The sequence below is a fragment of the Phodopus roborovskii genome, unplaced genomic scaffold (genome assembly GCF_943737965.1).
Source record: "Phodopus roborovskii unplaced genomic scaffold, PHOROB, whole genome shotgun sequence".
Classification (NCBI taxonomy): domain Eukaryota; kingdom Metazoa; phylum Chordata; class Mammalia; order Rodentia; family Cricetidae; genus Phodopus; species Phodopus roborovskii.
The window spans coordinates 26,883,251-27,027,429 of record NW_026126470.1 but is presented as its reverse complement, the minus strand read 5'-3'; the positions used below and the strand labels follow the sequence as shown (position 1 = coordinate 27,027,429).

General features: G+C 48.9%; 2 protein-coding genes across 2 annotated transcripts; one reads left to right on the top strand and one right to left on the bottom strand.

The window, feature by feature from the left end:
• Positions 1–6,680: 6,680 nt before the first annotated feature.
• On the top strand, positions 6,681–7,105 carry LOC127227504 (60S ribosomal protein L27-like). Its single transcript, XM_051191871.1, has one exon. The coding sequence runs from the start codon at positions 6,684–6,686 to the stop codon at positions 7,095–7,097; it is 414 nt and encodes a 137-aa protein (XP_051047828.1). The 5' UTR covers positions 6,681–6,683; the 3' UTR covers positions 7,098–7,105.
• Positions 7,106–30,755: 23,650 nt separating this feature from the next.
• Positions 30,756–129,740, bottom strand: Hunk (hormonally up-regulated Neu-associated kinase). The gene is made up of 11 exons (XM_051191864.1): positions 129,441–129,740; positions 82,775–83,067; positions 70,358–70,413; positions 64,274–64,409; positions 55,127–55,254; positions 47,669–47,804; positions 44,797–44,959; positions 42,703–42,786; positions 38,536–38,583; positions 32,837–33,017; positions 30,756–31,527 (listed from the first exon to the last, which is right to left on the bottom strand). The coding sequence occupies exons 1-11, from the start codon at positions 129,699–129,701 to the stop codon at positions 30,869–30,871; spliced, it is 2,145 nt and encodes a 714-aa protein (XP_051047821.1). The 5' UTR covers positions 129,702–129,740; the 3' UTR covers positions 30,756–30,868.
• Positions 129,741–144,179: the final 14,439 nt, after the last annotated feature.

Here is a 144,179-nt window from a genome sequence, read left to right as displayed (position 1 = left end):
TGAATTGGTCTCTGACTTTCGGAGAGCAGGTGTTCAGACAGGCTGGAAGAGTGTGGCAAACCCAACCCCCATCCTCCGCAAGAGAGGACATGCTCATAGTCTCTGAGCCGTCTCTCTAGCCCTTCCTGTGAAGATCACTTTCCCAAAGGGATGGCTAGAAATTTTACCGGATCCCTTGAGATTACTGTTGTCACACGTAAAAGATGACAGGCCATTGTCTTGGACCATTTCATCATGGGACTGACTTTATTCGTTTTTCCAGGCTGCGGTGTGGATCTTTGCCCTCAGCCTGTCCTGTGGATCCATCTGAAATGCCTCAATGACTTAAACTCACCCATGTACAGACCCAACCGATTAACCTCCCCTTGATTGTCTCTCACCCAAACTCTCAAACTAGAGAGTTACTTTCTTCCTCTCACCGTACCCAGATGGTGGACAATAGTTAACAGATGAAGCTAATCAATCCTGTCCCTGGTATATAGTTCACAGGCCCATGGCTTTCTTCAGTCTCTGTTCTCTTCTGTTAAGTATGGGCTTGACAACATGTTTCTATAAAGGGTGAAATAAAAAGAAACTTGGGGATTTTGTAAACCATATGGTCCTAATGGCAACTTTAACATCATAGCTCAAAGCAGCCCTAGATACACTGTAAATAAATGTGGGCTTTGACATTTTAACCTTACATATTAGTAATTTTTACATAGTATATTATTATTCTTATGTTTTTTTTTTTTTTTGAACTGCTGAAAAACTGTGTTTTGAGCTTGCAGGCCACACGAACACACGAAAGCAGGTGACAAGCTAGGCTGGCGTGGGAGACGCTGGGGCAGTCGGGAGCCTTACTCACCCTAGCTCTTCCTTGCTTGGATATGCTTGGCCCCCTCAACGCACGGTCCCCATGCTTTCTTCAGGGGGCAGCCGCGGCTGCTCCACCACCAGTTACACCGGTGCTGTTATTAGCGGAGCCTCCGTGGGCACTGCTGATATTTGGGGCTGGATGATTCTTTGTTGATGCGGGGTATCTTGTGTACTTACAGTGCCAGCAGTGTCCCAGGCCTCGCCCTGAAAGGTACCAACCACTCTGTCTTCTGGGTGCTTACAATTTTTAAAATGTTCCTGTATAATCAACATCCTAGGGGTAGAGACCACGCATCTGAAACAGCACAGTCTCCCTGCCCCATGTCCTGCACAGCCTCGTGCTCCCCATCTTCAAGTCACATCACAGCACATGACATCACATGACATGGCATCACATCGCATGACATCACATCATATCACATGACATCACATTACATCATATCACATCAATCACATGACATCAAATCATATGACATCACATGACATCAAATCATATGACATCACATCACTACATCATATCACATGATATCACATCACATGACACCCTATCACAGCACAGCACATCACATATCACATCACATGACATAAAATATCACATGACATCACATCACATCACATGACATGACATGACATCACTGGCAATTTCCCAGTGCACCAAGACTGTTACACTTCCGCATACACTTCGCATTTGCTTCCTCCAAGCACACCCCTCCCGTTCTGTTCACCGGTATGTAGACACACACCTCTCAGTAAACAGACACACACCTCTCAGACCTCTCAGCACTCGGTGTGTCCCACTCTGCCCCACGCAGCTCAGAGCCGACCCCGAGACACACAGCCACCCCTGCATACCTGTCCAAACACCTTGCAGCTCTTTCCATGCCTGGGTCCGTTCTAGTCTGTAAGCCTCTGGGGAACTCGGGCTCCTCCCGACGCCTTCCATAGCCCGACATGCAAACTGAGACCCAGAGAGTCAGCGTCCCTGAGGTACAGCTCAAGATGGGGACACTAGGCCTGGGGCAAGTCTCCTGACTCCAAAGCTCTGTTACCCCATCAACACCCGCACCTGGCTCTGACCTTTGCTCTGTTATCTAAGAGCTTTACAAACAGAAGTATTATCTCTGGGGACGGGGAGACAGCACAGTTTTGATATGTGTTGCCTCCTCCTAGGTACACTAATCTGTTTTGCTAGATAAGTGGGATTTTTGTTGTTTGTTTTGTTTGTTTGTTTTTGTTGTTTTGAGACAGGGTTTCCCTGTATTGTTTTGGCCTGTCCTGAAACTCCCTTTGTAGACCAGGCTCACAGAGATCCACCTGCCTCTGCCTCCCAAGTTCTGGTGCTAGATAAGTTTCATGTCAACTTGACACGAGCTAAAGTCATCTGCGGGGAGGGGGGGGCGCCTCAATTATGAGGGTGCATCCATAAGATTGGGCTGTAGGGCATTTTCTTGATAGTGATTGATGGGGGGGGCCCAGTGCATTATGGGTAGTATCATATCTGGGCTGGTTGCCCTGGGTTCTATAAGACAGCGGGCTGAGTAAGCCAAGGGAAGGAAGCCAGTATGCAGCTCCCCTCCATAACCTCTGCGTCAGCTCCTGCCTCCAGGTTCCTGCCCTGTTTGAGATCCTTTCTGTCCTGACTTCCTTCAGTGATGAACTATGATGTAGAAGTGTAAGCCAAACAAATCCTTTCCTCCCCAACTGGCTTTTGGACACGGTGTTGCGTCCTAGCAACAGAAACTGTAACTGAGACACCTATTAAAGCTCTAGCTGGGCAGCAGATGGGGATGACCCGTTTTCAGAGCACAACAAACCCATGCCAAGTAACCTAAGGGAACCAGACAGATCTTACCAGGCCACTGCCAAACCAAGGGCAAAGACCAAACGGACGGAAGATGCATTCAGATCCCCAACAACCTGGGAAGGAAACGCCAGAGGATTGCCCAGCTGCCTCCAGGAACCCACGCTGACGATAATATGGTGACCCTTGATTTTGCAGTAGGGTTTGTGCACCTTCGCCCTGCTGGCGGCCACATGACTGCCGCTGCCACCTGAGGTTTGAGAAGCTCCGAGGGAGTTTTAGAAGGCACTCACAGGACAGGGCTGGTGGACATCTGCTTTCTATTTGAAGCACGGAGGTCACTGAGAGGATTGTGAAAACAAAGGCAAGATGTGCAAAAGTAAATGAGGCCCCACGAAGGCTCGGGACGGCGGACGGCAGAGGTTCGCTCCCACGGGACTCGGCGCTGCAGGCAAAAGGGAATCTGGCTGTCTCGCCCACCCCACAGCCCTGGCTTTCACAGGAGCATCCAACCATCTGGACTTCATTCTGGAACTTTCCTCTGCCCTCTTCTCTGGCTTCCATAAAATGAATCTGGATCTTTTGTTGCTCCCATCATGCCCCTCTTCCTCTCTGGTAAATCTCACTGTCAGTCTGTGACCCGGTCAAGGGGCAAAGCAAATCAGGCCACACCATGGCCACAGAACTCACAGGAAGTGGACAGCAGGTCCTGAGGACAGCCTCCTCACCTCCTTACCACCCACTTCACAGAAGAGAGGCTGGGGTCAGCATCGGCAATCGCCCAGCCAGGAGGGCCACCGGCCTCAGAAGGACTCAGCAGGCTCACAAATGCCTAGCAATAGGTGGGTGTCTACAGATGACATTTCCCCACCAGACAATACTTCACACCCACTGAGAGTACATGGGCTCTCAAAGGGCTGAGAGGGAGCAGTCTTTCAGGCATTTTACTAAGTGAACAAGAGCAAGGTACAGAGCTGTGTCCTTGTGGGTGAACGTGGGAGTCAGCTTTCCATTACTATAACAAAATACTTGAGATAACCCACTTACATGGAGAAAAAGGATGTTCAGTCTCAGAGTTCCGGAGGTTCCAGTACAGGGCTGGTCCCGTTGTTGGAGGGGCTGTATCAGCCCATCGTGGGGAGAACATGCGGTGTAGCTACTCTTCTATTGCTGAGATAAAAACAACCCCGACAAAGGCAGCTTAAGGGGGACGCACAGTTGGACGGTTCACGGTTTGGCTCACACCATGGTAGGGAAGTCACGAGGCAGAAGCATGCGTGTTAACTCTTATCTGTTCTGTGCCCTGATGCCCAGTTAGATTTGGCTCAAGGTTTACACTCAGCTTCCCCAGAGCGGAGAAAGCGTGGCCCCGGGAGAGAGGAGGTGGGGTCGTGTGGGCATCGTTTGAGCAGGGAAGCAAACGGTGGCGGTGGTCGCGCCACTGCGGTGGCAATGGTGTTCTTTATATTTGTCCCCGAGTTTTATAATAAATGGTGAAAGAAATCTCTACATTCGAGGAACTAGTCACATTGAAAATATATTCATGAATCAGAGACTAAAGAATGCCTTGTGACCATTTAGTTCTCTCTTTTTTAAAATTACTGTGTGTGTATGTGTGTGTGTGTGTGTGTGTGTGTATACACCTGAGTGTGTATGCATGCACCATGTGCATTGCACATTTTTGCAGAGGCCGGAAGAGGGCACTCGGATGCCTGGAACTGGAGGGTTCTGGTATGGAACTTGGCTATTCTGAAAGATTTATCTCTCAAGCCAGATTATTGTCTCCTTTTTTTTTATTATCTCCAGGATCCCAGTCTGTGGAATGGTGCAGGCCATAATTAAAGGTCTTTAACCTATCACAATAATCCTTCGCAGACATGCCCCGAAGCTTGTCATCTAGATTTTAGATCCTGTTAGGTTGACAACACTGACCATGGTCAGGGGCCTGGAGAAGTCCCACAAAAGACCACCACACATGTATGCAATCTACAAGAGCGTTTATTATTCCAGCATGCGGGGGCTGTCCATCCATACAAAGGCAAAATGGTGGCGATCTGAGAGGGGAGTGTGGACTCCTTTTAAGCATCGAAGGGAGTTTCCAGGGCAGTTAAGTCACTTTAGATATGATTGGCTCCAACAAGTTGTTAGCATGAAGTTTGAAGGGGACTTTGGATGGGGGACCACGGGGGGGGGTTCACAAATGTAGGCATAAAGTTGGAGGGGGGTCCCTGTGTGGATTCCATGGCCATCGAGGGTGACCAAGGCAGAGGGACAAACACACCCCTTTGGAGGTCAAACCACCCATGATTCATAACTGACAAGATTACAGTTATGAAGTAGCAAGAAAATAATTTTATGGTTGGGGGGTCCCCACAGCATGAGGAACCGTGTTAAAGGATCACAGCATTAGGAAGGTTGAGACCCACTGTCCTAGGGTATAAAGGCCTATCCTCCCCCAATAGATCAGTGCAGTTGCATCATAGATTAAATGTAATTACAGTAAAAGCTGCGCTGCTGTTTGAGAAAGTGTGTGATTGTCGAGTGCGCACGGCAGTTCTGAAGTTCAAGGGTCACTGAAACAGCCAAAGAGCACTGTAGACAGAGGCCCACCCTGCTGGCCACTGAGGCTTGGTAAGCCACAGCAGCCACCTCAGTGTGTGACTGACATGACAAGCCAGCCAGTGGCACAGAATGAGAGCCCAAGCAGGGAGCCTGTATGCACAGACACTGGGTTTTGGTTTGTATGAAGGATTTCCACCACAGAGCAGAGGAGAAGCGACGACATTACCAGAAACCATTCGGCTGTTGTTTGAAAGTGGTTTGGCCTCTCTGACATGTTGAAATTAATTGCCACGATGATAGTGTCGGGAGGCAGGCCTTTCAGAAATGATTCCAGTTTCGAGATGGATTTGGGAAGTTTCTTGCAGGACCAGGGAAATGGTAAATTCCCACGGGGCTGGACAGAGAGCGCGGGGCTGTGTTGTTATAAAGCAATGTTGCTCTCTGGGTTTTGCCTCATGCCGATCAGCCCATGTGTCTCTCTGCTTTGTGAATTAACCCAGCACAAGACCTTTACCAGACACAGCGATGATGATGAAGGGCCTTTGGGGGTATCCTGTTATAGCAATAGAAATGCAGGTTAAGACGGAGCCTGGACAAATGGACTCTTCATAAGAAGTGTTTCTCTTACCTGCACCCCAGAAACCAGCTTCCTACCTCTTGTACTCACTCAAGAATGAAAACTTCTTAAGAAAGACATGTGAGATGTAAATGGAGGCAGAGTTTTCTCTGACCCCCCCAGCCTCAAACAAACACATAGAACCTTATATTAATTACAAAAACGCTGAGCCTGTAGCTCAGGCTTATTACTAACTAGCTCTTACAACTCAAATAACCCCACTTCTATTCATCTATATTTTTGCCACTCCGCTCATGGCTTTACCTGTCCTCTAGCATATCTGGTTCCTCTCGCAGCCGGCTTTCATGCCCCTGACTCCGCCCTTTAGTGGCGTTTTCAGTTTGGGTTTCCCGCCTAGCCTTATTCTTCTGCCTCGCTATAGGCCAAGTCAGCTTTTTTTATTAACCAATGAGAGCGAACATATTCACAGTGTGCAGAAGGATTATTCCACAGCACTGAGACAATAAACATCATGGGAGACTTTGACTTAGCGATTTTCACCAAATTAAGAACTTGCAGTCACTAGAAAATGAGAGCGGAAGAGAGGCGTGGAAGCCTGAGGGCGCAGATCCACCCAGAGGCATCAAGGTTTCAGTTGGTTCTCGTCTTAACCAGGGCTACCAGACACTTCCAGACCATAGTCCCGCACTGCAGGAAGTCGGGACAGGAACTCAAGCAGGGCAGGAGCTGATGCAGAGGCCGTGGTGGGAGCTGCTCACTGACTTGCTCCCCATGGCTTGCTCAGCCTGCTCTCCTAAAGAACCCAGGACCCGGCTCCGCGGGGTGAAAGGTTAGTGGAAGTGGCCTTCTTTCCTTTCTGCTGGGAAACGGCTACTTGCTGTCGAAATGGGCAAGTTCATGGAACCCGGGAAAGTGGTGGTGCTGGTCCTGGCTGGACGCTACTCCGGACGCAAAGCCGTCATCGTGAAGAACATTGACGATGGCACCTCAGACCGCCCTTACAGCCATGCCCTGGTGGCTGGAATTGACTGCTATCCCCGAAAAGTGACAGCTGCCATGGGCAAGAAGAAAATCGCCAAGCGATCAAAGATCAAGTCTTTTGTGAAAGTTTATAGCTACAACCACCTCATGCCCACAAGGTACTCTGTGGACATCCCGTTGGACAAAACTGCTGTCAACAAGGATGTCTTTAGAGACCCAGCCCTGAATCGCAAGGCGAGGAGGGAAGCCAAGGTCAAGTTTGAGGAACAATACAAGACAGGGAAGAACAAATGGATTTTCCAGAAGCTTCGCTTTTAGGTATATTTTTGTTTCCATCATTTAAAGTTAAAAAAAAAAAAAGAACCCAGGACCCAGCGGGGGATGGCCCCACCCACAGTGGGCTGGGCCCTCCCCTGCTGATCACTAATTGAGAAAATGCCTTACAGCTGGATCTCATGGAAGCATTTCCTCAGCTGAGGCTCCTTCCTCTCTGATGACTCTAGCTTGTGTCAACGCACAAAACCAGCCAGTAAAACTGACACTGAAACTTGGCAAGCCAGGCCTCCATCCTCTGCACTGCCCTCAACATTCATATCTTAAGCTCCTGCAGCACATCCTACAGAGCTCTCTACACTCAGGGCTTTCCTAGCCCCCAGCTCTAAATCCTTCCACAATCCTCCCCAGAACATGGTCAGGTCTATCACAGCGACACCCCACTATGATGGCACCAATTTGTCCTAATTAAGGTTTCCATCCCTGCAACAAAACACCTTCCTTCCTCTGTGATGACTCTAGCTTGTGTCAAGACCACACAAAACCAGCCAGTGCAGTTCTTTCGGAAGGGAACGGAACCCCACGGACATCTATTCATCTGGACCTCTGTAGAGTGACTCCAAGTTCTCTGAAGACTTGGTCCAGGTGTCTGATGCAACCGAGGAAGGATCATCTTCAGGTTCTAGACCTCTGGCTTCAACTGGGCGTGTTTCTATTGAAAACAAACAAACAAACAAAAACCCACTATGTAGTTTGAGGTTTTTTGCTCCCTCTGTGATCTCTTCATTCTTTTGGATTTCTTCACCCCATTTTCTGTACAGCTCTATTTTTCCTTCCGGCCTTTGAACAATCGTCCTACAAGAGAGGAGGTGGCCTTTTCCTCCACTTCTGAGTCCTCACCACTCAAGCGATCCCTGTAGAGCTCAGACAAATACATGGTGTGTGCCGTTCCTTGCTGATGTCATGCATGTGCTCAGCTGCATGTTCCTGTCTCCCTCCCCGTCTTCTCTGTTTCCCTCCAGCTTCTTGCTCCAGCAGCCCTGGACTTTGCTGGGGACAAATGTGTTCTTACAAACCACCTGTCACTTCCACCTAAAGTCACAGGTCTGAGTTTCTGACGCACACATCATCTTCCTTCAGGTGGAAGATATTTTAACCATTTCTGCAAGGCAGGCCCCCTGGTGACAAATTCCTTCCGGTTTTGTTTAGCTTTCTCCTTCACATTTGAAGAACTTTATTGTGCAGAGAATTCTAGGTTAAATATTTCACTGCCCTCTCCTCCTGATCATGATATGTTGCTGTCACAGACTGGGTAAGTTATAGAGAACAGAGGTGGCATTCGATACTTTTTACTAATTTATAAGAAGAGACTTAAAGGATTTATCTCATGGCAGAGAAAGCATGACAATGGCAGTGGCTCCTGCCCACGGCATCAGGAGCTCGACATACAGCGTGTCCTCATCTTATTGGCCAACTATGAAGGAGAAAACTTAGGCGCTACCCCACAAGGATCATCTCCCAACAGCACACTTCCTCCGGCAAGGTCCCACCTCCCCCAGGTTCTACAACCTCTCCAAACAGCATCTCCTCCCTGGAAAACAGATGCTCAAACACATGGGCCTGTGGGAGACAGTTCACATTCAAGTCCTAATAGAGACTAGGAGCGTGCCTACCCGCCTGAAAACATACAAGACTATGAGCCCTCTTTGTCTGTAGAAGAGAAGCCTATGCCTCTCTCTCCTTCAAGGCCCATCATACCACCTTTGTTAGGATGCTTGCTCAACCTACTCAACCAGCCAGCAGAAGCCCATGATGCTCCACTGTGGTATCTCATAATCTGGAAAAGGAGGGCAATAAGCCACAGTTAGCTCTCATGTGAGACAGAGTCAAATAACAAAAGTATACCATTTAAAATGTCTAGAATCCATTAGAGGGTCCAGGCACACCTTGTGTGCTCTCGTGCCTTTGAAGGAAGTCAAAACATGCACCATGGAATACGGTGGAGTGGGGACCGCCTGTGAAGGCGGACCTTTGATGACGAATGCTCTGCCACCAAGGCTGGGAACTTAGGGTCAGCTGTCTGTGGGGACGGAAAAGCAGAAAAGACTCATCAGGCAATGGAAGCGCGTAAAGGGTATGGGCTCAGAGAGGCCCAGCAGTTCTTGTGTATCATGCCGACACAGGAGAAGGTGCGTGAGAACACTGGTCCTCTACTTTCTGATGCACACCTAACAACCTCCATCTTCTGTGCCCATGGTTTTCCTGAACCCTAACAGAGGGTTTCCTCATTTCTTCAGAAGCCATTCCACATCTGGACTGATGCCTTGATGTGCAGGCTATCCCACATCTGGAGTGATGCCTTGATGTGCAGGCTATCCCACATCTGGAGTGATGAATTTATGTGCAGGCTATCCCACATCTGGAGTGATGGCTTGGTGTGTAGATAGAGCACTAGACAGCCTGTAGGCATCTTGGCTCTATCCATTTGAGAATGCACACACACCCCTCTCTCTTTCCTCACAAGGTAATCAGAATTCACAAATCCTCTTATAAGTGTAGTGAGGGATAATGGTAACTGCAATAAATGGTGGCTGTGACTGCATATGGCTGTACTTGTAGCAGCTATGACCTGAACAACCAAGCATGCAACTGGCCAGACAATGGCTGTCACCGGGTGGTCCTCCTAATGTGAGTGTTATGGATATTTGTCACACAAGCTTGCAGCATGGTCTGGGTTGAATGTTGATTGTGTCCCACAAAATTCACGTGTCAGATTAGTGCTCCTTGTGGTGGGGTTCCAAGTGTTGGAGCCCAGGCCAAGGTTAGGTCACTGGCAGTGTCAATCTCAGAAGGAATTAATGCAGATCTCAGGGAAACCAGTTTGTTCCTTTGAAAGTACATTACAATAAGAGAGCAAGCCTAATGAGCCCTGAGTCCCTCCAGCTTCTTGACTTACCATGTGACCTCATCCTCTTACATGAGTTTCTACCATAATGCCATCTGCCCTGTTCCAATGGATCCAGAAGGCCCTCAGCAGAGCTAAACAGAATCTTGTCTGTATTCTCAACCTCAAAGTTGAGTGAAAGAACACTTTTAAAATAAAGTTCCTAGCCGTGAGCATTTTGTTATAGCAACAGAGAAATGGACTACTACAAAATGTAATGCCTCTGTGTATGTGCATGTACGTGTGTGTGTGTGTGTGTGTGTGTGTGTGTGTGTGTGTGTGTCTTTCAGTGTGCGTATGTGTATCTTTGCAGTAATGCAGCTGTGGCTAATGTGCTTTGGTAAAGCCTTTTGCTCAGGGGATGGATCAACCCTAAATGGTCACAATGAATTGTTCACACCCTTAGGTGGAAACAACTTGACCCTCGATCATTCTGTTCTTAACACACTACACTAAACTCTACAGTGACATTATTAAACTCAGCTCTCCCTCGCTTATTCATAAAAAGTGAAGAAGAAGAAGAAAGAGAGAGGTTGTTTCTGTGACTACAAAGAACAGGGCATATTTTGTAGGCTTCAGTGAAGAGATGAGAGTCAGGAGGACCTAACCCCGAGACACAGTGTGACAGACACTGTTGGCTGAATCTCAAGCCGTCATTCCATTTACTTCTGTGAAAAGTAGTAATAACGATTGATTTTGCAGGTGTGTGTGTGTGAGAGCATGTTTAAAAAAAAAACAACAACAAAAAAAAAAAACTCTTAAGACAGTCATAGCTGGTCACTTTCCCTTTGGCTAGAGATTATTCTGGAAATGTGTATGTGCCTCAAGGAGACAGAAGAATAATCTGCAAGGAACTTTCTGAGGATAGGTTTTCATCTCAGATCAAAAGCAGGGCCTGGTCAGAGCCTCCTTAGACACTATTTCTCCCTCTTCTGTGCGGCCACTTGGAGGATGTTTCCGTTCGTAGACTGTACGCTTCCAAAGGACGAGATATTTCAACCATATTTCTTTCCCCCAGCTTCTCATTTGGGTTCGTCTAGTACATTCTAGAATGTTTGCCAATATCCTTAGGTTGACCCACCAGATTCCAGGATATTACTAGTTAGTTGTCGCACACATTTGCAGCTGGATGTTGATTAAGTGTGTCCCACAGAGTCCCATGCTCCTTGGATGTTAGTGGTGTTTCCAAGCGATGGAGCCCAGTCCGACATAGTTAGTCACACTCCCTGGCCAGTCACAAAAACCCAAAATGTTTGTAGATATTATTGCCCAATGTCCCCTGGGAAGAATCACCCACACTCTTGAGGGGCTCCTGGGTCCTGTGGTGACTTCATATTTTAGTTCAAGATTCCAGAAACCACTGCTGGGGTCCAGAGGAGAGGAGGCTCTCAAGCTGCAAGCCCTGCCCCCCCCACACACACACACATACACACACCCCGATGCCAGGCACTTAATAACCCCAGCCACTCCACAGCATTCCTGATGTCAGGCTTCCTTCTCAGGGGACTGAATGTGAAATTCTACACCATGCTCTCAGATTGGAGGCTGCCTGTTCTCACTCCTGGGATGTGATTTAACTTTTCACTTCACTGAGTGCTTGCTTATCAGTCTGCGGGAGACTGCCGTGGTGGGGAAAGCGGGGACGGTGGTCTTGCTTTTTCATCTCAGAGGGCATCAGGCTCACAGGGTCCTGAGCAGACCTCACTTCTGTGAATTCAAAGTCAGTCCTTGATCCCCTCGGTGGGGCTGCCGCTCTGGCTATCTACACACACACACACACACACACACACACACCCGTCTGTCAGCCCCTGGTCTGTCAGCCCCGAGGGTGGGAGAGAGTCTTGCTTCTGCCATCGGATGGAATGCTGCACGCGGCGGCGGGGAAAGACGTTCAGCCATGCCGTTCATTCACACATTCTGATTGTTTAGAGTGTCAGCATTGTATGGAGGGTTTAGTGGGCAGAGAGGAGAGGGAGAAAAAGAAGAAGGAAGGAAAGAATAAGAGTGGCATGGAAAAAGGGAAAGAGTGAAAGAGACAGACAGACAGACAGACAGACAGACAGACAATGAACTCACAACACAGGCAAGCTCCCTTGTCTATTTCAGCGACCCCAAATCAGCCACAGTATGGAAATGCCAGTTTTTCTTGACTTTTCCATGACAGGCTGCGTTTACAGCGCCCCCACTCTGCCCTAATTTACAGGGTTTCCAACACTGTCCCAGCCTTGGAGGTCCCAGCTCAACGAGCTGGGGGACGGCCTGGCCCTTGCTTTCATTTTGCTTGCTTTCAGAGTTCCCCAGTGCATCTCCGTAGCTGAACCTGAGAATCGCCGCCGCTTTAGCGGTTGGCGCACTGGTGGAGATTAGATTGAACCGTGTAAACTCGGCCGATGAACGCAGCAGCTCCGTATGGTTACACTTTGTTCTGCAAGGGCGGCTCTGCTTATCTAACTCATTTCTGTTGCTGAAGTAAAAACACCTGAGCCATTCAGGTTTCAGGTGCTGAGTGAGACGTGTGTGCTTGAGTTTGCCCAGCTCAGGCAGATGAGGAAAGCCGCCTTCCGGAAGTGATGGTCCCGGGAGGCTCTGAGAAGCCGGCTGTCCAGTTAGAGCCAAATCACAGTCTTTTCCCTACCCGCCTGCCCCTCACCTCCGCATTCAGGAGCTTACATGCCTCACCTCCTCTGCTTCACATGGTTTACTCTGAGTGTACATACCTGCATAGGTGCCTGTGGAAATCAGGTGGCACGTGGGTCCCCGCAACGGAACTCAGACTTGGCATTTAAGGGGGGGGGGGGACTGGCTTACAGTTCAGAGGCTTTAGTCCGTTACCATCATGGTGAGAAGTGTGGCGGCCTACAGACAGACGGTGCTGGAGAAGGATCTGAGAGTTCTACATCAGAGGCAGCAGAAGCAGACTGTCACTTGAGCGTATAAGACCTCATAGTCCACCGTCACAGGAACACATTCCCTCCAACAAGGCCCACACCTTAGTGTCACTCCTTGTGGGCCAAGCATGCACACAGGAGTCTGTCAGGGCCATTCCTACTCGAACCACCACAGCCTTGGAGGGAAAACTGGGAGAAATCCTGGCCCTGGGACGAAGGGTGCTTCCTGGGGTGGGGGACGGGGAGCTCTCGCAAACAGTCCCCTTTCTTTATAGGACACACCCCTCCACAATTATAAAATGTGCCTAGGCAGAGTTAGGAAATAGATGTGGGCTAAGGCTTTGGAAACTTGCAAACGACCAGTAAATACGCCATGTTCAAACTCACTAGTGACCCGAGAAATGGGGGTCAGAACCAGAGGTGCCCATCTGTAGTGAGATATTCACCTTGTCTGCATCTGTGGCATAGACCACGCCCATGGGGGTGGAGACAGGGCCAGATGTGACCTGGGGGAACTAAGGCTGAGGAGGGGGCTCGGAGAGCTCTCTTGCTTGCAGCACAGGGACAGGAGAACTTCCGGAGGCATCCTTGGGACCAGGAACCTGCTGGTGTTCATCTGTCTATGTTGTGAGCTATTTCTCCCTGAATAAACATCTATTTGACATATTTGTTTCTCCTGGTCCTTATTAAACATCAATACCCATCCCCGAAGGGGATTAAATGACCTCATGGACCACCAAACGAGGTGACCTTGCCAGGCGTTGGTGGCAGCACGCACCTTTAATCCCAGCACTTAGAAGGCAGAGGCAGGTGGATTTCTGTGAGTCTGAGGCCAGCCTGGTCTACAAAGTGAGTTCCAGGACAGCCAGGATGGTCAGACAGAGAAACCCTGTCTCGGGGGGAGGGGGGGACATTTGCCCTGATCCTCTCTGAGAATAGATGCAAATGTTCTGTTTCCACACTTACAAGTAATTGTGAAAGAGGGTTGCCATACCAACAAAACTGCAGCCGTGGGAATTCCAGAAAACACTGAAGGCTCAGCTCAGGGCCATCCCACCAGGCTGCTGACCTTTCCCGTCACCTGAGGCTTCAATCAGAGAAAGCATCACTGACAACCAGCACTGAGTTTCTGTTCTCATTTCCTTCCCAGATTACCTCTAAGAGTCCCAAGTTAGATACCCTCTAGTTTCCCTTCTGGGCAAACCCGTTGCCCTTTACTGAAGTTAAAGTGGCATGTGCATTGTACCAAGTGTCGGGCTTCCCCATGTCATTTCCACACGTGTGTTTCTGTGTGTGTCACATGCTTTTCTCGAAGCATTGAGCTTTGCCAGAGGTTAGCCAGTCCCCACATCAACGTCATGTTCGGACGCCTGCTCCATCAGCGTGGCGGCTGCATGGGAACAAGGCCAATGGTGACCTAGCTAACCTCACACCCAGGTTCTCTCATCACTGGCAGGCTCTGCCGCAGGAAAAGAAGAGTTACTTGCAGGTGCAGCTGAAAGGCTGGGCCCCTCTGCGCTGAAACTGAAACAGTGTTACATCGTCTGAGCCTAGGAACGCCATGTTCCTGAGACCCCTGTACCCTCTGCCTGTCAAAGGTCAGATTTTATCTCACCTGATGGGAGGGTTTTCCCTTCCCCTTCACCTCCTTCACCTCCCAAGCCTGTGGGAAAAGTTCACCAAAACACCTGAACTGGATGGACGGAAACCCGGTGGGAAAGAAACACCAGACAAACCGCCTGAATGCGGCGCTATACATTGCCTCAAGCCCTCGAAACATAAACTCTAGGGTTTATGGACGACAAGGAGAGCCCCCAGACACAGGCCGTTTGTGTACATCCAGGAGCTGTTTGGCACCGTGCCGATGGGGACAGGCAGGACGCCAGCTCCACATGCCTGTTCCCAGCTGCAGATCATGAAGTCTCCTCCATGGCTGCCTTTCATGCCGGCTTCCTGAGTGGTGCCAAAGCGAGGCCCTCCAGGAGTCCCCTGCCCCACACGCCAGCACACTGGCGAGGGGGGGGGGCTACGGCTGAGATATGGTGCCACCCACACTCCTGGCTGCAAACTCACTGCAGTCAGCAGTCTGTGGTAGAGAAGTGAGGCTGGCTGGGGAGGGGGGGCCCACTGGGCACCCCAGAGCCCTTCCACAGCTGCGCCACGCCCGTTCCTGCTTCCCACATCAACCCTGCAAGGACGATGACACTAACCAATGCCAGAGGCAGGATGGCTGCCTTCTTGGCAGCGGAGTCTTGCAGAGGTGTCTGTGGCCGACCGCCTTGTGGACTTTCAGTGCTAAAAGCGGGAGAGTGCTGGCTGCACTGGGACCAGGATGTTGTCTTACCTAGAGGGCCTCATGTCGTCCATCACGCTGCCTACACAGCCCAAGGTGTCAGCGGACCCCTCTCCACCGTCGGAAACACATGGCCCTCATCAGCCCTTCCATGACTCACCCACATGTTTGAACTACCTGCATTTGTTGTCCATGCATGTGCAGATGAAGACGGCTGCAGGACTCCAGGAGGTCTGGGCCAAGCATCGAGTATCCCCTGGGGCTCTTACCAGCCAATGTCGCTGACCCTGTATAGAATGATGTGGGACCTCTCACAGTGTTCAAGATGTTTGGTTTTGAACACCTTGAGGCCAAGTTTCTAGCCTCTGACTAGATGCGATGTCCTAGACCATCCATCATAGGGGGTTTTGATATGAGAGCCACAGGACATTAGCTGGATGGATCTGTGATTATGGACTTCAGGCTGTGGGGGGAATCACTGGGCCACCAATCAGAGATTTGGACAGTTGGGGCAGCTAGGGCAGCTGGTGAGGTCCTGGTCCATAGCTCCTGTGGTTCAATCGCCCTGGTTCCCTGAGATCAAGGCCAAGCTGAGTCCTCTGGGGGCAACGCAACTATCAGCCCTTGCTGTTGCCTAATTACTGCTTTCTCTTCTGAGTCTCCCTGGTGGCCTCGCTTCTTAGTACATCCAAGGCTCAAAGCTTGTTCCAATAAGCTGAAAAGGAGACACCGATACCAAGCTCATTCCAGGAAGTCAGTGACCCCAAGATGGTACCCAATTCCTGTCCCTGCTCTCAGAGAGTCACCAAGGGCACAATAAAACCCAGTCACAGGTTGGATGGCCCAGGGACAGTGACTGCCACCAGGCCACTTTCTGACCTCTGCTCCTGCTCCTGCAGGGAAGCCAAGGTACCTTCGGGGACCAAGAGGACGCCAGATAAAATGATATTCGTGGAGTCTAAGTGACTGGTGCCAAATGTTTCTTGCTGTGTATATGTTTTCTGTTAAGTCAGTAAAGCTGGTGCCAACAAAGATGCATTTGCCATAAAAAGAGAAAAGAACACAAAATATTCAGAATGCACATCACATCTGGTGAAGAGTGATTTGCAGAGGAGCAGAGTTTGAGTCCCAGCACTCATGACAGGCAGCTTATAATGACTGTAACTCCAACTCCAGGGGGTCCAGCACACACACACATCGATGCACATGCATACTAAAAGTAAAAACATGCATCTTTTAAAGGGTAGATCTGGGAGGAGTCGGGGGAAGAGTAGGGAGTGAGTATGATATTTTAAAAAGTTGTATGGAATTCTCAAAGAATAAGTAAAAATATATTATTCAAAGGTAAATCTTGTTTTAAATGAACTTATTCCTGAGCCGGGACCATGAGTCACCGGGTAGACTGCTTGCCTAGCGTGCACAGGCCCCAGGTGTGACCCGCAGCACTGTGTAAACTACATACAGTAGCACATGCCAACAACCTCAGCACTCAGGAGACAGAAGCATGAAGACCAGAAGCTCAAGGTCATCCTTGGCTATATGGTGAGTTCAAGGACAGCCTGGGTTATGTGCGTTCGTATCCCAAGTAAAAAATAAAATAAAGTAAAAATAAGAGCACAAATGCTTCAGAGATGGCCATGGTTGGAACACCCATGCTGAAGATGCTATGTGGCAGTAGTTGCTCTGACAAGGGGAAATCTGCACACATAAAAATGTTATGCATATTTTAACAACTTCAAAAGCAATCATCACTGGAGAAGTGGGAAGAGGGTGTGGGGATGTTTTATCCACATTTTCCAACTTGTATTTGAGTCTAAAGTTGTTTCAAGTGAAAATTGAAAAGTAAGTAGTATCTGGGTCAATGAGATGGCTCAGTGGGTAAAGGCGCTGGCTGCCAAGCATGATGGCCTGAGCCAAACCCTGGAGCCCAGGTGGGGGAGAGAAGTGCCTGCCCCACATCCATCTCTTAACGTTTGTGTGCTACAGGCCTGCGTGTACCCCTCCCCCTCCACAGAGGTACCAACACACACACACAACCACACACACACAGGTGCCAACATACACACACACACATGTGCCAACACACACATATACACACACACACATACACACACACACATACACACACACAGGTGCCAACACACACACACATACCACACACACAGGTGCCAACACACACACACACACACACACACACAGGTGCATATGCACACATACAAATAAATGAAAATGTAAGTACATACTTTAAATAAAAAATTAAAAGTATTGGAACAAATCATATAAAGGACTACAAGGATATTTATAAATACATAAGAAAAACTACACAAAGAGACTCTAAATATATTAGGGTGTGAGTTTAGGAGTAAACGATTTTTCCCGTCTTTTCTACTCTGCTGGGTTTGCAAAATGCACCTTTGTCATAACGGTGTGGGGAAAAACGTCACCTACTACATTTCCCGTAAGGTAGACCTGTGACTCTCGTTTTCACATTCAAGGATCAAAATTATCTGAAGATTTCCAACAACTTTCCCAGGACACAAGGCAGTTATCATCAGCATCTCTACAGCGAGCTGAGATGGAATCCAGCTCCATCAGCTGCTGGAAGAGGGAATAAGCCCTGGGCAACACTGAGGCTCTGGTACCCTCTTCAGCCTCCTGCACCCCTGTCCATGCTACCCCACAGCCTGCCCCCGAACTGCAGAGAAGGCTTCTAGAGTAAACATGTCTACAGCAATTCTGAACACAAAACTGGTTACCCAGCTAGCCAGTGGTCTGCTGTTGGAGAGATGTGTGTGTGTGTGTGTGTGTGTGTGTATTCAAATACCACCCCCCACTACCATAGAATGAGACCTTACCTCATGTGGGCTACAGTCTGAATGCCTCATGTCTCTCCCAGCCAAAATTCATATTTTCAAACCCAAAGTGACCATATTAGGAAGTGAGGCCTTTGTGGAGTACTATGCTTAGGATGTAAGTATTTCCTCTGGAAGGTTATGTGTTGGGGACTTGTCCCCAGGTGGTGGTAACTTATCAAGGAGTGATTGGATCACGAGGTCACTAATTACATCAATGAACTTAAGCCATAGGAGAATTCAAAACTGAAAGAGCTATTGAGGTCACTGGGTGGGGAGGTTGTTTGGAGGGGACTCTGTCTGTCTCGGCATCTCTGTTTCTCTCCGCTTCCTGTCTGGGATGAGATGAGCCGCCTTGCTCTGCCATGCTCCCTCTATCAAACCAAAAGCAACACAGCCATGGCCTGACATCTCTAAAACCACAAGCCAAAGTGTATCCCTCTTCCTTTTACATTCTTTCTATTGGGTACTTGTTACTAGTTATCTCAGGTCCTCGTTACTAGTTATCATTTGCCAGTGATGAAAAGGCCAATCCAGGAGGAAACAGGTTCCAAAGACGGGAGAAGGATGGGGCCCTCATGAGAAGGGGGCGGTACCATATGAAGATTCAAGAGGGAGGTAGCTCACCAGAGCTCACCATGCCAGCACCCTGATGGTAGCTGCCACACTCTTTACATCGTCTACATTACATTGAGGACATTTGTCAGAGAAGTCAAACTGACCCAGTGTCCCGTTTCAGACATCTCCAAGACGGACGAGACGACACGTCTAAACTTGATCCTGATCTGATATTACCGATATCCTTGGAAACAGGGAAATGTAGACCCAGGGACAGACATGCTCAGAGAGGAGAGGAACTGAACCCACCAGGAGAACCATCTGCAAGGTCAAGGAATGCCCAAGGCCACAGAAGCAGGATGGCCTTACTCCAGCATCCAGGAAGAGCCAAGGCTAGCCACAGATGGCCTCTGGGTTCCCAGGCTGCGGGACTGCAAGCCGACACGCTCTTCAATGCTTTCAGTCCCATTCTGCTACTTGACGGACGAATAAGAGAGAAGGTACCGGTCCAAGACGAACTGAGCGATGTTAAGAAATGCAGGCAGTGGCTTTGAGTCCAGATGTTTCATTTTGATGTTTTCAGTAAGGGTTTATACGTTGGATGAGAAGGAGAGTGCGGGCTGATGCTAGTCTGAGTTGGTTGGGTCAAGTCAGGCAGAGCTGGAGTGGCTTACCTCATTTGGGGGAGTACTGTGGAGTTTCTAGATAGGCCTCCTTTGCCTAGGGGCTTAAGTCCTTTAAAGGACAGAATCAACACTTCTAACTCTTGGTGCCGTGGCGTTCTCTCCATCCACAGAGGAGGATTTCCGTGTGCCAAAAGGGGTGTCTTATGAGACATGTGGAAATCACAAACTTATTTATACAAGAATGTGTGCTGGAGATTGGAACAGCATGTAGCTTCATGCTTCATGGAAAAGATAGGAGTGTCAGGATCCCACATTTCAGACAGAGTAAAACATTGGACAAGTGGAACACTTGCTGTCTGACAGGGGACATTTGGAGAAAAGACCAGGAGCAGATGGCAAAGACAAGACTCAGCCATGGATCACAAAGGAGTTGCTCTGTCACTGGCAAATGCTGACAAAGTCATTATGCTGAGCGCAGTCTGACGTGTTGTGTTCAGATGGAAGGAAACTTTGTCTACCCGGGAAATGTCTGTGAAATGTTGCCAAGGACTTTGAACCATGAACTTAAACTATGAAGTCTTGGCATCTGCTCTGATTTTTCAAGGGAGGTTTGAGAGGTGGCGGGTGGGTGGGGGGAAGCACACATGTTTTTGAGAAATATAGGAACTGATCGTGGAACATGGTGTTTCTATTATAACCCTGACACAGTGCTTCAACCTTATCCCAGGACTTAGGGGGAAAACCCACTCAAAACAGAAAGACAAGAGGATGTTGGCATGGTCCCTTAACTTCAGAGGCATCGTTGACCACAGAAAGGTTGAGTCTTCAAGCTCTTTGTGCACAGACACTAAGGTGGAAGGTAAAGCTGGCCAGGGTTCCATTCTGAAGAAAGCTCTGGCTGGCAGCTTACTTCCTGTAAGAAATTTGTGATGAAAGAGGTTTTGTGATGCCCTTGATTACTGATCCGATTCAGCACACATGGCTTTAAATGATTTCTGACTATTAATCTTTTTTATTAACACACACACAATAGGATTCGCCACCATTGCTAACAGTAAAAGAGAATAATGAACTAGGGCTCCTTGGAGAAACTAGCAGACTCTAGGTTTGAGGCAAGGGATATTTAATAAAAAAAAAAAAAAGATGAATGGCCCATAGCCAGGCAGGAGAGGCAGAGATAGGAACTCTGGGAAAAATCTGGAACAGGGATTCACCAGCAAGACGTGGAGGAAGATGGACATAAAGTATGGGGGAGAGGCAACGAGCCACATGGCAGAACATAGATTAATATAAATGGGTTAGTTTAAGTTTTAAGAGCTAGTTGGAAACAAGCCTAAGCAAAGGCCGAGCTTTCATGCGTAATAAGAAGTCTCCATGTCATTATCTGGGAGCTGGTGGCCCAAAGAAAGTCCTGTTACAGGCCTCCATCCTAGAGTTCTAGAGACTGTGGTCTAAGTATTTCTGGTTGGGTTTCTTTTGAGGACTTAGCTGTACCCTTGAGTTCCCGGTGTCTCTCTGACTGCCCAGGCTTCTTACTAGGGCAACAGTGAGACAGATGGGTATCTGTCCTAGGGCCCTCACCTTAACCAGCCCTTTAGAGGTCCTACCTCTAAAAGCATTCGCACGTATCCACGCAACCATCCTACGAAGGTTAAACTCACTGCCACCCTGACTGCATTTAGAATAACCCTCTAGGGAACTGGCGAGGCACATGTCTGGGCGTGTCTATGGCGGCTTGTCTGAAAAGGGCTAGCTGAGGTGCTATCATCCTGTGGGCTGGGGGCTCGGGAAGAATAAACGGGAAGGAAGGAGAAAGCTGGACACGTATAGATGCTGTCTTCTCTCTGTGAGTCCCCTCTGCCGGGATGTGAATGGCTCTGTGCTGGTCCATGATGCTCTAGAAGAAAACAGAACTGAAACCGTGTCAAGCCTTTACCATTCTTTTCGAGTCAGGCGTTTGGCACCAGTCCATCACCCTTCTGCCCACCCACCCACCCATATCCATGTGCTCGGACCCTGCACAAGAACAAGTTAAGGGGTCATTCCATGACTGCTATTCAGGGTATCAGGGCTTCAGTGCAAGCTGACCCAGAGGAGGGCAGGGCAAATCCAACCCACACAGACCCTTTTCCTTTAGACCCTCCCCGGAAGCCAGTTCCCTGACATGCTCCTCCTCGTGTCTACCTTCTCTGAAGACTCAAGTTTTGCAAAATGGAATCAGAAGACTCCAGAAGCCAGGACCTCCCAACGACGCGCCCCACCCCCCATCATTTCATTCTACACTCCTTTCTGAGTTAATGGTGTGAGAATTGAGCTGGAGACAGGTGCTGTGCCTCCCAACCATCCTCAACGTTTCCATCCTCAACTTAAAGAGAGGTGCAGCTTGAATTCAGCATCCAGCCACGATTTTCTGGAGTGTCCCAAAGCAGACAGGACAAGGAGTGTCTAACTGAGAGCACTCACTCGGATTCTTTTGAATCTGAATACAAGACACGTTAAAGTCTGCTGAGCAATCAGCTGCTTTGAGTTATAAAAAGCTACACTCCAAGCAGCTGCTCTGTGCTCATCCCGAGAATCTGTGTTTCCCGGTGTCGATTCACGCTTCCACGGATTGGAGCCAGAGAAAAGTCAATTCCAAGGTCGTTGTGAATCTCCGAGATGACAGAGAGAGAGAGAGAGAGAGAGAGAGAGAGAGAGAGAGAGAGAGAGAGAGAGAGAGAGAGAATGGCTCATGTAATTGAAGTGGCTGTGAGTGGGAAGGACACTTGAATGGGCTATTTGGAACTCTGACTCAGAGGACACAATTTGTCTTTCAGTGGCAGGGATACTTATCCAGCCTGTGCCGTGGCCCCACGTCATCCAGTTGTGAACAATGGTCGTGACTAGTCAAGGAGAGTCATTCAGCTTCACATCAGCCCTCCATTTAGACTGTGAGTAAGCACCCCCTTCCGCAAAGAGAGAAATGGGAAATGACTTGAAATGGAAAGCCGCTTGATGACAGGGGCCATGCCCCCCTCTTCACAGAGGAGACAGAAACGGATCTCAGTGTGGGACACTCAATGGCGTCCGCCTGGCTGCACCCAAGCATCGTTGTACATCTGCTGTGGTTTGCACATGGCTTGGGTATGCGTCCCCAAATGATCCATGCATTGAAATTTGATCCCCGTAATGAGGTTTTACGAGTGTGAAAATATAATGCCCCTATGTTTAGAGGCCGCACCTCCGGGAGCTGGTGGAGGGTCCACGAGGCCATGAAGATGGGGACCACCACTGAGTACTAGCCACGCCACAGGAAAGAGAGGCCAGAGGATGGCCATGCACGTCTGCTCAGAGTCTCTCAGGGGGTGGCATTTGCAGAACCCTGAACTAAATAAAATATATATGTATAAAGTTGTCCAGCCTTAGGCACTCGGTTATAGTCATGCAAAGTAGACTAATACCAAAAGCCAAACAAGAAGGATGGTAAAGTTAGAAAAGTCAAGGTCTCTCCCCTGACCTCTGCTTCCTTTCAGATTAACCCATCTTCCAAACCCTTCTGAGAATACAGAAAACCCACTGGCCCAAGCATCACAATGGACACCCCCCCCCCCGCCCGCCCGCCCGCCGTGTCTCTGTCTCTCTTCTCTCTCCCTCATTCCCCCTTTTCTTTCCTCTTTCCTTCCTGCTCTCTCTGGACTTTGAGCATGTCTATGAAACAGAAAACACCTTGCCAGGCACACGCCTTCAATCCCAGCACTCAGGAGGCAGAGGCAGGTGGATGTCTATGAGTTCTAGGCAAGGCTGTTCTACAGAGGGAGTTCCAGGACAGACAGAGCTACATGGCAAACCCTGTCTTGACTCCCCCTCCCCCCCACCCTGAGAGTAGGGTGTCAGGGAGAAAAGAAAAAAGAAACTATGACAGTTTCTGGTGGAGATAAAATCAGGGCTCGGCCAACCGCATCTTGAGTGCGGAAGGCAGCTGGGGTCTGTTTCTGTATATCTCCCAGATAAACTAGACTTAGTACTTTAGAGTCTTGTGAAAACAACAATTAAGTGGATATTTAGTTTGTTTGTTAGTCGGTTGTTGTTGTTTAAAAGCCAAACCAAAACAAAGAAAAACAAACCTCTAAACTGAAAATATTGCCTGTGTGGTCCTTTGTAGAAAAAAGCTGGCCTAACTCTGCTTAAGGGGCAGTTTTGTTTTTTGTTTTAATTAGTTGAGCACACAGGGAGCACTTAAAAAAGGTAGTGTTATTCCCAAACCAGGGAACTTTCTGGAAGTCATTTCACAGTAAGGGAAAGAATAAGTGAGTACAGCAGATTGGACAAAAGTCACAAGCTTTGTAGACTATTATTATTTAAGTATGACTCTTTGGCCCTCTCTCCCTGCTCATCTGTAGGACACCCATTAAAAACAAAAACAAAGCAACAAACAACCCCCCCCCCCGGACTAGGTGGTTTCCACGGCAGCCATCTGTTGCTGCCACAGTTCTGGTCTGAGGTGGTTTAAGGCCAGCAGCCTCCTTGCTGCAGACAGCTGCTTTCTCCGCTGTCCTCATGTGACCTTTCCTGTCTGCTCCTGGGAGGAGATCAGGTCTCACCGCAAGGGCCTCATTTTAATTTGTTTCCGAAGGTGTCACATTCTGAGATACTAAGGGTTTCAACATGTGAATTTTAAGAGAACACAATCCCTCTAACATGCTCTTCACAAATGAAATTAGAATTCACCAATGTGGCCCCTTTTTAGCAAAGATAACTGTTGGGCTGGGCTGACAGCTCCTTGGGTAGATTGCTTGCCCTGTGAGCGTGAAGACCTCAGTTCAACTCCCCAGAACCCACGTTGAAGACAGCAAAACAAACAAACAAAAACCTGGATGTGATGGCACATGCTTACAATCCCGGTGCTGGGAACTCACCAACAGGGAGATCCCAGGGCTCTCAAGTCAGTCAGCCTCGCTACTAGGAAAGTTCCAGGTCAGCGAGCAATCCAGCTCAAAACACAAGGTGGGTAGCAACTGCAGGGCATGGTTGCACACACATGTGCTCCTGCATAAAGCAACACAAAGAGAAGATAAATTCCCCTCTTTCTGACAGCTGCCGTTACAGTAAAACAGTGGAGTGAGGCTTGTCCGATTTCAGTGGTATTGACAGAGCCTCCTCACTCTGTAGTCCAGGCTGGCCTCTTGTAAATGTTTCTCTTATTGGTTAAATGAATAAAGCCCTGTTGGCCAATAGGAAAGCAAGATAGGCGGGACTAGGACACAAGGAGAATTCTGGGAGATGTAGTGGAGAGGATTTAAGATGTAGAGACTTGAGAAGAAGGTCTGGACCCTCTCTCCGGTAAGATAGGACCATGTAAAAATACTTAGATTAATAGAAATGGGTTAATATTTAAGACAGAGCTAGTCAGTAAGAAGCTCTAGCCATTGGCCGATAGCTTTATAACTAATAGAATTATTGTTGTTATTTTGAGGCTGACACCGCCCTGAGACCAGGCTATCCTGAAACTGCTTGTAACAAAATGGCACCTACAACGTGGGTAAAATTTAACAAAAGCTTAAAAAGGGGTTTTAGAAACAAAAGAACAGAGGCAAGCAAGGCTTCTTGGTAACAACATTTTTCTGGGTTGGGCTATTTTGCTAGAGATGAACAGACGTTTGTGCGGATCCTTTAAGAGAGATTTCCTGACTCAGCATAAGCAACAAACCCTGCTAACAACTTAATGGTGTGTATGAGAGCTGCAAATGGCAGTGACCACATTTCCAAGCTGGCAGAATGCTGTTGGATGGTAACATGGACCAAGGTGGTGAGCACAGCTCTCAATGCTGGTGCTAAATATACCCCCGCCATCTTGGATAGACCACAGCTAATACAGCTGTGGCTTTCATTTTAGCAACGTTGTTTACCAGATAAAAGACTCGTAACCAGAAGGAGATAAAGATTTACAGTAAAGACAGATTCAGATTAAGGAAAAACCGCTAAAAGTTTACAGTGTGTTTAAAAATATACATAGGCTTGGGAGAGAAAAAAAAAAAAAAACAGGATAAAGTGGTTTAAAAAAAAATAGAAAGAGAGTATCTGGGTGTGGCGACACACACCTTTAATCCCAGCACTTTGGAGACAGAGGCAAGCAGATCTCTGTGATTTCAAAGCGAACCTGGTATACAGAGTTAATTCCAGGACAGGGAAAAGTTACACAGAGAAACCCTGTCTCAATAAATGTTTTAAAAAGCGTGGCCAGTGCCACAGGTGCGGACAGAGTGACTGACTGTCTCACTCCACAGCTGGCCTCTCACTCCACAGCTGGCCTTACTTTTACTACCCTCCCTGCTCTAATCTCCCCAGGGCTGGGATTACAAGCATAAACCACTCAACTCAGACTGGGGACTGAGATAGCGGTTTCTTCTGGGTTGGACACGGCTACTGCAGATTTCGGGTGATGATCTGCCTAGGAACCTTATGAGATCAAGGCTGTCAACACTGAGAAGGTCAAGAGACTCCCAAGACCTTTGCAAATCCTCATGAGGACCCTCCCCAAGGTCCCAAACGACTAGGGTAGGAATGGGATGGCCGTGCAAAGTCACTTAGGGGACATTTGGTGGTATGCACCACCCACGCTCCTGTTTGTAACCCCAGTAAGTGGTCCAGTCATGTTAGAAGATGCTGGTTCGTACCCATCCTCCCCAGCCGCTAGCTCTTACCATAATTCACTCATCTTCTGTGGTTGTCTTTGAGTTTCTCTAAGATTTGTGTAGGAAACAAATCTTTACTGGAGACCTTAGGATTCGGGGTGTGCTATGTTACGCAAGCAGGGCCCAAAGGATCCCACATACGGGCTGCTAGAGGTGGGGGGGATGAAAACTTTACCCCCAACACAAGAAAGACAGCCATCTGCCGCTCCCTCAGCTGTCCGCGGTGTGGCGTCTCCAAAACCGAGTTTCGCTGTTGTATGGAACTATAACATAAGTTACAGACTTTAACATAAGCGAAGCAGGCCTTTGCTATCGGCATAGCCCACCTTCTGGGTGGGGAATACGTGTAGCTCTGGCCTGGAAGCCAGCACGGTTTATGTCCTCACCAGTAAATCTGTTTCCTGGTAGTGTCTTCCCTGTCATGTGCCTCCTTCCATCACAAGCTGATTAACTCCAGTTGGCCCCAGTTTGCTCAGTATGTAGCTAGCTGGTCCCCACTCCCAGGTGGGATTCCCGCAGGCAGGCCTCTCATCGCATGGCACCAGCTCAGACGAAGGTTTCTGCGGAAGGTGAGCAGCAGATCCAAGCCCCCTGGCCACCCTCCCCCGCTATCCCTGTGTGCCTACAGACATCAAACCCTAGAACAGATGTGCCGTGAAAGCACATCTGTAGCAAAGAAGTACAAACACGTACACCCCCCACCATCCCCCTCTCCGGTTTGTCTTTGGAACCAGATGTCTGAGAAGTTCCCTCGAGCAAAGGGCTGCCACAGATAATACACTCATTTACCACTCAGGAAACACACTCCTGGCATTGAAAAGTGATGACATTAAATTGAACCAGCTCCCAGTACTGCTCTGAATTAATCTCAGTGTGTCTGTGGCGCACAGAGGGCCATACACAGAAAACAAACTCAGTAACCAAGAGGCATTCCAGGCCCTGCGAGAATAGTCAGTCTTGCGTTCTTTCCGAACTGGTCTCACTTTGTGATAAGTCTCTGTGTTCCATTGGTTTAGTCTCACAAACCCCAGTGGATAACATTTACATCAGATTTGGAAAAAAACAATAGAGTCCAAAAAGAAGTGTCTGTTGAGCTCCAGTAATCAGTGGAGGGTAGCATAAAGGGCCCCAAGTTTAACAATCTGCAGGTTCTTGAGACAATACACCATTTGGGAATGACTTAAGAAAGGAGGCAGTTCCTCCAGGAACCCCGGAAGTGGCTGCTGCAAGCACCTGGTTTGCTCTCAACTTTCCGCCAAGCTCATGGCAGCCAGCTCACCTGGGAACTCTGGGCTATCTTTGAAAAGACTGGGGTAATTGCCTATGGTGGCGCATGTCTGCAACCCTAGCACTCAGAAGGCGGAAGGCAGGCCGACTGTGGCTTCAAGGTCAGCTTGGGTTCTATATAGTAAGAACTTAATCTAAACGAAACACAGGCTGAGACAGTTGGGTATGGTGGCAGTGTATGTATGTGTTCTCAGAAAGCTGAGGCAGGAGGATTATGACTTCCTGGCAAGCCTGGACTACTTTAAAGAGAAAGACTAGGAAAAGAAGCAGGAGAAGGAGAAGGAGGAAGGGGAGGAGGAGGACACGAAGGTTGGACTAGGGAATCTTAGTCCCCTTCCTGCTTTGCAATGCTGTGATTCTTTCAGAACTATACTCCTGCTCCTTCATCTCTGACTTCAGGCTGAGCCTGTGTAGTAGGAGCAGGAGTCCTGCCTGCTTTGTAGCCATGCAACCTGCTGAGCCTGTAGTCCCTATGGGAAAGGGACACACGGATTTAAGGATGGTGGTACCCAAAGAAAAACATTCTGTGAACAATGACGAGTTGGTGTCACACCCAGGGCAATCCATACTGGTAATGTACACCCACGCCATCACATATCCACCCCCTTCCCTGACTCAGGACCTAAAATAAGGACAGAGACCAGAAGCAAGATTCGTGGCCATCCTTCTGTGATTCTCCCCGGGGAACCCTGACCCGTCAATGAGAACACTGTGCTGACTCACTCAGTCCATCATCAGCCTTACACACTTTGTAAACAGCCACTGCACGTGAAATTAACCAGGGGCTACTCAAGAGAAAACTCTCCCAAGTCCCGTTTGTGCCCGTGCCAAGAGTTTTACGTGATCCATGGCCCACAGTCTGCGACACACACTCAATTATTTTCAGATTAATCAATGAGTAAAGAAGCAGCCACAGTGAGGAAAACGTGTGTATTTCACAGCCGTTATAAAAGTACATAGATTCGGTAATGGTGACATAAATATGGTCAGTCCTTTCTCACGACCAAGCCTTCCTCCTGGACTTTACACAGGGACAGTTTGGTTGTTCCCACCAGGAGCTGCAGGCTGACTGAAATCACAGGCAAGAACTCTCGAAGGACAGTCATGGGTCAACAGACAACACACTGCACTTAACAAAAGGGCAGTCAGGGCCTCCACATACACAGGACAAAGCAGTAAAGAAGCTACCATTTCTTATTTCACCCAGTTTCGTGGACTTGTCTGTCAGGTGTACACACCCCAGAGCACAGACTCACGCCTTGCTCCTCTTACTTTGCCTCTTACTGGGTTCATTATACACCTGAGTTCCCAGTCTGTCACCAGCGGCAACACGGGCAGCTAGTGGTGCGTCCGACACTGTTCTTGAAGAGTGTGAAGGATGGGACGCTCTCTCTCTCACACACACACACATACACACACATGCTCTCCCTCTCTCTCTCACACACACATACACACACATACACACACATGCTCTCCCTCTCACACACACACATACACACACGCTCTCTCTCTCACACAAGCTCTCTCTCTCTCACACACACACACATACACACACGCTCTCTCTCTCACACAAGCTCTCTCACACACACACACATACATACACATGCTCTCTCTCTCTCTCTCTCTCTCTCTCTCTCTCTCTGTCTCACACACACACACGTGAGGAAAGCAAACAACCAGAAAAAGACATAAGAGGTTGGGGGGGGGGGCAGGGCACACAGGTATACATCCTACCAACTTGCAGAGTGAGATGGTTACAGTTGGTAGTTATCTTTGAAAAAGGATTCTTCGCCCATCAAAATGCAAACATATCACGCCAATACAGCATCTGTAGGTGAATTCGTCTCTTCTCTCTGTTTAGAGTTCTATTTCCAATATTGATCCCCTGGACGCTGAGCTGAAGGTATACTGAATAACAATGCCAGCTGCTGGTAGGAGCCTGGCCCCCTGCTAATGAGCCCTAGGGAGGGGCGAGTCCCTCCCTAGGATTAAGCAGCCCAGGTCTTACCAAGTTCAGCCAAGACTAGAGCATCTGGCTCCCAGGGTCAGTCAAATGTGTGTCCCCTTCTTGCCCTATCAGAGCTGTGAGAGGATCAAAGGAAGCCACTGCTGGCAGATGAGAGACGGTGATGCTCTATCTCATCCCTCACTGGCAAAGGCTGGCTTTGTAGTTTTAAAGAAATTAGCCCACTTTAGCATCAACGGACCAAGAAGATGGGCCTGGCTTCCTGGCCACAGTTGTGCGCTCAGATCACACCTGAAACGATCAAAGATGGAAGTTTCCAACCGTGACCCAACTTGTGCCGGCCGATTCTTCCCTTCCTTACAATGCTGCTCGTGACTGAGAGGTCTCCTGCTCAGTACCAGGGTCCAGGATCCACAGAGAGACAGTCCCCCCACCAAGTGCCAGCCGGACATGATTAGACAACACCAGATTCCACAAAAGACACGAGGGGTGTCACAGTCACAAAACCAGAAACGCATCTTTGGTTCAATCCTGGAGGGGAAAGGTGTAGAACGCAACGTGGACTGAAAGCCTGTTTGGAGGACACTGTCCATGAACTGCTCCTAGGGGACAAGCCTGTCCCCATCTCCCGGCACAGCTAAGCTCCAACCTCAGCAGAAAAAAAAAAAAAAAATGGTAATGCACAGCAAATGCCTCCTTCTAGCTTCCACGCTCTCTCCAGAACCTGTTCTGTGCCTTCTGCTGCTGCCTCAATATAAGCTCAGGATGGATAGGCATGCAGGCCAATGTGGTCCAATGTTACTACCATCACCACCCAGGCCAGCCTTTCGGCTGCCTGAGCTGCATCCTCTCAGAAAAAAAACATGAATTTGGTAGAGGTACTTCCCATCTGGCCATCTAGGCTTTTCAAAATTGCTATTTTGAGCCAGACACAGGGGTATACACTCGTGATCCCAGCATTTTGGAAGCCGAGGCAGGAGGATGATGAGTTTGAAGATGAGTTTGAAGCCAGCCTGGGTTACTTAGTGAGACCTTTTCTCAAAAAAAAACGGGGGAAAAAAAAGTTACTTCAATTTAATAGCATCGTATAAAGAAAGTTTTCTTTGGACAAGTTCATTCAATCCTTAGCCAGTTTCAATTTTTAAAAAAAAGGAAAAAAGAAAGACCAGACAAACTGCATGGGAATGTTTCCTTTAGTCTTCATGTTCTGTCTGGGTCCCCGCTGTTGGGTTCCATCTCTGTGTGGGGCTCTGTCTAATCTTCCTCTGGGGCTCCTGGGGTCTGACCCTGACTCATCACTCCTGCGCTTACTGTTTGGGTAAGGAGGGCCGCTTCCCTCTGTGGAGGAATCTAGGCTGGGTGAACACCCCTGCAGTGGTATGGTCCCTGTGAGGCTGTGACTGGACACTGAACGCAGCAGTCTGTGAGAGGCACACATGGAGCAGAGGAAGCAAGGCCTGGAAATCTGCGTGGTCCAACAGACGGAGGTGTGGTTTCCAGCTCGGAGATACTGGAGAGGGCTAGGTGAGGGGTTGTGGGAAAGAGGGTCCCTACAGCCGGCCCTCCTGACCCTCAGCATCTCAGAGGATCCTAAGTGAGGCTGGGTGTGTGGGCTCCAAGTTTCAGCTATCCGAGGGTTCTCTTGTGAGGTTGACTGCTCCTGCCCTGATGTATGTGTGGCCCTCTGTCCGTTGCTGTCCTTACAGAGACCCAGTATCTCGCCATCCCAGGTTAACACTGGCTCTTGACACCATCGGCCATGTCAAAGGAGAGGCTGGAGGGGGCTGTGGGCTGCAATGGGGACATGCTGGCCTCCAGGGACCTCTCTGAGGAAGGCTGCAGGCTCTGGTGCCGCTTCCTCAGCATCTGTCCAATGCCCATCATGGGGAACCTTCCCCTGCTCTTCACACAGGTGGGGCTCCCCAGAGGCTGTGTGAGGCCATTGCTGGGAACGGGAGGAGGGGAACACACACCCTCCTCTTTCGGGGAGCTGTTCTTATCTTCGTGGCCGAAAGAGACCAGCGTGGAATGCAGTGGAGTTTGGAGAGGCGATGTGCTTCCAGACAGCAGGCCCGGAGAGAGTGTCCTCTCACTGGAATTCCTACGAGCCAAGCTCACAGGTGAGTTCAGGACCCTATAGTGGTGGGAAGGGGACAGCAGCTCTATGTGGTCCTCGCGATCCACGGACTCGAAGGAGCGGACCATATCCAGCAGCAGGGGCTCTTCCTTGGGGAGGGTGCTGGCACTTCCCGGCCCTGGCTGGTGTGGCTCTAGTTTCTTTACAATCCTGGGTGTCCTGGGAGGTGGGACAGGGATGAACTCCATGGAAGAAGAAGCCACGCAATTGGAATCGGAAGTTTTGCGGAAAAGATTGCGGCAGCCGAAGGAATCTACGCACCAAGAAAACAAGACCGTGAGCGTAGGTTTGGAAAGAGCCGCACACAGCCATTCAGCTTAGGCTGTTCCCCGACTTAACGGAGACAGAGACCTGGGTCGAAGCAGGGGAAGCGTCAAGCAAAGCTCCCGAGGTCCCAGCAGGAGCCCCAGAAGCCCTTCTAGGGTGCAGAGGGCTAACATCTACTCCGCTTTGATAAATGAAAATTCCTGAAGATGCCTTTGAACAAAGCGGTTTACCTGCTCAACTGGGCATCCTGCATACCTGACTCTGGTCCTATGTCCTAATCTCCTTTTGAGATACCATCTACCCTTGCCTCTGGTCCCACAATACCACGTAGCCAAATATCTGCTCCTATGTGCCATAAACCCCCAGACTCTTATACCACAATTATCTACCCCATTTCTATTCCCCCATGTCACATGCCCCAGGCTCTGCCCATGTCACACGCCCCAGGCTCTGCCCATGTCATATGCTCCAGCCTCTGTCCCCCATGTCCCACACCCCAGCCTCTGTCCCCCATGTCCCACGCCCCAGCCTCTGTCCCCCATGTCCCACGCCCCAGGCTCTGTCCCCCATGTCCCACGCCCCAGGCTCTGCCCATGTCACACACCCCAGCCTCTGCTCCAACAACACTTTCTGCCCTAATTCCTGCCTCTGTGGTTAAGCCTACAGACCTAGCTCCACACACCCCGAGGTCTTGCTGCCACACCTCAGTGTCCCCCTTCGCCACTATATACCCGCAACACTGCGTACCCTTAATCTGTTTCCATTAGACCACGTGCCCGCATCTGTCTCCTCAATTTCTGCACGGGTGGTCAACACCCCACTGTTTGGCCCCCAAGTCCCCTTGCCTTAGATGTGATAATGATACCTCCCCAAAGGCATAACTGATGGGAGAAGTCATTGTGTAAGTATGTTTCTCATACTGGTTAATGAATAAAGCACTGTTGGCTAATAGGAAAGGAAGACAGGAGGGACTAGGAGACAAGGAGGAAAGAGGAAGTAGGAAGGAGGGAGCCAAGATGGAGAGACTGGGGAGACGAGACGCCTGCCCCTTTCCCCGGTAAGAAGACCACGTGGAAATACATAGAATTGGGTTAAGACAGAGCTAGCTGATAAGAAACTAGTAACGGGCCAACAGAGTTATATCAAATACAGAGCCTCAGTGCATTATTTGGGGCTGGCGCGGCGGCGGGACAAGACCAGCAGCGGCAGGCGGAAAAAACGTACACCTTACACATAACACTATGTCCCGAGCCTACACAGCCACCCACATGGGGCAGGACCGTGTTGTGGCCCACCTTTGTCCGGGAAGCCTGCCTTGGAGGCCTTGCGGTCTTTGAGGAGGGCTTTGGTGCTCTGGATCTGCGTGATGAGCGAGGCTGAGGGCTGTTTGTGAGAGGGTAGGCTCTTGTCCAACTTCTTGGAAAATGGACGATGAAGAAAATCGCCCTTTTTCTCTTGTTCTTTGGGCTTTTTATCCTTCAAATCAAAAGTGAAGAGACATAGTCAGACACCCACAAGGACATACTTTCAGATTCTTCTCTGAAAGCCCACCCAGATGGAAGAGGGTGACTCAGCTTTTCCATGTTGCATACTTTGCAGTGTGTGAATTAAGTGGGGTGCGGGCTAAGGTCTAGCCCACGCTCCAGGAGGCCAGCTCCCTCTGCCCAGAGCAAATAAACTTTGACTCTCTCTAGCTCACTTGCAATGTACTGCCCACATGCCCCAGAGTTGTCAAGGCCACCCTATATGTTCAGGCATTCTGGAAAAATCTAAAGGAACTAAGCAACAAACAATTCAGAGCTCTAAAGAACCACTGTGTGCATATGGAGTATGGCCCTAGTTAGGCCTGGGGCACAGACCTGTAACCTCAAGGAGAGCTCAAGTTCAAAGCCAGCCTTATCTACCCAGTGACACCTGGCTGTGGTTAAAAAGCTTGCTCCTGGGGTGTCTATGAGGGCAATCCCTGAGATCCTTAGCTAATGAGAACCCTGATCCTGTCTATGTATCTGCTAGTGGCCTCAAAATCGGAACAGAAGGTTAGGGGAGAGGGAACGCTTAGGGAGTGGGACTTGGCTGGGTGTGTGTCTGGGTGTGTGTTACTGGCCTCTTCCTGTCACTCCATTTGTTTCCAATCCACCATGATATCAACAGCTCTGCTATGCCCTTACCTCTATGGCCTTAAACCTCTGAAATCAGAAGCAAAATAAGTTGTCCTATAAGTTGTTTTTCTCAGGCAGTTAGCACACACACACACACACACACACACACACACACACAAAGAAAAGACCCTGTCTAAAAAATACCAAATCTGTTCATATATCCATCCATCCATCCATCCATCCATCCCCAAGTGGTACCCTCAGACCCCAACTGCAATGAAGGCTTTGCCAACAGAGAGATGGCTGCTTTCATTTAAGACCCAGTGTGTTTAGTCCAAACTCCATAGAGCCCTGAGAAGTTGTGTTAGTGTGTAACCCTTTTTACCATCTAAGCGTGGGAGCATTTAAACAGAGATCTAAACCTCACATGTTTGGCTGCCATTTTTTTTTTCTTTTCTGTAGAGTTAATCTTTATGGAACCAGATCATAATCCCTCTAATGGAAATGGCCTTGACTGTTTGATTTGCCTTCAACCCCACAGCATCTGGCATCAAGCCAGGTCCTTAGAAACAGCAGCTATTTGGAGGGAGAGAGGACCAGTGGAAACTGAACTGAATTAAAATTAATTGAGTTCAAGTTTTTGGGAATGGTGAGGCCACTAAGCAGCTGCAGGAGAAATCGTTTCTCTGGCCCTGACGACTACACCAACACTTACTGCTAAGCACAGGCAAGGCATCCCTGACCACACACTGGCTTAGGGGAAAAGGCAGCTTTCCACAGTTTTTTGCCTTCAAGGTGCAGAGGAGTACAATTCGAGGGAGCGTATCAATTTTTCATTTATGTGCTGAAGAGCTCTGTGAGGAAGCATCTCTTTGCCCTTCTCACCGAGGATGCCCACACCTTTGTAGATAAGACCCTTCGCCAGTGATGGGGAAGTGAGACCCACGGAGAGCCTTCTTCCACAGCTGCCGCTGCCATTCCTAAGGTCACGGGGAGCTGTGATGAGCAAAGAGCCTGGGAGGGCCCAACGGTTAACCCAGGAACAGACAGAAAACAGATCTCCACAGTCCTCAAGTCAGCACCGTGAACTGCCAACTCCGTGTGGCCTGGGTTATGGCCAGGAGGTGGCAGCTGGGGAGACTTATCACAGGAGGAGGAGACTCCTAAAAGGAAGGCCTCACTTCTGCCTCTCAGCTGTGCTTCCTAACACATGGTACCATCTTCCATGGTGGTGTGATGTGGCAGGAAGGCCCTCCTCCCCGGATGTTGCCATCAAGTCCTTGGACGTCTCAGCATCGGGAATTGTAACCACAGAAAATGCACTAAGACATCCAGGGTACTATGAGGTGCGTTCCGAGTGACCATGGGAGGTCAGCAGGGGATAATCAGTTTCCCACTGCTCCTCTGTTTCCAGGAAATACAGCCTGCCTTCTACTACCTTCTCTAAAGCAAAGGAAAACAAGCTTTTATAGCAAACACACAGACAAGCAAGCCTGTGCATGCACACACACACACACACACACACACACACACACACACACTCACAGCCACAGACACACAGATAATACTCAGCCATACTCAGACAGACAGATAAACATACACACAGAGGCAGACAGACAGATAAACACACAGGGTACACAGAGATACAAACGGACACACACAGAGACTCAAACATAGACACAGACACACCCATGAGTGCACATGCACACACACACACACACACATACACAGAGTCAAACATAGGTAAACACTCAGATGCACACGCACGTGTGCACACACACACAGGTGTGCACACACACACAGACTCAAACATAGGTAAACACTCAGATGCATGTGCACACACACACACAACACACACACACACACACACACACACACACGTGTAGCATGAAGAAGGACATGATGGTTCTGTCCTGAAAAGTCTGGGAGAACTAGTTCCTTCCTTTGTTCAGGTTCTTTTTTAATCTCTCTGTTCTTATGCAAACTCTCCATTTCTGTCTGTTAATACCACAGCGGGAAGAAATACACACGAGATGCACTTTTGCACTTAAAAGAAAACTTGACAGAAAAGATCAAATTGCATTCACACCACTTTCGAATTAAAAAACCAAGACCAGCAAAGGCTCCTCCGGGCTGCCGTATAGGGGTCTGCCCCCAGCTGGGCGGGGTCTGCTCTAGCTCCTTTGGGGGTTCTGATAGTTTAAGAATCAGGTTGTAAACATTCTGGGGCTAGTCTCCCCACTCACACTGGACTTTGTAGCAAGAAGCCCGTGAGATGTGAGGGTCTGCTGCATAGGGAGTCCAAGGCTGGCCTGGAGGACCGTGATCCAGGGAGGGATCCTTAGCAATGGGCCAACGGCCTTCTGCAGAGAAGGGGACATTGCTCACTGGCCTCAGCCTTCCAGAAGACCCTGCTAAAGCCACCTTTGTTGGACTTGTGCCCCAGCATGCCGTGAAAAACATCAGAATGCTCATCACCATAGAGAGTTCACAGGAACTATTTCCAGGGAGCTGTCCAGAACTCACGTCCCTCAAAGGGGATGAACCTCGAGGCAAGTCATGTGTACGTGCAGATGTCCAAGAGGAAAGGTGTATAGCGCTGATCCTACTGCCTCAAACACGTGCCAGTGAGCACCCAGTTAGACCTTTTTATTTGCTTAACCTATTTTCCCTAAAAGAAATCCCCTAAGGAGCAGGATGCTAGCAAGGCCTTATATAACAGAAAATAACCTTCAGAGACACAGACTACACTTCCTTCCAAGGGCATGTGTCCCTCCCACAGTTCTGGGGCTGGCAGGGTCCAGTTCCCTGATTCTCCTTGGTCGGGGGTCTCCTAGCATCCTCGAGGCCTACAGGGCTCGGCACCTTTTCCTTATAACCCACAGGACAGTTTCACATCATCAAGTCAGACCAGAGAGGATCTTGAGGTGGGTCAAGCATACACCGGGTGTATGTGTCTGTGTGTGTGTTTGCACACGTGTGCGCATGTGTGCACACATGTCTATGGAAGCTAGATAACTATTAGTTGATATTAGCTGTCATTCTCAACCCTGCTTTATTTTGTTCACAGAACCAGGATCTCTCGTTGAATTTAGTTAGAGAGCACAGATTTGGCTAATCTAACCAGCTGGCCTTGGGGATCCCCTGTGTCCTGAGGTTACAGGTGGGCCACTATGCCCACCTAGATTTTATATGGGTGCTGGGGATCTGAACTCAAGACCTCACACCAGAGCAAAAGTACCTTGTCCACTGAGCCACTGTTCCAGACCCACAAGCGGAAACTTGACCTCTAGCCACCAATTCCGCCCACTGGAGACACATAAAAAGTTACAAACTTTAACACGGGCCCAGAAAGGATAATACGCATCCAGTTCCTTAATAAACCCTGCACCATTCAATGGGAGAAACAGAGGTCCACTGAGCGTTTAGAGACACGTGTACAAATGCTCTAGCAGCCAACCTGAGGGGAAGGCCCGTCCTCAGCCTCTAAGCCCTGAGCTCCAGAGAGCTGGTCCCTTTCAGAGTCTCCCTTCCTGACTGTTAACAGAGGTGTGGCAGTCACCAGAGAACCATCATGGCAGCAGCTTGGCAGTGGACTCCATCCCTGACTCTGTAACTTGCTGTGACCACGGGCAACTCCCACCACCTCAAGGAAAGTTTGTCTCCACCTGTAACTAACTACAAGTGTGGTCCCACCCAGCTCTGCAGCGTAAGCAAGAACCCATCCTGCTTCTGCACGGTGGTCAGAACGGCAAACACTCTAATGTAACAAGGACAGGGACTCTGTGCCGACCTTCATCCCAGGCTGGAGGACTTCTCTCCCACACAGAGGGTGACTGTGGCACAGGAAGAGACCCTGGGGGGCAGTTGAAGACGTCCCCATAGGTGGGTGAATTCCATCTCATTCAGCTCACTGGGAGCTTGGCTGATAAATTAAGGAACTTCACCCAGCCGCTCGGAGCATCAGATCCAGCCATCCCTCTCACCCTGCATGGCCAACGCTCCCAGACGTCAGCAGACAGTTGGTATTTGTTCCTTTATGCCTATCATCTTAGAGGAGGCCAGGTTTGGCAGCAGCAGAAAACAACACAACAACAAAAACCTATGAGCGAGTTTATACACAGAGGGGTCGAGTCGCAAACCAGATCATAGAGCCAGGAACCCCCGGGCTGCTGCAAACCCCGTGTCTCATGCAGGACAGGAATGCAAGGCAGTGAGACGCAGCATAGCAAGCATCCACACCCAGCCCCTCTGAGGAGGAACCTAGACTCAGCACAAAAGGAGAGTTGCAGGGGATGGGCCAGGACTGGCTGATACTCAGGCTCACACACGGTTAATTCCACGTGTCATCTTGGCTGGGCCATGCCATCTAGTGTGTAGTCGACATCAGTGTACATGCCACTGTGTATGTGTAAACTCTCCAACATCCACACCAGCAGGTACTAACTGCAGATGATCCTCCTCAACGCTGGAAGTCTTCAGAGAAAAGGACAGGCAGAGTTGGAGAGCTGACTCGGTGCCTCAAAGAGCTTGCTACCCAACCATGAGGGCCTGATTTTGGATGTGAGCACTCATGTGGTCTTGGGCATACCTGTAACCCTGGCACTTTGAGGGGCGGAAACACGAGGATTCCCGGGGCTTTCGGCCTAGCTGAAAAACCAGCTGTGGGCGCAGGGAGAGACCCTGCCTCAAAATAATGAGGTATAAAGGGAAAAGAGGACACGCAATGCACTCTTCTGTTCCCACGGTCAGTGAGTGTCACACACACACGGCACACACACCACACACTATATCCATCTTTCCACAATATTTCTGTTTTCACATGGGTGTGCCCGTGAGAGAGAACGCGTCTCTCTGGAGGGCCTGGTTAATCCATCAGAAACCCCCAAGCTTACCTGCACACAATGGAATTCAAAGTCTCTTGTCCAGGTGTCCAGGGAGGCCTGTGAAGGACACCAGATTTCATCAGTCCTCAAAGGTGCATCTGTTACTTATTCCCAGAACTCCACCCTCGGGGACTTTCCCCACATCTGATGGGAAATTAATCGTTTCAGTGTTTGTACTGTGTGTGCATACATATGCATACGCATACACATACACATCAACCACCCTGAATTGTGTGTGAGGAGTGCGCAGATGTCCTAAGTTACATGTAGGGCAGATAGTTCCCCTCGGTGAAGTTATTGAACACTAAGATCCAGAAGGGAGACGTGCTCTCCTGACGGATGAGCAATTCAACACGTTTCTCCAACAGTGGCAACCCCGTGGAAACAGCATCCACATCAGGATCTGGAGATCTCAGATTTTTCTCCCAGCCCAAGGTCTCTTTCCAAAACTTTTAATTTCAGTTAATCAATCAGTTAACTGAGTGTACGGGGGCCACACCAAGGTGTGTATGCGTAGGTCAGAGGACCCCCTGCAGGAGCGGGATCTGCACTCTCACCCTGTGGGTTCTGGGGAGTGAAACCCAGTCCTTAGGTAGCAAGTGCCTTTACCTGTGAGCCACCTGCAGCCCCCCGTACCCCACACAGCTGCCATTTAATTTCCTGCCCACACACACACACCACTTGACCCGACTCCATGCTTTATTTTTTATTTAAAAATTCTATATGATATAGTTTGATCCTGCTTCCCTCTCCCCCCCCACCGTTCCCCCAGATCCTCCCTACCCAACTTTATGTTTGTTCTCTCAAAAACAACAAAAACAAAGCAAACAACAAAACCCAAAATCCAAAGCAAAAAAACCAATAATACCAAAAAAAAAAGAAAAAAAATCCCAGAGAAAACAAAATAATAATAGTAATAATAATAATAATGATGGCTTACAAAAAACATGGTGTTTGTTTTGTGTTGGCCAACCCTGCCCTGGAATGTGATTGATTTACCCAGTAATACTCCACTGGAAAAACCCGATTTTCCCTTTGGCAACAGGTATGGCTCCTTGCCCATACATAGTGTGAGTGTGTGTGCGCATGTGTGTGTGTGTGAGTGTGTACATGTGTTCATACTCATATATATGTACACACACATATATACATACATACACACACATGCATACATACATACATACACATATACACACACATACATATATACATATGTATATATATGTAGGTGCTCACAGAGGACAGGAGACAGACTCAGGTACTCTGAAGCTGGGGTTACAGGCTGTTGTGTGCCTTCATGTGTGTGCTGGGAACAGCACAAGGGTCCTTTACAAGAACAGTTAACACTGAGCCATCTCTCCAGCTCATTCTGTAGACCAGGCTGGCCTTGAACTCATGGAGATTTACTTGTCTCTACCTCCCCGGTGCTGGGATTACAGGTGTGTGCCACCACCACTGCCTGGCAGCTTGTGATTTATTTAAACATCTATATCGCTACATGTAGACCAGGCTGGCCTCCAATACACAGAGACCCCCCTGCCCCCCCCCCCCCCCCCCGCCTCTGCCTCCCAAGTGCTGGGATTAAAGGTGTACACTACCACACCCAGGTGTATGCTCCCATTTTACAAAATAGTCTCTTCCCTTTTACAGGAAGAGGCAGAATAATTCTTAATACTATAGCACTGTAGTCCCCAAAGGGAAGTTCTGAAAACTCAATTAAGCTTATTTGTCCTCTAGTAGAGAACAGAAGTGAGGGAAGAGGCCACCCATGCACTCAGGGCACAGGACACAGCTTCATGACGTCCTTGGAGCTTGTGGCCTTCCAGCCAAATCCCCGATGAAATGCAACCTCACGCTCCGTTCCCTGTCCCTATCCACCCTCAGCCCTGCATTGCATGTCCCTCTCTTCTCATGCCAGCCAGTGGCCTCCGAGTGGCTGCCCCAGAGGGCCGGGGCCATCTGAGGCCTTCCTAGAACTTTTACCACCCAACCCCACTTCACTCTCTGGGTTCCAACAGGGACAGGCTGAGCAATCTAGTAATAGTCTGTAATTCAATTAGCAGAAGTAATGCTGCACAAATGGGTCATAGGAAACCGAAATGCAGTTCGCCCATTAGTGCTCCTATTTAAATCCCAACTGTTCAATATTTCAGGAAATGTTTAAAACGCTCGCCGTGTGTTTTCCAGCCAAGTGGAAACAACTGTCAGAGAAAGGGAATCTGAGTGAGAGATGGGGCTCTTTCCCCCATTGGGGTTCTGGAACTTACGGGCACAGCCACAGGAAGGCCGGTGCGTGAGTCAGGGCAGACAAGAAGATGAGGCACGGAGGTCATTTGGGGCACGTGCACCGGGCACCTAGAAGTGAGCTGTGCACGTTCCAGGCCCCAGCCAGCCTCACTGCACATGGTAATATAGCCCCCAGCTACCTGGTAAGAGGGTGCTGCGGGCACTGAACTCAGTGCCCTTGGAACGCCCTACCCCCTTCAGCGGCTTGCCTCAGTTCGGTCTGTTTTCTGACACAGGACAAGGCCCAGTCGACTCTTTCATTTGTTCACTTAGCAAGTATTCACCGGTATCACGTGGTACTCCCACCTCCAGGGGCCATGCTGGCTCCTTGAATGTTAGCACGGTCCTTGCTCTTGGGGAACTCGTTGAGCAAACTGGAAGAGTCATTTGTTTATCGGGTGATTCCCCTTAAATAAGCGAAAAGGTACTGAGACCAACCCTGTGCGCAGAACACTGCCTGGCAGCTGCCTTAGACAATGGGGACCTCGTGGCAGATGTCAGAGATGGCTATGGTCCATGAAGAGCTGGCCAAGCCTCCAGATCTGAAGATACAGGGACACTGAGGGAGAAGACGCAGGAAGCAGTAACGGTAGGCACAGCCCTGGCAGGCAGAGATAAAACAAACCCTAAGGCCCGGGGGCGTGGGCACAAAGCAAGAAGGCTGGGTTTTTATTGGGTGTGAGCCAAGCCATGGGACCAAAGCAATCAGAATCTGACTTCTACAGAGATGGCCCCGTCATGGAGCCATGAAGGGAAGTAACGTGATGTCTTCAGTACAACTAAGTGCCCAGCTGGCTCTGCTGAGCTTTGCCCAGGTCATCTTCCCATTCCCAAGGCCTCCCAAGCGCCCCTCTCCCAGGCTCTGTCTAAAACGGACAGCCAGCGATGCCAGCATCCACCTCAGTGTTGGGCCCACTGCTGAGCCCCTGTAATATTCCTGCTCAGTCCCCGACGTGATGGCGGCCCCAGACAGAGCTGGGTCACGTGGACCCCAGAGGGGGCTCTCCCTAGCAGCAGGTGACACTATCTCACATCTGAGGTAGAGAAAGAGGGACACAGTCTCATTTCTCCCCTAGTAAATGAGTTCCCGAGCTTTCCACGGAGTCCCAGTGGCAAACTCTCTACAGGGAAGGGGTCCAGCTCCATGGAATGAAACCCTACAAGTGACCCTGTACTCCTGTGCGGGGCCTGAAATCCACAGCGAAGCCTCTTCACAATGTGTGTTTTGGGTCCAAGTTTGGTTTGGTTTGGTCTCGTGATCTTTTCAGCAATAAAGAACGGCAAAGTTGTGTCCTTTGCAAGAACATGGATGAAACTGGGGCAAATCACATTAAGTGAACTGAGCCAGCCCCAAAAGACAAATATCATTTTCTCTTACGTGTGGTTCCTAGATCTAAAAATAAAAAAAAAACCACATATGTATTTGCCATGAACGTAGAAGTAAAGCTGTCTAGGGTAACAAAGGACTAATTCCAGTGCCGAGAGGAAGGAAGACAGGAAGGAGGAAGTTGATATTCAAAGTACCTTATGTACTTGTCCTAATGTAAAGCAACACTGCATAATTAATACATAAAATGGAAATTTAAAGATGAAAGATATTTAACAAATTTCACCAAACAGACTAGGAAACAAAAGCAAACGCATGAAGTCTTGCCTCCCGAGGCCGGCTGTCAATGGCCTGCGGTACGGACTGAGCAAACGGGTGTTTAAATGTTCCCGCTGATGCATGGCACACAAGACCTGGGGTTTAGAGACTGAGCAATATTGGCTGCACTATACACCAATTCCCCAGGGCGCAGCCGTGAGGTGTTTGTCCCTAGGTGCTTCTGCGTCCTGTGGTACCGGGCTTCCTTCCCATTCAGCCCCCCAGTCTGCTTCGGGGCCACTCACCTCGTAGGGCTCCTTGGTGGCTCTGCACTTCTCTATCTGGTAGAGCTGGGTCTTGTAGCAGATGCCATCTTGGATGTCACATTTCTACCAGAGAAAGAAATAAAAAGTTTGGCTTAAGCCTTGGCAGATAGAAACACCCACAACACAGTGTCAATTTTCAACCAGTGCTCAGCTCAGAAAAAGCCAAATGGCCGGCACACTGGCAAGCCGCAGGACAGGTTCACCCCAGCCCTGGGTGTGAGGAGAGACTGCGGCACACAGGCAGGCAGCCCTGGGCCAGTCTCCGCTCTCTGAGGATCTCCATCTGCCCAGTGTCAACCGTAGAAGGAGAAAGCGGAATCGGAAGTAGCTGGAAGAACACCAACTTGCCACACTGAGGAGGAAGCCCTCCTGCTACCGTAAACAGGCGGGAACGTAGCTCAGTTGGTGGAGTGTTTGCCTTGCCCTCAAGGGCTGAGTTAGTCTACGGCACTGAACAAAAGCAGGAGGTGGCATACACCGGCAGTCCCAGGACCTGAAGAAGCCGGGGTTCAAAGCCATCTTTGACCTTGTTAGGGGCTGGCCTGGGACAGGAGACCCAGTGTCAAGCAAACAAAAGCAGCGTGAAAACAAAGGAGGGTCACAGCAAGCCGCAACGGAAGCTGGTGAAGGAGAAGGCTTCCAATGTATGTCTCTTGATTCTAAAAAAGAAGAGGAAGGGAGAAACAAGGAACAAGGGGAGGCAGGCACTCCAGTCCACTGGATTTCAAAATCAGACACGGGTTGTTAGTGATCGGCCAGGATAACTGTGACAGCGCCTACATACGCCTTAAGACTCAAAGTTAAGTGTCACTGCTCCGTAAAACCAAATGCTCCTCCAGTCAGAACTGCAAGGACGGCGTTTCCCAGGAATGCTTCCCGCGCGACAGAGCCACGCTCAGCTTTGCAAACGCTCGAAACTGAGGCTAGACAAGGTTGAAGACAGGAAGAGACAGCGGGAAGGCAAGGAGCCAGGCTAAACATATTTTCTCTTCCTCCTGGCAACCTGGTCCCAGGACCTGCTTACAAATCCCAATCCTGTGTAAATCGTTTATAGGCAACCATGCAACATTTGCATATAAACTATGCACATCTTCCACACGCTTTAAATCTCTGAATTACGTATAACACCTAATACAAAGAAAATACTGTGCAACTACTATTTAGAGAATGATAAGAAAGAAGTCTGCACATGTTCAGCACTAATATAATATTCTCCCAAATATATCTGATCGCTGGTTGGCTGAATTGTGCAGACACAAACCATCAGAGAGAGGGCCTCCTGTGGCTTTTCCATTCCCCATACTCTGAAGAGGCAGGCATGGGCTCCACAACTTTTAATAGCAGTGAAGTCTCCAGTGCGGTGATATTTTGTTTTGTGCTTTCACAAACAAAGCTTGCCTGAAGATCAGAGTGCAGAGCTGGCCACTAGGGAACCACAGAGGCCGGGCAATGGTGGCACACACCTTTGATCCCAGCATTTGGGAGGCAGTTCTCTGTGAGTTCAAGGCTGCCTTGGGCTACACGAGTTTGAATGCGTCTGAAAGAGAAACAGAGCTCACACCTTTGATCCCAGCACTTGGGAGGTGGAGACAGGAGAGGTGGCTGGGCAGAGAGAGGAATTATGAGGCAGGAGGAGACAGGAGCTCATTGCATTCAGTGTGAGGATTTGTAGGGACAGGTTTGGACTGAGGATTCGGTAGAGGTCTCTCTACTGGCTGGCTCCTTCACTTCTCTGATCTTTTAGAATTTACCCCGATATCTGACTCCAGGTTTTTATTATTAAGACCAATTAGAACTTGTGATACATTCCAATTCCTCTAAAGCCAAGAACCCAAAGAGCTGGGAGGTGTCAGAATAAAAACAGACAAGAATGGAAGACAGGGGTCTGCCAGGGCTAACTGATGGAGGAGAGCCTTCAGAACTAACTTACAGGAGCACATTCGGAACACATCTCAGATCAGTAGCGCCATCTAAGAAACGGTTGGTCTTTCTAGACTTTACCCCACACTCAAGAGGCTAAAGTAACAGCACGGATCAAGTGTCAGCAGAAGAAACTCCTCTGGTCCCACTTACCCCCGACAAATAGCGCTCGAGTTTCTTGTTTAACAGGAAGTAGATGGCCAAGATGTGGCAGGCGCGGTTGGAGAGCACCGTGTTGATGACGTCGCTGTTCTTGTATCCCAGCTTTTCAGTCATATGCAGCACCACACTGGGGCTCAGGTCTTCCAGTGAAATCCTATGAGGGGTGGTGGACACAGGGAACCAGTCATCTCTCCCCTCCACAGGCTCACAAACATGGCAGGGGACAAGGGTCCACACAGGGCCCCAGGGACAACTGAGGTGCCTCAGTCACTTGATTTTCTTCTTCTTCTTTTTTAACTGAATCGGGGCTGCGTGCCGCCCAGGCTGGCTCACACTCTGAGTAGCTGAGAGGATGACTTTGAATGCCAGACGCCCCAGAGATTACATACATCCTGAGTGCTGGGACTGGAGGCGTGCGCGCACACACGGGCACACACACAGACACACAGACACACACACACACACGCTGCCACACCCGCTGAGTCCTGGGACTAGGAAGGCTGGCCAGGCACCCAGCCAAAACTTGTTGACCCGCTGGGATGAGCATTTACTGTAAAATATTTGGTATAACGTTATTCCATCCAACCCTTTGGAGATCAGCTTGGAGGCCCAATGGCTTCACAGGAGAAAGCTGAGGGAAGAATAGTGTGGAACTCGGGGGCTTTCTTTACTTTCCCAAGGGAAAGAAACACTGACAATATCCAAACTAATTAAACCAAGGGGCAGTAGTATTGGGAAACTAGAAAATAGATTTTTCAAATATATATGTATATGGAATATGTGTCTTTGGCTGTATGTTTCTTTTCCTTTTATGTAAGAGCTGGTAAAACCAGAAAAAAACCAATTACCAGAAATATATATACTTTTGCCTCTAAGATTAACAGTTTTTCAAAATAAAAACTGTAAATAACACATACCTCCCCCAACATTTTAGAATTCTAGTCTCCTGTCTTAGAAACAGAAGCTGTTTTTTGTCTTTTGACTACAATAAGCCACAGGCCTTCGATAACACAATACACCACACTGCCATTTTCTTTAAACAAGACACTTTTACTGTTTATTAGCCAGCTGTTCTCTCCACATTCACACACACACACACACACAGACACACAACTCACACATTCACACACACACACACAACTCACACATTCATACACACACACACACACAGACACACAACTCACACATTCACACACACACACACACACCACACTCTACCCAAGCTGGCTAAAGCAGTATAAGGAATTGAATCTATGTTTACCTCACTGAAGCCTGCCTCCTGTCCACTGTGGAGAGGCTACAAAACTCTAAGCCACATTCTAAGTCTCTGTCACTGAAGAGGAAGCTAAATGGAGGGGCTGGCTCTGTGTGCCCAGTGCAGCACCACAGCCTTCCACAGCTTGTGTTGGGTGGATGGCTTATGCTCATTTAGACAGTGGTTACATTAGCTTAACGACCCTTTTGGTCGCCATCAATGCCACTTCTTTACCAGAAGGCAGCCGGCACGTTGCCCTACAGAAACAAGGCATGGCCCCTCAGCTTTGTTTCCAGGCTCACAAGGGGATAACTTTCCTGGTATCTGTTTCTGTTCCTGGCCCAAATTGAGCAGGTATTGGAAAACAGTGTTTATTTCCACGTCCCCTTGACAACCTAGGTAACCAGGACTTTGTCTAAATTACCACCCATGAGCCAAAGGCTAGAGTTCTACATGGTGACCAGACAAAGAGCCCAGAGCAAGAGTAAGTTCGGTCAAGTAGCCTGGATGCAGACCCCAGAAACGTCCACCAGGACACTTTAAGGAGCTCCATCCCAAGTGTTGCCTATCTCCGTTAAGGGACTGGGCACTTCAGCTTTCAGAAGGCCTGGTGGATGTTTCTAGACCTTCTTGGCCTAGGCTTGGGGATTCTCAAAAATACGGCCACAGAGGACATCCCTCCTCTGTTCCTCCATTAGTTCTCAGATCCTCATCCAAGCTTGGTAGAATGTGTAGGGCTCTCAAGAATTAAAAAGGGAGAGAGAGGGGGTATCCCGGAAGGTTGGAGTCAGGCAGTCTCCATGTATACTGAAGTAGCCAAAGGGAAACGTTCCCTGTGCTGGTCTTCCGGTCTGTAGTCTGTGCCCTGCAGAGATGGCCGGCAAACTGACCTTCAGGGCGCCCACACATAACGATCCCTCAGGACACAACCCTCCCTCGGGGTCCATTCTCGTGGAAACTGGAAGGGAAGGCCTCCACAGCAAGCCCACAATCAGGCAGCTGAAGTGAACGATCACATCCCTGTGGCTTTCAAGCCAGGGACTCAAGAGACTCAAGCAGCAGAAGGTAAGGCTGAAGGGTCATTTGAAAGACTCCGTTCTGGGATCCATAAAGTTTAATGTTGGCAGGAGAGCTCATGGGTAGATCTTTCCCACCTGTCTGTTTGCCTGCCCCTCTCTCTCTCTCTCTCTCTCTCTCTCTCTCTCTCTCACACACACACACACACACACACACACACACACACACACACACACACACACGCACGCACGCAGTTCAAATGGACCCTTTAAGTGAACTATAACTGCCCCTTGGGGAATATGTAACCCATCAGAACAAGGTCTGGAGAGGGGGCAGGTCCTGCAGCTCAGCTTCCCTTCCTCCAACAGGCTCCACAGGACCCATCTGGCACAAAAGCATAAGACAGCCCTGGCTGCATCTTCTTGCCCAATGAGATGGGCCTATCTGCAGGCGGGCAAGGCCAGGCAAGGGGATGGGAAATAAACAGCACTGACTTCAGTCACACACAGCGTGCTGCCCATAGCTATGGAGGGGTCACAGGGCGGGTTCCATCTCCCCAGAGGAGCTGTCCCTCTGTAAGCACTAGCTTACCTGTTGGGATAGGTGACATTACAGGGCACTTTCCCGGTGTAATTCTCATTTAACCAGCGATTTGCCAGTGCTTGCTGAATATTCGGTCTCTTCACGGGGTCTGGTTCCAGGAGAGAGCGCAGGAAGTTGATGGCCCCTGTGAGACAGTCAGCAAAGAACACACGTTGTAGGCTGAGCACAGGCGCAGGCCCCTTAGCCCCTCCTAGCTCCGCTCTTAGGGTCTCTGGCAAAGCTTCGTTTAGGTAGCTCACAGATCGTGAGTTCAGTCCCCACTTCAGACACCTGGAGTTTTAAATTCCAATTCTTCCCACACATGTCTTTTAAAGAGGTGCTACATATCCAAGGAGCATACCTGGTACCCGAGACAGCAAGAATCAGTTTGCTCTCCCGGGACCATGCATTTCTGGAACAATCTGTGAGCTCTTGTGGAGAGATCAGCCACAGAGAACTATTTACATGTGGAGGATGAAAAAGTAGAAACGGAAAAAAAAAAAAAAATGCCCAATATCATGGCGTCGCCTGAGCAATCAGAAAGGAAGAAAGATAAATGAGTTTGAATTAGCCCCTTGAATTTGATCCTGACCTCGGGCACCGCGTCTCATGAGGCCAATGAGGTGTTTCCTGGCTGACTGGGTAATGGATTGATTTGTTTAATGTCCCAGGAATTAAGCCTGGGGTATCATACATGCCTCAGCCTTACTTTACCTTTTATTTTGAGGTGGGCTCTCACAAAGCAGCCTAGACTACCCTTGAACTCCCTCTTAGCCCAGGCAGGCTTCAGACCTCTCCTGGCCTCCCTGGTAGCTGGGATTACACATGGACATCACCAGCAGTCCATTCTTGTTCTCGCAAAGCTATTCTCTCGCGCTCCCGACCGCCCCAAACCCTGTGAGATTATAATAAGTGCCCACACTAGCCTAACCCATGCTTGCCTAGCCAAGCGTATCAGGCTGACAGCACACCAAGGAATCGGCATGCTTTTGTTTGGATGTTAGGTCAATTATGTCTTAGTCTGACACAGGGGTCTAGCAAGCAGAACTCGCCAAACCCATGCCTATCGGATGCTGTCCCTTAAAGGAAGAGGATGCCTGGGCAGAGTGTATGCCAATACTATTTTCTCTCATTTCCAGCCTAAGGACCTGGTACAGTAACGTCAGCTACACTGAACCACAAGTGTTAAGGAAGGACATAAAAACCACTAACAACTATAAAATCCTCACAGTCCCTCTTACTTCCATAAGTAATTTGTTTTAACACCCTGGGTCTCCTTCCGTTACACAAACATTTACAGAACACCTGTGCTCTACCCAAACACTAGAGACAGGGAGCTGGATGTCTGTATCCTTTAAGATCATAACAGGAGAGACAGCTGTACAGCATGCAAAACTGAATTTTGGAAGGTACAGCCTGTTCAGTGAGAGAGTCTGAACACAGAGAGTACACACACACACACACACACACACACACACACAGTGAGAGTATGCACACAGGGGTTGGTTTTCCTGAGTTCTGAGACTCCATTTCCCTGTCCTATGACATCTCATTATCATCCGGCAGGCAGAGTGCTTGCCTGGCTTGAAGGAAGTCCTGGTTAGATCCCTAACACCACCGAAGTCAGGCATGAAGGCGCACATCCATCATCCCAGTACCTGGGAGGTGGAGACAGAAGGGTCAGGAGTTCAAGGTCATTCTAAGCCCCTTCAAGGTCAACCCCCATAGGATACTAAGACATAACACCTTCCCTCTCAGAAACAAAAAATACTATTCCTTTCTTTTTTTATGTATGTAAGCAGGTTCATATCTACCCATGTACATATGTGTGCACATATATAGAGGCTAGAGTACCACCTAAGGTGTCATCTGAAGGGAGCGTGGGTCTGGGAGGAGGCAGGGAGGAAGTAAAGATAATGAATGTGTTGCACGAAATTCTCCAAGAACTAATTAAAACAAGGGGGAGGGGAAGAATGCCACACACTTCTTTGGAGACAAGGTTTCTCACTGGCTTGGGGCTCAACCACTAGGCTGGACGGCTGGTCGGTTAGCGCCAGGGACCTTCCTGTTTCCCTCCTTCCAGTGCTGGCATTACAAGCGCATATCGAGGCGTTCACCACACCCAGCATCCTCATGTGAGATTTGGGGAATCAACCCAGGGTTCTGTGTCTGCAAGTCAAGTGCTCTATCAGCTAAGCCATTCTCCAGACGCCCCGCCAAATAATTCTTTAGTTTTCTAGGTATCCAAGTCTCTTGAATCAAATAGTAAGTCTCAGAAAATAATCTCCATTTGTTTTGACTCCAAATAGGTCTGTCTTTTTCTCCAGAGCTTTCCTGTTTTTCTTTTTCTTTCTTTCTTTCTTTCTTCCTTCCTTTCTTTCTTTCTTTTTTTTTTTTTTTTTTTTTTTTTTTTGTAGAACCCTGCTTATCCAGGAGCAGTCACGAAAATCCACACTTGCGTTTGCCTTCGGCTGTCATTTAAATTGTACTTGAAAGAACGATGGCCCTTCTGTGAGTACTTTTCCTACGGTGGAAATAAAGCTGTCAGAGGAGGGGTCAATTGTGAGACCAGAATCAGCTCCCCAGAAACAGCCCTCTTCAACACTACCTCCACAGGCAACCGGTACCTCACGGGCCCAGCACATGTGGCCATCTGCCTGCAAGAACATACTGATCCAGATGAAGGTACAGGTGCCATTAACAGCCATGAGGTACATTAACACGGCCAGACTTTTTAAAAGATTCATTTGCTTTTATTTTATGAGTGATCTTATCTGCATGTGTGTAAGTGCACACTGTGTGTATGTGTGTAGCACCCACACAGGCCAGAAGAGCGTGTTAGTTCCCCTGGACCTGGAGTTACAGATGACTGTGAGCCACCATGTGGGTGCTGGGAACTGAACTGGGTCTTCTCGAAGAGCAGCCAGTGCTCCTAACCACTAGCCATCTAACCACTAGCTCCTAACCTCCTAGCCATCTCTTTAGCCTCTACATGGTCAGTTTTATAGCTAAGTCTCCAAATAATAGTTTCCTAACTCCCCCCCCCCAAAAGAGGTTCCTGGGTTTGGAAGAATTATTCCCTCCTTTCCACACCCCTTCCACTACAGGAGTCTCTTGAGGACTTTTTCATTTGGGTTTGTTGTTGCTGTTTGGTGTGTGCACCCACAGCAAGGCAGGCACAGAAGCCAGAGGATGGCGCCAGGTGCCCTGCTCCATCATCCTCCACAAAAGGGTGAGCCAAGAAATCGGTGGGATTACAGGCCCACGCACAACTAGGCCACACTTTGTAATGTGAGACCTGGGACTTGAACTCAGGTATTCCTGCCTGAACAGCAAGCCCTCTTACTCACTGAGCCACCTCCCCAACCCACCACTCAGACCTTAAACAGGGGCATCTGTTGTCCAAGGACAAAGTGGTGGGTTTGATGAACTGAATGGGGGGGTGCCTTCTGAGATCTCGGATGCTCACCCCTAAAAGACAGGCAACCCTTCGCAGCCAGGGCCGGGCTTCTTTGAAGGATGATTGACCAGAAGAGCTAAGGACAGACGGATGTGTGTTTCTGTTCTATTTTTACCACCGAGTGCGCTAAATCTTCACAAACTGCTGATAGGCACATGTAATTTTAGTTCACGTCTCTGCTGACGGTCATACACCTCTGGACGTCACAGATGTCACATGGCTATCCTGAAAGGACTTTGTGAACATCCTCAGAGTGCTTCAAGGTTTGTCCTTGGACCTTGGAAATATCTGTGTCTCTGGGACCGAGAGGGGACTACACATTGAGCCCAGCAAGTGGAATCTGGCTGGCATGGTCATAACAGCCTCCCCTCCTGTGAGCTGACTCTTGGGCTTTCTCCTCGAGCTGGGAGAGTTGAAACGAGACCAATGGAAGCTCCGTCGCCTTCATGTAGCTGGAAGTAGGCACCAAAACCCTTTCTTTCAGGCGCGGTCAGGCCTCTCAAGTCTGAACTGGCCTATGTGAGCACTGGACACTGCCCAAAGCAGGGGCTGCAGGCAACAGACAGAGTCACCTGCCATTACAGCAGCCAGCCAGATGCAAGCTGAGGCCTGTTCTTCAGGGAGACTACCTTCTCACCTCTCGGCTAAGAAGCCTCTCACAATGGGTGGTTAAGCCTCCTTGGAAATCTTAACCAGGCCCAAGCTGAGCAATGCCAACATTTCTTCCTGGGCTTCTCTCTCGGTGCATCTGTGGGACAAAACCCTCTTAATTGGAAGTGTCTGTTTGGAATGTATTATAAATGCTATTGCTATGGCGCTGTGTGATGAGAGAGTAAACTGTTGGAAGAATCTCTCAGCCGCGAAAGGCATTCGCTAACTCCGTGCTGTGCAGGAGCCAACTTGCAGAAAGCGGAAACCGACTAGAGGAGAGTTGGAAAGGACCCCAAAGCTGAAGGTTCCCAACCAAATGATCGGAACAAGGAGGCGCGATTCTTTGCACATTTCATAGACTCACAAGGACGGGGGGGGGGGGGGGGGGGCTGTAATTTTTTTCCACCTGAAATTTGCTAAAACAAAAATAAGCAATATTTTGAGTTTGATCTAAATGGAATAATAATAAGATCTAATTGATGTCGTCAATGCAAATAGGACTGACAGATTATCAGATTAATGGAGATATGCTGTGACATGTGTCCCCATAGGTGGTAACACTGGGGCACTTTCAGTTAGCAATGACATCACTTAAAACACAAGACCTGAAGACAAGAGACAAGACTTGCAAGTTCATGGGTTGTGGAGGGGGCAGGTCATGAGTCGAATAGGGAGAAAGGGGGCCAGAGGGATGGCTCAGAGCTTGAGAGTGAATGTTGCTCTTGAAAAGGACCCAAGTTCAGCTCCCAGCACCAATGTTAGTCGGCTCATGATGACCCATAACTCCAGCTCCAGGGGGTCAGACACCCTCTCTGGCCTCTGCAGGTTCTACAGACATAGGGCGTGCGGGGTGTGTAACAGCACAAAGGAAAATCCTCCAATCGAGCCAACTTCGTCACTCCGAGACTCGGTTCCCTATTGGTAAATTGGGAACAATGGCATTTACCTTGCCCGACTGAGTGGAAAGCACTTACAGGAAAAAGGACTGTGTTCTGTTGTTCCATGAAGGGGCAGCTTCTCTTGTTACGGTAAACTAGTATTTCTGGATGTAACAGCTGATGCCCCGGGCAAACAAAGGTGGACCAGGCGTGTGCAGTGGTCTGCTTTCCCTGCAGCCGGTGTGTGGCTCACACTGCGCTGGCCACATACACCTCTGCTTTCACCTTCAGTACCCGTGTGGGTGGCATTGTTCCATTTCCATGGCCTGACAGAGGCCATGCTTACATACAGGAGGTGTGCGTGGCTTTTACTGCTGGGTGGGGACCTCTGATGGGGAGGTCCTTCTGTATATATGTTTCTCATATTGGTTGATGAATAAAACACTGCGACCAATGAGGCAGGGCTAGGAGACAAGGAGAATTCTGGGAAACGTAGCCAGACAGCAGATGCCATGTGAGACTGGGAAGGTAGGATGCACGGGACTCTTCTCCGGTAGGCCAAGACCACGTGGAAATACGTAGATTAATAAAAAAATGGGTTAGTAATTAAGACAGAGCTAGCCAATAAGAAGCCCAAGTCACCAGCCTACGGTTTTATACTTAATATAAGTCTCTGCATGTTTATTTGGGGCTGAAGGACCACAGGACCAGTTGAGCCAAAGAACCTCTCCTTACAAACCTCCTCCTTTACCGTCCCTGCATGGACCAGCTCTCACTTGGGCTCAGAACTCTTCTTCTCTCCTTGATCCAACTTCCAATTAATACAAAGCACAAAAAGTAATCCTTGCGGATGTAAGCCACTGTGAATCAGGGCTGACTGCTGTTATTGTGACCCAGCAATTTTGTTCTTAGCCATTTGTCTAAGAGAAAGCACTTTCACACAAACATCTGGAGATGAAAGTTCACAGCAGCTTTATTCATTAGTAGTCCCAAAGTGGAAGCAATCCAGTGGTCCTTCAACCAGTGAGCGGTTGAACAAACTGTGATATGTCCCTACCTGGGAATACAACTCAGCAGTGAAAAGAAATAAAGTTATGATGTTTCTAACAACTAAAATGGATCTTAACACAACTGTGGCGAGACAAGGGACTTATGCATATTCTCCATCTCTATAATTCCTTCGTCTCAAAAACTGAACAGCGATGGAGAAAGGGTAGGGGCCAGTAGGGGTTTGTGAGGGGGGAGGGAAGGGGTAACAAGGGCTATCCAGGGAAGGAGAGAGGTTCCTGTAATGCAGCTGTGTATCTTGATGCCACTGCACTTAAAGCACCAACACTGCCCACTATCTGACATGCTTATTTACCCGTGTGTGTGCGTGTGTGTGTGTGTGTGTGTGTGTGTGTGTGTGTGTGTGTACACATATACATATAGATGCACGTATTTGCCTCTCCTACAGATGTGTATGCTCTATAGGAGCAGAGGCTCGCCCAGAAGCCTCGGTGTGACAATTCCTTCAACACGTTGAGTTTCCTAACTCCATGAGGTAAGGCTCGCAGTACAGAAATATTTCTTCCAGAAGTCAGAACTGTAGCCTCTCATCCCAAGGACACAACGCCTCCCTGGCTCTCAGCCTCCGGGGATTATACAACCCTTGCAAGGTGAAAGTGTGGCTGGATTGAGTAATTATGCCCAAGAACTCATTCCCAGGTGGACTCACTGACAATAGTATGTCACGGGTCAGTTTCCCAGACCCTTATAAACCCAAGGGGAAAGTATTTAATAGTGGCAACATAAAATGCTCTATTGTATCCATGTATCAGGAAGGGGGACATTAAATAATTAACCTCTCTTGGTCAAAAGCCTCATTTCAGTGAACCTAGATTTATTCTAACAGAACAATTAAATGGCCCCTCCGAGCCGAGACTAGGCCAGGAACTTGATGTGAATTGTGAACCAAACAATAGATCAGCTCCTATTAATTTACTGAGTCTGAAACCAAAACCTTTATTCAAGCCTTTCACTGCAATCTGAAGCTGCTAAAGTTTGAGAGAACTTCTCAGACACATCTCTGATTTTTCCCAGTGAGGTAACCAAATCTACAATATACCTGAAAGCTTTCAAAAGGGCCTCAAAAATGCACATCACAACAAACCACAGAACGAATACTTGAGTGACTACAGAAAATGTTCCTTTCCAAGGCAACACTGCAAAATGGTGAACTGCAACTATTTCTCCAGCAAAGTCTGCACAGCCCTCTTGACGTAGGTCAAGACAGAAGAAGGGGGATCGGGGCCTCCTAATCACGGGGGAAAGGAGGAGGCTCGCGTAGTGAACGGACTGGCTTCTCAGGGATGGGAAGCCCAGCAGCCTCTCTTGTTTGAGCAGGGCAAAGGAAATCACCATCACACAACCACTTCCAAATCTGTCAGAGCACAGGTGCCCAAACCCTGAATCTAGAGCAGCAGTTAGTTGTGTTACCTGTGGAGAGCTGGGTGGGGAGGGGGTTCATCTCTTTGTCCACCATCTTCTGGTACAGGGCTCTCAGGCTGAAAGGCTCCACTGTGAAAGGCAGGGTCCCGGTCAACATAGCGTACATGTTCACACCTCTGCAAAGAGACACACCCAATGTGAGAACAGAGGCGGTCCCGGGTCCCGGGAAACAAAGCACACAGCCGGCCAGCTTCCTGGCCTCTGCCCCTGGCTGAGGCATCCTCCTAGGACGCTCCAATCGTGTCACCGCTGAGGTGTTGACACCAGAAAGGCTGTGTGAGAACACTGTAACAATGTAGCAAGCTCTCAGAGCTGGGTAGGGACAGGAAGAGCCTATGCAGGAGGAACCACACTGTCTGAATTCAGGTTGAGCATCAGTCGGAACATCTAGCCCCCAACAAAAAATAATTCTGAAACCCCTTGACTACCAAAACGACACCAGAAGCAGACAATTCCGTAGCACACTAAGGGTACTATGTAAAACCACCTTCAGGCTGGCTCCATAACATGTATGTGATACACTGACCCCATGGCCAGGACAGTTCATTACATTCATTACATACGTGCAAAGATTCTGAAACCAAAAACCAGTTCTGGTCCTAAGCATTTTGGGCAAGGGACACTCAAGTTGCCATAAGACATCAAACACCAAAGAACTCCAGATGAAAGTATGTGGAACATGCCATTCATTAGCAGCATCGAGCATGAGTCCGCCAGCCCGTAATCATTCCAGATATGCTCTATGAGGTAGGACTTAAATGGGACCAGATTAAATGATACAGGACAAGAGCCACCCCTTCTGGGCTAATGAGGGCTTTTGTTTACCGCTCAGCCCTTTGAAGCCAAACCCCACACCCAAAGCCAGTCTTTCATCCATCTCTTGAGTTTTGCTCTGGGTTGTCACTAAAGGCAAGTCCTTCCCAGACTCTGTTTTCATTGCAGTATTTATTGTGAGGCTCTCCCACCAGGCCCTGGCGCAACATCTCGGCTGTGGTTGAGCTTATTGCTGGGCAGACTTAACTGATTATATCCAAAGCCAACCCAGAGGACAGCGAAGTCTTCTGGGAGGATTTTATTCTCTTGATGTATAAACCTACTATCATGCTGATGAGATTTCCTGATGCAGAAGAAACTCCTGCTTGCCAAGAGGTCTCTGCTGTTCAAAGGCTCCGGAGTGGACGTGTTTTTAAAAACAGGCAACAGGCTTTCCAGCCAAAACAGAGCCAATGAGACTGATCGAAACCAAGACCCTTCGGGCCTAATTCCACGGAGGCGCCTCTGCATTATGCATTCCATATAAAGTCAGGCTCTGTCCAGGGCCGTCAGCTCCAGCATCGAGCACTCTCGGGTTTCAGATGCAAGCCGAACTCAGAATGGAGTCGGGGAGACAGACATTCATTCCACAGATTCTTTCCGGATGCCTCTCTCTGACAGACTGTCAGCCCAACAATGAGGCTGCCATTTTGGATTCTGAGCTGAAGGTAAGCAGACACATGAAGAAACACAACCCTTTGGAGCAAAGTGGGAACGGGAGAGCGAGACAATGTTGGCCCACGCTGCTTCTGAGTCCGAGTTCAACTAAGGAGACGGGGCCTCTTATGACTGCGAAGCCTCTTAGAGGAGTGTTTTATGTATGAGCTTAGTTGTCCGGACATGGCCATGTGACAAATTACACAAACCAAGAAACAAGAGCAGACAAGGCAGGTGCGCCGTCACAGACAGTAGGAAGCAGAAGTTCTTGGTGCGTGTTCAGTGCAACACAGTCCCCGGGGCGTGAGGAGATATGAACAGAAAGTTCCATGGCCAAACAAGTTACTTACACAGGGGGTCACGGAAGTGACTCCCACGGAAGTGAACAAAAGCGGCCCAGAGTGGAGACCACGGAAGCAAGCACAGAGTATTGCTCTAAGTCAGACTGAAGCGGTAGATTTCACACAGAAATCGAGTAGGCAGCAGGGACATATGGAGGGGTGTACCGAGTTAAAGCTCGGAGAGCCAGGCCAGCCGTGGTGACAGCCGGAAGTGAGGGAGCTGAGGGACGCAGTCTGGAAGGGGAGCAGAAGAGAGCCGAAGCTGTGACTCGCCTTAAAGACCCATTGTGCAGGGATGCGTCTTTGATGCGTTTTAGGTAGAGCCAAACACTGACAGGAAAGGAAACTAAGAAGTCTCACAACTATACGATCCGTGTCTACAAAGAGGCCTTAGACACGGGCTCTAATGAGTGGAAAACCACTGGCCTCTTCCACAGATACTGAACACCACTCAACGGTCATCTTCACGATGAACAACTGTCCATGGCATCCTGGAGGAAGCCCGTCCCAGGCAGGGGTGAATGATACTTAGCCAGAGTCTTTGTCTTCTGTACATGGCTCCTAGAGCAAGGCCAGGTCGTCTCTCAGTCAGAACTCTCTTGTCATTACCATGTGACTCGGAAGAGGCCGACGTGGACTTAACATGTCAGTGATGCTCCTGCAGGGGTCTCCTGCCAATCACAGTGGAGCACTGTGCCGCCGGAACACTTGGGCCAGCACATTCCCGGCCGGCTCCAGACTCAGTCAGAAACTCCCAGACCAGACCTTGTAATACTCGGTTTAACAATGGATCCCTCTGGGGCTAGTGAGATGACCCAATGGGTAATGGTGCCTGCCAGGCAAGCCTGGTGGTCTGTGTTTGAGAGTCCGAATGCATGTAAAACGTAAAGGAGAGCAATGACTTCATAACCACGTCCTCTGATGGCCACGTGCCCACTGAGATGTGACCCTCCTCTCCTCTCCCTCCCCTCCCCTCCCTCCCTGCCTCTTCCTCTCTCTTCCTCGCCCTCTCTCACACACACACCACGTTACATACACAAATGCACTCATGGGCAATAATAATGACTTTAAAAACTCTCCGGTTTAAAAGCCACCGGGAAGATAAAATGTACACGGTGGTAGAACCATCACAGCAGGCCTGGGGGAGGACTAGCAGGGACGGCTACACAGACTACAGACAGCAATCCAGCTCTTCTTTAGCGCCGGCTCCACTGTGTTGTGCTAATGTCCTCACTGGGAAATGCTGGGGCTCCTAAATCTTTGTAATATTAGCATGTAAATTAGTGTGAGTATTTTGGTTACACAAGGTCATACATTTGTTGAGTCTAATTCCAGACTCATGTGCTCATAATACTTAAACAAACAATAAAAAAAAAAAAAAAAAAAAAAAAAACACCTATGACAGGGTGTAAAGAGGTCAATACTGTTCTTCCTCCCGGAGAGCAGATTGCAATCCTCAAGCCTGAAGACCTCCCTGTCACCTTCACTTCCAGCCTTATCTTCTGGGGACACGTGGCTTCTTGTCACAGGTGGAATGCTCTGAATGCTACAGAAGGCCCCCAGAAGCAAGGTGCTATGTGGCAGAGAAGGAACTGAGTGAGGGGGTTTATTAAATGTCTGAACCAAGAAGAACAACCCTGAAACCATTGCAAACGTTTCTCTCAGGAGACCGGAAGACAGCAAATCACCGGGGTCCTTCTCTATCACCAGATGGCTCCAAAGGATGAACACAAACACACAAACAAATAAGACAAAACAAAAAACCAACTCTATAAACATAGGCAAAGCACACTGCTCTCTCTCTCTCTCTCTCTCTCTCTCTCTCTTTCTTCCCCCCCTTCTCTCTCTGCTCCCGATTACCTACTTTAGACCACAGATAAGAATGGATGATGCTGTGTTCAAGACGGTGCCAAGGGACTCCAACCCACAAGCCAGATCTTGACTGCCTTACCAAAAGGCTCCCAGGTATTATGGAGTGATCAATTCAAAACTCACAAAGGCTAAGTGATTGCTCTCGCTTCGTCCTAAGGGCATTTACCTTTAAACGTAGCTAAAATGAAGGCCAAATAACAGAGGCCACGGGAAGAGCTGAGTGCTGTGTCTGGAGTAAAATAAACAGCACACAAATCTTCTCTGTTGTTAAATTAAAAACAAAACCAAACCAAAAAAAAAAATCTGTTTAAATAAAACAAAGCGACAACCACAATAAGAACTACAATCGTTTTGGGGCACTATTACAAATGATAACGGAATCCCACATTAATAGTTGGACGGCCCCAGGAGAGTTTAAAAGAGAAACCAGATTGGACATCTTTTTCCATCCATGTTTACTATGTGGATGAAGAGAGACGGCAGTCCCTCTGACATTTCATAAGCATGCGAGGACACCAAAGGGTGGTATGTGGAATGCGGTTTCTAACCCCCTGTAATCCCACAGAATCAGGCAGGGTTTCAAAACACGCTCAGAATTTCCTGAAAAGCCTTTTGAAATAGGGCCCAGGGGTGTCCTGGCTTCTCTGGGGGCAGACATGGAACTTTGGCGACTCCAAGACAGCCTTGAAGAAAGCCAGTAATCAATTATAGAGGCGGGGACAAGGGAGGGAAAGCCTGTGGGAAAATGGACATTGCACACCAGTCTGATGTCCAAAGAGACTCAACTGGGGACAGAGACGGGCGGCTGGAAGGAGGGAAGGAGCCCCGTGGAGAGGCGTGTGGGATCTTCCGTACTGAGTCAGAAGGCGAATGCTCATCTTGATAGTCTGACAGTCAGCCTGACACATTGAAATATTCCCTGGAGGGAAAGCTGCCATCTCCGTGAAGGAAGACACAGAGCCACTACTCCCTGGAGAAGTCCCAGAAACTTCACCCAGATGCAAGGAATAAAGAGGGTGCCGACTCTGCATAAGCATGTGGAGAGCGAGGCCACCTGTCCTGGAGGCGTGTGGCCAGGAGCCTTGGCAACCACCTGGCTCATACAGCGAACACGTGAGGGCATCATGTCTGCACCTTGGCTCTGCACAGTTCTACGAGAAAGGAATTACCTTGAACACTTTAAAATCAACCCCCCCCCAAGCAGAAAATTATATCTGTCTTCCCTTCTGCATCAATTTTCAGTAACAACTCCCCGATGTAAGGTCCTGCAGGGACAGAAGGAATCCCGCATCCATCTAAAAGTCCCCGTACCAACCCCCTTCCATGAAATGGTCTGCGTTAGCTGGCAAAATATTCTCTGGTTCCCTTCCCTACTCTATCTCAATAAATGTGCTCGCTACTAAAGCAGGGAAACACCGAAGCTGGAGGAAGCTTCGTCTTTGAGACAGGGTTTCTCTATGCAGCCCAGGATAACCTCGAATCATCCTCCGGCCCCAGACTCCTGAATCCTGGGATTAGAGGCCTGGACCATCACGCCCGACCAGCATAGAAATTCTTTTTCTTCTAGAAGTCAAAAGCCTTCAGCTTGCCCAAATGAACACAGTTCTCTTCCTCACCATCTCTTATCACAAATACAGAAAATGCTTCTGTCTTTGACCCCCCCCCCTGCCTGCAGAGAATAACATCTGGTGTCACTCTGTAGACCACAGAGCCTGGGGCCCGGCCCCAAATCTTGTCATTCTGTTCCTGAGCTCCCTGTTCTGTAGAGACAGGCACACTGGAAAAAACATGGTACCTCTTGCCCAGATTATCTACCCAAAGGCACCCAGGAAAGACAGAGTCCCTCCCATGAGCTCAGTGAAAGAAGGTTCAGGAAGCTCTCGGGGACCCATAGGCTGCACACTACCCCGCAGTGTAGGTTCCCAGTCTGCACAGCCGCAAGGGCAAACCACTGTTCTGTGAGGACGCTGCTTCCTCCATCTCTTGGGGAAACAAGACTCCTGGCGTACATTTTTCTTACCCGTAAAGGCTCACTGAGGTTCTCAAGCAAGTGCTGTAATATTCGTGAAGTTAAATTCTCTTCAATTAAAAAAAGTACATCCGTGGTATAGTTGTTTTCTAATTAGAGCATATGCCACTCTGAGGAAAACTCGAGTAGCATTAATAAATGTTTGATGTACCAGAGTGAACATTACAGTTTTATGTCTAAAATGTCAATGGCGGGAAGGGGGAGGGGTGGAGAAGGAGGGAGGGAGGGAATGTGGGCGCGCATACACACACACACACACACACACACACACACATACACACTCATGATCTCTGAGTGAAGGAAAAGGGTGAATAGGGTTTTAAGGATAATTTACACAGTCCTGAATACAACACCACTGACAGGATGAACAACCCAGGATCCATCTCCCTTTTCACAGCGATGGGATGCTCGCCTTGCCACAGGGATGCCCCAGCACTCCAGGCTGTCTCAAGAGTCTCTAAGCCTGCCTGTATGACTGTCTTCTTTCCTCTTCACCGGTCTCCGAAGCCTTAGAGTTACTCCCTGCCATCCAGCAGGCTCGAAAACCTCTGGAGAGGGGTTTCTGCTTTCGATTTGAGGGGTCGCTATGCTGTTTCACAACAATAAAAGGGGGGGGCGCTCTGTAACAGTGGTATTGGAGCCGGGAGGCAGCAGGCTCCATTAACATTCTCCTCTTAAGCAGGGTTGAATTAAATTCTCTTTGGATTTTCCACTTCCAACTCTGTCAACAATGCCATGGGTACCACACGGAAACCTGACCCTCCCTCAGACAGAGGACTCTGAGGTAGTGGGAAACCCATCTTGTAACGAAGGCTCTGGGGCTTCATGCTCTCGCCAAGACCTTCAGAGTTGGCAGTGACCGAATGGCAGCAAAGCCTGCGTGGTTTGGGCAAGCCTCCACCAGAGCTCCATGTGCTTTCAAAGGCCCGATTCCCACTAGGCATTATAAGAGGACGTGGGGTATTTAGGAGGGGGGACTGGCGGGATTCCTTAAGCAGCTCCCAGCTGGAAGGGGGCTGGGACTTGGTCCTCTTTTTCTCTTTGTCCCTGGTTGAAACTTTAGCTGCTCTGCCCTGTCAATCCCCAGTGTTGCACCTCACCACAGGCCCTGCCAAGGAGGCCAGTCAGTCAGACCGGAAGCTTCAGAGGTAGTCGCCAAAATAAACCATTTTTTCCTCCATGAGCTCATCACCTCAGGTCTTCAGTTATATATAGCAATGCAATGCTGGCCAACGCAGGCCACCGTAACGAAACACCACAGAACGGGGAATTCAGGCAGCAGACACTGCCTCACGATTCTGGGGCTGGAAGTCTAAGATCAAGATCAAACAACAGCTAGCTGGGCTCTCTGGTGAGAGCCTCCCTCCTTCCTACCTGGGAGAGGACCACCCTTGTCCTGTGACCTCACGGGGCACACAGACAATACAAGTTCTCTGTGCCTCTTGTAAGGGCACTGATAGCATCAGGGACAACTCCCCCCACACACACACACTTCTTCACTTCATCCAAAAGTAATACCTCTCAAAAGCTGCATCACCAAATGCCTTGACATGGTGGGGGGTTGGGGGGCTGCGGCTTCAAAAGATTAAGTGGGGACTGGGTTACACAATTCGGTTCTTAGAAGTAGGCAACTGAGTCACAGTAGCTGGCTACACACCCAACGAGCAGGCGAGGCGGTCTCTCTTCTGGTTCAAGGTTGTGCCGTGCAATTGGCTCTGCCTAGCGCGGCGCAAGCAGGAGACAGCAGCACGCACGCATAGGGTCGGGTGCTACAGCTTGCCATCTTGCTCCCAGGACTCTTCAGGCAAGAGTGAAGTCCTGTACATAGCATGCCCTGCTTCGTGTCCTTTCTGATTCTCCAGGGCCATCTGTCACCACCTCTCCCAGACAGGCACAGGGTCCCTGCCTCTACACAGACAGAGCTTCGGCCATGGGAAAGGGGGAAGGAAGCCTCCCTGAGGCGCAGGGCCCTTTATCTCAGTCACAGGCGGGGAGATGGATGCAGTGTCAGCAAGTTAAGTAGGAATTCCTTTCCCTGGCCGAGCAACCGGGCAAAAAGGGCAAGAACAAAACCCAACCTTTCTCAGCCCATACTTTCATCTCCTCACCGATAACCGACTCACTCCTGTGTCAGAGTTAGCAAGAAGCGACAGAAGAGCCCGCTTCTACACACCTTCTCCACCCGGAGATTCCCACTTCATCCTGTGGCAACACAATCCTGTCGGTCCCCTAAGAGCCTGACCTCAAGGAGCAAACTGCCACCCGCTCCCCAACCTACCAACTCCACATCCCCTTTGGTCACCTCCCTGTCACCACAGAGACACCCTGGAAAGGTCTGGCGGTATCTGGGGCTCCCACATTTTTCCCCCAGCTGTCCCAAGACTGTCCTTTCTGATGGAGGAGGGGACAGGGAAGGGGTGAGCGGGGTGGCGGGTGTAATGGAGGGAGGGAGGAGGTGAGGGAGCACGGGGCCTCCGTGGGGAACACACTGGAGGAAAGTCAAAGTGTGAGCTTGCATGGGAACAGCACCCCAGCAGAGGAAGGACAGGCGGGAAGATGGGAGAGAAACCAAGCCGTGGGTGAGGGACCAGGCAGGCGCAAAGAGGCGGGAGAGGTGGGCAGCGGCACACGGATCTGTCTGTTTCTGTTTTGGTGAGGATATGGTGGTGTGTGTGTGTGTGGTGCACGTGCACATGCATGTGCACGTTTCTTTGTTTGGTGTGTGTATGTGGTGTGTTAGTATGTGATGTGCATGTAAGTACACCCGTGTGCCTGTGTGTTTGTTTGGTTTGGGGGGGGTGTATGTGTGTACATGTGCACATGTGTTTGTTTGGTTTTGGGTGTGTGTGTGTGTGTGTGTGTGTGTGTGTGTGTGCGCGCGCGCGTGCACATGTGTCTGTTTGCTTTGGTCTGTGGTATAGGTGAATGATGAACCTAGAACCTACCATATACTAGGCCAGGATTTCTCTGCTAACTTCATTTCCACCCATTTTCTCCTTTTGATTTTGAGACAAAGTCTTACTCAGTTGACCAGGGAGCCCTAAACTCAATCTATGGCCCAGGTCCGCCTTGAGCGTGTGACCCTCCTCCCTGGGCCTCCCAGGTAGCTGCGATTTCAGACCTGTGCTTTATGGAAGGGTTTTACATAGAACACGGGTGGTTCACGGAACACAGTGCAGGTCTGTGAAGGCTGGACTTGGCTTTCTGCCTTTCCCTGCTTCCCAGAGAAATGTTTGTAAATGACGTATGGAAAGTTTATGAAGAAAAGTCTGGAAAGAGGAAAGGAAAGCTGGGCTCCCAGAATCCTGGATGATCTAATCCACGGCACCCACTATGTACATCAGATAGTGAGAAACTATTTCACAAAAGGGGGGCGTGGGGACCTCAGGGGGAACGCCGACTTTTACAAGCTGGATAACTCACATCGACCAGACATCGATTTTGGGGCCGTATTTCTTCCTGGCGAGCAGCTCTGGGGCAGCGTAGGCTGGGCTGCCACACTGTGTGCTGAATGGGTCCGAGTAACCCAGGATCCCGGCACAGTTGCTCAAACCAAAGTCTGTAGGGAGAAGACAAAAAGAACTCTGAATTAGAAAACTACAAAAATGAGGAGGGAAAAGAAGGTAGGGAGGAGGAGAGGAAACATTCTCTCAGGCTGACACATAATTGCGCATCCAACAGGAAACCCGCCAGCTGCAAACCATAACCCCTGACAGACTCCTCAAGACAAAGGCGTGCCTGCCGGGTGGTGGCTCAGAGGAACGCCTTACATCAGCCCTCACTGCACAGCTAGACCTAACTGTGTGATGAGCCAAAACATATTTCCACCGAGCCTTGTAAATGAGTCATCCAGGGTGAAGAGAGACTGTTAGCTTTCTAGGACTGAGGCATGCTGACATCCTGGCTGCCCGGTGGCCGGCCTGGGAGAAACTGAATGGAGACTGATTTTCTCCGCTGGCCGCCTGCATCGCTGGCCACTTACAGTTGACTTCCTCAACTCAGTTTCTCCCAGTAAAGTCCCTAAGAAATTCCTTCCAGGGGCCCATACTGTAATTTGGAGGGCGAGGGGACAATGTAGACAGCCCTGTATGTCTGCTGGGAAAAGACTGCCCAGCAGGCCGGCGGTGCCAGCTAGATTAAGTGATCTCATGGCATTGCTTTGTCCTTAGATGGGGAAGGCATCTGGCAGGAAAGCCCCAAGTGCTTCACAGCTACTTTGGGTCTATTAGGAGTGTTGTGAACTGTTTACTTTTGATCTGAAAGATAACTGCCACTGGAGGGTAATCGGGGAGCTGCTGGCGCCCTCCCCTCCTCTGGTATCGCTCTGTTGACCTCATGAGATCCCCGGCCATCCTTTGAACTCCATTACAAATAGCTGAGTGAGTTCCGAACCCACAGCCAAAAGACTCCCAAGCTTCAGGGCAAGGCAGAGAGAGATTGGCTCTGAGGAGGCCGGGGCCACGCCCCATACCTCCTGCACTGGCTCTAGTCCCTTGCATTTCTGTCTTTCTCTCTGCTCAAGCATGTCTCCACCTGCAAGTGCCTGCCCACCACAAAAGCCCCAGGAAAGAAAGGGCTTAGGGAAGGGCAAAGAGCACAGGGGGAACTAGGAGAGGGTGAAGCCGCCCGCCCGCCCGCCCGCACGCCGGCCCTGGGTCTCGATGACGACACTGGAGAGCTCCCTAACACTTGCTACAGTGAGCTGTGAACTGAACAGCTTATCCACAGAGAACCCTACCAACGCTTTCAGGCAGGCCGAGCCCTCAGCTGGGGCTCCCGAGGAAGAGGCAGAGCCTCCATTAGGGACCTGGCCAAGCGACCTCCAGGAAGGCTGCTTCAGCACTGACCTTTCTCTTGGTTTTGATTGCTTTTCGCTTGTTTGTTTGTTTTTCGCTTGCCACCCCCCTCCTGTTTCCCACCTTTACCCTCTACCTGTCCGTTTCCTTTCCGTTTGGTCCAGTTTGCCCCACCGGGTACCACAAGACCGGAAGGAAAGGCCTTTGTGGACTGCACGGATGGCCAGCCTCCCATCTGAGAAAGCATCTTTTGCAGAGATGGTGAGGGGCCGTTCCCAGATCCAGTACGCACTGCGGCACACCAGCTGCTCGGGGTGGGGTGGGGAGCACTAACAGGAGGAAACTACCATGAGTCGCGGCGTAAGAACACCTACTGTCGAGTCTGCGGTGGGGAGCACTGACAGGAGGAAACTACCATGAGTCGCGTAAGAACACCTACTGTCGAGTCTGCGGTGGGGAGCACTAACAGGAGGAAACTACCATGAGTCGCGTAAGAACACCTACTGTCGAGTCTGCGGTGGGGAGCACTGACAGGAGGAAACTACCATGAGTCGCGTAAGAACACCTACTGTCGAGTCTGCAGACCGCACCATGGAATAAAGATGGAAGTGCCAGGGGTCAAAGGGCAAAGTCACCACTCCTCCGGTCAAAACGGGCTCTGTTAAAGCAAAGGGCGACCTCTCCTCCCTTCCCCTCATCTGGTCCATCAAGAAGATCAAGATAAGAGGCCAGCTCGCCCTCCACTGTCCCAGGCAAGCAAGGAACAACCGAGCCCGGCCTTATCCCAAGCTAGATTAGTTCAGGATTTGGGAAGTGGAGGGGTGCAGAGCCTGCATCTAGCCAAGAAGACTTGATTTTAAAGACGTTGTATAGAAGTAAAGGGCAGAACATTTCACATTCGTAATTATGGTTATTAAAATTTTACACGTATGCCTATAATTAGAACGGTGAAACCAGAGAGAAATTTGCCTCCCAGTAATGTCAGATAGGTCGGCCTCAATTAGATTTGGTAAATACATAAGCTAATTATCACTCAGTTTTCTGAGAGCTGCAAAATGGAATCTCAAAAGAAAGTCCCAGTGAATATTCACAGCTCCTCTAAGCTGTAGCTGTCCACCCTGGGGAGGGAACACCCTTGCAAACATCCGCTGCCTTCTTTTTTTTTTTTCCTTCTTCTTTCTTCTAAGAAGAAAAATACAAGATTGAATCAAAAACCTTACTCCTAATAATTCTAGCTAATTTGAAACAAGGCTGAAGTAAGTTTACTTAAACCAAACGATTTCAAAAACAAGGAAGCTATTAAGAAGAAATGATAATAACAGCTCTATAATCCTCTTTGAAAAAAAAAAAACACCTAAGTAAACCCTTTGAAGACAAGAGGTTCAAAGGGCTTTCCAGTTGACATAGTAATAACAAAGGTTAGGAAAGACCTTTGGTCCACACTGCCTATCCTAGGGGGAAGAGAACAAGACACCAGGCAAGCTGGCAGAATGGCTAGTATAATGTGTCTGTCATTTACAGTATCATTTAGGACAGGAGAGGAAGAGACCCAGGGACAGGAGGCTCCTTCCTCAGAATTTTGTGTATCTGGCTTTTCATACCAGGCCACTTCCCAATAGGTCTGGCCCATCCTTTACTAGCAGCTTCAGTTTGGCCTGGCGATGTCTCTATATGTTAACGTTTGGACTGGAGACGTTTCCACGCACAGCGAACTATAACCTGTTGTGACAGGTAAACAGACTGCAACCTCCTCCCACCACAAGGAGCTGAGCCTCAAGGGGTCAGCTGCTGAAGCCAAGCTCGGACAAGTCCGCTCTGAACTATAGCCAACAGGCTGCTCTGTGCCCCAACAGGCTGCTCTGTGCCTCGCTCCTGTCTCGTTTCCTCTACATCCCTTCTCTTCGCTATGAACACAGCACATGTGTGGAGGCAGGCAGGATATTCTGAACCGTTTATGGGCAGGACTGTTGCCCACTGCTAGAATCCCACAAGCAAATTTGGTCTGAGCAGCTAGTTGTAATTTGTCTTTTTAGTTGATGACTTGAAATACCCGCCTAGATGTTAATCCCATGGCTACCAGCCAAGAGGTGAGAACCCAAGAGAGAGAACAAAACAGCTCGGGATCTCTAAAAGCAACTCAGTGAGACGGGAATTCCAGGCCCTCGCGTAGGTTTACCTTCTCCTCGGACTGCTTGTGGTGGCTTGAGAGAAAATGGTCCCCAAAGGGACTGGCACTGTTAGGAGGTGTGGCCTTGCTGGAGTGGGTGTGGCGGGCTTTGAGGGCTCATATATGCTCAAGCCACACCCACAGCCTCAGACCACTTCCTGTTGCCTTCAGTCAAGATGCAAGAACTCTGCTCCCTCTCCAGCACCGTGTCTGCACGCCCCCTTGCTTCCCACCATGATGATAATGGACTGAACCTCTGAATCGCAAGTCACCACAATCCAAAGTTTTCCCTTTATAAGAGTTGCCATGGTCATGGTGTCTCTTCACAGCGACAGACACGGCCTGTGTAAGCTCCCTCTGGGAGAGTTTATTCCTCAGCCAGTCTCTGGCTGCTTAGAAAAACACCTACTATTTCAGCGAGTAATTCTCAGCACTGTGGATGCCGCAGCAGAGAGGCTGCTGGCCTAGCTAGCATGACCACGATTGGTTCCTCCGAGGAAACGCCTCATCAATAAAGAGGCCTGCCTTTTGCAGTGTTGCTTGTTCAACAGAGCAGGTCTGTAAGTGGTCATCGAGGGCTACAGCTTAACAGAAGACACCAAGTTAGGGGTGAGGGGAAGACAATGTGGACAATGCCCTGACAGGACCTGGAGACTCTCCACAGACAGGGTGATTGATTAGCTTGACTCAGTGGCCTCGGGAGCTTTTACGGTGATATCAATCCGGCCCTCACCAAGCTTGTTCTCTCAGAGTGTCTGAAGTTAAGACAACTCCGTCATTGCCACCTGTACACTCTCCAAAAGGCGAATTACACCTTAGCCACGGATGAGTGGAGTCGCCTTCCCTCTCGCCCTTATCCTTTTCTTAAAGGCCAGAAACCCCAGGGTTGGGCCAGGACACATCCTGTAGGCCTTCCAGCAGCACCCCACTCTCTGCTCCTGTGTCTGTCCCTCGGGGCGGCCACGGCGAAGCAATCCAACAAACAGAAAACCAACGGTTTGCTCCAAGAACCTCCACAAATAGGGCCCTTACAGGGCTTTTTTATTTTGGGGATGGGGGGGGGGTTGGTTTCCTCAGAGCTGTTTTCCACTAATCAGTCGCCCAGGGAAGAGGGCTGGAGTCCCTCGGCCCCAGCACCGGTGGGAACTGAGTGCGATCCAGGATGTCTTTTCAAGCCATCTAAGCAGAAGAAATCACTTGCATGTGAAGTAGGAAAAGAAGGAAAAGTGAGAAATGGGAGATGGCACTGGCTGCCTCACAGCTGGGTGAGAGAGAGAGAGAGAGAGAGAGAGAGAGAGAGAGAGAGAGAGAGAGAGAGACCCAGTTCTTCCTGGACGGCCGTGGGGAATTAATTCACGTAGGACGCTGAATTATGAACCAGTCACACAGCCCCATCCTCTGATACCCGGCTTCCCTCCCTGAGCCCAGGCCCCCATCCCTCTGAGGCCCCTCTCTCACTGCACCCGATGGGCCGGCTGCGGTTTGCATGACATTACACTGGAACGGGAAAGACCCTGTCACTGTCCCTTGCCTGGGGCACCCTCAGACACTTGGCAAATGGAATAAGATGTGAAAAAGCTACAGGCAATGATGAGCCAAACTGTTTTCTACTCCCAGTTACACATGTTCTTGCTAATTCACACTGGGGGAAAAAAAAACAAAAAACAAAAAACAGATGCTATCGAGGTTGAGGATTGTCTGAACTTAAGTCGCTGAAGATGGCTCCGCGGTTATGAGCACCGGCTGCTCTTGCAGAGGACCCGGGATCAGTTCCCAGCAACACATCATCCCAGCAATCACAATCATCCATAACTCCAGTTCCAAGGGACCCAATGCCCTCTTCTGGCCTCCATGGACACCAGGTACACATGAGGTGCACAGATGTACAGGCAAGCAGCACACACACACTTAAAAAAATATCCAGGAGGGAGGGAGGGGGAGGGGGAGGGGGAAGAACCATCTGAATTTAATTACACTTTGAGGAGCTCAGGAGATGGCTCAGTTGTTAAGTGTTTGCCTTGAGAACAAAGGGACCTGCGTTTGGTTTGTGTTGCCAGCGCACAAGGTCACGGTATCACGTATCTGCAGTCCTACTGCTCAGGAGGCACAGAGGGCCAGGAGGGGCCCAGTGCTCCCTGACCTCACACCTATCCAGATGGGTGAGGTCTGAGTTCAGTGAGACCCTGACCTCCACCCGCCATTCCTGTGTACACACGTACATGAGAATGGGCATACACGCACACACACATCAAACATGTGCCGAGGCATGCACAAGAAACTTACAAAGTCCGGAAGAAATTCGTGACCAACAAATGTTTACTGGGGATTATAAAATTCATTTCACAGTCAAGTGACACCGTTTTTAGTCTTCCTAATATTTTAAATTATTATTTAAATAAACCATTAAATTAATTTTCATCGTGTCGTCAAAACTATTATTAAACACTAGAAGTACAAGGAGTAATATAGAAATCTTGTCTATATCTGACCATGGACAACTTAAGAGGTAAGCATGGTTTAAAAGAACAAGAAAAAAGGTCATACCGATCAGCTTGATGTTATTGTCTTCATCCAGTAGCAAATTTTCTATCTTCAAGTCTCTGAAATACACAAAGCCACACATTTCAGAGAAACACTTGGAAGGGTAGAACGGCATTTCGCTCCTGAAAGGAAGTGAACACTTTTAGAGACACTTTGAACCCATCCTCACCATTTCTGCTGAGCTGGTCATTAAGTAAATATCTGTGAGACGGGACATAATTAATTGTCATCCAATACAAAAAAAAAAAAAAAGCTAAAGCATTTCAGGGGACAGGGAGTGAAATGGGGGGGCAGATGAGATTTATGTTGAGTGTCTAGAAGCGGACCTAAAATCTGAAAATTAAACATAAAGGTAAAATAAATAAATAAGTGAATAAAAACAGGGACACAGAATTCCACACAGAATATGAATTCCCGGGCAGGCGGGGGGGGGGGGGCTGTGGCACTGTGAACAACATCAATCAAAGTCGCCAATGGATTTGGGGAAGCACTTAAACAAAATAGGGCCAGGAGGGCAAAGGGGGTAAAGGCGCTTGCTGCCAAGCCTGACCCCCCAGAACCCACGTGGTAGGAGAAGGGACTGGACTCCTACAAGATTGTCCCTTCCCCCTCCAGACATGCCATGGTCCGCCCTCCCCCGCCTCACGTCAATAAAGTAAGCATCGATAAAACAAATAAAAATCGAAGGCTGACTTCATCAATCCGCTCCGCAGCCTCCGCAGCCTCTGCAGGCCTCCGCGCTTAGCTCCTAAGTGTCACAGCACATTGGCAGAAGACAATACTTTAATCTGTCACAGGCAGCACAATGGGGCCCACAGATGTCCCAGTCCCTGGGGGTCGTACCCGAGTGGGTGATACCCTGACTTGGGGAAGGGGATTGAGTGTGGAAGGAAGGACGCTCCTGGGTAGCAGGCAATGCCACTCACGCAGGACACCAAAAGCAGGTGGCGCCCTCTGAGTGGGAGGCTTCCGCTTGTGCTAGCTGACTGCGAGGTCCTACTGGGAAGGGGACAGGCCTGCCTTTCTCTCCAGTGTACGAGAGAACCCCTGTACATTATTACAGGCAGTCAGTAACTAACACAGAGTAAAGCTAGGTTACCAAAAAGTCTGGAGCTGTGGCAACCGATAACATATATATATACACACACACACATATACATATATATATATATATATATATATGCATATGCATACATACATATACATAGCTCAGAAACATCTTTCTCAACACGGAAATTCCGGAACATTACATTGCACCTATCGACTCAGACATACACTGGATATTAATTAAGAATACTTTTCTAAGGGCTGGAGAGATGGCCTAGCAGTTAACAGCACTTGCTGCTCTTGTAAGGGAGCCAGGTTCAGTTCCTAGCACCCACATGGTGACTAACAACTCTCTGTAACTCCAGTTCCAAGAGATCTGATCCCTTCTGGCCTCCTAAGGCTCTGTGAGTACACACACATGATGCATATCTATACATACAGGCAAAATACTCATACACACAAAAAATTTTTTTAATTCTTTTTTAAATAAAACTTTTCCATAAATGTACACATACACACATTTATATACATCTGCTATGGTTGGCCCCGATTTAATTTTTCTACACTGGAATAGAGAAGTCAGAAAATAAGTACTCTTTTTCTTATGCCCACTCTGGGGACTGTGCAAGAGACAAAAATGACGACTGACACCTTACACCGATGTCTGTAAACAGATGGGCATCATCAAACAGAAGAGTGATGTCCCACTTCACAGCGACAGTTTCTAGAGCACAGTCCCCATGCTGCCGGACGGTCCATTTTGCAAAAATCCAGAACTCTTGATTGTTCTCAATTTTTAAACACGAGCAACAAACCTGCATGTAAGATAACAATAACACCACTCTATGCAGGCCAAGCTTGAGGCGGGATCTGGCCCGCCAGTAAGCAGTTCTCCACTCCATATGGAGTAAGAGATGAAGCCAGGAAGATATGGGACTGGCTGCCCAGGGACGGGGCAGAACACTGAAGAAAAAAAATCAAATCAGTGTGCATGAGACCCCCGAGGAGCCGGATGACGGCTTCCTTGGAACAACCATGGGTGAATTTTGGAATGGGAAGAATCAAGAAGTCAAATGTGAGTGGGGGGTAGGGAGTAGGGATATGGGGGGGATGTCTGGTGGTTTCAAAACCGGAGGGCTGTGAATTTTGGAATGGGAAGAATCAAGAAGTCAAATGTGAGTGGGGGGTGGGGATGGGGAGTAGGGATATGGGGGGGATGTCTGGTGGTTTCAAAACCGGAGGGCTGCTGGGAGCCTTGGGGCCTGACATGTGGATGAGGGGCATGTTGACACCAAGTTCAAGGCTATAAAATATACTGTCCTCTGAAAGCACACGTAGCTGGGGGAGAAGTCAGGGTACCTTCAGCTCAAGCCACACAGTCCACTTGGAAACCGCTATTAAGGTCACCCTAAATATAAGGCAGCCCCACCTGCTCTCCCGGTGGGTAAACTTGCCCCTTTGCATCAGTGTTTCAGAGAACGCACAATAAGAATGTTCAGGAATGTGCTGGGACCTCCGAGTCACTCTGGTTAGTATTCAGCTGTGAGGTCACACTGTCACATCAGACTACAATGTTACATGAAGTTCATGCTCGGAGACCACAAAAGCAAAAGATGATCGACTTAGATGTTCACACAAGTCACTGTGTGGCTCTAGCTGGCCTGGACTCACTCACAGAAATCTGCCTGCCTCTGCCTCCCGAGTTCTGGGAGTAGAGGTGTGTGCCGCCACCTGGCCCTAACTTGAGAACTGCGTGCACACACCCCCCCCCTCACTTCTCAGGAAACAGTGTCACAGCCATTTGTCACCTCAGAACCAAAGGTTCTCTGGGTTCCCACTGCGGCAGCTAACCCTTCTGAACTAGACCTCTTCAATGAACAACCTGTTTTCCTCTGCTGCTGGGTCTTATCCTAGGTCCTTGCACACTCTAGCAAACACTCTCCCACGAGCTATATGACTACCTTCCGTATACATTTGTATCTGTGTCTGTCAGTACTTTGCTTGGAACCCTAAACCGTAAGCGCCCACTTAAAATCCCCATAAGTTAACCACTCATCGGGTTGTTTTCTGCGTAGTCTCTCAAGCGTCACAACTGGGAGCTGTTCTTGCAGTCGTTGCGATGCGTTATGTCCACCGTCTTCATTGCCCCTTCTGCCAGATGGATGATGGATGGCTAGAACCCTGGAGTCACCAGTGACTCCAACCAAACTTCTCTAACTGCAGCTTGGTTGGTGAAAATGTTAACAGTTTCCACTGTGTCACCGTGATGGGAGATTTCCAGGGAGTCTCTGTAAGGGATGGGTTCTTTCCCAGAGAAAATTAAGACTGTACATGAGCCGGACTTTTACTCAAGCATTTACGGTAATTCCAACGCGCAGACAAACGCCAGTGTGCCAGGAACAGCCCAGAGTGTGATTCATCGAAGACTGGTTACATTGTTTCAGTTGAAGGCAAAGACACAGTGAAATTAAGCCTCCTTGCCCAAAGGAAACCACAGTCAGTCATTAACGGGGAAAAAGTGTTCAGAACACTGCACAAAAGAACAGCTTATAGAGTCGAGAGAAAAAAGAAAGAAAGTAATTGATAAGAATAATACATTGAAGCTGAGTAATTTTGGGCATGAATGCCCAGAGAAAAACAGCAATGATTAGAGCAAGCACAGAAAAGAAACTCTGAAAGAAAAAAAAATAGCTACAAATAAATAAATAAAATAACAGGGAAAGTATAAAATATAATTACTTGATAAAAGGGGAATAAAACCAGCTCAAGCCTCTATCCACCCACGCACTACTCTCCTGAAGTGGTCAACCCCAGCCACCAGGAGAAATGGACAGAAGAAGCCTCGGTAGTAAGGCGTCCACTGTTCTAGACATTCCAGCTGGAACAGTTTCACTACCAGGATGGCCCAAGGCTAGCAGTGGGGACAGGAAGAAGTCCCTGGGTGCTAAATGACCTTGATTGCTGAGGTGGCAGAAGCATTAACCCTTGGGACATTAATCCCACTTCCTGCTTTGAAGAGAGAGTGCTTCCCTGCAGTCTCCCACGTCCAAATCTGGGGCAGGCATTTTTTTTGTTTGCTTTAAGATGAGGTGGAGTGAGGGTTAAGGAATGGGAAGGTGTCTTGCTGGGTAGCTCGGTCTGACCTTGAACTTGTGGCAATGCTCCTGCCTCAGCTGCCCAAGGGTGGGGTAAGCATGCACCATCACCCCTGCCTTAATGTCCAGTTTTCCAATGTTGCGTTTTCCTGGTCACGGGACACATGAGCTCTCCAGCTTAGATTGAAAATGTATGGGAGGAGAAAGACTTCCTGTGGGGAGAGGTCCAACACTTTTTCCTCATTGCTGAACGGCAGGCTGACAGCACGGTGTTTGCTTGGCTTAGCTATTACAAGCAGTCTAGAGATGTCCAAGGGTTAATGCAAACACGAGACGGGTCATTTCACATCAGAGACTGGGTTATCTGAAAGATGGGATGTGAGGGGTTGGGGTGGTGGGGATGAAATGGCTCTTTGTGGGTCCAGGATATCATAGATCTGTCAGGGCCCACAGAAATGTACAATGCAGTGAAATTTAATGTCAACTCCAGTCCTCAGTTAATGTCATTGTCTGCGTTCTCGTTAACCACCTAAAACAAGAAAGCAGGGAAAGAAAAAGTGGATAGAGACCCTGGGGTTTCTGTACAATTTCTCTACAAACTAAGTCTATAAACCTTTCAAAGTAGCCTCTCTGCTTCCCCTTCCTAGAGTTAAGAACTTGCTAGGCCTTCCCGGGGTGTTCATTGAGGGGCGCCTTTCATTACCTTAAGTTAGTATCCAAGTTCGCTCTGCACAGCAGACCACTCAGATACTCACCCATAACTAAAAAGCCACAAATGATGCTGAAAAAAAAATCACAAAATTAAGCCACCTCCTTGAGAAAAAAAAGGGGGGAGGGGATAAATGTACTCATGAGTTTCTGAGTTTGTACTCTATCCTTTAAAATTTTACCACCATTGCCCAGAAAACCAGTTCCATCGGACTCCTGTGGCCCAAACGCAAGTGTGGCACTTAGTCGAGATCCAGCACAAGACCTGGATGCCTGCCTCTGCTACACTCCAGCTTCACTCCATGGGGAAGAAAGGCTCCAACAGCCCACAGGCGCTCAGGGGAAGGAAGCCTCGCTCCCACAGTTAATGGTCCTTGATTGGACTAATCACTTTTCCAACAGGGGAGGGGGGCTGGGGGAATTTTCCTTCCACCTTAGAATATTAATAATGCCTCCTCGGGGCAAGGTGCACATGAGGTTCAGGGTTGGTTTATGGATGTCACCTTTTCTGGGCTACGGGGCTTCAGAGGAGAAAGGCTGATTTCATTTAATACCACGTCAGGCAGGCTCGTCCGAGTTGCCACAGGTGAGTCTGTCTGACTGAATAGTACACTGTTGTCACGTTATTTTGTCTGTCGCCTTTGATGGACAGCTAGGCAACACAGGTGACGTCTCGTTATCTTCCCTCTGGACGTGTAACCTAAAGGCAGGGTGCTAAATGAAAGAAGCCAAACCCAGGACGATAAATACTGAGTGCCCCCAACCATTTGTGGATGCAAAAGGAGGCAAAATGGTGGTTGCCAGAATCTGGGGAGGGTTGGGGGAGGGAGGGCAGAGAGAGGTCAGGGATCCAGGCACAGAACCAGAGAAACCAGATCTGGTGTTCTACGGCATGGCAGGGTGACTAACTTTAACACTAACGCAGAGTGGACTGGAAAACAGGCTTTTGAATCTCCTCACACAATGAAATGGTGTTTGAAATGATGTGCTAATTACCCCGACTTGACCTTCACACACTGTATACACCCATTAAAACGTCACACTGTACCCAATAAATGTGCAGAAACATGTGTCAGTTAAAAATATCTAAAAGGAAAGAAAAACGAAACTTTTGTACTACAAAGCGGGGGAGGGGGTTGAGGAAGGGGCAGGCTGTGCCACTAGGTGAGCCAGAGATGAGATCTGGGGCAGTGCTGGAGGGGATGGCGTCTTCAGAACAAAGAGCGCGCGCCACCGATGAACCAGTGAGGAGATGGAGATCCACCTGAGCTGCCTTTTGTCAAGGCGCAGGGTTAGGGTCCAGCCAAGACGAGGTCACTGGACAGACAAAACGCCCCTGAGCCATCTGAGCCAATCGGTCAGCTCCAAGGAGGAGCAGGCGCCGGCCTCAGCTGATACTGAAGTGGGTGTGTTTGGTGGGGTTCACAGGGAGACACAGCAGATCATGGGAAACCTCACCTGCCAATGGACCTTTGTTCTTTTCCAAAGAACACGCCACCCCAAGCTTACCCCAAGGCTCACATGTGTGTCTCCTTTCGTCTTCACCCACCCAAACGCTGCTTGAAGTTTTTAAGATAGTCATCTTGAATTTTAGGGGACTGGCCTTCCCAGACAAAAGGGTGTGATGGAGGAAGGGGGGAGGGGCAGACACAGAAGATGGACACTGACTCATTCTTGTATATGTTTGGGTCTTGATTGGGCAGGGACAATTACCACATCCTGTCGAACAAAGGGGCAGTTCTGGGAAGGGGCTGCAGGTGCAGATATGATCACACATGTGTCCACTGGGTGCTTGTGTGCACAAGTGAGTGCCCACTACATACACGAACACTCACACATGAGAGCGTTACATATACATGTGTGCATGCATGTGAATGAAAGGAAGCAAATGGGGTTTACCTGTATGCACATACACACATACATGTGTGTCCTAGTATACAAAACTATGAGTGTATCACATGCACACACGCACATGAGATCATGTGCATATCCACGTGGGCATAATAGACATGATTGTGTGTATGTATGTGTGTGTATGTGTGTATGTATGTATGTGGGGGGGGGTCAGGATCGGGGGATAGTGAGAAAGGAAGATCTTTGTCATCTTTGTCCAGACCCTCAGCAGTCTGAGCTTGTGGCAACGTAGAAGCCTACACTGAGTGGTAGGAATTCAGGAGAAAGCCACAGGAACACACCCAGGGATGAGACCCAAAGTCAGAGTTCTCAACCTTCCTGATGCTGAGATCCTTCCATACAGCTCCTCATGGTGTGGTGACCCCCAGCCATAAAGTTATTTCATTTCTACTTCATAGCTATAACTTTGCTATTGTTATAAAGTGTGATGGACATATCTTTGGAGATAAAGGTTTGTCAAAGGGGTCACGACTCACAGGTCCAGAAAAGACTTACGAGGGATAAACAGTTTGGCAATGAACAATCAGTATTCATGGCACGACCCTTCCAAAAAAAGGATGGAATTCAGGGAGGGAACTCAGACAGGATAAAGTTTGGGGGAGAAGGGTTTTCCTGTGGGGACAGCCATAGGAGTTTAATAAAAAGCCAGGAATGAGAGAGGGGGCAGAGTCTCCAGCTCCCCAAGGCAGCAGGCTCTTAGTATCGATCTGGAGTCTTAGCTAGGTCTTACCTTTAGAAGCACTATACTAAGACCAACTGATCTATAAATCTGATTGTTTACAAGATGCCATGGTGGTAAAGCACACCTACAACCTGTTAGGCCTGATCTGTTTATTTAAAATGAAATTTTTATTTCCTATCATGCCCCACAAGCAAATTGCTAACCAGAATAAAATAAAATAAAAAGTAATAACAAATAAAGTCAAAAATTCACACTAAGTGAACCAAGAAACTCCCTCTGAAATCTTGGGGAGACTATGGAATATTCCAGAAAGAATTGGGGACTGCTCCCAGAAAAGTACTATCCTAGAGCTGAGGTTGACACTAGCTGAATTCATTCCATATTCCTTCCCAGTCCTCTTGGCTGAGCTCAAGTGGAAGCAGGAGTCTGGGCAGAAAACAGAGACCAGGCAAAAAGCATCCTGTTGTATACAGGACTCTTAACTTGAACCCACAGGAACAACATGATGGGAAACTCATCTGGTCATTCAAAGTAACAGACTCCAATCAAAGCCTGTGGACACAGTACTCCAGGGTAACATAATACCTACCATCCCTGAGCAGGAAGAGACAAGCCACAGGCCTGCAGAGCCAGAAGAAAGGGATGCGTGATCAAAGGGGAACTGGGAGCCTTGCTTAGACAAGTGTTAGCACCTCCCTGCCCAGGGCCTGACCCTCCTCCTTCTTCAACACTGGAAAGGTGTCCTCCTCCTGAGAAGAGGGCCCTTTGTTCTCTCAGGCTGACAAGAAGCAGGCAGCCAGGGCAGGTTGCATAAATCCTTTTAACTTTTAGAACTTGTTTCTTAGCAAGCAGAGGGGAAGGGAAGGCAGGTGAGGGGGTGGGGATCCTGTCTGTCACCTCCAAGAACTGCTGGGGACCCCAGGACCCTCCTGTAAGGAGCAGACTTCTGTCTGCGGATGCTGGCTCTGGTTGGTTGTGTGTGTGGTTGGGTCTGTGGATGCTGCCGGGAGAGCATTCTGGAGGCAGGAAAATAAAGCAGACTGGGGGGGGGGGGGGGGGCTGGGCAACAACTCTCAGTGGGTGCCGCGCTTGATGCACGGGTGTGAGGTTCGAATCCTCAGAACTCAAAAAAAAGAACCAGGAGCCTTTGAAGGCCCACAAGCAGCCCAGCCCGTGGTGACCCTCCCCATCCTTCCCACTCCAAGGTTTCTCTGAAATGCTAACTTCTCAGAATAATTTATAAGTTTTACTTCTCCACTACCTCATGAGAAAGAAAAGTCTCCACCACTGCAGTAAAATGGAGACCAAAGGAGTGACAACCAAAAATAGGCTGATGGCCCCTAAATTAAAACAAACAAGCAAGCAAACAAACAAAACATTAAAAGTCACTTAGATGGAATTTTTCAAAGTCAAGATGTCTGGATAAGAGTCACCTGTGAATCTATGATAACAACCCATCCCCCACATCCATGAATGGTGCCACATGCTAACAGACTTCCAGGGGGCTGGGGAGATGGCTTAGGCACTAATGTGATTGCTGTACATGCGTGAGAATCTGAGTTCAGGTCGCACCACCCACATCGAAGCCAGGCACAGGCGTACCTGCCTGCAACCACAGCACGAGGAGGAAGAAACAAAGGCCGCCTGCTGGTGGGATCCCATCAGTAAGCTCCAGAGAGAGACTGTCTCAAAAACAAGGGGAAAGCAACGGAGAAAGACCAAGTATCAACCTGCAGCCTGCACATGCATGTGCCCCTGCATGCATGCACACACACACATAAACACACACGCACACACACCTAACACGCTCAAAAACATACATATGCTCACACACGCTCACACAAGCTCACAGATACACATGCTCACATACATGTAACACGCTCACACACATACACATGCACACACACATAAACACATGTAACCGTTCACACACATACATGTGCTGTCTCTCTCTCATCTCTCTCTCTCTCTCACACACACACACACACACACACACACACACACACCGTGAGTTCCAGAAAGAAAAGCATGCTATACTTGTCTGCTTCTCCTTGCTCTCTTCCAACTTTAAAAGGCCTGAGCCCTAGTCAGTATTGGGTTATAAAGCTATTTCCAAGGAGAGAGAGGGAAGGGGAGAAACCTGGAGATGAGAGCTTTTTGAAAAGCATCCTGTCTCTGCTATCAAAACATTATTAAATTCCTTCCTTTGACATTCTGACAGTAATTGCACGGAGGGATTGGATTTTGTTAGACATTGCTTTAGAGGGGCTATTGACAATTTCCTGCAGGGCAGACCCATGTGCACCTCACAGGGTCACCTCAGCTTCCTTTGTTACCAGAGGAGACCCGCACTTGTCTTATCTAACACAGAACCCTGGGAAAAAGCATGGGGTCCCAGGGAACACTATGCCCCTTGCGGTCCCCACTGAGTCTGTAGTCCAGGCTGACTCACTCCTGAGGTTTCTGCCCCTGGCATCTTAGCAGGAGCCTAGCATCTTTTCCTCTTCGCTTCCCCTTAACAGGCAGGGCACAGACAAGGTCACACAAGCCAAAAGCAGTGCCACACGCTGCAGATTCATGAATGTCCCCTTCCTTACTGACCTAAAGAGTTCTAACAGAGCATGAGTGTCAGAGAATGTGTGGCTAAGGCTGCTTGTATGGGGGGGGGGGGTCCTCACTCAGCAGGGGGTAAATGGAGGGAGTGACAAGCCAAAGCCATTCCAGAAAAGCTGTAAACAACAGGGTGTCCTTGAAGTTGCACCTGGGTTCAGACACAACAGGCAGAGGATCCCACAGAGGCAAGACACTAGGGAGGGTACAGCCCTGTAGAACTGGGAAGTGCTGGGAAGTGCTGGAGTTCATTGCTTAAGGGACCTCCACTGATCAGGAAAAATAAATAAGCGAATGAACAAATGAATGAATGACTTCCAGAGAGCTAAGAGGCGACATTCGAAGTTGTATGTGAAGAAAAAAAAATCCCCCAGGGGCAGCAGAAGTGGAAACACATGAAGACCCCATTATTCACAATGTCCGTTAGCAGATGGAGAGGATGATAAACTGAGGTGTAGTAGCACACTGAAATATTACTCAGCTGTGAAGAGGAAGAAAGCACTAACACAATACGGAGGAATCTGAACAGCGTTAGGCTGCCCGGGTCACCAACAAGAGACCCTGTAGCCTATGGTCCCATTTATGTGAAATAACTAGACTAGGCAATTCCACAGAGACAGGCAGAAGATGAAGAGTTAGCAAATTCCTACGGGAAGAATGGTCCCATAGGAACAGGGCTTCTTGGTGAGGGCTAAGAAACTACTAAAATTGGATGTGGTGATGGTTGCACAACTCTAAAAATACGTAAAACCATTAAAATGGGTATTTTACATTGTGAATTTTATAATTATACCTCAATTTTACATAAATATGAAAAGTAGCCAGACATTTCATTAGAGAGCTCCACACCTCTCTCTCTCTCTCTCTCTCTCTCTCTCTCTCTCTCTCTCTCACACACACACACACACACACACACACACACACACTCCTTTCGTTGTTGTTTTTGTTTGTTTGGTTTTTGTTAGTTGGGGTTAGTTTTTTTATTATTATTATTATTTTGTTTGTTTTCTTTTGAGACAAGGTCTTACTACATAGCCCTGGCTGGCTTGGAACTCAGTATGTAAACCAGGACGGCCTCAAACTCACAGAGAGCCACCTGCCTCTGCCTTCCGTGTGCCACGCTCCCCAGAATGTCTCAAGATTTTATTTCTATTTTTAAAGATATGCATATATGCATGTGTGGTCGGTAATGTGGGGTATGTGCATGTGACTTGTGGGCACAGAACCCATAGAGGGCATCAGATCCCCTGGAGCTGCAGTTGCAGGCAACATGAGCCCCCACCCCGCCCCGCCCCGCCCCCAGCATGGGTGCTGGGGGCCAAACTTCAGTCCCCTGCAGGTGCAGCAGCAAGTGCTCAATGTGTTCTTTAAGTGAATGTCACCATGCTTGATTTCCTTGACTGTGACTGTTGTCAAGGTGTGTAGGCTTCTGGAGAATGCCCCTCTTTCAGGGGCAAGTTCACAGTCCGAATGGTGACTCCACCCAGTGCAATAAAGCATTTGCAGAGCAGCTGCCATCAGACGGGCCGCAGAACGTAAACGCATCCATGCCAGCTTCTCGCCAACTGTTCTATGAGGCAAGCCAGGCGACTGGTCCCTGCTACGGTCCTTGAATTTTGTGGTTCGGTTTTTGTTATGTACATTTTCTATTTATTTTTTAATAACACTTTTGTTTATTCTTTGAAATTTTCAGACGCTCATACAAATGCATTTTGGTTTTGATTGTCAACTCTAGAACCATGTGGATGGGGTCTCAATGAGGGATCTAGATCAGGCTGGCTCCTGGGCATGTCTGTTGGGGACTGCCTTGATTAGTGCGGGCGTCACCGATCCCCGAGCCATGTATGTGTGGGTTAGATGAGCTGATGACTAGTGTGGAGCACTCACTGGCCCCTGCTCTGCACCGTGAACGTGATATTTAGCTGCTTCGAGCTCCTGCCACTTTGGATGTCTCCACGGTGACAGACTGTGACATGAGCCTTTGCCGGGGTGTTTCGCCCGGATGGCTGCCTTTGGAAATGATAAGGACAGTGGTAAGCCTTGCCAGTCCCTTCCTCAGTACCAAATATCATCAGTGCTCTAGCCCAACACTAGCTCACCAGAGAGATGCATATCATCCATCACTCCCATTTCACACACAGACAGACTGAGTTCCAGGAGGTCAAGTCATGTACCAGGCAGAAACAACCAACCATTAAAGGGCAGAGCCAAGACCCAGGCCCTCTGGCTTTGGACTCAACTGTCTGAACCCTTCTCAGACTCACAAAGCAAAACCAAGAAACTGGAAGAGGCCGCAACTGTTAGGCCTCGCTAGGAGTGTCCACTCGGTGCGGACCCGGGGATCAGTGCATGCCTGCCTCTTACCTGTGGACCACCCCAGCCCGGTGCAGGTGCTCCACCGCAGAGATGAGTTGCCGGATGTATCTGCGGGCTTCGGACTCATCCAGGCGCTTCTTCTCGTAGATCTTGTGCATGAGGTTACCGCCGGGGCACAGCTCCATGACCAGGTAGTAGCTGTTTTCCGTCTCTAGGATGTCCAGGAGCTGCGTGATGTTGGGATGGCGGATCATCTGCTGGATCTGGCCCTCTCGTCGCAGGTTCTTGGTGACATAGGTGTCCTTTTTGGCCCTCTTCTTATCGATGACCTTGATGGCGACCTAAGGCGAACCGGAAAGCATGGCTGTTACTAGACACTGCAGGCAAAGCTCGTTCGTCCCCTTCCAGGGTTTCACGAACCCTGGGAAAGATGGAGCCCAGGAGACACCTGGGTCTGCCGCGGAGTGCGGGGCCCTGCCTAGCGTAGGAAGGGCCGTGAGTCCCCATCCCAGCACCACAAATAAAACAGCTAACTAGCTCATCAAACAGCATCAGATGAAAAATACTAGAATGTCAAAAAAAAAAAAAAATCCTCATTAAAGAAGAGAACAGGATTTGAGTCCGGACAACTCAGCAAAGAACCCACGTCAGACCTGCCTCTCCCCTGGAGTGTGCTAAGCTGGGACACTGACCTCTTCTGGAAGGGAGGACTCTGCCACCTGCTCCCTAGACTCCCTGCCTTCCTTCAGGTCTGGGGAACCCCACGGACCCATTTCAGGAACAGCTGCCCCTGGAACTCCATCTCCAGTTCTAGAGCACACTTGGGGGCACCCACAGATGCAGCTTGCTCAGGCTCAGCTCTGCCCACTCACTCTGTGACCTGCAGAGTCCCCCCCCCCAGGTCCCACCCTGTCTGGCCTCCAGTGGTGACTCCATGTGACCCTTCACCCCGGTGCCAAGACCAACTTTACATATCATATGACCACCCACAGATGCTCCTATTGAACCATTTCCACATAACAGCCTTGCCCTCAACACGGAAAGAAAAGAGGGAGGCCAGAAGGGGGAGACTATTCTCCACCCAGACTGTCAGTATCCCAGCCCTCTCTTTCCTTTGAGAGAGTCACCTCTCACCCTCCAGGTCCTAAGGCACACCTGCACTCCCCCTCGGGCCCCTCCCAGGGTGGTCATCTGCGAACAGGACTCCAGCTCACCCTGCCAGCGGCCCATCTCCCCGAGTTCACTAACACGCTGCCTCCCTTGTGCCCTGGACTACTACACTGAAGGGAACAGAAGGTGCCGGGTTTTGAACCTGTTTCACAGCGCACTAAGTGCAATCAAGCACATGTGTGCAGCTCTGCCCGTAAATGAAAGGTAGGTCGGTAAAGAGCTTACCCTGCACCTGAGGACCTGAGTTCAATCCCCAGAACCCACAGGAGGAGGAAAAGAAAAGGCCAGGCATGGTGATGCATGCTAGTAATGCGATCAGTGGAGAAGTCACGAACTGGTGGATCCCTAGGGCTCACTGGCCAATCAGGCTTGCCTACTGGGCAAGTTCCGGGCAACTAAGAGACCTGGTCTCAAAAGACAAAGGGGACATAATCCAAAGAATGACAGCCACAGTTGACTGCTGGTATCCATGCACACACATACGGACACCCGTGCAGACACGTGCACATACATATATGCATGTACATATATTTATACCTAGCACATAGACAGGAAGATCTATCTTTGGGCGGTTGGGAGGATGCTGAAAATCCACAACTGAGTTCTGCCTCTGCTGACTCTGTATGAGTGTTTTTAAAATGGCACTCTTTGGCAATAAGTCTTGAAAATACAACGAGTAAACAATAGTCTAAAAGCTAGCAGAAATAGGACCTCCTTTAAAAAAAAAAAAAAGCAGAGCATTCAGTTACTTTGGAGATAATTTATTTAGCTCACTAACTGCTTGTCCTGGGCTGAATAAAGACCGTCTAAGAACTAATCCCTGGGTCAGTTCAATGTGACTTTATTTTGGAAAAATGACTCTGTAGATATGCTTAAGGGATATGACAAGACTAACCTGAATTAAGAGAGCTATACCCTTCCAGATGTTCCTTTACCATAGCCACAGCTGGATGTTGGTACATGGCCCAACAGAGGAGCTGGTGTGAAGGAGGTAGAGAGTGATGGGCCAAGGGACTCCAACAACTACTAGAAACTGGGAAAGGAAGGAGGCCCAGGAGGCACAAAAAGCCTTGGCAGCGCTGTGATTTCAGACCTGTGGTACCCAGGCCCTAAGAGAATTAATCTCTCACAGCTTTAAGCAATCAAGCTTGTGAGGATTTGTTATAGCAGCCACAAGGCACTAATGAATTCCCCAGGGGACAGAGGTAAACATTGCCTGATACAAGCTTCTAAGAGTGCATTTCCAGGCTCCATGACCACCCCCTTGCCAGCCACACAAGGCCACCTCCTACCAGCACCCTTCCACTCCGGCCCTTCTCTACAGCCTCAGTGACTTCTGACAGTTCATACGATCCCCCACAGGCATGGCCAGACATCAGTCTCCACGGTGACACTGGATTCTGTCAGGTTGACAGTTAACACTAGCAGGCGCAGGCTCCTCTTCCTGTCATGGATCTATGTCCTGATAAACCCAAGTTGGCCAACTTCCCTATGTAGAAAACACACTGCATACCCTTAACATACCATCCCTCCTGGCTCAGTCGTACAGCGAGAGGTAGGAAATGAACTGTCACACTCATGGTCACTGATAGGGAAAGGGTACTGACCCACACACTGCCAGCTCAGGAAATGACCCAAATGTAAAACAGAGAAGTATACTTTTTTATTGAATAGGGATCACCTTTGTGCTATTGTAGTCAAATAATCCTAAATTGAGCCACCTTAAGCCAAAGAATGTCTACATTCCCCAATCATCTCCACCTTCTCTCAACTCCCGGGAAGGGAATGGGGGGTGGGAAGGGAATGGGGGGTGGGAAGGGAATGGGGGGTGGGAAGGGAATGGGGGGTGGGAAGGGAATGGGGGGTTGGGAAGGGAATGAGGGGGGGGTTAAGCCATGACTCAGCAGGGAGGACCTCCCATGACTCACAGCAGGCAACACCTCAGCCCTGCCCTTGAGCTATCTCACAGAGGTCTGTGGTAAATAATAGTGTGGAAACTGAAGACAGGTCCCTGGAACCTGTAAATGTTGTCTAACTAAGCAAGAGGTCTTTGTCATGGCATGGCATGGTCTTGAGATAGGGAGATGACCCTGCATCCACGGAGTGAGATCCAGAGTCCTTCACAGATGGCTTAGAGGATGAAAAATATCAGACAGGCACACAATCCACACAAAGAAGAAGGCTTCACAAAGGAGACAAGGACTGTACAGCCACCAGAGAGCAGAACAAAGTCAAGACCTCCCCAAGGGCCCAGGAGGAAATGTGACCCTATCACCGTGTTGATGTGGAACCGATAAAGTTGATTTTGGACTTTGGATATCAGATACTGGAGAATAATTCCCCATTATTTCGAGCCACCAAGTCAGTGGCAATTAGTCACGGCAGCGCAGGAAAGGAACATCGCCTGTCACCATCTTATGATGTCTTATTTCCCAAGTTCTACCAGCCCAGTGGCGCAGTGGGAACACCTCAAGGGGTGGAGTTCACTCGTGGACAGAAGGTTGCCTATTGAGCTTGCTCCATCTTCAAAACAACAGTCGAGGGCTCCACACCGATAACCCTTAACATGGAATGCCGTTCTGACGGAATAAAACCATCTAATCAACTGCATGTACAACAGCTGAAATGGGAACCTCAGCGAATGGGAATTAAGGGGAAAACAATCAATGATCAGCACAGGGAGGCCCGGGTTTGAGTTTTGCAGGGAAACGTCCAACACCCATCCCATCAAGGTAAAAGCCAATGTGGGCATCGGTCTCTGCCAGGAAGAGAAAACTGTGTGGGGCAGGAGTTTTAGAGGAAAACGGTACTACCAAATAACTATTTAAAAAAAAAAAAAAAAGCGGATTTAGCATGGGAGAGAAGACACCAATGGCTAAGACCACAGCCACAAAGCCACCGAAGGCCAAGGCCATGGCAATGCTGTGTAGGAACTCCCAGCCGGGGTGTATATATGGTTTTTAGTTTTCCCATGTTGGGAAGTGTGGAGACAGGGACAGTCTAGGCCTCCGTGTCTCCCTGAGACAATCAAAATAACCAGTTAGTTCTCTACAAGGTCGGCGGAACAAAGGATCTGAGTTGCAAAGCCTGAGAATTTTACCAAATTTTACCAAAGTATGTACTTTCAGGTCTAGAGAGGTGTCTGTGATTAAGAGCGCTGTCCCCTCCTCCAGCGGACCCAGGTTCAATTCCCAGCAACCACACAGTGGCTCACAACCGCCTGTAACTCCAGTCCCAGGGAATCTGATGGCTTCTTCTGGCCTCTGCAGGACCCAGGCAAACATGTAGTACACACACACACACACACACACACAGAGAGAGAGAGAGAGAGAGAGAGAGAGAGAAAGAGAGAGACCATCCAAACACATAAAATCACATTTTAAAAGTGGAAAAGAAAGGAATCCATTTTCAAAGATTGCCCTTATTTCCAGCATACTAAGTGGCAGAGCTGTGCTGTCTGATGGACAGCAGCATACGGGTCCACTTACACGCTCATAGGAAACAGTGCGCCTCACGAGACCATCGCCCTCCAACAGCGGATGGACCTGAAGGACCATAAGAAGGCTCTAACCTGCCTGGAATGGCAGTATCACTCTGGCACAAAACAGAAGAAAGGGACTCCCAATTGCCTTTGTCATATAATTGGGTGGGGGGAGACATTATGTGAGCGATAAGACGGCAGAGAGCATCACATGTGGACACAGTAATGGTCCACAATTCCATGAGTCCACTGGTCCCCGAGTACACAGAGCACCTTACACTGATGCCATTGTTACCACCTCTTTACAAAGGGTCAATCAGCCAGCAGGAACAAGAAAGCATTTGGCTCCACTCAACTGCTGGACAAAACACACGCCACCCTGACCCACAGCTGTGGCCCATAAACAAGAAGCCAGACCCCCATCTCAGTGTTCTGAACTCTCCACGATGGTTTTACTTTCCAGTCCCGAGGTAGTGATCCACAAGGCTAGTCTCTCACCTTTAAACACTGACTCGATTGAGACCGTCTACACAGGACCAGAGCTCACAGCATTTCTCAACTAATTCCTTTCTCCCCCGTCTCTAAAACCCATCATCCCAAAGCCCCATCTAGAGTGATAACTCAGATATAAAATGAGCCTTCCATTTGGTGGAAAGAAAGATTGACTCCTTTTACCATCACAGGAGCATTGGCATGTTTTACACATTTCACACAGGGAGCCAGGTTTCGGGGAGTTCATGCCTTCATCAAGACACTTTATTATTGTAATGTTTTAAAGGATCAAGCCGCTCCGGGAATAGAGGCCCTAACAACTGCATTTCTTCTTACGTGGAAATGATTCCCCAGAAGCTTTCTTTTCAGAGCACTTTGGTTTCTTAATGGGATATTATCTGCTAAAGTGAAATTATCTTTCCTGCCTTGACGAACAGGCATTCGGCATTACGGCACACTGGATACAATTCCAGGTCACAACTATAGGCTCACGAGTTTTCAGTCTTTTCGGTAGGGACAGTTCAGATTATTTGCAGTGGTTTGAAATTACTCTTATAAAATAAGTTGTCCTTCCTTAAAGACATAAGTTGAGGCCTTAACTCCAGTGTGACTATATTTGCAGACAGGGATTTCAAAGAGTAAAAGTAACGTGGGCTCATGGGGGGGGGCCCTAACCCAGTGCCCCAGCGCTGTTACATCCATTTGGAAAGAGGAAAGGCCATCAGAGGCCACCGCAAGGATGGAGACGACAAGCCCGAGGGGAAAACCCTCAGCACCTCTGATGGGAGATGCCATTATGTATATATGTTTCTCATACTGGTTAATAATAAAGCACTGTTGGCCAATAGGAAAGGAAGATAGGAGGGACTAGGAGACAAGGAGGAAATAGGAAGTAGTGAGGAGGAGCCAAGATGGAGAGTCTGGAGAGAGCTGGACGCCAGCCGCCTCCCCGGTAAGAGAAGGCCATGTGAAGATACATAGAAATGGGTTAATAATTAAAGGCAGAGCTAGCTGATAAGTAACAAGTAACCGGGCCAACAGTATTGTATCAAATACAGAGTCTCTGTGTGTTATTTGGGGCTGGTGGCGTGGTAGCAGGACATGACCAGCGGTGGCGGGCAGAAAAAACCTTACCCTTACAAATGGCGCCCACGTGGCTAGTAAGAACTTCCACTTAAAATTTAACAAAAGGTTAAAAATGGGTTTTAGAAACAAAAGAACAGAGATAAGCAAGGTTTCTTGGTAGCAGCATTTTTCTCAGTTGAACTCTGCTTTGCTAGAGACAAGCAGATATTCGCGCGGCTCCTTTAAGGGAAGATTCCTGACTCAGCTTAAGCGGCAAAAAACCGCACAGCTTTCAAATAACTCTGCTAACAATTTATTGGTGTGTATGAGAGATGGTAATGGCAGTGACCACATCTCGAAGCTGGCAGCATGCTTTCTGGGTGGCAGCGCAGACCAAGGTGATGAGCACAACTTTCCGTGCTGGCGGGTAAAAGTACCCGCCACCATCTTTGGTAAACCGTGGCTGACACAGCTATGACTTTCATTTTAACAATGTTGTTGTTTAACAGATAAAGACTTGTGGCCAGATAAAGATAAAAATTTACAGTAAAGACAGATTCATATTAAGAAAAACCTCTAAAGGTTTACAGTGTGTTTTAAAATATACGTAGACATGAAAAAAAAATGGTTTTAAATAGTCAAAGAGGAACTGGGTGTGGTGGCACACACCTTTAATCCCAGCACTCAGGAGACAGAGGCAAGCAGATCTCAGTGATTTACAAAGTAAACCTGGTATGCAGAGTGAATTCCAGGGCAGATAAGAGTTACAAGGAGAAACTCTGTCTCAAAAAATAAAAAGTAAAAGAAACAGAGTAATAATAAAGCCACATAAAGATGAAAAGCTCAGAGAGAATCTGGTTACTGTATGGCATTATATTGTCTTTATATCATTTGACTGCTGAGGAAACAACAACTGTTGAAGGAAATACTGCTGGATTAATTCAATTTATATATTTTAAAAATGCTTTGACTCAAACATTTAAGTTCAAGGACAAGTTACTGGGGAAAAGGATTTCTATTTTTGTTTCCACAGAAAATAAAAAGCTGTGGATTCCTTCCAGACTAATGTGGTTTGAGCAAGCCAGGCCCCCTGAAACAGAGTCGTTGGTGATCCAACATTCAAAACAGCTTGGACAAAGCAGCCTCGCAGACTACAGCCAAGATTTCTGCAACTTCTTAGGATCCACATGACAGCGCCCCCTATCAGCAGGAAGTAGTTTGGAAAGAACGACGCCCAAATTCCCAAATATTGTTTATAAATGTTTGTTTTCATTTAAATGGACTTGGTTATAAATGGGTAATGATCACAGCCAATTATTTTTAAAGGTAAAAAGGGAATTATGGTATTGATATGATTACTTTGTTTTGGAATGGATTTTCATTTATTGATACAATTTAATGTCAATTTTGTGATATGTATATTTCTCCTCTTGTTTAGGTATCGTGTTTATTGAGCTCAGTTAGAAATGTAATGTACAATGTAGTACAGATAATAGATAATTATCTATGATAGTCAAAGTTTAGAGTTAAGTTAGTTAGGTTTTTCAAGATACACAGAGATGTATTTGAGATAGATAGGAATTCTTCAAACCTTTCAAAGACCTACAGAATATGGCATTTAAAATGGTTTAGGGTTTTTCTTGACAATGAGACATAATTGTTCCTGGCAACACCACCTGTGTCAGAAAGGAAGATGAAGATGGACATTGAAGAAACTCATTATGGAGTTTACTTCCAATATGGCAAGACTAGCCATGTGGACAAGATACTGTTCTTGTCTGGACTGTTTGACTTTGTGCTGTATAAACTGGACATGCAGGACCCACAGAAAATTGACTGCTGACTCAAGATGGACATTGCTACAGAGTTCCTGCTTCATGGAAGAATCTGCCAGACAGTCTGCAGGATATAGAGAAAAATGACTGATAAACTGCCAATACAAGAAGACAGTTTAAAGTTTCCTGCTTTGCTGAAGAGTCTGCCAGACACACTATGGCCTATGGGCTGAAGATGGAAGATTACAAAAGAACTTCGGGTGACCAGGCAGTGAGTTGTCTCTGTCATTTCTAGAGTTTATATACTATCCTTCTGTGGTCTTTGAAGGAGTTGAAGACAGATAGTAATGGTTATAGTTTTCATTAGTCAGGATTAAAGATAAGTTACATATAGAACTTTAGACTCACAAAGATGAAATAGATGATGGAATAGTTTCTTAAATCTTGATAAATGTTAATGGACTAAATAGTGTTAACTGTGATTCTTATTTGATAACTGTTATGTGATATATTTTGCTATGTTAAGGTTAAAACCCTTCTTTTTATTTAAACAGAAAAGAGGAGATGATGGGAGATGCCATTATGTATATATGTTTCTCATACTGGTTAATAATAAAGCACTGTTGGCCAATAGGAAAGGAAGATAGGAGGGACTAGGAGACAAGGAGGAAATAGGAAGTAGTGAGGAGGAGCCAAGATGGAGAGTCTGGAGAGAGCTGGACGCCAGCCGCCTCCCCGGTAAGAGAAGGCCATGTGAAGATACATAGAAATGGGTTAATAATTAAAGGCAGAGCTAGCTGATAAGTAACAAGTAACCGGGCCAACAGTATTGTATCAAATACAGAGTCTCTGTGTGTTATTTGGGGCTGGTGGCGTGGTAGCAGGACATGACCAGCGGTGGCGGGCAGAAAAACCGTACACGTTACACACCTCCATCCCTAACCTTCTAGAACCACGAGAAAATGAATGTGTTATTTAAGCCGCTCCGTCTATGGGATATCATTATAGAACCTGAGCACACAAATGAGCCACCAAACATCTTAAAAATGCTCCAGGGTTCCCCATAGTAAGAACAAGCGACCAAGGCTCAGTCACCCGGAGGCGGTGCTCAGAGCCCTTCTCCTGTCCTCGGACTGCTTGCCACACAGCCAACACAGGGCTAGCGCCACAGTAGAGCACTGGCGACAGCCAGGATACAAGCTAGGCACAAGTCTTCAGGCTGTGCATGACTTAGCCTTCCTCACTGGTTTGGATAATGAAGGAGGAATTACAATGCCTGCCTTCTAGGATGCTGCAGAAAGAAATGAGCCCTCACCCATCACCAGACTCCTGTGAGTGGTGGCTTTCAGGGCTCTTGTGTTTCACACAGGAGGTGAAGGTAAAAACAGAAGCCAGGAAGCCCCTGGACCCAACTCCCCCACCCCCTGCCCCCTCATATCCCCGTTTCCATGGGACCCTCGTCCAGCATCCCAGTTCTCCCGGGGCCGGGCCCCTCGGTGCCTAGCTCCCAGGCATGGGGCCAGGCTGCTTTTTTCATGGAGTCCCAAGTCTCTGGGACCAGGCCACTTTTCTGGCCCACAGGCGGTAGTGTTCCCTCCTCTGCTGCCCTGCCTCTGACGGCGTCCACAGACACTGACTGAGAGAGACACTGACCTCCTCCACGTGAGCTGCCGCGTGCTTGCAGCCATCTACGCGGCTGTTCCTTCCAGGTATCCACAAGCTGTCCCAGCTGGCAGCCACCTCCACCTCTCCCCACCCCACCCCTATCCCTAGCCCAATCCCTAATTAATCAAGGCCTGTGGGCTCCACCTCCTAAAGCCTCCCTTCTCTTCCCCCCTTCCTCTACCCCTCACCACTATGCTGACCTGGGTCACACTACCCTTGCCTCCGGCTCTGGTCCCCACTCCCCCTGGCCGGGAAATTCCTCCCACACACACTGCGCTCCCAACCCCCACTCCTCTCTCAGGCTCGGGTTATACTTTGTATCCCAGCACAGCCACCACCCTGGTCCCCCTCCCACGCAGAGACAGGGGAGAAGGGAAGAGGGACTGAAACAGCCTCACAGGGGCAGAAATGACGCTTGGCCTTCTAACACTCAGTAAAGAGCGGCTCCTCCATCCACTAGGACTGACGAGTTCATAAGAGGGAGACACGGGCCATGTGCACAGGTAATGTTAGCAGCCTCAAAGTCAGGGCATGGGTCCTGTCTGCCCTAATGAGCTAGCCCACTGTCCTTAATAGGGCAACTGAACAATAAGGAGCAGAAAAAAGGAGACTTACTCAATTCAACCACATTTGGAAGAGGAAGAGATTAAAAAAAGGTCCAGTGACCTCCAAACCCATTTGGGGGTCCTGACGTGAGGACAAGTCTAGGGATATGCAGACCTGGTCAGGGTGGTCCTACCCATCACTGGCCCGTCGCTGCCTCAGCTTGCCCAGCCTCCTGCAATGCAAGGTGGTCTGACAAGTAGTAGGGACTCTCTTTGAGAGACAAATGCCCCCCACAACCACAAGTATCTGCTTGCAAATTTTCCTTCTCGCAGCGTGAGACTCCTGGGGAAATCGTAGTTTGGGGGGAACCGTTGTCTTAATAGTTCGATCACCAAAAGGAGGGATGCAAATGTCTCTCTAGAGTATCTCCATCCCTTCCAGAACCTTCTGTATATATGTTTCTCCTATCAGTTGATGAATAAAACACTGTTTGATCACTGGAGGCAGGAAGATAGGCGGGACTAGGAGACAGGAGAGTTCTGGGAAAGGTGGGCAGAGAGGCGCCAACGAGAGACGCAATGTGGCCACCAAAGGAGTAACAGGTCCGGGCACTCTCTGGTAAGCCAAGACCACTTGGAAATACTTAGATTAATAGGAATGGGTTATAAGAAAGACATACAAGGTCCCCCTGAGAAGGAGAAACGATCTCCCAAGCAAATTGGGAGCATGGGGGGAGAAGAGAGGGAGTTAGGAGGAAGAGAAGGGGAGAGGAAGGGGGAGAGGAGGGCATGAGGGAGCAGGAAGATTGAGTCAGGGGGAAAGATACAGGAGGACAAGGAAAGAGACACCATAACAGAGGGAGCCATTATAGTTTTAAAGAGAAACCTGGCACTAGGGAAATGTCCAGAGATCTACAAGGATGACCCCAACTACCAATCTAAGCAATAGTGGAGAGGCTACCTTTAATGCCCTTCCCCAATAATGAGATTGATGACTACCTTATACGCCATCCTAGAGCCTTCATCCAATAGCTGATGGAAGCAGAAGCAGAAATCCACAGCTAAACACTGAGCTGAACTCCTGGAATCCAGTTGCCGAGAAGGAGCAAAGGGGTCAAGACCAGGATGGAGAAACCCACAGAAACCGCTGACCTGAACAAGGGGGGAGCTCATGGACCCCAGTCTGATAGCTGGGAAACCAGCATAGAACTGACCCAGACTTCCTGAATGTGGTGTCAGTTAGGAGGACTGCGCAGTCTATGGGGCCTCTGGAGATCAGTATTTATCCCTAGTATATGAATGGACTTTGAGAGCCCATCCCACATAGAGGGATACTCTCTCAGTCTAGACACATGGGGAGGGCCTGTGCCCTGCTCCAAATGCTATGATAGACTTTGAAAATCCCCCATGGAAGGCCTCACCCTCCCTGGCGAGCAGAAAGGGGATGGGATGGGGATTGTGGGGGGAAACAGGGGAGGAGGAGAGGATGAGGGAACTGGGGTTGATGTGTAAAACATGCTTGTTTCAAATTTAAATAAATAATATTATCGTAAAAAAATAGAAATGGGTTTTTAATTAAGACAGAGCTAGCCAGTAAGAAGACCTAGCCACCGGCCAACAGTTTTATAATTAGTATAGTATCCATGTGTTTATTTGGGGCTGAGGCAGAGGGACCTGGTGGGACAAGAGGACAGTCAAAAGAAAGCCATGTGAGGACATATGCAGAGGACAGCCATCTGAGCTGGAGGAGATTTCTCTGGAGAAAGCAAACCTCTGTGCCTGCCCTGCCAAGGTCTAGACTGTTGCACACCCTGCCCATTCTAGGCTTTTCTTATGAGCAAACTAACTGGTCGCTAGGACCACTCCTGTGAGTCTGATTACACACGCACGACAAAACCTGGGTGACCGTGCAGCACAAAATTAGCAGAAAGAGAAGCTCCCTAGCTCCAAAGAAGCCAGGAAGGAGAGTGGCCGAGGACCGAGGGCCCTGCTTCCCCAGCCCCAGGAGGAGTTCCCTGTAAAGGGCTGGACACCCGCATGGTTAGCATGACCCACTGGGAAGTTTTGGGGGGGGAAAAATCAGTTGGCTTCATGCCTTCCTCCCCAGAAACTGTGTGTCCATGCATCCGACTGGAATGTGCGCCTGTGCAGATGAGACTTATTTAACAGGGAGCAGAAAAGCACCCTTTGCGTCTTCATGATAAATTTCAGGGTTGCTCTGATTCACAGAGGCGATGCCAGACGGCGAACACACATGACCGTCTTTTACATGGATGGACCGGCTAATTGCTGCTGTTTATGTAGCTGAACACAACTGCTCCTGACCCCTGGCTTCCTGCTGGCCTACCACCACCACCACCACCACCACCCAGGCTGCAAGCTAAAATTCACCTCTTTGCAAATGAGGGGAGTGTCTCCTCCCCAGTATTAACAATGAGTGGGGGAAAACTTCCTTCACCAGATGAAAACCACAGAGCTCATTGGAACAGATCTCCCCATCTTTATTTTCAGGGGAAAAATATGATGAGCCACAGCAGGGCTGGGAAGCCTGGCACGCCCACCGTGTGGAGTGCAGAAGCTGCTTTCCTGGGGCTACTCCGTGCCTCTAATTCACTGGGCAAATCACCCTGGAAATGCACCCTGCCGGTGGGAAACAAGAAACTGGATCCTGCTGGACTGGGGTGAGGGTGGGGGGGGGTGGAAGCTTTCTGATAGCTTGGTAAAGACATGGGTGCCTTGGTGAACAAAAGAATGCCTAGCCAACCTGAGCGTGCTGAGCATGTGCATGGTAGGACAGAGGAAACGGGCATTTGGGGGGGGGGGGGAATGCGGTTCCACTGAACCAGGGACGTGAACGGCAACTCTCCTCTTTCATGACAGAGGTTTCTAGAGGCCATGTGGTCCCTCCAGTTAGTCCCACCCTTGGCCTCTGAAGCCAGCCTGTAAATACTGGAGTTAAAAACACTGCACTCTGATTGTCTCCAATCCCCATCAGTTCCCCGCCTGCCATTCCCCCCCCACCCCGGACTCAGCCCCATATTATCCAGAGTCTAAACCATTGACAACAGAAGGGAAAACCTTCAGTTATATAAACTGAAAGCAAAGAGATCCAAGAAATGCAAAAGGCAAGGGGTGGGCTTTGGCAGCCAGGGTTCTCAAGCCACTGAACTGACTAGATTAGCAGCGACCCCACTGTCCAAGGAGGCCCCAAGGTGGGCATCCCGTACCCCACCCACATTCCCTATGCACCATCCCTATGGTCACAGCTGTGACTGAGACCCCCCGAGAAAGTCCCCGGGCTCAGTAAGACTCCTCCTGCCTCAGTGACCCAAAGCCCTTCCTCCTTCCTCCTCCTCGAAGCCCAAGTTTCTTCTTCCAGAACATTCCATCTGGGCTAGCCTCCTCCAAAGCTACATGGCTACCATGCACTCTGAGCCCTCTCTTCTTCTCCATCCATCACTCACTGAGACTGAAGAGCTGCCCTCAACTGTTCCTCACAGGGAATCTTTCAATAAGATCCCTTAATAAGAAATGTGAAATTCTTCGTGATCTTCGTGATCTTCGTGATCTGGTACGAGCCCTGCTTCCTGCCCCCTTCATTTTATTTTTCTTGGAACAAATTTTATTTTGACTACTTACACTCTATCAGTTTTTGTTTGGCTCCATTACTTTTGGTCAAATAAAGTTTTCATTCTTTAAATGCTTTTGTGTAATAGTCATTGTGAAACATTTTGTTCATTCTCTATTTTAGCATGTGGGAGGTGCGTGTGCGTACCACATGCATGACTGGTGTCTGGGAGAGCAGAAGATGGTGTGGGGTCCCTTGGAATTGGAGTTACAGATGGTTGTGAGCCACCGTGTGTGCTGGGAACCAAACCTGGGTCTTCTGCAAGAGCAACAGGTGCTCTTAACTGCTGAGCCATTTTCTCCAACCCCTCTGTACACAGTACTTTGCCTGCATGTGTGTCTGCACATCAGAAGGGGGCACCAGATCTCATTATAGATGGTTGCGAGCCACCATGTGGTTGCTGGGAATTGAACTCAGGACCTCTGGAAGGGCAGCCAGTGCTCTTAACCTCTGAGCCATCTCTCCAGCCCCTTCAATGAGAGATCTTAACACATTCTGTGTCGTGCAATGCCTTGGAACTCTGACATGTATTTTATACTTCAACAGCGCACCCTTTATAACCGGGCACATGTCTAGTATGTTAGCCGCCATCTGTGGTTAGAGGCAACCACAATGGACTAGAGGGCAGGTCTAGCCCTGTGGCTTTAGACAGATCAGTTGTTCTCCAAGCCCAGGTCTGAGCACAGGGCCTGTCGAAAAGACCGGGAACTCAGTCGAAAGCAAGTGTCAGGCAGAGGCATGAGGGATGAGATGCTCTGCCCTCTCATGTGCAAAGAGCCCCAGAATACTTGGCACTCACATCTAAAGTCAGGGTCCTAGAACTGAGGAAGCCCGGCCAAGAAACCCTGCCCCAGTGAGGGGACAATAAAGGTAGTCGGAGTGACTTGCTAGACCTATCGGTCCTTTGCCCCCAACTGAGTAATTAGTGATGACCACACCACAGGCATAGAAGTCAACTCCAGGAGGCAGAAAAGATAAAAACCTAGGGGAGTGACAGGTGTGAGAGAGGAAGGGTAAAGTTCACAGTAAGTCTCCCACAAGCTCCCTAACAACCCAGTGCAGGTGGCTTCCTTCCTGTCCCACCTAAATCACCTGCAGTCAAGCCAGCCCCAGAGCTGCTGTCGCTTGCAAAAGGAAAAGAAGGCCCTTCCCCAACTCTGCTCCGATTTATCCGTGTGCAATTATGGTGTCAGTCTGAATAAAGCAGAATTTGTGTTCCTGCAAGGCTGCCATAAATCCTCCTGGCCTCCTTTCCGCTCCGTGCAAGACTAACCGCTCTGCTCGGGAGAGGAGCAGATAAGGCTCGGGAAGGGCATAGAATCCATAAGCAGAGAGGGAGCTCGGTGGGAGGCGGCCTGTGTTTGCAAGCTTCTTTGCAGGGCCCTGTGGAGACGCGGGGGCTGAGATCCTCAACTGTGGCCTGCTTCCTTTTCTTTTTAACACAAGTTGTTCTTTCAACCTCCCTCATTAATTATCTCCCAGCATATTCATTCATTCTTTAGGGCTGCCACACAATGGTGGCCTCAAGTAACAGAAATCTGTGGCCTCGTAAACTCTAAAGGTCATAAGCCTGAGATCAAAGAGCCCACAGGGGTAGTTTCTTGTGAGGGTTCTCTGTGGTTTGCCTCTTCTCACAGTGAGGCTGGATGCCCTGCCCTCAATGAGCTCGTGCCTGTATACAAACTTCCTCTGGGTTGTGTCTTTTTTAATTACAGTTACTATGAGGGGGATGTGTATGTGTGTGGTTTCCAGTGCCACAGTGGGTACTGGGAGGTCAAAGGCAACTGGTCAGTAATCCCCATCTATAATGTAGGGACCTGGGTGGTAGGGCTGGGTGGCGAGCACTTTTACCCACTCAGCCATCTCAACCAGGCAATGCTTATGATCCTATCCATCTCCTTGACTCCTCTCTCTCTCTCTCTGGTTCTCCTACCTGGCCCCTCCTCACCATGCACGTAGGACATTGGAATGTGACACACAGTCTCTTCTGAGCCTTCCCTTTCCATTTCATCGGCCAGGACATCACTTAAAAGAATCCAAACTCCTTCTTACAGACAGATGCACCAGTCAGCCTGGACCAGAGCCAAGCACTGAGGATGACCCATTCTGTTTGTAAAAACAGCCATCTCCCAGGTACTGGGAGTCAGCATTGACATGTAAACAGGAGGGTCCAAGGAGTCAATGGATGTCACATATTTCAATGCTAAGAGGGGAGGAGCTGAAGGGCAGGAGCCCCAGTCCCTGGGAGGAAGGATGTAACTGAGTAAACTCACCCCGACCTTCTCCAGACACATCCCCCACAGCTGGGACACTTCCTATTGTCATTAACTTCTTTATAAATAAGTGCAAGTCTTGGGCCTTAACTTTGGATCTTTATCTTTGAAAAGACCACGCCTTCGTGCGTGTTCATCACCCCAAGTTCTCTCTCTTCGGCAGCTTTTAGTGAGGGAGTTCAGGGGACAGCAGGTTCATATCCTTTCTGCTCTTTAGCATCAAAAGCCAAAGCTCAGATGGAAAAATCAGGAAAAGCCGAGGCGGTGGGTCCCGAGGGCCCACTGGCCAGCCAGCCTAACATGGATTGGTAAAGCCCTGGGAAAGTGGGAGACCCTGCCTCAAAACACAAGGCCAATAGCTCCTGAAGAATGACAGCTGAGGTTGTCCTCTGGCCTCCACACACGTGGATGCAGACACACACACCCCACCAGGCATGTGCACCTGTATACACATGCACACATAGATAAATATTAAAGTGTAGCAAAATATGAAACAGAGAGAGAGACCATAAAAGCAGACCCCCAAAAGAGAATTCCCTGAAGTAAGCCCATCACCCAGGACTTCAAAGGTGACATGTGCGAGCCTGTCATCTGTTGTGGTCAGCAGCCATGGTTTGTACACAGAGGGAGAGCCACGATTGACTGCTTAACTTATGAGAGCGGGGTGCTCAAGCCGATTCTGGGAAGAAACAATCCTGCCACCGCGTCCCAGGAAACTGATGCTGAGCGTTTACAGGCACTCAAACTGCCCCTGATGAATTCACAGCGGCCTCCACACAGGCATTTTTCCCCTATTGCTTTTCTTTCATTTGCTTGTCTTTGGGGTTGTGACCCCCAGCCTGCAAAGGCTGAGCCATCTCTCCAGCCCTTGTCTTGTTTTTCTTAATGATATCATGACGTCACAAGCGACATTGTTCTTCCTAACTTCATGTCGTCGTCATCCTCTCCGTCTATAAGCCACTGAGTCTGATTAATGCTGCCCATATGTTCATGGGTGTAGGGCTATCCACTGCAGGGTCGGAAACATATTAGCAGCCATACCCATAAAAAAAGAATGAGTCTTTCTCCCTTGTATTAACTGCCAACACTCCTCAGGAAGGGGTAGGGCCTGGGGGAACCCCACGTGCACAGGACTGTTAACCCCCACTTACACAAGTCTGCTGCTGTTAGCCACACCTGTGCAGGAGCTGTAACTGTTGACCTTGTGCAAACAACCACAACTGCTGTGAGCTCATCATATCTGCAGACAGCATTTCCCAGCATTCCACTCCTCCCCAGAACTCCTCCCCATCCCCTGCCTCCTCCTCTGAGGTCCTCCCTAGGCTTCTGTGGGAGAGGGAGGATGATAAGGATGTCCCATTTAGGGCTGAACACTCAGTGTCTTATTCTCAGACCCGTGGCCAATTAGTGTTGTTCCGCCTGAGGCTGTTCTTTCCTTGAAGCATTTCTCTTCGATTCTCCAGAATCTGTGGGTCCATCTGGGGAGTGTGAACTACCTCGCCCTGCTAAAACTGTGACCTTTACAGAGGGACTCATCGTTCCCATCTAGCTTCCCTCCGCAGGAAGGATGAGCTTAAGGACCTAACTAGAGTCACACAGATGGGTAGTCATCCCGAGACTGAAGCATGAATATACCTCTTCTATCTGCAACATCAACCTTCAGAAATATTTTAGAATGCAAACCTCTAAGGTCATCTAATCAATCACCTAGTTATAAAAGTAATTTCTTTTTCTTTTTTTTTGGCAAGGATGCATTGATCTGTGTGATAAAGTAAATAATTGAATTTATTCATTTTGAGACAAGGTCTCACTATATAGCCCCGGCTAACCTGGAACTCATTATGACCTTGAACTCAAAAAGATCCTTCTGCCTACTGAATGTTTAATTTTCTTTTTAACTCAATAACAATTACAAGAAAAAAGCAAACAAAAAGTTATTCTAATACCTAAAAAGAAAAACAACTGCCTGGTGATGGTGGCGCACGCCTTTGATCCCAGCACTCGGGAGGCAGAGGCAGGAGGATCTCTGTGAGTTTGAAGCCAGTCTGGTCTACAGATGAGTTCCGGAACAGCCAAAGCTAGAGAGAGAAACCCTGTCTCAAAAACAAAACAACAACAACAACAAAAAAAAAACTAATTAAAAAAAATGTGAAGTATATTAGGTTAGAGAGGCGGCTCACCAGGTGAAGGTTCTTGCCACAAAGCCTAGAAGAACCAGCTCCTAAAAGTTGTCCTCTGACCTCCACAACAGTGCTGTGACGTGACACACAAGCCACTCCCCACATACAAGATAAATACACAAATGTAAAGAATTTTAACTAAAGAAAAAGAAATGTGAAAGGCAAGAATCCAGGGATATGAATATTTATATAATCAAGTCACTAAAAGAACCATTTCAAGAAAGGAGACCATCACAGACTTCAAAGGCATGTTTTCCGCCCAAGAGAACGTGGCCACTGACTGAAAATACACGTTAAGTTCTGAGGTGCTGCCTCGTTTTTTGAGAATGGATGCGGCTGTGATCTGAGTTACCGTTTCCAGATCTTAAGTGCCTGTCCCAGTGGGCCTCATCCTGAGAATCTGGGTTAACTACTGCTTTATCTATTTCCTTCATCGCAATTAATAGAGCTTTGCTAGGTCAAAATCGGGTGGGATAGATGTTAATGCTGCTTTCATGGGAAACAAGATGTACTGGTTACAAATCTAACCTCTACCCCATCAAAAATAATAATTAAAAAAAAACACTAAGATACTTTGATCGTTATCATACTTTCAAAAGATGATCAACAGGGAGCTCTCATTTTACTAAGCACCTTTTCCAACCATTCATGAAGGAAAAGTTAGGGTCCTAGGGAGATGGCCCGGTTGGTAAAGTGCTTGGTGTGTAACCATGGAAACCTGAGTTCATTCCCCAAAACCCCAAATACTCAGGCTTGGGTGGTGGTCACAGTCCCAGCACTAAGGAGGGAGAGATGAGTGGATTCCTGGGGCTCAATGGCCAGCTAGTCTAGCCTAACTGGGGAGAGGCTCTGCTAAACAAACAAACAGGGCAGATAACTCTCAAGGTTGACCCTCAGGAGACACATGCAACCACAGGAGCATATCTGCAAAGAAGTGCATGGTCACACTCCCAGGCTGAGACCCCATTGTATGAAGGGAGAAGGGGGCTGAGAAGCTTTCATCACTTTACGGCTTGACTTTCCCCGCCGTGAAGGACGGACGGACACGGACAGAAGGACGGACGGGCGGGCAGACGGACCTTCAACCGTGACCTGGAAGTCGAACCATAAGTGGCTTGTGTCAGAATAGTTTATCACAGCAACAGGAAAAGAAACTCAGGCTTCCGCCATCAGAGCTCAACCACTGATCATCAGAACTTAACCTCCGATCACCGGAACTGGACTATAGACCACCAGAACTCGGTCATAGTTCACCAGAACTCTGCTACTAGTCAGAACTCAGTCATCATCCATAAGTGCTCAGTCACTGACCGTCGGAACCCGGCTTAACTTGGACAGAACAGAGCTACCAGAGTGATAGCAGCTTGAAGCATTCACTAAGCACAGATGTGACTAATACAGGTCCTCAGCTCAGATCTGAAAAGCTCACTCTGACACAGCCCCCCCCCCCCCGGCCTCTGTACAGAGCAAGCGGGGATGACGTGACCACGGCCCTTGGCTATCGGCCCAAGGCTTCCAGAATGGAGAGCTGTTAGTAATGAGCCAGATGTACCAGGCTAGAAATCTCTTCCCAGGAACTAAAGGGGGACAGAGTGCATGGAGGTACTATTCCCTCAAATCCTCACCTACACTGTGTATCCTCCTGACCAGGCAAGCTTCAATAATCACCCAGGAGACACACTTCGAGCTCTGCAGGAGAGCCTAGGCCAGCAACTGCTATCGTCCAAATGTGTCTTCTAAAACATTTGAAGTCCTACTCCAAGGACCTCAACACAATAGATCAAAGAACTTACTAGAATGCTGAGCCTACAAAAAGAAGATAATTGGCACACAAGGAGACTATTGCAAGAACTGTTTTTACACTGCCATGAGCCACAGCACCATGGGAAGCCTCTAGTGAGGCCTAGAACTTTCCTAGAACCCCAAGGGGATATGTGTCTTCTCAGCATCCTGGCCTTCCAGCCCTCAGAACCAGGGGACAGTGAATCTCTGTTCAAACCCCACCTTGTACCATGCTATTAAGGCAGTTCAAGGGTTCAAACACACTTCTCCAGGGTTCCCTCCACTGAATCCAGCCTTCAACCCCCAGTGGGAATTCCTCCCAAAAGCTCTGAGCCTGACCCATCAAGAAGTTAAAACATAAGCCACCATACGTACACCCACAGTGTCTTTGGAGAAAGGCTGACTCATAGATACTGATTAACTTGGGTGTCACTGTGCACTCGGGGCTCAAAGAGGAAACCTTTGGACCATGACAGGGCCTCCTGATGACGGCCACAACTCCCTGAGGCCTCCCTCTGTTCCCCTGAGCCTGTCCAAGCAGCCAGTGTTTAGAAACAATCATGATGGGCAGAGAAGAGTGTATTTTCAAAATTTCTAAGTGCACAATTCTACCAGAAATAATGGGATCTGATGAGGACGCCAATGTGCATTCGTTAATGCTGAAAATGTCACATGTAGCATGAGCAGTGACATGGAGTCACAGCAAAGAGGTCCGGGCAAATGACAATGGGCGCCGTGGATGAATGCTAGTGCTCTAGAAAGTTCTGCTCGGTGTGGCACGAGAAGGAGCCAGCAGGTCCCCAGAGAGGCCAGACTCCCCATCAGCAGAACTGAGGATTATGGGAGATGACTCCTGACCATCTTGGACACTCAGAACCAACTGGTATCTCCTCTGAGATCCTCCAGCTTTATTAACTAGCAGGGCTGTGGCCTGATTAGAGTTCGGATCTGGACAGTCAGGACGGATTACACCAGGAAGCCCTGGAGATGGGAGGATGATGAAGGAATGACTAAGTCAGGCTATGGCGGACACCGATCAGTCAGAGAGAGCTGACAGCAACCCAAAGAAACCAATGGATACAGGAAGGTAGAAAAATCCAAGGCAACACCAAGATGCTGAGACAGAGAAACAGCAAATCACAATTAAGTGTGTGTGTGTGGAGGGGGGACAGGGTCCTCTACAGTGACAGCCACTTTGGGACACATCAAGGTCCGAATCATGTTCTCCAGAAAGATCTGAAGTCAGACCCCCACCCAGTACATCCAAACGTTACCCCTCAGATGTGACTCACTTAGAAACAGGGTCATCACAGGTCCAATCAGTTAGGATGAGGCCATTTACGTGAACTCTTAGTCTATAGTGTCTCAGCCATGGTGGCCTTACAAGAAGAGGGGACACGGGCATACAGGGGAAAGGTCACATGAAGCAGGCGTCACAAATAAAGAACAACACAATGCCTGAACCCATCTTCAGCCGCTATAACAAAATTGCACAAATGAAGGATTTTATAAAGGGAAGAAGTCTAACAATTCCTGGTCTGGAGGCCCGGAGGCTGAGAAGTCCTAAGCTGGCTGGCACTGCTTTGCTTCTGACGTGTGTCACGGAAGATGAAGGACAAGAGGAGATGTGTAACTGCAAACAGCACCAAGCCAGCCGCGCAGGCCGCGCCCTACAACCTCTTTACCTCTCAACATTCCTACCACATCCCTGAACTGATGTCCCAACACGCAAATCCCTGGGGATCTCTCCTCGCCGCCGCAGGCAGAGTCAAAGAAGGTCGCAACTTACGGGCAACCAGTAAAAGTTAGTTAGCACAAGGCAAAAAGTATCTCCTCACAGAGGAGACGCTGACACTCCAGCTCCTGCTGCTGGCCTCCAGGGCGGCAAGAATAAACCTCTCTGGCCTTCAGCCCACAGTTTGTGGCCTTGTGGCCACCCGGGACACAGCAGGTCCAGGTGAGGTGGGTAGAGCAGGAACTGTCAAAGCCTTCCCTCCGTGGCTCCTTCCTCCTCCATTCCCACTCATTGCCTGTTGGGAAGAGTGGGGGTGAGGACGACCGTGGGCCATGGCAAACCCACTTGCCTGACATATGTTACAAAAGCTTGCAGCACAAAGACAAGAAGCCCACACACCGAATTCCTGAGGGGACTCCTCACAAACCACTCCATCGGATGCTTCCTGGGCACCAAAGGCTTTGCCTTCACAGCAGCTCTGACTGCCAAACGTACCCAGGAAGAGCTGGTGTGACATTAGACACCCCCATCACAGCCCCATTTCTTTCACGCTTCCAGAAGCTTCTGACCCTGCCCGCCTTACTCTATCCACATCAGAACACTGCTCTCAATCCAGGGACCCACATCTAGAAGAAAACATGGGCTGCAGAAAACATGTTCAATACACCGAGTTTTGCCCTAATTTTAAAACCACAAGAAGTAAAGCTTGCTCTAATAATAACTAGGAAGCTTTGCCAGACGGGGGCTCACGTGGGTGGTGTAAAAGGTTGAGGATACTGCGTAGGGTCGCTCGCCTCTGCCTTTCCGGGAAGTCATACCAGCTGAAGATATCAGAGTCCAGGGCCCCACTGTAGCAGATCACATGACCACCCTAGCCCCTACTATGCATTTCTCCTCCACGAGGGCTGCACACTCTGTGACTGCACCTTTAGCCCCAGCACGGCAACAGCGAATACCTCCCAGGGCCTGATCTGAGGTGTCTGGGGACTAAGTGGTCCCCAGGTGGCGGAGCCACTTCAGAGGAGGGGGCGCCAGCTGGAAGAGGTGGGCGCCTGGGAGACAGGCCCTGAGGGTTACACCCCAGCCCGACTTCCACCTTGGGTCTCTGCTTCCCGCTCTGCTGAGACGTGAACAAGGAACCTCATCTTCCCCCTGCTGCGGCCCAGAGTCGCTCCCACCACTATGCCTTCCGCAGGATTGACTACCCCCTGTAAACCAGGGGCATCAAGTCCTTCCTCCCTTAAACAGACATTCCGTCACAACAAGAATTAATGATGTGACCATATCAAAAGCCATAAGACAGGCAGAGGCAACTAAGCCACCCCTAAGGGGCGGTGAGCATGGAGGTCTGGTCACTAATACACTACACTAGTTCAACCACAGGTAGAAGGCGTCTGTGCTAGACATCTTCAGGCGTCTAGTCATTATTCCTTACGTACAGCAACAACTTATGTAGCCTTTGCATCTTCTTAGCATTGCAAACAATCTGGGGGTTACTGGGAGTACGACAGTGCATTTATTTACTGCACATGAGAACTGGAGCATATATATAGAGAGAGATAGACACATGACTCATTAGAGTAGGTTACTGGCTGTGGTCCAGCTAGTCCAACAACTGGTGTCTCTTGACAGGAAACCAAGAACCCCAAAGCTGTTCAATCAGTGAGGCTATTCAATCAGTCTCTGCAGGTCTTCGGTCTCCATTGGAGCCCTGAAGAAGTGGGTCCTATCGCCAGCAAAGGGACGCCTCAGCAGCAGCGGCATAGACGGACCTGACCGTGAGGGCAAGCACTCGGAACTCAAAAGCTTCCTTCTCCCAGGTGCTTTTATGTGGGATAGCACCAGGTGCGGTCCAGATGTAGGGTGGGTCTTCCGACCTCAGATGATCCAGATTTAGGGTAGTCTTCTCATCTCAAATGACCCAATCAAGGAAATCCCTCCCAGATGTGCCCAGCTGCTTGGGTTTAAGTTGATTCCAGATGTAATCAATTGACCAATACTAGCCATCACAGGAGGCCAATAAGAAAAATCGTAACAGGGCTGGGGAAGATGGCTCGGTGGGAAGTTGCTTACAATGCAGAGATAAGGGCCTGTGCTTGAACCCCTAGGACCTCACATAACACTGGGCTTGATGGCACATCTGTAATCCCAGTGTTCTAAGGCTGGATGAAAAGCAGAGACAGGAGAGTTTCCAGAAGCTCATGGGCCAGCTAGCTTGGAATGCACAGCAGCAAGCAGCAGGAGATCTATTCTCAAACATGGTAACCCGTAAGGGCTGACACCCGAGTTTGCCTCTGACCTCCACACATGCTCCGTGGCATACACACACCCACGGAAGCTCCGACATCACACACATAGAAAAGAAAAGAAAAATCGGGACATCACCTTATGGATTGGATTGTGTCTTCTCCAAAGAAGTTGGAGCCATAACAACCAGTCTGTAATCTGACCCTACAGGGTCTTTGCAGGTGTTCAAGAGATCTGGGATCTCCAGAGACTGCCCCAGCGAGCTGGGAGAGAAGTCTGGACAGTCTTCCTCAGAAGGCACTTGCTGCCTATGATACCGGTGAAGCACCGTCTGTCAGTGGCACACGTTGTCACAACAGCCTCTGAAAAGGACTCTGCATGAAATGCTGTTAGCGAGACCCACAGTTCTAGCGGCAGCACACGGAACTGCCTTTCTGGTTCACACATCTCACGGGGAAATCACCAGTACTCACCGGCCACACGAAGGCATCCTACAACCAACCTGGACACCTCTGTGGCACCCTAATAGTTTCATATACACACCCTTGGAGAGTTTCCGTGGGAACTTAGAACACTTTCAGTAGGGATTTTTTTTTTTTCTGAGACGTGATGAACTCACTATAGAGCAAGAGATCGGCAGAGCGAAGGGTGTGAGAGCCAAGGTTCCTTCCAGAAAGAGGAGGCGGTGGGAGGGTCTACCACTGCCATCATCACAAAGCTTGACAAGCCCCATCATCACAAAGCTTGACAAGCCGGGCAGCTTACACAGCAAAAAGGCATTGACTCCCAGTTACAAAGGCCAGAAGACCAAGACATGGTGAGAGCGGATTCGGCTGAGGCATCCCCTGCCCCGCCCCCACTCCCCTCCAGCTGTAGGTAGTCATCGCCATCCATGTCTTTGCCTGCTCTGGCCTTTTCCATGTGCACACTTCTCTGCCCAAGCTTCCTTTGGGGAGGAGAAACCATTGCATTGGATTGGAGCCAATACACACGTTTTCAGTGTCCCCCTTCTTTCTTAAAGACAAAACACACGTGTGCATTCGGGCTTTAAGAAAGGGATCTTTACGGGGGACCCGGCTCAGCCTTGACAAAGGCAAGACTGGATAGGGGCCACGTGACCCCTCCTGCCTCTGAGCTTCCCTACACGCATGCTCGGAGTGACAGCTCCCAGCAGCCACTGCTGCACACAAAGCCCCAGCTCTCAAGCCTTTCTAAAGGCAGAGGCCTCGCAGAGCAACTCCGCTTGCTCTTGGGCACCGGAGGCACCAGGGAGCCGCGGCCCACCCAGCTGTGTGTGATAAATCAGAAGTTGCTCTCCCAACGCTGAAATGTAGGGTCACAGAGAGATGGATGAGCCTCTCAGGTTACACACCAAGAAACCCAAAACCACTGAATTCCTTTCCCAGAAAGGGGGGGAAAATCCCAGTTCAGAGGCTCTGGCTCTCCCATCCCCACCCCCCAACACACACACACACACACACACACACACACACACTTGCATGTCCTTCTCACAGCCCCTTATTAAACTGTCACACTGTGCAATCATCCATGGAAGGAGCTTTGTGGGAAGGAGTGGGGGGTGTGGGGGCGGGCCGAGCAACCGGCACTTTGAGATTTCTCTTTGTCAAATAAATGTATATAGACTGGTTGCTCTCTTACCTTGCTAGAATGTTTCCCAGGGCTCTTGCCACACTACAAATCTGAGCCCTCGGTCCCTGCTGTATCTGCTGAGTGAAGACTCTGAGGAAGCCACGACATAGACTTTGGCAAAGCTGCTGCTGGCCGATTTTTACTTAAAATTTGCTGGACTTGTAGGATATTGGCCTGTCACTCCATCCCTAATTGAGCTGTCTCTAATTTACATAAAAGCCCACCGGGAATTAGCAGAAACTCTGCATGAAGAAGGGACCAAGAGATGTTTGAATAAAAAAGGAAAGGGTTAGGGATTGCTGTAAAGATGGCTCGGTGGTTAAGAGCACTGACAGATCCTTCCAGAGGACCCTGGTTCAATTCCCAGCACCCACATGGCACCTCACAACTGTCTATAACTCCAAGATCTGACACTCTCACACAGACATACATGCAGGTAAAACAGGAAGGAAGGAAGGCAGGAAGGAAGGATGGACACACCCACCAGCCAACCTTTTTCTGGTCTCTGTATGCACATACACTCATGTGCATACACCCACACGTAAACACACATGCATACTCAAAGATAACACAACCGGAAAGGGGGTTTACCTCCATAGTTAGGTGTTTGTCACAATTTGTTTTCAGCTAATTACAGCTGGGACATTTCCCCAATGTTGAGCATTCTGACTTTGCAGTTTACCTACCAAATGACTTTTCATTAAAAAAAAAAAAAATTAAACCATACTTTATGCACAGCAACACAGTTTACATATTAAATAACACTATACCAGAATGAACTGATCTCGTTTTAAACAGGAGGAAAAGATAGAGAAATACTAATACAGCGGACTTTACAAAAATGGTGAGGTTTCCATGAGCCATTTGGTTCAGGGAGGGACTGGTTCCTTTTCTTCCTCCCATTCCTTTCTTCCTTTCCTTTCCCTTAGGCCTTGGGTGACCTTCCCTTCTGCAACAAAGAAGCCTTAGACATGTTCTCTTTCAAATTTGACATTTAATACTTCAACCTCCAAAATTAGCTTTAATTCAAGAAACATTCCTGTCCCACAGGCAACAGGAAACAATCACTATCCCGTCTCCATCCTGGGACGATTGGCAGGCCACATGCAGCCCGAGAGGTACAGGAACAAAATGGCCTTGCAGGAGGGGAGGGCGGGGGCATTGAGGGTTTGGAAACAGAACTCCAGGAACTCCCAACACAAGATCATATTCTCCTACCCAGTCCCATGCTGTCAATGGAGGACTCCAGGGACTTCTAACCAAGGATCGGCTAATGACGGCACTCATTGAAAATGTTCAGCTGCCTGCTGGGAGAAGAGGAGGCCAGCAAATCAAAACCACTTCCAAAGAAGCTTTCCCAACCTCCCCATGGTAACCGCTGGAGAAGCGTCCACAAAGTCATTCTTAATTCCATTTTGCAAAGAAGTCTCAGGGGCCACAAAGGTGACCAGGGGGTGAGGCCAGAAAGACATGAATCCTAGGATCACACACACACACACACACACACACACACACACCACAGTCTAAAAGCAACAGAAAGCAAAAGCCAGGAGACAGAGAAACCCCTTCCTTCCCCCAGGCAGAGACTGCCAAGAGCCTCATGGCACACGCAGATACGAAGGGTGTGGGAGCTGAGGAACGCACGCAGACATGTGTGTCTCTGCACGTCCAGAGGCATTCCTGCCCTGGGGAGGTGACTGCTGCAGAGGTGTCCACGACCCTCTCCACCCCCTCACCTCTGTCCTCAGCGGGAAACTCACTCCATCACCCAGATCAACCGAGTGGAGTGGGCGGTCCAAGCCTTGCTGGCTCAAGGAGCCTGACCTCTACATAACTTTAAGTTTAAAAACAGGTTTGAGGGTCTAAATGGAAAGCGTCACTGCCAAGTGTTCTCTAACACAACGATGAACACACTTTAAGCTAATTAAATGTTACACACACATACACCACTCACATGTACATATGTGCATGACTGTCACTGAATATTCATGAGATATATTTCACCATGCTACAGAGGAAGAACTAAACTTTAAGAGGGTCCAGTACCCAAGTCCACACAACCGCTAAGAGGCAGAAAGACGGGGGGGGGGGGGGGGGGGGACTGTGAGCCCCCAAAGCCTGTCGCCTGTCACTATGAAACGGGTTAGCAAACACAGTCGAAGTCTCTCCCTACCCAGCACAAAGACGCCTGCACAAAACAAGAAACTGGCAAGGGTCACAGACAATGCATAGAGGAAAGCCAACAACAAATCCTTCCCTCTGTATAAGCTTGAAAATAGGGGACACTAAAGAAAAATACTGTTTGAGAAGACAAAACAAAACCTCAATATACCTCTGCCAAAAGAGGGCCATAAAATGAATCAGAAAGGAGGTAAATGACTAAGTAGGAGATAATGTCTACATGACAAAGCTAACGTCCGCAATATGTAAGTAGTTCATAAAAACCAATAAGGTAAGTCCTCCAAACAGGGTGAAAGTCACTAACACTATATCAAGAATTTCCTACAGTGCTGTCATGTAGCTGATCCCCTCTGAATTGCAACTTGATAATGTGTGAAAATTCTTCAAAGTCTTGTTCCCGAGGAGTGGCTCAGAGACACAGACACAAGACAGTAACAGAAGAGTGTTTATACAGGGGAAATCTTGAGACAATCCCAACTTTTCAATATTACAATAACTTCAGATGATGACAGAAATCTCAAAACATCAAAGTTTAAAAGAACATTTAACAGTGTGGGAAAACGTTCTCTGCATGTTTAGTAAAATAAGGGGTACTTATAAAACGGTATGAACGGTGGACATCAATGCTGTAACATATGTAACCAAAGGGGAAAGGAAGAGCAGCAATGTCCATAACTAATACATACGTGTGCTACATGTAACTACATATAACTATTAGGTGCATGTGCTACATGTAACTACATATAACTATTAGGTGCATGTGCTACATGTAACTACATATAACTATTAGGTGCATGTGCTACATGTAACTACATATAACTATTACATGCATGTACTACACGTAAGTACATATAACTATTGCATTGTGCGCTACATGGAGCTGTGCATAACTTACATGTGTGTGCTACATGCAACATATGTACATATAACTGTTATGTGTAAGTAGCGTATGTGAAGGAAATGTTCACACTGACTTTCTCTGGATCGTGATTCAAAGCAATTTTTATTTAAATGTGTGTGTTTGTGTTTGATTAAAGAAGGAAACAGGAAAATGAAAGGGGAATGGACAGTGATATTAAAATTGCACAGCAAGAGAGCTCGACGATGAACAGAGTATGTATGCTAAGTGACTGAGCAAGAAAACACAGGTAGCCATTCGCCAGAGACCCACCTGCACGAGCTAAACACCTCAAACATTATAAAGCACTCCTGTGACTGAACTTTACAACAGGAAATGGTTTGTCAAACTGCTTCTCAAATATTACTTTTACAGTGCTTAGTTACAGAGTGGCAAGGTGTATTCGACATGTATGAGCCCCCAGTACCGTGTATGATCATAAGAAAAAGAGAATTAACATTTGGTAATTGAGCCACACACATGTGCACACACATGTAAATAAAGTCGCTGTGAGTAGTGGCCCTCTGAAGTGGGAAGTCACTGCTCTTCATCTGTTGATTGTTACTCCACATGCTCTGGGGCCTTTACCAGCTGCTTTAATACTGTCTATGATCAGAGAGGAAAGAAGAGAGGGCGGACGGGACAGGGGGAGGGGGAGGGGGAGGGGGAGGACAAGACAACAGCTCATTTCTGAGCTGGGGAAATAAAGTAATGAATTAGGCGGGAGTACTTTCCCTCCGGAGGGAAATTTGAGTTTTATTACTTCAAATTGGCCTTGAAATTGCAACGACCGCTCACAAACGTTCGTTTTTAATAGAATCAAATGTCATCCTATGGGAACAACACTTCACAAACCTGCAGTCCTGTTTTCAAAACAAGCTTTCTTTATTAGTATTATTAAATGTAAATGTGAGACGGGGAACCGAGTCAGAGACTAGCTTCTCTAATTAAATTTTAACCTGGGAGAAAAGAATGCACTTAGGAGGCCCCACTTCTGCATGGGAGCAGGGTGATTCCAGATCAAAGCCAGATTACACAAGAGAGGACACTTAGCTTTAGCCATTTGCTTTCACTGACTTGGGGCTCTGAGGAATGCAATCATAATACCACACCTACCCACGCCACCTCAACCCTCACCCCAAGGTAGGCAGGCAGGCAGGCACGCACGCACGCACCGCATCCAGCCTCCCCCTCAGAGTTTCACTTCCGGGGCATTACCTCCTTCCTCGGACCTTGAAGTCAGGGAAGCCCCAGGAAAAGTGAGAAAGGACTAGCCCCAGACAACCCATACGGCCAAGAAGGTAAAAGGGCAGTCTCGGGCTGTGGCAAGAAAGTAGCAAAGAGAGACCATACAAAAGGAAGCAGACAAGACCCCCCCCCCCGCGCCCCTGTGCCATAACCCAATGTGTAAAGGCCCAGGCTTTCTGAATGACCTATGAAGGGACCAGCCCAACGTCTTGCCCCAGGACACAAGAATTTGGAAATCCTGGTGGCATTCCGGAGCACGAGTAACAGGAGGTACTGACCAGAGACTTGGGGGATTAGCCTCTGTGTTGCTCAAGATAGGAGCTAAGAGCGTTGCAATCTGATTTTAAAACTTCACCGGATGTGGCTCTATGGCGCAATGGATAGTGCATTGGATCCTAGCGACGAAAACCTCAGGTGTGGTGGTACACTCTGATCCCAGCACTTAGGAGGCCAGCGTGTCTGTGAGTTCCAGGCCGGCCAGGATAACGGTAACTGTAACACAGCTCACACATCCAGGAGGAAACCTAGGGATATGAGCACGCAGTTCCTTTGTTCCCCTCAACCTGCCTGACCTCACCATGGGTACCTTTGATCCCAAACTTCATACAGACCCAGGTAACTTCACGAGCACAGTGGCTAAAGGTACAGGCTTCCCATTGCAACCTCTTCTGCCTGAAAAGCTGCTCTCCCCTCAGTAAACTGTGCGCTGTTTTCCTGACCCTGTTACTGTTGATCTGCTCAAAACATCTCCAGCTGGCCCAGAGCAACTTGCCTCAGGAGACACCCTGGCTCCTGGCTCCTGCTGCTCTTCCTAGCCAAAGCTCCTTCCCTGATCACATGACGAGCAGCACCCATGTGCCTAGGTGTCTCCACACTTGACACAAGGGAGGACTCCTGCCTGCCACACCCCTTCCCTCTGAACCCTGCTCTGTAAAATCTTCCCATTTCTCTCTGATTCCCACCCCCACCCCCCACCCCTACCCTAGCAGTAACTTTCTTCGCTTGGCTGTTCTCTCCTCTACATGGGCACCCTGCCTGGATCCATCTCCAGGGCACTGTGCCACAGGAAACAGCCACTGTTTCTCCCAGTGAAAATTCCCCAGACCTCCATCCACAACTGTTCAGCAACTCCAAATGGTGAGTGTACCCCTCCCTCCCCGCCGACCCAAAGCAAAACCAGATTTAACTCCAAGTCAAACAAGAACCCACAAAGGGGTCCCTCGTGCCTTGAGCCCACACCAAATACTATTGAGTTACAAGAGAGGGGGTGGGCTGGGTGGGAGGGAAGGGAAATGGGGGAGGGGAAGGAAAGGGGAAAGGGAGGGTTGGGAGGAAGCTAGTTAGCTTGATCCCTGGCAAGCAAAGCTACTTGTTGGTCAAAAAACCAACTAACAGATCTCTTGGATTGGGTTGAGTATGCTGCCCCAGTACCCAGTACCCAGCACGTTTGCGGGGCCTTGGTTCTTGGCAAACAACTCCAGACTTGAACAACACATACTGCTGATTCCCAGGCAACCTGATATTCTGGCTTCAGTCAGAAGGCTCCCAAGCTGTTCTCCTTAAGCCTCCAAAATCCTGTTGGCCACAGCTCCTCCCCTCCTGCTCCCAGGAGACCACACCTGAAAGAGAAGGGTCCCATGGCCCGCATCCCTCCTCTGCCCTGAAGCTTTCAGCCCCAAGCGGCAAACACTTCTTGGAGGAAAAAGAAGTTTCAAGCCATTCAAACTGGCTCCTGGCCACCCCTCTCTTCTGCAACAGAACTCCCAAATGCTCTGCTGGCCCAGGCAGAAACCGCCGCTCTAGGCTCAGCTCCTCTCACCCGTTAGATGCAACTATATTTCTATGTACTGTTACTTTGTCTTCAGGCTGCAGCTGTTTGCTGCCTGTATGTAAACGTCTCTTTTTGAGTCATTCTGTGTTCAAAGAGAGAGAAAAACAAACAAACAAACAAACAAACAAAAAACAAAACAAAACAAAAAAAAAAAAAACCAAAAACTCAGACCTGTGGCCACTGTCAAGCTTATCAAGTGCTATATTCCAGATTTTAAGAGGTGTGCATATGTTTAAAGCAACGTATAACCAGCCTACACTCCACAACCCCAGAGAAGCTAGATCCCTCTTCCAGAAACAGACGGAAGCAGATGCAGAGATCTACAACTAACCATTGGGCCCACCTCCCAGAGTACAATGGAAGTGAGGGACGAGTAAAGATATGAACAAAGGAGTCAAGACCATGATGGGGAGACCCACAGAAGCAGCTGACCCGAGCTAGTGAGAGATCACTGACTCCGCACTGTCTGCTGGGGAACTGCCTGACGCAGGACTGATCTAGGACCCCCGATACAGTGGTGCGGCCTGGGCAGTATGTGAGGGCAATGGCAGTGGGGCCAAAGTCTAACTGTATAAACTGCATAAACTCACTTTGAGCCCACTCTCTGTGGAGAGATACCCCTGCTCAGCCTAGACGAAGGGTGGGTGCACCTTGGTCCCGACTCAATCTGGTGAGGGGACAGACTTAGTTGAGATCCTAGGGGAGGACTTACCCTCTCTGAGGAGCTGATGGGTGGGGGGGGGGGGTAGGGGGAAGGAGGGGAGAGGGTGAGGAGAGGACGGAGGGGGGACTGGGACTGGAATGTTAGGAATGAATGAATGAATGAATGAATGAATGAATGAAAATAAAGGTGTGTGCATATGTATGAGTGATTGGGTATGCAGAAGGCAAAGAGGGTTGTTGCTTTTTAAGACATACGAGAACACCTTGGAATTTACCAATAATGTCAATGAATTTTAACTCTAAACTTTGCCTCCCCGGTGTATACCATTGTTACCCCGAGTCCTCGTTTGTTTACAAAGAGACGCACCCGTTATAAACTGTACTTTTGGTAAAGACGTTTAACGAAAGGCTCTGAATAAAAATAAAAAAGATTTGTAAGTAGGAAATTTATTAAAAAGATGGTTTTATTCGTTCTAAATTAATTGTAATTCCTGTGGGTGCCTGACTCTGTTTCAGTAGTGAAGTTTTCTGAAGCATGGGCCTCCTTCTTAAGAATGTTTACAGAAATGGGCTTAGAAATATAACGGTTGTGTTCCATCCTTACACTAAATGAGAAGTGTAAAACCTGTGATTAGATTTCTCCCAGTCGAGCTGGTATGTAGTCTCAATGGGCAAAGCTGCCTCTTATTGGATAGGCCTACCTAACAGTAGGGAAAATTCTGTTACAAAGAATTATGCCTACTTGAGACATTCCAGCTCAATTACAGTGACCATAAAAACTTACTCTGCTGGGCAAATTCAATCTATTTATACATTTGGCCACTAGACAAAATCCTCATTGCACCTGTGATCTTCAGTCCTCTGGGTGGATAATTAAATTAGTGATTGCTGTTAACTGATCATGAGTTCATCACAGTAAGTTCCTTCCAAGGGAAGACAGGTAGACTGAGCTCACTTCCCGGGAGGAGATTCCATCAGCCTAGAGGGATAGGACTATATCCTAACATTTCTTCAATCCTGCCACACCTAGAAGATGTCCATGATTTTGCTGGGTTATTATTCTTCAGTGATAAGGTGATGCTCATCTTGATTTTGACCAGACTACAGAAAAGGATGGCAGTGTTCCATCTTGTTTTCGATATAACTGCTCGCTTACCCAGACTCCACTCTGCTCAACCAAGTTTTCATGTTTAAAAACATTCAAATGTGTCACCGTCTTTGTAGAAGTATGTTATGATTACACGGCATAATTCTTACACAAAGAAATCTAATTTACAACTGACAAGAACTTATTACAAATATCCATTTTGGGGTGCATCTATGTATGTGTGTGTGTGTGTGTGAGAGAGAGAGAGAGAGAGAGTCAGAGAGAGAGAGAGGGAAAGAGAGGGAGACAGTTTTCTCTTTCCTTCACGTGGGTCGCGTAGCTTGAACTCAGGTTGTCAGACTTGGCAGCACAACCCCTATATTTCACATCCAAAAACCTTTTACTATTAAGAAAAGTAGTAAGTGAGTCCAAGCCATTTACCACGGTTAGGGATACCTGAAGATTTCAACGACCCTCCTCGTCTAAATTAGAGCGCTGATTTTTGACCTTCGACACTCACTGTATTTTTTATCTTTTTAGTATGAGGTATACTATCAGGCTGGGTCATGAAGGCTAACAGACTAACCCGATCCAGGAGTTTCTTCCTCGGTGGCTTTGGTAGCCATTTCTCTCTCCTGACAATTCAGCCTCATCTTCACCAGATCCCAGGGAAAGCCACACCAGTGTTTGGACAACTGCAGCAAGCTCCCTCTGCATCAACAGCACGTCAACAAGTGTGGGGAGTTGGGATGTTACAGGCCCAGAGCCAGAGGCAATCTATCGCCTTATCATGTCACGTAAGTCTTGCAACCAAATCAAAACAATTCAATGACATCAACTCTAAGGAGAGCTATGGCAACCGTACAGAAGTCTACCCCTACTTTCACAAATCCCTGCAGTAGTCTATGATCAAACTTTATTCACTCTTCTGTTTGTCTTCTTCCTGCAACAAATACAACTCAAATTGTATTTCCAAACTTTTCGTGGGCTTCATTTACCTCAGGTAAAACAGAGCTCGAGATGGGTCAAATGTATACAGACAGAGAGGAAAATTAAAGCCATACGTGGCTAACATACCAATGGACTTAGGGGGACGTGGTTTGCTCCAGCAATGGGATAGTCAGATTATTAAACGTTATTATAAAGAATGGTCGCTGTCCATTCAGGTTGTACAAGAACAGGGCACAACAGCTCCTGATCCTTCTAAGGCACCAATAGCCCTACCTTTAAAACGGTTGACAGACAAACTTGTATGGGTTAAGCAATGGCCTTTAACAACAGAGAAACTACAGCTGGTAGAGAAATAGCTGGCTGCCTGAACAGTCACCTAAGGTTCCTCTGATTATCCATTTGATAATAGTTTTTATTCTTATGCCCATCGGCCCTTCTCCAATCCCTCTGCTAAGTAAGTTCTTGCAGGCCACCATGAAGTACACCATATATATTTACAGGGACAAGGCCCCTCCTGGCTTATGAGTGCGGATACTGGCTTCTGAACCATCCCACAATGGAGAGGCCTCCAAGATACCCCAAGAGTCCCCAAAAGCAGCCAGTAATTGTCTATGACACCCATAATCCCAAAGGGCCCCTGCCCCTGCTCCATCTTCTTCCCCCCCGCCCCCTTCCTCCCTACTTTTTCCCTTTCCTTTTATATAAATAAACAGGGTGGAGACATTAGACCCCAGACCAGTCACTGCTAAGGTCATGCCAGTTTGCAACTGTGTCTCCCCGATCTCATAGCTGAGTGTACATACAGGCCTCAGGCTGCCAGACTGCGTTCTCTTGACCCCTGGAATAGACAAATAATTAACTAAATGGGACCATCCTCCACACTTCTCTACAAAACCTCAAGATCACACATTTCTTCCTCAAAACACAGGGTTCCCTCCCCACCAACAGGAGGCAGCGGCCTGTACTACGGACTACTCATCAACCACGTGGCACCGAGCTGCTGCCCTCTGAAATCTGTATGGGACCCTGAAGGACTCAGGCATTACGCTGGCCTGCCCCCGTCACCTGGCAGAATGCACTCAGGCAGTACCCTGGTCAGCCCAGGTGCAAAGGACCCTTTAAAAGAAAGACCTCCGCCCACTTATACTCTCTACTCTGTCTTTCCTGCCCCTCCCTTTTCCCTCTCTTTCCCCCTCTCTCTTTCCCACAGTTCCCCTGGGGCAGACGGGACTTTTCCTGTCTCTTCTCTTCTGTCCTCTCTGTCTCTGTGTCTCTTTACCTCTGTTCCCTTTCCTTCCCCCTCCCTCCCTTTCTAATGAAACTTCTCACTAAGTTCTGTCGGCCTGGCGTGTTTGTCCCTCCGCCTTGGTCACCCTCACCTGCCCTGGAATCCGCCAAGGTCCCCCACTGCCTTCTTCCTAACAGATTCCACTCCGCCATGTGGGCCTGGACACTTACCCTGAGCGCCTGCTGTCTGCTAACTGACTGTGGAATTAGTAGATTTCTATCTCTCACCCGAAAAGACAGTCTTCCTCCTTGAACCTCAAATCCAAGACCGTTCAGTGGCCACAATGGGAAAGGAACACAGGAAGGCTGTGCCCCGCACTCCATCCCTGGGGACTGATACTAGGTTTAGGCTTAAACACAGGGCAAAAGGCATACATAACTACGCAGTCCTGATGAAGTGTGGCCCCACCCATCACTGGTGACTGACCCATCAACTCCAGTGTCTCTTGGAAGATGTCCTGCCATGTTATCAGAACTGTGTGAAAGCGTCTTCTGGGAAACGGTTCCTCCCTCAGCTGCCACCTTGGCGTCAGCCTCTCCCTCCGGGTAGCACAGGATTCCTCGGAGGTCTATAGTGTCAACAGAGTGATAACTGAAGGGACAGGCATGATGTCTCCCTTCAGAACTCTCCGCCCTGTCTCTGAGCCCCTCCCATCCCCTCCACTGTATTCTGCATCCTTCACTGAATAACTGTGCTGCCAACAAGTTACATTTGTTTATGTCCATGTCCAATGTGATATCCCATAATTTATATTTAATACACACACACATAAATATCTGCATGTACATGTTATTGTATGTGGTTGCGTGCCTGTGTATGTGTATGTGGGAGCAGGTATTCTTAATCTGGTGAACCTGTAAAAGAGATCAGCTGGGTATGACAGATGTGGAAAAGTGTCCCGCATCCCACCAGCACCCTAGCTCTGCCTAGGGCTCGACGCCTTCACTCTTCACTGATTCATGATCTGGTTAGCTGCCTACTTACCGACACTTTCCTTCGGAAACTCTCAGCTAAGCCTCCAAACACTAGTGACAGGTTTTCTTGGGCGAATCAAGCTTTGTTGTTCTCTAGTGGACTTCCCAGAATGTGGGTCTTTACCTCCTAAGCTTAATAGATTCCTGGGGTGCTGCTCAAGGCCGATGGGGGAGATGAAGACATTAGTACTACCACAGAATGCCACGTGGCAGAAAACATCTCAACCAGCGCAAGAGCAGCTGCTATGAACCATAGTGTTCACCCTTTTATCTCTACTATCCTGATCCCCATTCATTTCTTTCCAGCAGGTTAGGGATTCGGGAGGCCATGAAACCCTGTTTTGTTTCACATGGAGAGTTACAGGATGCTGAACTCTGTCTACCATTGCTTGAAGACGGCCTCTTCAGTGGCCCTCTGTGCTCAGTGGACACACTTCCTGCCCAGTCCGGAAGCAAAGGGCAGGTGACCAACAGAGGTGCCTCGTGGAGAAAGAGTTCAAACAGGGGGCTGGGGAGATGGCTCAGCAATTAAAAGTACACATTGCTCCTTCAGAAGCCCAAGGTTCAGTTCCCAGTTGTGACCTGATGGCCTCTTCTAGGTCCTACAGGCTCCTGCACACACATGGTATGCATAAGTTCATGTAAGCAAACAGACACACGTACACTAATAGCGTTCAAATCATGGCAGAAATGTACCCTGACAAACTGCCAAAGAGCCACAAGATAGGCAATAAGACAACTAGAACTCATCAGGCGGTGGTGGCACGCTCCTTTAATCCCAGCACTCGGGAGGCAGAGGCAGGAGGATCAGCAAGGTCTACAGAGTGAGTTCCAGGACAGTCGGGACTCTTAACACAGAGAAACCCTGCCTCGAAAAAAAAAGACAACTATCACTCAAGCAGAGGCTGAGAACGGCAAAGGTAACACAGGGAATTAGACCAAACCCCGTCCAATAGCTCCGAAAACAGGTGAGCAGAGCCTGCAGGATTACAGAATGTTCTGGCAAGAATCTGGGTTAGGAGACTAATAAATGTATGGAGAAAATTATAGTCAAAGAGACAGACTCCAAGCCTACGTATATCTCCATGGGAGACATCCAAAGGGGGGTGGGGGGAAATGTGTGTTTGCAAATAGCAACCTCTCTCATCTGCTATAGTGTTGGTTCACATTCTCTGGGAAGCGCTGAGCGTCCAAGAACAGTGCTAAGATCTGCAGAAGAGTCTTCTGTCCGCTCCCGTCACTCTAATAACAGGTTGTCTACCTTAACGAGTCTCTATGGAAAGTTCCGCTATTGCTGGGCCGGGGTTTTCTTCAGGATGCCAGCCCAGCAGCCCCTTCAACCCCAGACATGCCCGGGGGCAGCAGCATGTGGATCCACAGCCTGACAATGGATCCACGCCCTGGTTTGTGACAGCTTCCCCTAGGGAGACAGAAGTGAACATCCATTCGCCCTAGATAGAGCAGCAGCAGCAAACCAAAGTGCAATTTCACCAAAGTCCAGTTTGCTGAGATCAAGGAGTCATCAGGCCGCCTTATAGAGCATGAGAGAGATGCTACTGACAGAAACGTGGGTGACCCACCCCAAAAGAAAAACAGCTGCATCACGGAAAAGTAAGTCCCATTCCGTCATAGGTCACAGATGGTGACCTCATTGAAGCCACAGCATGGAGTCCCGCTTTGAATTAATCCTTTCTCTACCATGCACTCCAAATCTCCTGGGATCATTTGCAGCCCTTGGGAACAGGAGTCTCCGGGGGAGGTTTCCGGGGACTGGGAACAGTATCTGGAATCTGGGGGAGGGGGTTTCCCTGACTCTCCTCTCTTGCATCTACAGGGGAGCTTCTTAAAGGTTCTATTGCCATTATCTCAGGCCTGGCTTGCACTGTCTTGTTCTGCTCTAGTTGCCATGGCTACCAGGCAAAGTCCAAGATGGCATCTTGTTATAGCAGAAGAAAAAGTGCTATATAACACCCAGGAAGATCAAAGCATCCTCCCATCGGTCATGAACTTCAGGGGATGCCCCGTGTGCCAGAGGTTACTATTGGCATTGGGAACAGGGGAGGATTCTCCTCCTCCTAGGTCTTTCGGTCTAATGGGGAGGTGAACTCATGAGCATGTATGCCATGCATGATGGTGAACGTGCCACTGAGAGCCCCACTTCACCCTCCCACACTAACAGCTGAGAGGCCTGGCTCTCCACACCTCTGAGTGTGACCTTATTTGGAGGTCTTTAGAGGTGTAATGGAGTTGAGGTGGGGGTCGTTGGAGGGGATGCTGACCTATGGTGACTGCTGCCTTCACAAAAAGGGAAAGGCAAGCGGAGATGCATAGACAGAAAGACACGGGAAGACAGCTATCTACAAGCCAAGGGGAGACGGTCTGAAAGCCTCCCCCATAGCTGTCAGAAGGAACCAACCCACCAATCCTGACGTCGGACCTCTAACCCCCCAGAGCTCTCCTTCCCTCCCTTACCAGGCCTTGGGAACACACTCCTCTCTCCCTCAAGGCCAGCTCACCAGGAAATCACCCGTGACACAGTACAACGACCTAAGATGGAGCGGGCTGAACTGTGCCCCACTCACGCAGCACGCAGAGCCAGCTTCGAGTCCTAGCCTCCAGTACAGTGGTCCTCAACCTTCCTAATGCAGCGGACCTTTAACACAGTTCGTGTGGTTGGTGACCCCCAACCATTCAACCACAAAGCTAATGCTGCTATTGTTTTGAATCATAATGTAAATATCTGACGTGCAGGATGCAACCCCTGTGAACGCGCCATCCGACCTCCGAAGGGGTGAGACCCACACACAGGCTGAGAACTGCCGCTCTGGCACCTGTGACTGTGGTCTCATTTGCAGATAAGGTCTTCGTGGATGTAAAAGGAAACAAAACTAAATTAGAATGGATTCTGACTTCGATGATGAGAGCCTTTACTGGAAGAAGGAAGTAGCTCACCAGGAGACAGGCAAAGGAACAACGTTGTGTAAAGAGAAACAGCGGTTGATGGGCCACATCAACAGGCATGGGATTCTGAGGACGCTACCAGCACCAAGCTCCAGAAGAAGCAAAGAGCCCCCAGAGGGCGCATGGCTCTACCCAGGCCTTCATTCTGGACTCTGATCTCCAGAAATGTGACACAATAAATAACTGTTATTTAAGCCACCTAATCTATGGTCACTTGTTAGAGCCACCCTAGCAAACTAAGAGAAAGTCAGAGGGAAAAACGTGCCCAAGGCATTCCTCTGCCTGGTCAATGCAGGTAAAAAATAACAGCAAGGTGTGCAGGGTTACTGCCAGCATCAAAGGGGGAAATCCAAGAAGATTCTGAATCCACCAGCAAATGTCAACCACAGTGCCGGCGCTCAAGACAAGGACCCTCAAATTTGCCAGCACCGCCCAACGTGTATGCCACCCAGGCCCTGGTTTTCTACACTTTCGTGCCTATAGAAAATCATAAGATAGACTAGAGTAACAGAGGAAGGAAAATGAAGGAACTTTGGAGGGATAGAAGCCCCTCCCAAGAGTCTGGATGAGCCCTCTTTGAGCTGAGAGTCAAGGATCCCAACCCAGTCACCTTTGCTACGAAGCTTGCAGCTTGTCTCCATAGAGATAATATCCCTTCCACGGGGATACTTTAAGTAAGAATGTTAAAACAACAATGAACCATGCTTAAGATCTAAGTGCAGATGGCCCTTCTTCGTATGGCCCCCACACCCCAAGCTGGAAGCCAGCCATGTTCTAGAAATCTCATAAAGAAACCCCATCTACAGTAAAAGACAACCTTTACAATGCATGGCTTTGCCTCACCAGACTACAGCCCTCCCAAGGCATCGCCTACAATCATAATTGCACTTTTTTGACAAAAAAAAGGGGGGGGAGGAGAGACAAGAGGGGGCTTCTTAGCAACCTTTTCAGACATAACTTGTGAGCCCCCAAAACTGTATTTTGGTTACTGCTGAGACAATTAGGCAGAGCTATCCCTCCAGGAGCCCACGCTCACACTTGGGTGTATACGCCCCTCCCCTTAATCACTTCATATTTAAGAATGTAGGTTAAAATGTCTTCTCTCCTATGTGTTTACATGTGCGTCTGTGTAAGTGCATTCACATGTATGTGTGTTCATGTGTGTGTGTGTGTGTGTGTGTATGTGTATGCAGGTATTATGTGGGTGCACACATGCATGTGAATGTATGTGTATGTAGGTGAACATATGCATGTGGAAGCCTGCACACGTCACGTGTCTCCCTCTTTGGCTAGTCTGGCTCACCAGCCTGCTCTGGGGTCTCTCGGGCTCTGCCTCCCCTTGCCAGGATTACAGATGGGCTACCAAGACGTGGGTTCCGGGAATTCGAACTCTGCTACTCACATTTGCACGGCAAGTACTTTCCACACTGAGCCATCTTCCCAACCCTAAAATCTCTCTTTACAGCTTTAAACTAATTTATCTATTGTGTAGGGGTTGTGTATGCCCTGGCAGGAGTTGACTGTTTTGATTAGACACATCAGTCTGGGTGGTGAGAGCCTTTACCCACCCCCTGAGCCATTATCCCTGCCCTACAAAACTGTCAAGTCTGCTTCTTGCTTCCTGTCCTAACATCACTGGGGTTGCAGCCTCTGAAAAGAACAGCTTAGGGCATGTCCCATTGCAGCTGACAGTCTCACCACCCAGCCACACTCCCGTGAGAGAGCAGGGAATTGAGGTCAGGTCAGCATGCGGATGTGCCCAGAGCCAGAGCAGAGCAAAGTGTATCAATTGGTAGATGCTTGCGTGGCGTGCGAAGGCCTGAGGGTGATCACTGTGATGGTCTTAATGAGAAAGGCTCTCATTTGAATGTTTGGTCTCCAGTTGGTAGAACTGTTTGGGAAGGATTAAGAGATGTGGCCTCCTTGGAGGAGGTGTGTCACTAGGGTTGGGCTACGAGGAGCAGTCTCCCTCTCTGCCTCCTGCTTAGAGATCAAACGTGTGCCCTCAGCTACTGCCCCAGAGCCCATGCCTGCCTGGCTGCCTGCCTGCTCCACCAGGATGGCCATGGACTTACCCTCTGAAACTGCCCTCAGTTAAATGATTCCTTTTATAAATTGCCTTGGTCATGGTGTCTCCTCACAGCAACAGGACCGCAACTAAGACAATCCCATCACTGAATAAAGTGGGCATAATGGCAGACACCCATCATCCCCGTACTCTAGAGGTGGAGGCAGGAGGGCCAAGAAGCTGAACATCACTTCCCGATGACGTAGCAAGTTTTGAGGCCAAATCTTGCCTCAAAAATATGGTTCACTGACCAGAGTGCAATTAGGCAAGATAGAAAGTCTCTCCACTTTAACGTAAGCGATAGAGGGGGGCAAAATAAAAAAATAAAAATAAAAAAAAAAAAAAAAAAAAAAAAAAAAAAAAAAAAAAACTCCAGTCAAAAAACACTTTATGCCAGAGCCATTGATCCAACCTGCCCATCCCTTTAGATGGATATGGCTGCCACTCCCCACCCCTGCTGGGAAGAAAAACACTGCTCTGTGTGATTGCTATTCCCTGGAAGAGCCAGCCTTCTGCAGACACTGATACCTAAAGACCCAAGTCAGATTAGTAAGTGCAGCCTGGGCTCAGCACCTGCAGAGAAAATGCATGGTGAGCTCCTCCCCGGTGGGTACCATTCTGCAGGGTGATGCTGACTCACCGCACCCGTTGTGGTCCTTTGGCCCAGTACCAGTGAGCACTAAGGAACAAGCCCTACCTGCCAATTTCCATCACCCCCAAGTACTTCAAAAAGATGAGGCAAGGCTCAAAAGAACGTGCCCACAACCGCACCACCTGTAATCCAGGAAATTACAGGCACTGCCTCGTCACAGCAGACAGACAGGGCAGCTGCCTCTGCACACCCCTCCTGAACTTTCCAGCTCTCCACGCATGCCTTGCTCCTCAGAACCATTGCTCCCGAAAATTTCCAGCACTTAAAAAGAAATCCAGGATTTAGCACCTGTTTGTTTCAGAAATACTTGCTAAAAACAGATCTGCCAAAAGGCCACCTCTAAAATTAGTCATATTTCCTGCTCCGCAAAACATAGTAAAGGGTAATTTTAGCAACTTCTTCACTCCAGGTATCTGGTACCGTTGTGTTCTGCGTGTGATGACTTGCAACTTACTAAGCAGGCAGTCCTTGTTTTTAGCCCCAAAATAGCTCTAATGAAATGTATAAATGGACTTTTTAAATAAAAACCAAAGGTTAGAATGAAGTTATCTGAGACAGTTTAGCGCACCCTGGGCCTCTTAATCACAGGTGAGGTGTGAAGGTGGCACCACTCTTTGCCCAGCTGAATAAGTTTGCCTACTAAGCCGGCTGAGCCCGAGAGGCTCTTGTCCTTTCTCCCATTAAGTTTCTTTGCTTTGCTCTTAAGCATTTTTAACTTCACTACATTCCCTGGGGAGAGGGGCATACACCACATTGCACCCGTGGAGGTCTGAGGGTCAGAGGACAACTTTAAGGAGTTGTTTTTCTTCTTCTACCACAGGGTCACCAGGGTGGAAACATGGGCCATCACGGTTGCCAGCCCACACCTTGCGCCACTGAGCCATTTCAGCTACGATCTATCCATGTTCTAAAGTGTGACAGTAACTTCTCATGGGCCTAGCACAGGTATTCCTGGCCTATCGGGAACCACTGTGAGATGACAAACCAAGCCTCCCGGAGTCTGTCAGAGCTGCTAGCCCATACTCCTGCCCTGCAACGTTGTTCTCTATGCCAAAGCCACGGTGAGTGAGTGATGCTTTTCAGAACCTAACAGATGATTCCTGGTCCAAACATCACTGCAGCCATGACCGAGAAGATAGGAATTAAGAATCTCACATGATCAAGTGAATATTTATTTTTATAAAGCCGCATGGACAGAGCCTGTCTTCATAGAACGCTAAATAAACAGCAAAATTAGGTCTCAGCCCTAAGCTGCCCTTTGTGTTCAGCCGCAAAGGGGCCATCTAGAGTCAGATTACTTCCAAACAACTTTGGAGGCCACTGAGGTAAAAACCCTGCCCTGTCCTGTCCTGTCCTGCCCTGCAGGCAGCAGAGGGAAAAGGAGCCTCTTGATGAGATAAGGCTGAGCCCAAAATGGAAGTGGGGGAAAGGGAACTTGTTTGTCAACTGCACTGAGCCAGGAATGCTTCACACACCCCGGAGGGTTTTATCCAAAGCACCTCACCAAAGACACACTCACCACCACCACCCACACTGCTTCAGATGCCTTCAACTAGCAAGAGTCTGGATCTGGCCACACACCAACCAAAATAAAACCCATGCTTTGATAAGAGATGCTCTGAGACGGATGGTATTTGAGATGGTGTGCCCGCATCTTCCCTCCATCCCCTGGTCCGTGCACCCACTTCTCCGGACAAGCCAGCTACTTCTGAAGCCTTCTACACTTAGTCCTCATGGCCGTATTCACCACTGCATTTTCACAAGGGAAATCTATACCCACCGAAAATGAGAGGAATCGGTGAATGGGTTTAGCAGACAGTATGTATCCCAAGAAAGGGGGTGGGGGGCTCCCACCAACTTCCGCTTCCCCTGCCTGACCTGCAGGTTGGTTTGCAATAGCTTGCAATTCACTTTCCCTTTAGTTTTGTATAATAAGGCAAAACCCCAAAAAAAGAAAGGAGAGCTGGAGACTCATTAATTAGCTCACTAATATCTCTCTTTCCTCCCTCCCTCCTCCCCCCTCTTTCTCAACTCTTCAATCCACTGAAGCCCATGTCTACTAGTTGAGCGCTAAGGGTGTAGAGTTAGGGAGATAAAAGCCATGCCTGGCACCACTGTTTCTTTAAAGTTCACAACCGAAAGAACTAAACCCTGGGTTCCTCCTGATGGATGCTCTGGTGTCCCTGAGCAGGGATTCTTCTAGCTAGAGAAAAGCACAGCAGGAAAGACCAAGGTTTGCATCGGAAGTAACCTTCCCTGACCTCTACTCCTCCACCCAGGACCATGGTCTCTAACCAGACCAGATCAATTAGTCCAGGGAAATAATTGTTCATCCACCAAGCATCTCCTCACTGCAAAGATGAATAGAGCCATCACAAAGACAAGAGGAAAGGGACTCTTCATCTGGACCCCACTTGGGCAGGAGTAGCATAGGAAACCAGAGGTGAAGCACTTGGGGTTGGTGGACGGGTTCAGAGGTAAGGGCTGAACTTTGAATGCATCCCCAGGCAGTTCAGCCAAGGGGCCAAAGTGTTATGCCATGGGGCCAAACTGCACCCGTGAGGAGCTAAGGTCCAGCCCAACATGGCCAGAGCCTCTAAGGACCTGGGAGCAAAGGAAGGCAATGTGCAGCTAACAGGAAGACTGGCCTCTTTAAGGAGGTGATGTGCACGGCCAGGCTGAGTCCTGTAAATGAGGTAATGCCCATAGCCAGGCTGAATCCTATAGGTTAGGCGTGGAAACATACTCCTACACCTCTCCACACCAGAACAGGAGCTCACTGAACCACCCAGCAACCCAGAACGCTGAATGGACCTCGGCATATCAGGCAGGCAGCCCACCGCACACCATAGAGTAAATAAACTTTTGCTTACTCCCATTAGGACGACTAGCGCTGGGTCTGAAGAGTTTGTTCTTTTCTGAGGAGATAAAGTGAGTTCATACTGAACTTGGAAATTCTGCCAAGAGGCACTTTTGAAAATGACTCGGTTTAGCCCTGCTTACCCAGTTTAAAGGGGCACCCCACTTGGGACGGCTACAGAAAGAGAGGACCATTTCTAAGGATGATGGGTCCCAGTGCTCACCCGCTGGGGTCTCCAGGACAACAGAAACCAGAAGGGAAACAAAGTATCAGGAGGCTGAGACAAGGCAAGCACAGCCGCTAGGCGCTATCGCCATAGTTCTCACAATTATCACCATCACAAACTCCTAGGCTGAGCTAGGAACTTAGAGCAGCAGGAACAAGGGTTTGGCCCTTGGGCTATTGCTGCTAGGACCCCCTGAGTTCTCCTCCTCCCTCCGCCTGGGGGAAGTTTGGGAGTATTGTGTCCATGTGAGGACACTAGCTCCACAGCCCCGAGCAATTCCCTGTGTGGAGCAACCCAGCCTCAAAAGTCAGCCTCTTCTTAGGTTTCTTCTCACAAGTCTAAGTTACACCTGAGATCTGCCCACACCGGGCCTGGCAAGAGTTCACACCCTCTAACTTCTAATTAGGTCGAAGTAGTGTCACTCCAGACGTGGGGGAGGGGCTCCTTTCCTTTACCCCCCCACCCCGAAAGATTAAAAAAGCATCTCCAAATCTCTAAAGTCGGAGGCCTAACTGTGTAGTCTTGCACCTGCCAAAAGCAGGGTCTTTGCTGCAGCTCGCCAGCTGCCCCAGCCCACGCGGGTGGAGAGGGTAGCTTCCAGGGCCTCAACTCTCCTCCACGTCCTCACCAGAGGCCAGGAGAGTTGAAACTGCAAGCAGTCCCAGAGACTGGTTACCCTGTTCTCCCGCCTCACATTCCAGAAGCAGGGCTGGCCATCCTCAACCCCACCCTCCACCCCCGACCCCCCTATCCGCCCCCCCCCGCGCGCACACACACACACACACACACACACACACACACGTCTAGATGTAGTTCCTTCGGTCAGACAGCAGGACACCCCCCCTCCCCCAAGGCCACCTCTATGCCCGCCTCCGGCCCCTTCTCTGGCGTCCGCCAGGCGGCACCCTTCCAAAACAACACAGAAAGGCAGTGCGGGGTAGTTTCGCGGGTACTTCTATCCGTCCGGGTCCCCCACCCCACGAACCTGCTGCTCCCTCATCACCCATCAGTGGATGCCTGCCGGCCCACTGCGAAAGCGTGGGAGTGCGTCCAGCTGCACGGGGTTAGAAGGACAGGCAGGGTGCTGGCGGGACAGGGCTCCCGGGTCTTCCCGCCAGGCTCCCGCGCCCGGGCTCACCTTCTCTCCGGTCAGCACGTGCAGCCCCTCGCGCACCTTGGCGAAGGAGCCCTCGCCCAGCTTCCTGCTGCCGATGAGGTAGTTGCCCACGCGCTTGTGATGCTGGAAGTCCCGGAGCCGCTCGCGGGACACGCCGCTCACCCAGGCGGGCAGGAAACTTCCCTCGCAGGCCGCCGCCGGCCTGGCTGCGTCCTCCGTGCCCCCGTCGCCCCCGGGCGCCGCCGGCTCGCCCAGGAGCCCGTCCCCCGCCGCTGCCGGCATCGCTGCTGCTCGGCTCCCGCGCTCGCAGCCGCTCCTCCTCCGGCGCTGCCCCGGCTCCTCCTGCCGCCGCCCTGGGCCCGGCCCCGCCCGGCCGGGGTCTCCGCGCTCACGCCCCCCGCGCCTCCGTGCGAGCGCGGCGCGCAGACAATAGCTGGCGACGGGGCGAGCGGGGACCCGCCCCCGAGAAGTTCGTCCTCGGAGGATCGGTCGCCCAGATCGCGTCCACCGTCCCGTCGGGTGTCCTGCTCGGGGGCTGGGGGGGGGGGGGGAGACGGCTGCTGCTCCGAGAGGGACGAGGTCGGGTGGCGGGGTCCCCCAAGCCCAGGCGCCGCCGCCCCTCTAGCCCGCCGGGTCGTCAGCGGTGCGTCCCGGGGCCGCTCCCGCCGGAGAGGAGCGCGCGGCGGGCTGCAGGCGCCCTCTGGAAGGCAGCAGAAGAAAGCCTCATTCAGTTTGAATTTGCAGAAATTGAATCCGCTCGCGGGCGGCGGGGACTGAGGCGAGCTCCACTCGGCAGCCGGAGCACTTTCAAATCCCTCGTAGCCCCTCCTTCCTTCCCCGCGCGCAACAGCCGAACTCGACCCTTCCTGGAGAGGGGAGGGGGAGGGAGCGGCGGAGTGGGCGGCGAAGCCACCTGAGCGCCAGACAGGGGGACCCCGCGCGGCCGCGGAGACGCGCGCTCCCGGGCTGCCCGAGACCTGCCGCCTCCAGCGGCCCCGATAGCACTGGTTCTGGGCTTGAGCTTTCTGGGCCTTTCGGGAGTAAATTTTTGCACTAGCCGCACCCACCAAGGGTAGGGGAAAGAGAAAGAGGAGCTCTGGATTTTAGAAGGGTTAGGTACTCAGCTCAGAGCCTGGCACACAGTAGGGCCCCTGGACGATGGATGGATGGATGGATGGATGGATGGATGGATGGGTGGGTAGGTGGGTGGGTGGGTGGGTGGGTGGGTGGGTGGGTGGCGGGGTTGGGGGGCCGTAGCAGGCTGTGTGTTCAGGCTGGCATGCAGACCAGATTGCTGGGTTAGTGAAGAAGCAGCTGCCACAGTTAACAGTCGTGGCGGCAGCGTAGGAACCAGGGCGTTTGCTGCCTGTGCGTGTACGTTTGCACCCTCTCTGCTTCCCATAGCGATGATGATGTTTGCAGAGTGATCCCGACCGGAGCCTCGCCGCTCATGTGTGCTTTTGTTCTTCAGGCTCTGTGACTGTACCGATCTCACATAAACAATTACATCTGTTCTGAGGCACCTACCCGATACTTCCAGGTTCCCCAACATCTTCCTGAACCGAAATGAGGGACACACACACAAAAAGGATGCAGACAGGCCTTTCCAAAATGCGACCTGTTGAGGTGGCCGTGTCTAATGTAAAAAATTTAACCTCTGATCACACACATACACACACACACACACACACACACACACACACACACACACACACCTGAGCTCAAAGGGAGGATTCAGCCCTAACAAAGTTCGTTTCATTGTTTACCCCGCAGTAAACAGGTATGACATCATCGACCCGCATTAATGCTCTGAGATGGGGGCGGGGATACAGCTGTCACCATTCCAGTGAAGGTTCCCTGACCTATCTGAAAAATAACCCGGAAAATGCCCGTTTTCGAGCTGAAGGATCGGTTGTTTTGAACCAACGACATGCTCCAGTTCCCCTCCCTTGCCATGCATGACCCAGTCTGGCGCTTGTCTTCTGCCGGGGGCTCATTGCTTTCTGTTTCCCACATTAAAGACAAGCTTCCCCCGGCTTTCTTACTGTACTTAAGGGAGGTCTTAGGTCCTGCAGTTTCTGCAGGGCTCGTCCAATCGTTCTCGTGTTTCTAATCCAGTAATTTAATTTTAAGAGGACAGGGGGTGGGGAGAGAAAGGGGATGCTAGGTCCAATGTGTGAGGAAGATGAAGCCAGCCCACTTTGGGGTGACTCTCCCATCAGGGAAGGATTTAAAGTTTCCCAATGTTGCATTAATTTCATTTTAGGAAGTTAGCTCTTTGTGAAAATGTAGAGACTTGTTTGTTGCAATTTCAGGCAAATCCCAGACAGTACTCATCCTTTATGGGGGAACAACTTCACAAGTGGTGGAAGTCACTTATGAAATAGAGACTTTCTTTCCTTTTAATGCTTTCATTGTACCCTCCCAGGGTAGAGGTCAGGAAAGGGGCGAAGAAGAGAGAAAACACAGGCCCATTAAATCTTCTTCAAGCCTGCTGCCTGGGTCTGATCCGAGCTCACTGCTAATTCTATTGGCTGGGATGGATGCCAAAGAGAAGTTCAAATCCTACCCCTGCCTGTGTTTAGTAACTGGTTTTTGAACTACAGTCCCTGCCCTCCGAAGTGGCTTTGCTCAGTTAGGAATGACTCCAGAATTCACTTCATAAGACAAATAAGCACACAAAACACCGCATCGCCCTCGCACTAGGTGATGTGGAAATGCATGGCTGTCACACATATTGACGAGCCTCTGCTAAACCCCTGAGTTCCTCTAGGGTTCCTCTAGGCGTTACAGGTTAGCTGCCTTTGTACTGCAGAGGTGGCTCAGTGGTTAAGAGCCTGCATTGCTCTTCCAGAGGTACAGAGGTTGGCTCCCAGCATGCCCACTGACCAGCTCACAACCACCTGTATCAGCAGCTCCAGGGAATCCTATGCCTTCTTCTAGCCTGCAGAGGCGCCTGCCCTCAAGTGCACATGCTCCCCTACATACATACACACCTACTTTAAAATAAAGTATTTTTTAAAAAGAACAAGTTATCGGTCCTCATGCAGGCCTGGCTTTCCTAAACCCCCACTTCCCACGTATTCCACACTTACTTCCAAACTGCAGCCTCGGGCCCATTTCCATCCATCCGAGGTGTTCCGTTAGGAGAAGCCCTTCCCGACCCATGAGCTGCTGTAAACTGCTGACCCCTCTGTCCCTCGCACTGGGTGCCATTCATGGTCACATCCACCTTCTAGAAGTCTTCCATATTGCTTATTGGATGCCCCTCTTTTAGAGCCAGTGGACAGGGGCTGTGTCTATGGGTTTGCATTTTGCCCTGCACTGTGTGGGATCTACAGACTTTCCTAAAGAGTTTTTGTTCAGTTACTGAATGGCCAGTGACGTTTCCTTGCTTAGGGACAGCAAGATTCCCTCAGGTAGACCTTACAAATGACTTTCTAAAGTTACTAATTGTTACATTGTTGCGCATCCTCAGACTTGGAGGAGCTAACCCTTTCAAAAGCACCATCATTCGCAATTGGCCAGGGGAGCCTGGCTAAGCTGTTTCGGTTGACTTTGCCAGCTGCTTCCTTCCCGCCCTTCCTCTTCCCCTTCCCCTCCTTCCATATGGCTGAGAGACTGTGCGTGCTCCCACGGTACGCCAGCTACGGGACCCAGCTGCAAGCAGTCAAAGACAATTAGAAATAATCACCCTGGCGCTGCCAGGAAATGAGAGTCAGCTAGGAAGGGTAAGGTTGGCAGGGGTGGTGTGGTAGCTGGAGAAGAAACAGCCGAGCAGAGGCAGGAGACATGGAGAAAAGATGCTTGGAAGGCATCCTGAAAAATCGGTGTATCCATTCTCTGCAAGCAGAGGAGCGGTAAATAGCAGAGTCTGGATCTGAACCTTGTCCCCAGAGTTCATGGCCATTGCGATTCCTGTCACACAGCCAGCTGCCCACCGTGCTCAGTACAAAGGCTGAGGAGTAAAGGGTCCTAAGCCATAAAATCTGCAGTGTGTGGGCAGCCTTGCATTGCTGGTACCCCACAACAATGACTTCCCAATAGGGAACAGTAGCGACAATTCACCTCTCTGCCTCAGTTTCCTTAAAATGTAGAGCAGTGTTTAGCATGGTCACCGGCATATTATAAATGTGTCTATGTTCACTCGCTCTTTCATTGGACTGCTCTTCCATTGGTCTTGACGACTTCTCTATTGCTGTGGAGAGACATCATGACCCAGGCAACTCATAAAAGAAATCATTTAATTTAGGGCTTCTTGTTCCTGAGGAGACTAGGGTCTAAGATGATGATGGAGAGCATGGCATTAGACATGGAGAGCTCACACATTGAGACAACAACCTCAGGGCAGAGAGAGGATAGCTTGGAATGACATGGGCTTTTAACATCTCAATCCCACACCCAATGACACACCCCCTCCAACAAGGCCACACCTCCTAATCCTTCCCAGATAGTTCCACCAACTGCAGAGCAAACATTCAAATATGTGGGCCTATGCGGGCCGTTCTCGTTGAGACCACGAACACACCAAGAGAAGGCAGTTCAGAAAGCCCCAAACCCACAAATCCCTCTCCGTGAAATGATGAAGGTTAAAGACATGGCCTCCAGGTTGGACCTCTCCCCTCATTTCAAGTCCCATGGGCTTGATTTCATCTCACCAGGAGGTCTGATGGGACCTCAGACTTCATCTGGCACTGGGACCCACACCTCTCCCTTCTTTTTTCTTGGACTTCACCCAAGGTCAACATCAAGCAGCCATCCTTTGCTTCCTCTCCTCCTTAACCCTTGAATCTATCCCATCAGACAATCCTCTGGTCTCTGCCTAAAACCATGACCCACCTGTGACCACCTGCCACTCACCAGCTCCTCCTCCCCACCCCTCCCCCAGCCCCGTCACCGTATTCCAACCACCTAACAGGGGTCCTTTGCTTCTACATCAAGCCAAAACTCTCTCTTAATAATGGGAGTCAGAGTCAGGGGCTAGAGACATGGCTAAGTGGTTAAGAGCACCAGTTGGCCTTCTAAAGAACCTCAGTTCAATTCCATATGGGTATCTCACAACAATCTATAACCCGATCTCAGGTCTATCTGATGCCCTCTTCTGGCCTCCTTAGGCGGTGCAGGCACACATAAAATAAATAAATCTCTTCTTTTCTTTTTAATGGGACTCAGATTCTGCCACTTCATCGCTCGCCGCACCCATATGCCTGGCACATTGCAGATGCTCAGCCTGGAACTTCATCTCAGCTCTTGTCTGCATGGGAGATGAGGGTGGCTCTGGGCTTTGGATGGACATGGCCACTAGAATGTAACAGGATGTGGATGGTGGTCCCAAGCCAGACCCCCACAACTGCTTCCTGGCAACCACCACAATGACATTCTGGAGGGGGGGCGGTGATACATTTATCACACAAGTTGCCAATGGCTGCCCACCCCCCCGCCGGGGAAGCTCTGCTTTTTAAATGGCTGTGGCTGCCTCCATTCCCAGGAGCCCTGTTGCAAGAAGAGCGATGCATCCTCCACCTCCACCATCAGGGAACTCAGGACTCTGGGATCTGAATCCCAGACAGAGGCTTTGAGGAGGGGTGACATTAAAATACCTCACAGGGAAGACACCGTGGCGTACAGTCCTCCTGCGTGCCCTTCCCAGGTGGAAGTGGTGTGCCTTCTCGAATCAGTGCCAGTGCTGCCCGTCCACTTTACAAGGCCCTGAGGTCTGCCTCTCACCCTGGTACCACGCTCTTTCCTGTGTCTCACATCACTCACTCATCCAGCCGCAGGAGATTGCACACCCCGCCTACTCCCCAGTGAACCCTCTGTACTGCCTATTATTTAGGGTATATTCCCCACAAATACCCACAGAGCTGACTTTCTATCACCCACCATCTTGTCTTCACTCAAATGTCACCAACCTGTGCCTTTCTGTGACCTTTTCCCTACAATGTGAAGAGAGCCCGCCCCGTGCCCCCATCTCCATATTCTTTCCCTCTTCGGTGTTTTTCATAGCACTTATTGCCAACTGAAAATTACAGAGTTCCCTTATTATTTTGCTTATTGTTTGTATTCCTTTCAGAAACTACAGCCCCAGGGAGGCTGGGATTCTGGTTAAGTGTGCTGTGCATGGAACCTGACTCCTGAGAGGAAAGCAAATACAAATTTGGGGTGTGGTGGTTGGATGAATTTTTAACTCACCATAATAAATAAGACAGAAAAAAAGAGAAATTGCAAGAAAACTGAATCCTTCTGGAGATTTATGCACACCGGGCACACTGGGAAAAATAATCAATATTCGTGCTACAGAGATTAACCCCTGTGATAAGTGGCATGTGAGGGTTATGCTGGAGGGAAAGGGCTACCATGTACCAAGCTTATTGACCATGCCTGGCTGGGTGCTCCCCCTTGTCGGTTTCTGGACACAGACTGCAGTAGCTAGAGTGTGAGGGAGTTACAGAGTGAGCACATGATGAACAACCATGTGTGGTTGTGGATGGAGACATGGAGAAGGAAGAGGAAAGGAATTGTGGCATCGATTCAATGGCCAGAGCCCAAACTTGGTGGCCGGCTGAGGACTGATGCCTAGAGCGGGCAGATGGGCTGACCAGAAGAGGTGGGCGCCCCCTGCTGGTAGACACCGCTGTTTTCCTTCGACAGCTGCAAGGCCAGGAAAGGGGACCACACAGCGGTTTCTCATCTTGTCTCTGAGGGTCAGCTTTCTTCTTCTGGAAAGGGAAGACCATTTTTGCGTGTCGTTATTGTTCTTAGCACAGGCGTTTTATATCACAGTCATTGAAGATGTAAGCCAGGAAACGATAAATGCACAGTAAATCAAGAGTGAATGGTTGTAAAGACATAGTTGTCAGCCCCTCTTCGATGGAAGCCTCTGGGAGCATCCTGGGGTAGAGACACCCTTATGCCTTGTGCTCACTACCACAGCCTACCCACAAGCCTCCACTCCTGCCTCCTTGGCCCTGACCTTCACGTTTGTCTCTTTTGAAGCCTTTATTACTACCGATGAATCTCTGTATAGAAAGATTGAAGGTGATAGATCAGTAGATACATCAAACAATAGGCAGACTAGACAGAAAATATACAAAAAAAAATAGGGCATTGGTGACTCACATCTTTAGTCCCAGCACTCGGGAGGCAGAGGCAGAGGCAGGTGGATCTCTGTGAGTTCAAGGCCAGCCTGCTCTACAGAGCAAGTTGCAGGAAGGTCTCCAAAGCAATACAGAGAAATCCTGTCTCGAAAAACCAAAAGAAAAAAAAATAGGTAAGTGATTGAAAAAGCAATTAATAGATGGCACGTAAATAGATACATTGATAATGATGGTGATAATGATGATGAATGATATGTAGATAAAACTAAGTGGACAATGGATAGATACAAAAGAGGCAGATAGATGAGGTGGGCATTGGCACTCCTATCCTAGTACTCAGGTTAAGGCAAGAAGATTGATTGCCAACAGTTCAAGGCCAACCTACACTCTATAATGAGTACCAGGCAAGCCTGAGCTATATAGTGAGACTATGTCTCAAAAAAAAGAGAGAGAGAGAGAGATAATAGGTAGTTAGAGGGTGACTAATACATGGTAAGCAAACAGAGATATGGCTACATCAATAAACTCTAGATAAATAGGCAATGTATAGATATCAGTAAAGAAACAAATGATACCTCAGCCGATGCTTAGTAGAAAAGTTAATCAACAGATAGCCATGTGATGGATTCATCGACAAATGGCATGAACGGGAGATGGATACTCTACACAAGGGAGATGAGCAGGTACAAGCTGGAACTCTGCCCACCAAGGCTCCGGTGCTGACCTCAAGGCCTCCCCAAAAGCAGCTACAAGCCCCTCACTGTCTATTTGTGGTGTGTGCCTTCGTATACCCTCCAAGTGGCAAGTTTATGCTTTTCCTCCCATCGGTGGGTCATCAGTAAGTAATCCCTTCTACCCATAGCGCAGCTGTAAACTTCAGCCGAGCCCGCTGCAGTCCTGAGGTCGGGTGTCTGTTTAGTCCCTCAGACCCTGCTCGGGCACTGAGGAACATGATGGTATAAGTGGGATCCATCCAACTGTCTGTCTGTCTGTCTGACAGTGAACTAGCTCAGCAGTGACCTTCCTGGAGCTGCAGTAGAAGACACCATTGCAGAGTTGGGTCCCTTGATGCTTGTGACAGTGTTCCTTGGCTGTCAACTTGACTCCAAAATCTAGAATTAACTAAAACCCAAGTGGTTAGGCACACCTATGAGGGATTGTTTGTTTGTTTGTTTTATTCAATTTTATTTCATTGAAATAATTTGAAGTGGAAACCCCCACTTTGACTGTACCTTCCACTGGTGGTCCATAAAGGACATGGAGGAAGGGCTCTCTCTCTCTCTCTCTCTCTCTCTCTCTCTCTCTCTCTCTCTCTCTCTCTCCCTGCTTGCTCTCGCTCTTGCTGGTAAGTCCAGTCCTTTACTATGTCTTCAGGATTCTGGCATAAATTGAAGGCCAGCTGAGACATCCATCCTCGTGGACTGAACAACAACAGAGTTCTTGGACTTCCCATTGGTAGACAGCCATTGTGGGACTGGCCTGACCACAGCCTGTGTCTTAGTTAGAGTTTCTATCACTGTGAAGAGACACCATGACCATGGCAACTCTTACAAAGGAAAACATTTAACTGGGTGGCTTACGGTTCAGAGGTTTAGTCTGTTATCTTCATGGTGGGACATGGTGGCGTGTGGGCAGACGATACTGGTGAGGGTAGCTGAGAGCTCTACAGCAAGAGGACGTGAACTCAGACACTGGGCATGGCTCAGGCACACATGAGACCTCAAGGCCTACCTCCACAGAGATGCACTTCTTCCAACAAGGCCACACCCACTTCAACAAAGCCACGCCCAATAGTGACACTCCCTTTTGGGGACATTTTCTTTCAAACCACCACAGCCCGTAAGCTATTCTAAACATTTTTTTGTTTTGTTTTTTGGTTTTTTTTTTAGACAGGGTTTCTCTGTGGCTTTGGAGGCTGTCCTGGAGCTAGCTCTCTTAGACCAGACTTGTCTTGAACTCACAGAGATCCGCCTGCCTCTGCCTCCCAAGTGCTGGGATTAAAGGTGTGTGCCACCACTGCCCAGCATTCCTATAAGCTATTCTAATAAATCTCACATATATGTATGTATATATATCCTTTCTATCAGTTCTATTCCTCTAGAGCAATGGCCCTCAAGCTTCCTAACACTGAGACCCTTTAATACAGTTCCTCATGCTGTGGTGACCCCCCCAACCATAAAATTATTTCATTGCTGCTTCATAACTGTAATTTTGCTACTGCTATGAATTGTAATGTAAATATCTAGTATGTGACTCCGGTGAAAGGGTTGGTTGTTCCGCCACTGTTCTAGAGAACGCTAATATAATACTTACATGTGTAGCAGGATCTTGAACTAACAGAGGCCAGGTGGTAGTGCTGAGCCAGCAGAAGCCAGGCAGGTGTAGTGACCACGCCCCAATGCAGGGGCGATTATTGTGATGATAACAGAAGCTGAGCCACGTCCAGTGGCTCAGAGAGAACGATGTCCATAAAGAATATGATAGCCATAGGGGTGAGACAGATGGCAAGCAAACAAGGATATTATTTCATTTCATCCCCTTAGAGGAAGTCAAGGGTGGACGATCAGAGCAGCTTCCCCATGAACAAATCAAGATCATTAGCTCAGCTTCCAATCTTAATGGCCTCTAGCCCCTCAAGCGGAATGCAAGCCATTGATGCTAAATTTCAAATGTTTGTGTCTCTTCCAAATGTCACATCAAAGCTTAATTCTAATGTACAGTATTAAGACCTGTATTAGGCTCTGCTCAAATCACAGAAATTGTTAAAAATACTTATGAGAGAAAGGCAGGCATGGCAAAAGGGCTGGAGAGATGGCTCAGTGGTTAACAGCACACACTGATCTTGCAGAGGACCCAAGTTCGGATCCCAGGACCCACATTAGTGTTCTCAGCTTCCTGTAACGTCATCTCCGCAGGGATCCAATGCCCTCTTCTGAACTCCATGGGCACCTGCACTCAGACACACACATGATCACACACATGTACACACATGTACACATAGTTAAAAGCATAGCAGAGAGCTAGGTTTACAACAGTGATGATAAGTCCCCTACGGACATGGACATGAACAGCAAGCAATGTTCAAACATTAAACCCTATCTAGATCAATAATAGCGTCATATATAAACCACAATACCAGCTTGGAAGCAAAATCAGTCAGGGAGTATACATCTAGGAATAAGCAAACAGATATAAAACTGTGTAACCGAAGTCCGGTCCAGGTTTGTACCAAGTTATAATGAAAGGATTCAATGAGATCCGCCTTAATTCAACTCAGACTGGCAGCTGTTAGTGAAGTGGTAGGAAATACAATGGAAAATATGTACAACAAGGGACTTTGGTGACCAGTGTTGCCTTTACATCCAAGGTGACACTGTAGAGTCCAAGGCAGGGAGCCCAGCACCAAGATAATTATAACTAAGAATTCAGACATCATTTTCTGTGGACCCTAAATGAGACCCATGAACACTGAGGTGGGCCTGTACCTTGGTACCTATAGAAATATCTGGAATTCATCACAGGCAGACGACTGGATACCCTGCCTCCTGGCCTCATAAATCATGAGTACAACTCGTCATTGACAGGGTCCAGGCTCTTTCAAGGGACTCTGGCGCCCAAAAGATAAGAGGAAATAGTATAGACACTTCTCTACTAGTCCTGGAAGGCCGACTGACCCCACATGGCCCACAAGACCAGGACCTCATGTTCTAACTGTACAGTCCTTGAATCCAAATTCCAGCCTACGAAGTCCTCCTTGGTGACAGCAAATTCCATCTCTAACAGAAATGTTTGGTCTGAAGGGGGAAAAATGTTACTCATATCTATTCAGTGAACTTACATAGATTAATTTCACATCTGAAAAAAATGTACGTTTATTGAGGAAGACTCACTCACAGGATCTTAAATTGCCAGTTATTTCATCTTTTCAAGCTCATCTTGAAGTTCTTCCTGTGTGAGTTTCCATCTTCCTCTCGGGTCCCAGAGAAACAGATAAATAGCAGGAAATATGCAGCAGCGGGAGAAGGGAAGAGGCAAGGTTTGAACTCGCAGTCACATACATACTCAAGCAGACACGATTGAAAGACGCCCAAAGAGTCCCTCCTAGCCAGGCGTGGCTGCTCACACCCTTAATCCCAGCACTCGGGAGGCTGAGGCAGGTGGATCACAAGTTAGACACCAGCTTGGACTCTGTCACAATACCTGCTCCAAGAGTTAATAATGATCTCTCACAGTGACATATCACTTAATGGACACAGACAAAGGGCATGGTCTTTGAATTATACAAGTGTTCATTAATTAGTAACGGTCACTAACAATGACCGTGTCACTGAGGACAGACTCAGCTCTCGGATGGCAATCTACTGCTGCTACACTGAGGAAAGAAAAAACAAACAAACAAAAAAGATAAATTAAAGACATTTGCTTCCAGTCTAATCATTAGGGTCTGTTTGTGCACAATAATAAAAACCCAGAGTCAGGTATAGGGATTAATGCTGAGATCAGAGAAGTCAAGGAGCCAGCCACTAGAGAGACCTCTTACCTCTACTGAATCCTCAGACCTAAGTGGACAAGATCCTGCCTCCACGAATCCTCAGACTGAACGCAACAAGCTCTCATCTCCTCTGGTCTCGTATTCTTTCCTCCGCCATATCCTTTCCTGTCCCTGTTTTCTTAGTGCTGAGATAAAGGTGTGTGACTCCCCAGTGCTGGGGTTAAAAGTGTGAGCCACCACCGCTTGGCTCTGTTTCTCCTTCAGACCGGACCAATTTTGTGTAGCCCAGGCTGGCCTTGAACTCACAAAGCTCCCCCTGCCTCTGCCTCCCGAGTGCTGGGATTAAAGGTGTGAGCCCCCACAGCCTGGCCTCTATGGCTAACTAGTTGTTTAGCTCCACACTCTGATCTTCAGGCAAGCTTTATTTGTTAGATCACAAACAAAATATCACCGTATGGATCCTTTGGTATTTTATTTCACTGTCATACTCTAAGAAAGACAGGTAGTGAGGTAGCTCTACATACACACACATGCATATATACACATATGTAAGTATGTATATACTTAAGCATAAACAGGGGATATGTATATAGGTACATGCGGTACTTCATTTAGTTGGCTAAGTTTTTTAGATTTATCTTATTTGTAACAATGTGTATATGTGTGTCTATGTACGAGTATGTGCACCTGAGTGCAGATCCCCTTGGAGTCCAGAAGAGGGCACTGTCACCCCCGGAGCTGAAGTTACAGCCAATTGTGATCTACCTAATACCATGCTAGGAACCAAACTCAGGTCCTACACATGAATCGTATGCGCTCTAACCACTGAGCAACATCTCCAGCCCCTGGTCAGTTGGAGTTCTGAGACAGACTCTTATATATAGCCTAGGGTGGCCTCAAACTAGTGATCCTCCTGCCTCAACATCCTCTGGGCTATGATAACAGGTATGTAACCCTACGCCAGTCTTAGATAAATAGATGTTTATCACGTGGGAAATAAGATTCACTAGAACACAGTATAGGTCGAATCACTTACACGTGAAACAGATGACCCGCTGTTCCCGCTCCAAGGACACCACCAGATGTTCTCCACAACCCAACCAGGAAGCAAGAGAGAGAGAGAGAGCTGGGGTCCTGGACCCCAGACCTAGCCTCCCCACAGGTCACACTTGTGCCCACACCCGAATGGGCGTGGTCAGTGCAACAGTGCAGGTGGGGTGGACATCTCACTACAGTTGTTCTGTAGGCCGTTGCCCTCATACTGTTCACAGTTACACATCACACCAAACAAACCAAATATTTGATATTATGCAACCACACACAGAATGTGCACCTTCCTAGCTTCACTTTTCATATTTATTTTATGTGTGAATATGGCTGTGCACATGCTGCAACATGCATATGGAAGTCAGGGGACAACCAGCTATGAGCTTGGCTCTCTCCTTCCATCCGCCTCGTAGTTTCTGGGGATTGCTTCAGGTTGACAGGCTTAGAGACAAGCGCTTTTACCTGCTGAACCTCCTTGCTGACTCAAAGCGAGCAACTTTAAGCAGGCTACGCTTAAAGCACTGATTCAGAGAGAGGTTGACCACACAACAATCCCACGTTATAAGGCAGAGGCCAAGATTCAGTCACATGCATCTGTAGGGGTCACAATGGGCCACACTAAAACCAGCTCTTCACAAGGTTAAGACTTAAGGAAGACGGCTTCGTGCTGAGAGCACTGGCTGCCCTTCCAGAGGATGTGGGTTCAATTCCCAGCACTTAGATGGTGGCTCACAAGCATCTGTAACTCCAGTCCCAGGGAGCCAACACTCTCCTCTGACCCCCTGCAGAACTGGGCGGGCCTGTGGTACACCAACGCACATGCAGACAAAACTACCCATACACTTAAAGTGATTTCTTAAAAGTTAGGAATTCAGAATATAAAATAAAAAAAAAATTAGCATTAAGACGTACAGAACACTGTCACGTTTTAAGGTGTATGGCTTGCTATAACTGACTCAAAAGCAAAACTTGAATTTTCTCGCTGTCTACCTCTGGGCTCTAGACTTTTGTTCAAGTGAGTTTGCAAGTCGGGGTAATGTGTTGCTGTCACGACTCGCGCCATGCAATGTTCTCTGCTCCTCGAGACTGAGATGAATTGGTTTGCAGCGGGATTCAGTTACTATGGGCACATTTCATTTTCAAATCTGAACACCTTCACAGTGACGTGGTATTTTTAGAAATCCTTCAGATATTTCTTTTCAGTAGTACCACTGACTTTATGAAAATACCAACTATAACAAAGCTAGAATCATAAAGGTAAATATTTAGAGTGAAGAACACAGTTATCCTGATTTTTTTTTTTTTAAAGAGAAAATAAGTTAAGTTTAAGATCTACAAGGAGAACAAGAACACTGTAGAATGCTCAGTTTGGGTTCTTTAGAAATGAGGAAACCATATTGTGAGGCACATATCCAAGATTTATACGTGTGTGTGTGTGTGTGTGTGTGTGTGTGTGTGTAAAATCTTGTAAATGTGTTCATTTTTTTAACCCAGCAATTTTAGTTCTAGGAATTTATACTTAAAAGAATTCCTTTCAAAATATGAAAAGCAGGATAGAGAGGTTTCAGTGTTAGAGACTTGCCCAGCATGGGCAAGGCCCTGGCTTTATTCCTAACACCATGAAACAAAATAATAAAGGCATCATAGGGCTTTTTTTTTCAACATGCAAAAGTATATATGCCAGAAAGAAGTCCCCTTGTCACTTTCGTTAGGGGTGTGGCCACTTACCAGTGTCCACACTTTTGGGAACAAGTGTTGGCCTATAGGAAAGCAAGATAGGTGGGACTAGGAGACAAGGAGGATTCTGGGAGAAGTAGTAAAGAGGAGTCAAGATGTAGGATGTGAGAGAAGAGGGCCGGACCCTCTCTCTGGTAAGATAAGACCATGTGGAAACACTCGGATTGGTAGAAAAGGGTTCATATTTAAGACAGAGCCAGCCAGTAAGACGCTCTAGTCACTGGCCAACAGCTTTGTAACTGATAGAGTCTCTGTGTGTTGTTTTGGGACTGACCCAGCTCTGGGACCAGGCTGGCGGGAAAGTGCTCGTAACAAACAAGTCCTCACCACACGCCAGTACGACTGTAAACCTTGAGGAAACACACTGGGTCATCAAAAGCCAAACAA

Bases quoted from the DNA above. Each gene is read 5' to 3' on its own strand.
- Hunk (XM_051191864.1), bottom strand. From the start codon at position 129,701: ATGCCGGCAGCGGCGGGGGACGGGCTCCTGGGCGAGCCGGCGGCGCCC. The intron at 83,068-129,440 runs GTGAGCCCGGGC...GGTTCGCCTTAG, and splicing joins ACGTGCTGACCGGAGAGAAG to GTCGCCATCAAGGTCATCGA. The intron at 64,410-70,357 runs GTATGACCTTTT...TTCTCCCTACAG, and splicing joins CAATAACATCAAGCTGATCG to ACTTTGGTTTGAGCAACTGT.
- LOC127227504 (XM_051191871.1), top strand. From the start codon at position 6,684: ATGGGCAAGTTCATGGAACCCGGGAAAGTGGTGGTGCTGGTCCTGGCT.